Here is a 144,179-nt window from a genome sequence, read left to right as displayed (position 1 = left end):
TTGTCATCAATAAATGCCTAAGTCTGTCCATGGAGAAGTGAAGAAGGCACTGTGTTGGGAGTGGAAAAGCTCAGCTCAGATGCCCATTCTAGAAAGGACTTGCCTTGGAGATTGGAGGGGCCTGGTGAGCTGACAGCCTCCAGCTGTCACCTCTTTCAGGGGTCTCCTCAGCTTTCCAGCTCAGGGTCATGGCCTTCTGGGGCGGTCCCAAGACAACACTGTGCAAGGCAGTGGGATGGGGGGATGGGGCTCAGAACAAGGGCCCAGCATGGACTTGTCTCACAGGCATCTGGGCTCCGCTGTGCCCGTGGGCTGGCTGGATGGTCGGGCCTGCAGCAGGTGCAAGGGCTTCCTCCATGCAGCACCTGCTTCTGCGCCTTGCCTTCCACAGGTGTGACAGCCCATAAACCTTCTGCACTCCTAACTGTCCCAGCGCCTGCTTCACCGAGAACCCAAACTAGCAGAGCACCTTTCGTGCAGACTTCATTAGACTGTATTATGACACCTCAATCAGTCTAGCTCAGGCAGAAAAGTGCCCCGAAAGAAATGTTTCAGTATTTCATTTTTTCAACATTTAAAATTTGCCCTAAGAAAGTAATTGCGTTCTTTACAGGATATCCAAATATACCAGAAATTTATACTGCAGAAAGTGAATCTCTTCTGTGGTCCCAAACATTAGGTGCATATCTTTCCAGGTTTTCTTCATATGCATATGCTAACATGTCTGGTTGTTATTATTTTACAAAACAGAATCAGACATATAGGCGGTCCTACTTACAATGGCTCAACTTATGACTTTCCAACTTTACAATGGAGCAGAAGTTGTATGCAACTAGTATTCTTGACTTATATCCAGAAGCACTTGTGACTTACAATATTTTCAACTTATGATCAGTTTATGCGGATGTAAACTCACAGTAAGTCAAGGAGCATCTGTATAGTCTTTTGCAATTTGCTTTAAAAAAAAACATGCTGGATAGTATCTACGTCCATGCATGTAGATATACCTCATTTCATTATCAGCTACATTGAGTTTCATTGTATGAATATTCCATCATTTATTTAAACATTTCCACACAAATGGGCAGTTGCATTTTCAGTTTCCCATGATTACAACAGACCTTTCGCACCGTTTAGTATGGATTTACATATTGAAATGTTTGTGAAAGCATATATTTGGGTTTCATTTTAGTTTATTTGCATGATCTATTTTCATATTTTGGAGAATGGGGCATAAAATGGGATTCCGGAGACTGAGCCCACTTTTATAATCTTGCACCAGGTAGTAGAAGCTTATGAACCATTTTCTGCTAAGTGGGGTTCTGCAGGTAGTGGCAAGGAGTTCCCACACTTGAGCCATCCTCTTTTCGTCACTTACCTTGTGATCCTACTTGCAGGTCAACTGGGGGCTGGGGGGTGGGGACTGAGTTCAGTGCAGGGGATGGGTGGTGATGGCTGCCAGCTTGTAGGGCCAACCCAGCCACCAGCCACATCAGTAGCTCCTCCCTTGTAGATCTTGAGGACTCTGTTTTTACAAAGGCCCCTGATAAATACAGAAAGTGTACACAGTAATATTCTAGATTCTATGGGGAATATAATTTGTTCAAACATAGCCTAACCTCTTCTTCTAGAAAAGTAAGCTTTTATTGTCGTTAAGAACTTCTGTTGTACAGAAACCTCCTTTCATCAAACTTTTAAAGAAGAAAACAATGGCAAAAGGTAAGGATGTTAAAGTTATAAGCTCAGTGTTTGTCTCACTGCCAATGGAGTTTGTTTGGCCAGCGGATCAAATGCTTTTGCCAAGGTGCATTCACCCTGTCAGACATTCCCTGGTCTAGAGACAACTTAAGAGGCCCTGTGCAGTTCCTGCCAGGGCTCCTCTAGCAAAAATGTCCTTGGCTTGCAAATGTCATGTGCATTTGTTTGGTTAAAGGGGCCCAGATCCCCTCTGGGAGGCAGCAGAAGAGGTCCCTCAGGTGAGTGAGGGTGAGGGGCTGAGAGGAAAAACAGTGTACAAACACCAATAAACAGAGACCAGAAAGTAGTTAGAATATACTCATCAGTGACTCATATATAGCCTCATTTTCTTTAAACAGCTCTTTGTAAATAATGAGAAGCATTTAAAAATCTGACTTGAGAAAAAAAGTAAACCAGTATTTTTTCTTTCAGTTTTTTTTCGTTCTTTATTGACCCAGAAAAACCAATTATTGAGTTCCTAAATTTTTCAATTTATATATCCATGAAGCCAAAAGTTAAAGTATAGACAAGGTGGAAAACTACACCTAAGGAGGTAGTTCTCAGACTTTAACGTGCTAAGACCCACACAAGGAGTTCGCCAATGTGACAGACTCTTTGGTCCCCATGCCAGATGTACTCTGATTCAGTACTTCTAAGGTGGGGCCCAGGAATCTGCATTTTCTTATAACAACCCCAGGTGATTCTCATACAGGGGATAGGGAGACCACACCTTGAATTGGCTGAACGCTGGCACAAAACCTGAAAGACTCTTTTTCTATTCCTAGTTCTTTAGTGAGTTTCAACATACCTTTGGGCCAAGTCACATTCATCCTGTCCCAGTTTCAGTCTATAAAGTGGGGCTGATCATACTTGCCACCTACCTCATTACCACCACACGTAGATGCATGAGATAATGCCTGTGAAGTCGTTTAAATTCCTCAGTAGAAAGGTGCTAGAGTTCAAGTATTATCAAGAATTTATTTCCAGTATTACAGTGACAGTTTGTTTTTCAGGGACCCACAAAAAGTGGTACCATTGCTGTGGAAATGTGTTAGAAAGGCTACAACACTATAGGTGCACTCACACGAAATAACTTGCTTATTAAAGGAAATTGGGTTTGTGCCTCAACTTTGGCTTAAAATCTCATTGACAGCATGATCAGTGTCATTTTCAACTACAGACTACATTTTGACATTCCATGGTCTATCAATCAGGGTGCTACCAGAGAAACAGAACCAGTAGCAGATATATTTTTAACTATATATACAAATGCATATGTGTATGTATGTACACATACATATACATGTGCACATGTATACAGTTATGTCACCTAAAAACAAATGCTTTCTGAGAAACGCATCATTAGATGATTTCATTGTTGTAGGAATATTGTAGAGTGCACTTACACAAACCTAGAAGGTATAATCTACTACATACCCAGGCTGTATTGTATGGCTTATTGTTCCCGGGCTCACACCTGTACAGCATGTGACTGTACTGAATACTGTAGGCAGCTGTAACACAATGGTAAGTGTTTGTGTATCTAAACATATGTAAACATAGAAAAGGTACAGTAAAAATACAGTACTACATATAATCTTATGGGACCACAGTCATATACGTGGTCTGTCACTGATCAAAATGTTACCATGTGGTGCATGACCCTATGTTTGGGGGGAAGAGTTGGCTTATGGGATTGTGAGTCTAATTAGGCAAGTCTGGAATCTGCAGAGCCGGCCAGAAGGCTGGAAACTCCCAGGCTGGAACTGACTCTGCATTCATTGCCAAGGTGGAATTTGTCCTTCCTCAGTGAAACCACAGTTTGGAAGCTCTTTCAATGAATTGGATGAGGCCCACCCACGTTCAAGAACAATCTCTTTTGCTTAAAGTTAACTGATTGTAGGTGTTAACTATTACAAGAGGCCTTCATAAGGACACTAGATTAGTGTTTGATTGAATAATCGGGTGTGGGCGCTATGGTCTATTCAACTTGAAGCATAAAACTAACAATCACACATGGCTTCTTAGTACTTTTTGGTGTTTTCCAAGTTAAGTCATTTACGGGTTGGAAACAAAGAAGAACTATCCAGAGAACTTAACAATTGCACTGATGAAGCAAAACCTTATCTTCAACTCATTCTTTTATTACTGTGTAGTTTGATAGGAAAAATAGGTTAATAATTAGAATTTTCATGGGCCTAAAAAGATTCTCACATCTGTTTTCTAGGCACAAGAATACCTGGAAACTTGGCCTTTCTTTTTAAGGTCTTGATATTTTATAAGAAAAGGCATAAAAGCACTGAGCCTGGAGTAAACACCTGTTGTTTTTGCCTCCTTACTATTCCTTCTCCTGGTAACAGCACCTAAATGTACCTCTGGAACCACTACTTCCTTGTACCGGGTAGATCTCCCCTTCCAGGAGGGAGGCCTGGCCAATCAGAACCATCACATCCCACTACCCACAGGGATTGGTTCAGGGATGGACACATGACTCAGGTCAGACTGATGAGACCCGATCTTGGAATTCTTCTGGAGCCAGCAGGAAAGAGTTGCTCTCTTTTGGCTGTGGTTGCAAAACTGGTAGAAAAAACTCCTGGAATTTTTAGTGACTACCCTGCTGCAGTAAGAGGAGAACCCACCTAAGAAAGCAGAGCTGAAGTTGAAAGATTTAGATTCTGAAGCCATTAAGTGGCTGAATACAGCCATTCCTGAAAGCCACTTGGATTTTTGGCTACTTCACCAACTACTCCTTGTCTACACTTAAACCAGTTTGAACAATGGACCCGTAACTTGCCATTCAAAGTTTCTGACTGTGTTAGATACCAGTTCCCCCATTTACATTCAGGATAATATTTGCAATGAGTTTGCTCTGCAGAGAATTAAAAAAAGAAGCATTCCTTCTGCCCCCCACCCCCACCCTCGGGCTCCTTTGTTCCAGCCAGTGTTGTGATATTCCCAGGAGCGCAGCTCCTAAGGTGGACAGCCAAGGTCATTCCAAGTTATACTGCTGAGCAAAGTGGGGGCCCTGCTCTCAGAGGTCACAATCCCTCCCAGCTGGCATCTCTGGCAGGAACTCACTCCTACAAGAGACTGAAGGGAAGGGAGGAGCACAGGTAGAAGGGATGGCAACTGCCACATCTTATATCACTCTCTGTTGACATCTAAATCAACACAAGCTACCCCCAAAGTGAGGTTAGAAGGGAGGAAAAGAGGAAGGAAGGGAAGGAGGAAAAGAGAGGAGGATGAAAATAAACTTTTAATAAGTTCTTACTATGTGCCAGGCACTATGCCGAATACTTTTCATATACATTGTCTCATTGGAACCTCAGCATGTTCTGTAAGTTCTATGAAGTATTTCTATGAAGTGCTTATTGCTATCTTCATTTTAAGCCATGAGAAAATATCCTATAGAGATTAATTAATTTGCCCAAGGTCACACACTTAGAATTTCAGTGGCAGAGCTGAAATTTGGACCTGATTGTCTGGTTCTTACATCTGTGTGTACGTGTCCCTGTCTTTGAAAATATATTCTTATGAGAAACCCCAAGATAAAAGAGATAAAAGAAGCACAGCCACGTGCTCACTCACTCCTTCCCAGCCCTGTGGGCCTCCACTCGGAAATGTGGGACTTCAAGAGCACAGCTGGAAAAGCACCGACGGGAATGGTGGAAAACGTCTTGATGGTTAGGATTCAGCTCAGACATCAGTTTTTCCTATGATGAGGGAGATAAGGATGGGATAAATAAACAAACAAACAAACAAACAAACAAAAAAGAGCTCCCAAGTCCCTTGCAGTTCCAGGACCTACACAGAACTGGACACGTTTTAGGTACTTAGTAAATATTTGTTGGATGAATAACACTGCATGATTAACTTGACTAGTTGAAGATAAAAGGGAAAAGTTTGGCTTCCTGATTTTATTTCTCCTTGCCGTAACAATTTTCTTCCAAATTCTACATTGGATCGTGTTCTGCTGGGGCTGTAGTGATAGCTTGCTGGAAGACTGCCTGATAAGATCTGGTAGACACATTATCCACTACTTGATCTCTGGTCTTCACATCAGAAGAAAGGATGTGGAAGGCTTTTAAGACCGCTGGGGGAATGCAGAGTGGGCGTGGAAGGAAGCATTGAATAAAAAACAAGGTAAGGATGTACTGTCTTGCAATTCGAATGATGACATCTATTGCCCTGTTAAAACAACATTATTGGATGCCATTTTAGTTTGCACAGTTCCGAGAAAGATGTGTGGGATTAGCGTTCCATGAATTGGAATACCAGAACAGGCCCAGATCTTGCATTTATTGAGTTGCTCAGATGGGCCGGCCACTGAGGTAGACAGCTGTTTCTGGTACCCACTTACCCTTATCTCCATGTGGGTGAGCATCCTGATCCTGCATCAAGGGAAGCTCTTCTCACCCCCTTTTAATCCCAACCCACCTCTCCACTTCAGGCAATATCGGCTGCACCCCTGACTCCAGGACAGGACTTATATGCCTGACATACTGAAAGAGCCCCAACTCACACAGGCATTTTATGATACATACTCTCCCTCACTTGATATCCCTAACAACCCTGCAGGGAAAGAATTTTTATTTTAATTTTACAAATAGGAAAGTCAAGGCTTGGAAAGGCTAATTTACTTGTCCAAAGCCACACAGATGGTGTCAACTCTAATTTTAAAGAATGAGGATAATTCTTAGTATCCTTGACTCTTCACAATTCATGTACAAATTGCTATCAATAGCTATTAAAAAGAATGATCTTTCCAGAATCTGAGGATGGTTAGATAACTCGACACGTGTAGGTTTCTTCCACACCATCCATGTTTGTATGTGTGTATGTGTGTGTATTCGTTCAATGTGGACAGATGATTTCGTGTAATGGTGAAGAGCCTGGACTCTGACACCACACTTCCTGGTTCAAATCCCAGCTCTATCTTATCCTAACTCTAACCTAACCTTGTGACAATTAATCTCTGTGCCTCAGTTTCTCATCTGAAAAATTGGCATGAGGATAATGAGGCATGAGGATAGCATTTGCTTTGTGGGATTGTTGGAGTAGCTGAGCTAACACACATGAAGTGCTTAGAAATTACCTAGCATATGGTCAATGCTGCTATTGCTATTAATATATGTGGTATTCCTCATATATCCCAAGTTCCAAAGACATGCATTAATTGTATGAGCTGTTTGTTTCTGCTGCCCTAAAAGATATAATGAAGCACATACTTGCCAATAATTTCTCTCTGAGCACAATCCTTCAATAAAGTCCTTGTACACCAAATATGGCAGGGCCAGAGCAGTAAAACGTTGCCCAAGTTAGTAAACCATTTCAAGACTCTCATGGTGTGTTGTCATTATTCAAAAATTAGAAATATCTTTCCAAGTGCATTATCAGCTTCTAGGCAGGAATTGTTTGGGAGCCAAGTCACAAGAGATACCATCACATCCGTGAGGAGGAAGAGGCTCCATCCTGGCCTGGAGAGGTAGTGATAAGATCCCTCACTATCAGCAGGAGCAACTGCAAATCCTTCAGTGTAACTGCCATCTCATCGCACCGTGCAATTTTGCTGTTCTTAACACGTCTGTGGAGTTTAATTCCATTCACTCTTAGGAGCTGTCTTCATTTCTATCCCAGATACACTTAGCAGAGCTGGCTTGCCTAGAGGAGACACCTGTTTGTTTTCCAAAAGCAAGGTGGACTCCTGTTCTAAAGCATCCATCTTGCCCTCACCTTCCTCATTATCTTCGTCCATGACAACTCTCCCTCTGGGGAAAAAGAAACAGAGTCTGTCTTGCCAACATCACTAGGATCCTCCCAGCACCCTGCTGTAATACAAAGGACAGGCCTCACCAGATTCTTATCTTACACAACATGAGATGGAACAGCCAGGATCCCAGCATTCTCGAATCAAAACAGCAAAGGCACCTGGCAAAAGGAGATGATGAGAGATGGAAGCCCTGTAGAGAAATGGCAAAGTCTTCCCCTCTTCCTCTGTGGCAATGGGGCAGAGTGAGATAGGCAAAGGATGTGGGGAAAGCGTCCATGCAGAGTGCACACCCCCATGATTGCTCAGACAGGGTTTCTCTGGTCTGGTCTGCTAGCCACAAAACCATTGAATTGCTAAGTAGGCTTTCGTTCTCTCCACCTTATGCTGTGTAAGTCCATTGGGAGTCACTTGGTATAGGATGGATCAACTACAATTAGGTTTAGCTGCAAATGATATATAATCCAAATGAACAATTGCTTAAATTAGCTAAAAGTAGTACGTTTTTTCCTGTCTAAACAAAAGCAATTGAGGACCTGTATTGTATTCCATGAGAACAAGGATCCAGGCTCTCTCTGTCACTTTGCTACACATGGCTTACCTCACGGTTCAAGGTGGCTGCAGAGTCTCCAACCGTTATTTAAATTCCAGCCAACAGGAAGGAGATAAGCCAGAAGAAGGGACAAAGAATGCATGTTAGTTTTTTCACAAAGAAATTTCCTGGAGGTGCCCCAAGTCCCCTACTTAATCTTCTTTATTAACATAGAGTCACCAGATACTGTAATGAATAGATATCTAGTCCAGTGGATCCTACACTCAAAGACACACATGTAAGTATATTCTAGATCCTTGTCCGCAGAGCAGACAGAGAGGGTAAGCATCCTGCCTTGCTGAGAGTCCTGCCTCAGCCAAACTTCCTCTCTCAGGGTGCCAGACGTTGCCCACACACAGACTGGCAGCTTCTTCAGCACGTGCATTAGGTTAGCATTTTCTTTCTCTCCATCTCTTTTTCTCTTTTTTAACTGCGAGAGACTTGCTTGCCTCTCAAAACTGATCTTGGATTTTTAAAGAAACTTAATTTGAGTATTCTCTCCTTGAGATTATTACCTTATCTAAGATTAATATTAATATTTTTAATATTGCCATCATGACACTCTTTAACTATTACCCTCATCATCTAGAAACAAGGAGAGGAGAACAAGATATTTAGATGACAATCCCTTGATACTGATCCAAGCTTTCAGACTCAGACTTGCCGTAGAAAACCTACTTACTTCGATTCTCCCATCTCCTTCCTGAATGTGCCAGGCTGGAAGGAAGAGAGGGGCCCAGCACTTTATAGCTCTCTGTATCACTCTTGAATCAAAAATAAGAATTCCACTGCGGGTGGGCCTGGTGGACACTCCACTCTGGAGTGTTTGTTCAGCTGATGAGTGCTGTGTGAAGTGTGGTACAACGTCGTGAGGACAGGCTTTATAGCCAGACAGCCTGGGCTCAGAGCTCAGCTCTGCCGTTGACAGGGTATGGGATCTGGAGTGAATTACTCTCTGCCTCAGGTGAGTGCTGTTCAGCATATGTGTAGTATCCTCCATCTCACAGGTTGTTTATGAGGTGAGATGATTCCATAGGTATAAAATGCTTAGCAACAAGTACCCAATAGTAATAATGTGCTTAGTCAATAGTAACCATTATCATTAGTTTATACATTAGAGGATGCCTCTGTGTGAAGAAGTAAACTAGATAATATTTTTGTCCTTTCAAGGATAATTGAGATAATTCACTCAGCTCGACAAGTACTTATTGATGAATTACTATGGGTTCTCTCAGTTAAGCACCTCACCTATAGTGGCAAAAGAGAAGAAGGGGGGAGGGGGAAGAAGAGAGGGAGGGAGAGAGGAAGCTGGGCATGCAGAGCTTACAGCAGATGGCCTCTGAGCATGTACTTGGGGACCCGAGCCCATCACTGAGAAATAGGAGACAAGCCCTTTCCTGAATTTGTATGTGTTTTCAATCCCTCGGGGAGGCTGGTTCTCTGCAAGTAATGGCTGTATGTGCATCCAGGCAGGGAGCAGGTGTTAATCTACACAAGCTAGCTAATAGCCATTAATAGCACTTAAAAATCCAATAAGCCAAGAAGGACATTCTAGCCATCCATACCAGAGCCAGAATTCTGTGAAGCCCCTCTTAGTGTGGTAGCACCCCCATCATCATCATCATCATCATCATCATCATCGGCAAGGCTTCCTGCTGAATAGCAAATAGCAAACATTTTCTATCCAATCCTCTGTGTTAGGCACCGTGCCAGTGCTGGAGATGAAAAGATTAATGAGATCTGATTGCTAGCCCCAGATGCCTATGGTGCGGAAGGCAAAGCTGTCTGGAACTGACCATGATGCAATGTGATGAGAACTATGTGAGGAAAATGAACTCGGTTCCATGGGAGAGTGTGATTAATGGTCTGTTTTCTGCTGGAAATGGGACCTTTTTAACATCAAATATTGCTCCAGAGCAAAAGGAATTCACCAAACAAAACAGCAGGGGTGGCACAGAACAAATGAATACAACTAAGTGCAAAGCAACACACCTCTTAAAAATGCTTGTAAAACTTCAGGGGAAACAGCAGACTGAAAAGCTGTGGAGTGTGAGCCTCTCCCCTAGCCTGGCTGCACACACATCATGGATGAAATACAACCATTTTAAAAAAACATTCTAAGATGAACTCAAAATAAATAGTTCAATATCCTCAGGTGCCAAGGAATAAAAGGAGAAATGAAAAGTTACAGAGTTAGATCTTAGAGATGATACCATGGCTTTTGGAGGAAGAAGTTTGGGGATATAAGATCAGATCTAGAAATTCTGATGAACACATCGATAAACTACGCACACTGAGCAAGACCCTGGAGGGGCTATTTACTTGGAGAAGAGAAGACTAGGAGAAAACACTCTAGTGGACCTAACCAAGTGGCCAAGAAGTATATTTCTGCCCATGGTGTTGGATGGACAAAACTAAAAGTTGTGTGCCTGTACCAAGCACTAATTGGGAATTCTCTGCATGGTGCCATGATGCCAACCCCAGAATGGTCCTAAATGAAATCCACTGGACACCTGGTAAAACCAAGCAAGAACTATTCTGTATGGATGCTTTCACATTCCAGAGATCTGAGACAGACAGACACACACACACACACACACACACACACACACACACACACACAAACCAACAACAACCACTGAAGATGAGGTCACAACCAAAAATGAAAATCCATAATAGGAAAATATCCCCTATGAGGGAAACCCAACAGATGCAGCAAAATACTACAGAATACCTGAAAAAGACTTTTAAAAGACCAATAAAGTAGTACCAAAAAAATAGAAAGAGAGAGATAGTACATGCCAACTTCACAGAGCCCAATAGCTGAGTAAGCAAACGTATTGAGAGTGACCCAGTACAGGAAGGCCTTCACCAAAGACTACTGCCCCACCGGTGTTTGAATTTCAGCTTTTAGTAAATCATTCCTTCATATGGAATATTTCCTTCTTTCAGCTTTCCTTTTGAAATATGTAAATGCTCCTGGGAAAATGAATACAAGTTAGCCTTTCTCAAATTTCAGTGTTTATTGGAATCATCTGTGGTGCTCTTTCAAAATGAGTCCTACCTGATGCAATTCTGGTGAAGGCAGATTTAGGATAGAGACGAGGAATCTGTATATTTAACTAGTGTCCCAGATGATTTCCCATGTGGCTCAGGAGGGAGAACTGTGATGCGTGTCAAGCTGCTGTTCAAGCAGTCTGCTCTAGAAACTCTTTAGGGGCTGGGAATCAACGTGGATAGGAACCTTTCACTTAAGAACTATATTTGGAGTTAGAATAATTTTATTTCTATAGAGCTATAGGTAGTCCATAGATATTCTTCTGTATACACACCTTTTAAGGCATATTGGCTTTTTATCTCTTATATAAGATTCTATTTTAGTACATTCTTATGGATATTGGTAGTAGAAGTGGAAAGAAAGGGGAAAGTGGGAAGGGGACAGTTGCTAAGTCAAAAATTCAGAAGTAAGTAACAAGGAGGAATTACTACCTTTATTATCTCTGCTTCAAATATCACTTGGGGTGTCAGAGACTTTCACTATTTCCCAAAGATGTTCTTGCATGTTTCCAAACCCCCTCGCAGTGGGTAGGGCCACGTGGCCAGTTCTGGCCAAAGGGAAGTAAGCAGAAGTAACACGTGCCACTTACAGAACAAAGCTGAAGAGCCATGTGCAACTCTCTGTTCCCTGCCTCCCAGCATGGAGGAGGGTCACTGGCCCCCAGCCAGGCCTACGTGAGCCAGAAATAAACCTTTGCGATGTTAAGTCACTAAAATGTGGGCGGGGGCTGGGGGGCGGGTAGGGAATGGGGGAGTGTGTTTGTTTTCCCAGCCCAGCCTAGCCTAACTCAACAATCTACGAGAAAGGGAAATAGAAAAAATCTTGTTAAAGAAAATGGCTTCCTGTGTCCAATCTAGTAGTTATCGATAACAGTTCTTATCTTGTACCCTCTAGATCTTTTCTATCACTGTTTCCAACATCTTTAAACCAGTAAAGAGGAATAGAGATCTCAATAAACTCAAGGACACTACTTATTCATTTGTTTTCCTACTGCCTTTTTCTTTAGGCAGAATTCCATGAAGCTACGATAAGCGGGAGAGAGAGAGAGAGAGAGAGAGTGAGCGAGAGCACGAGCACACATACACAAGGTTTTTAGTTGTTGTTTTTTTCTTTTTTTTTTTTTTGGAAGTAAAAAATTCTTATATTTTTGGTCTATGCCTGAGAAGAATAATATAGCCACTTACCAGCAATGTGCACCTTTTACTGACCTTAGAGTTAGTTTCCTTTTGGCGTAAAGAGAATAACAGAACCAAACAGATGTCCCAGCCACTCTGCAGCTGTTTGATTTACAATGTGACACCAAATTAATAAAATCAACCTAAGGGCTCCATGGCACCCTAAAGTTTCAGGAAGGGAAGTTCATGGGCTTGAGTCAGTCCAGGTTCCGTGTTACCAAGTGCTCTGCAATGGGAACTTGCTTTGAGGTCCCCAAAGGACAGCCATGGGACCCAAGGGAGAGGGCAAAGCATGAATGTGAAGCCACGTGGTCTCTTCCTTAACAGGACCAACAGAAGGGTCAGGAGGGGGAGGAAGCATGAAGAGGAAGCCCAAGAAAGCACAAAAGAAATCCCATTTTCCAAACTGATCATTTCTCCTGAGTTTTCTTCCCAACTCCCCCACCCAGTACAGGTTGAATTCATGAACCATTTCACCACAGAGAGGGAACACCTGCCCCGGGAGTTCATGCAAAAGATTGCACCATTCCTTCCACATGGTTCCTACACTTATTGTGGTCACAATAAAAAGTGGGGTCTCTGTGGGCTGAAAACAGGTCTGGTTTGGAGATTAGTGGAGTGAAGAGAACTAAATAAAGTTTGACAATGTCAGTGTTGAGAAATCTATCCCCAGGCAATACATGGAGTGATTTGTAATGATGTTTCAGTGCAGAACTTGCAAAGACACAATCGTAAAAATCTATTGTTTTCTCCTGCTAAGTGGAAGAGCATGATAATTGCATTTAAAAGATCTCTTTGAACTTTTCTCTTGCTTTTAAAAAAAATTACAAAATCGTTGGCCATGAAGTTTGTCAACCACCCTTATAACAAAAAACAAAACTCAAATCTCAAATGATCAAGAGGAGAAAGTAACTGGAGAAATCATGGGAAATGCAGTTTTACTCACGTTGTGTTTGAGATGCCAATTGAAATATCCTATACTAGACTGACAGATTTGGCTATATAGGAATTTAAAATTCTATATGACAAAGAACACCACAAATAAAATTGAAAGACAAGCAACACATTGGAGGAACATAACACACAATGTACTAGATAAAGAATTATTATCCGAACTATATAGATCTCCTGCAAGTCTTTAAGAGGCCAATATCTCAATAGTTAAAAGAGCAAAGGCTATAAACAAGCAATTTTCAGAAGAACTAAAAATGTCAACAGATGGCAAGATGTCAACAAAAAGATGATAAACCTTATTAATAATAAAAGAAGTGCATGCGAACAACCAGATATCAATTTTTTGCCCATCAGCTTGGCGAAGAATAAGAATATTAATGATTTCAAATGTTGAAAGTGCTACAAAGAAACAAGCATTCTCATTCTCATTTTAAAGCCTTTTTTGTGTAGACGGGAAGCAATATGCCAAGCATGATCACAATTTTCAATGTGCCTACAGTTTTAACATTTTCATTGCTACCAACTTATTGTAGAGAAAAATGCACACGTGACCAAAGAGCATGAACTAAGATGCTCTTGGGAGTTTCGTTTGTAATAGTGAAAACTGGACACAATCCAAACATCCAACGGTAGGATACATTCACAGAAAGAGATTTTATATTGCTATCTTTTTAAAAAGTATACATATACATTTTTATATGCTGATATGGGAAGGCAGAGTGAGCAAGATGGCAGACTAGAAGCAGCCTACACAAGGCTGCTCTCAAGGAGAGGATCAAAAGTGGTGCAGAGATGCCCACCTTTGCATCAGTCGTCTGAGCGAGAGCCCTAGGAATCCACGGAGAGGAGGTGGGAGTGATGTGAAGAAGACAGAAGTGGGATGAGCTGCTCAGCAGAACTGGAGGTAATTAGGGAAGTCGCCCACACATGGGAAGGGGACAGAGGAGAATAGCCCAGGCTCCACGCTTCCCCTGAGGATACTGCAACCAGAGTGGCCAAGGACCCCTCCCCTGCAGCAGGCCCCCGACTGATAAGGAGACCTGACTGGAGGCTGTGTAGCTACACTACTCTGGAAAGCAGGTACGGCCAGCTTGTGAGCTCTGGATGCTGCAGCTGGCACATTGTAACATCTCAACCCCAGAAAGCTACTTTTGCCAGGGGTTCAGATCTGTGACCACAGCCTCCCCCTTGCCCCTGCCAAGCAGGGAATCCCAGTGCACCTCATGGGCAGGTGACGTGCACCACTAACCTCCCCACCCCCTGCCATTGCAGGCCCCGGGGAGAGTAGGAGACTAAGGGCCCAGCACCCACTGCTGTGGCCTGGGTGATCCTGCTCAACCACACTTCCTGTGGGACCCAGGTGAAGGACGTCCTGTAGATCTTGGTGCCTACTGCTGGGGCAGCTAGACTGTTGCTGCTGCTACCACTGCCTGAAAGGTCCCAAGCAGGACAAAAGCCAGTGCAACCATGGCCTTTGGATCTGGGAAATCTGCATGCCACAGACCCGCACCATCCTGCACCCTGGGCACCATGCCCTGTGCATGCCCTGCCCCACCCATGTGCCCCAGCTCACGCCTGTGAGCACCCCACAACACGGACCTGTTTCATCCCAAGTAGGGACCTTGCCCTGTGGGTCTGCTCTATCTGGAGGTCCTGCTCCAGCCCATATGTGAGCTGTAGCCTGCTGGCCCACTCCACACTGGGGGCCACTCTGTCCCGTGCCCTATGGGTTTGTGGGACACTACACCCTGAGCACCTGCCACACCCTGTGTCATACCCTGCACAGACCTCACTCAGCCCACCTGTGTGACACCTCAGCTGCCCAGGCCTGCACACATGCCCACTGTTCCCAGCAGACCTCCTCCATCCCCCCCGACACCCCATGCTGCTGGCCAGGTCCACCTTGCGTGTGTACCTAGCACCAGGGGCTGGCCCTGCCACAGCAGCCCAGTGACAAACACAGGGGAACTTGAGAGATGCATCAGCATTAAAGGCTCACAGTGCATCTGCCCCTCTCCTCCCTAGTCAAGCTTCCAGAGCAGGACCCAAGCATGCCATCTAAGGACTCGTCCCTACCTTCACCGAGCAACAGAGGTCCCAGCAGAGGAGAACAGGTGGACCATATCTGCTGTCTGTTCTGAGCCGAGAGAAGTGGCCCCAGATGAGAAGGCATCAGCATAAAATCTCCAGTACCATGAAAAATCTGGCTGTCTCACCACCCCCTAAGGATCACAATAGCTCTCCAGTAATGAGCTCCAATCAAAAGGAAATTGCTGAAATGACAGATATGGAATTCAGTTATGGATGGAAAATAAGATGAATGGAATTGAGAAAATGGTAGCAAACTACATCAAAGAAACCAAAAAAATGATTCAGGACATGAAAGAAAAATTCACTAAAGAGTTAGAGAACATTAAAAAAGAGATAACAGAACTAAGAGAAATGAAAGAGTCACTTAGGGAATTGCAAAATACATCAGAAAGCTTTAACAACAGGCTAGACCAAACAGAATAAAGAATTTCAGGGCTTGAAGACAAGGATTTTGAAGTAAACCAGTCAGTAAAAAATACAGAAAAGAAGAACACAGAAGAATGAATAATCACTGAGAGAAATATGGGATTATGCAAAGCAAACTAATATAAGAATTACAGATATCCTGAGGTAGAAGAAGAAAAAGCAATAAACATGAAAAACCTATTTGAGAGAATAATAGAGGAGAACTTCCTGGTATTGCTAGAGGTTTAGATATCCAGATACAAGATGGTCATTGACCCCCTGGAAGACTCATAATGAATAGGACATCACCAAGACATATAGTTATCAGTGTTAGGCCTGCTCAGGGTGGGAACCTGGAAGATATGTATAGGACGGAATGCGGTTAATGGAAAACTTAGATAGTGATCATAAATAAGGCCTGTGAAACAATAGCTGCAGCAGTCTGGAGAGTCCAGAGGTTGTATATCTAAGTCTGACCACAGACAGTTGCAGTGACACTGGCAGGAACTGGTTACTGTTCAGAAAAAAATTCACCCTCCCCAAACTTCCATCCAAACTCACTGCTCTCCCCTTCCTGGCATGGACACTCTTTTTGGCCTCCATCCATCTGCACCCAGATGCTCAAATAAACAGCATTTTGCTACATTTGAGGCTTTGTGTGTCTCCCTCTCACTACTGGATCCAACAGTCAGCCTAACCAAAGTCAGAGGGAAGGAGAAAATCCTACAAACTGCAAGATGAAAGCAATAAGTTACTTACAAAGGAAAACCCATCCAGCAGACATCTCAACAGAGACTTTCAAGCCAGAAGGGATTGGGGTCCCACTTTTAGTCTTCTTAAACAGAATAATGGTCAGCCAAGAATTTTGTATCCTGAAACGCTGTTTCATATATGAAAGAGAAATAAAGTCTTTCCCAGACAAGCAAACACTAAGGGAATTTGTCACCACTAGACATGCTCTACAGGAAATGCTTAAAAGTGCTCCATACATGGGAAAAAAATCAATTTCCACCAACATAAAAAAACCTGAAAGTTAAAGCTCACAACTCTTAGAAGACAGTAAGAAAGGAGGAAACAAAGCAACTAGGTGTCATTCAACATGATGAATAGAACAGTATCTCACATATCAATGCTAGCATTGAATGCAAATGGTCTTTTTTTTTTTATTTTTTTTAACATTTTTTTTTTTATTTCAGCTCATCATGGGGGTACATAAGTTTAGGTTATATACATTTTCCATGTCCCACCCATCCCCCCGAGTCAGAGTCCCAAGCGCGTCCGTTCTCATTCTCCAGACAGTGCGCCTGGTCTTAACGCTCCTTTTAAAAGATATAGACTGGTTAAATGGATGAAAATACACACCTCAAGTTTCAGCCCTCTCCAAAAAACCTAGTCTAACTCACAAGGATACTCACAGACTCAAGGTAAAGGGATGGGAAAAAATATCCTACACAAATAGAAACCAAAAGTGAGCAGGAGTAGCTATTTTATATCAGATAAAATAGACTTTAAATTAACAATGAGTAAAAAAGACAAATAGAGTCATTATATAATGATAAAGAGAGCAATTCAGCAAGAAGATATAACAATCCTAAATATATATACACTTAACACAGGATCTCCCAGATTCATAAATAAAACGCTGCTACCTCTAAGCAAAGAAATAAACAGCAACACCATAATTGTTGGAGACTTCAACACTCCACTGACAGAACTGCACAGATCATTGGGGCAGAAGATCAACAAAAAAACACTGGACTTAAACAGGACTCTAGAACAAGTGGAATTAACAGGTATCTACAGAATAAGTTTACCAATAAACTACAGAATATACATTCTTCTTATCAGCACATGTGACATTTTCCACGATAGAGCATATATTGGCCCACAAAACAAGTCTCAGCAAATTCAGAAAAATCAAGATCATTCCCTGTATCTTCTCAGATCACAGTGGAATAAAACTAGAAATCAACTCCAAGAAGAACTCTCAAATCTAGAAAAGGTCATGGAAATTAAACAACCAGCTGCTGAATGATCCTTGGGTCAATGATGAAATTAAGGTGGAAATCAATGCCAGGCACAATGGCTCATGCTTGTAAACCTAACACTCTGGGAGGCCGAGGTGGGCGGATCATTTGAGCTCAGGAGTTTGAGACCAGCCTGAGCAAGAGTGAGATCCCATTTCTACTAAAAAAAAGTAGAAAGAAATTAGCTGGACATCTAAAAATATATATAGAAAAAATTAGCTGGGCATGGTGGCACATGCCTGTGGTCCCAGCTACTTGGGAGGCTGAGGCAGAAGGATCGCTTGAGCCCAAGAGTTTGAGGTTGCTGTGAGCTAGGCTGACACCACAGCACTGTAGCCAGGGTGACAGAACAGGATTCTGCCTCAAAAAACAAACAAACAAAAAAATGAAAATCAAGAAATTTTCCTAACAGAATGACAATTATGACACAAGCATCCAAAATCTAAGGAATACAGCAAAAGCAGTGTTGAGAGGGAAATTCATAGACATGTACTTATATCAAAAAGACAGAAAGATCACAAATTAACAACCTAATGTCACACCTCAATGAACTAGAAAAAGAACAAACCAAACCCCAAGCTTGCAGAAAAAAGAAATAGCAAAGTTCAGAGGAGAACTAAACAAAATGGAAACAAAAAAAAATCCAAAGGACCAATGAAACAAAAAGTTTGTTCTTTGAAAACGTATACAAAATCAATAGCACTCTAGCTAGATGAACCAAAAATAGAAGAGAACGAATCCAAATAAGTTCAATCAGAAATGAAAAAGGAGACATTACAGCTGATACCACAGAAATACAAAATATCATCTGTGAATACTATATAAATCTCTATGCACACAAAACAGTAAATGTTGAGGAAATGGATAAATTCCTGGAAACACCCGACTTACCAAGCCTGAATCAGGAAGAAATACAAATCCTGAACAGACCAACAATGAGCAGTGAGATTGAAGCAGTAATAAAAAAACTACCAAAAACAGTAACAACAAAAAAGGGCCAACTTAAGCATTATGCAAGATATCCATGTAACAAAAATGTTTGTACTCCACTAATATTTTAAAATAATTAATAAAAGAAGAAGAAAGGCAAGGCAATTGGTAAAGTACAGAACATATAAGTCCATTAAATTACACAGAAAAAGGACTGGGACGATAACCTGGCAAACTATTAACATCAGTTTCCTTTGGAATGGGCAATGGTTATGGGAAGGGAGGAGGGGTTACTTTTACATTTTATTTCAACCATTTCCACATATTCCTTACCATAAGGAGTTTCAGGAGACAGGAAGTTGATGGAGTAGAAGACAAGAGAATCCATTTGATGTTGTTTCTTAAAGAAACAGAACAGTGCAGTAGTGGATATCATGGACTGGAATCAGACTGCCTTATTTCAAATTGCATCTACTCTACTCTTCACACTGTGGGATCTTTGGGCAAAGTCCTTAAGCCCTTGGATCTCTGCAACCTCATCTTTAAAGTGGGATTTGTAGCATCCCATAAATATTAGTGTTATTATTAATATTGCTTTGAGTGGCAGCAGTTTAGGTTACATTTCCTTCTCTGTGTTTAATTATGATAATGGTCTTGGAAATAAACAATATTTATATTAAAATATTATAAATTTTGCTTGGCATCAATATTTAGGATGACATATGTACAATATATGGAATAATTAATCATATTTACAAAGCATAAAACAAATGTTATTAGCATTGCACTATAAAAGTAATGGGTTTTTTTTTTTTTTTTTTTGTTTTTTTGGGTTTTTTTGAGACAGAATGTCACTTTGTTGCCCTGGCTAGAGTGAGTGCCGTGGCGTCAGCCTTGCTCACAACAACCTCAAACTCCTGGGCTTAAGCGATCCTACTGCCTCAGCCTCCCGAGTAGCTGGGACTACAGGCATGTGCCACCATGCCCAGCTATTTTTTTTTCTATATATATTTTAGTTGGCCAGATAGTTTCGTTCTATTTTTAGTAGAGACGGGGTCTTGCTCTTGCTCAGGCTGGTCTCGACCTCCTGACCTCAAGTGATCCACCTGCCTCGGCCTCCCAGAGTGCTAGGATTACAGGCGTGAGCCACCGCGCTCGGCCTAAAAGTAATGGTTTTTAAAGTCGTAAAAATAACCAAAAGAGAAACTAAAAACAACTAGGCAGACAGGGCAGAGCAAGATGGCCTAATAGAAACCTCCAGTGATCATCCCTCTGCACGAACACCAAATTCAACAACTATCCATGCAAGCAAGCATCTTCAGAAGAACCAAAAATCAGAGGAGTGATCATACTACCTGATTCTAACATCATTTCAAGGAAAGAGGCACTGAAGAGGGCAGAAAAGACAGTCTTGTACTGTCTACACCACCCCTCCCCATCCCCCCAGCAGTTCTGCACCAGTTCTCTGAGTGGAGAGAGAATCTGCATGCCCAGGGGAGGGACAGTGAAGTGATTGTGGGACTTAGCACTGAAACTCAGTGCCACCTTGACACAAGGGAACTTGGCACAGGGTAGAATTCTGCCAGTGTCCTTGGAGGGAACATGTGGACCAACATACTTAGAGGGAAATCCTCCCCACCTAAAACCCAAGTCCTGGCTGGTCCGACGACTGCTTGAAATACCTGGCCTCAGCAATCCTCCTGCCTCAGATTCCCAAGTAGCTGGGATATAGATATGCACCTCCATGTTTGACCTCCCAGAATTTTTTTTTTAAGATTCTTAAAAGATTTTCAGCATAGATGATCATGTCATCTATAAATAAAGGCAGTTTTATTTTTTCCTTCACAATCTTTACACATTTTATTTCCTTTATTATCTTTTTGCATTAGCTCAAATTTCCAGTACCATGTTGAAATGGGTATTGCAGGGGACATCCTTGCCTTGTCTCTGATCTTGGCAGGAAATCTTCTAGTTTCTCACTATTTAGTATGATGTTAGCTGTAGGCTTTCTGTTGATGTTCTTTATCGAGGTGAGTATGTTCCCCTCTATTCCTAGTTTGCTGATAGCTTTTATCATGAATGCATGTTGGATTTTGTCAAATGCTTCTTTGGCATCTACTGACATAATCACACAATTTTTCTTCTTTAGCTTACAGATGTAATGTATTAGAGTAACTGATTTTCAAATGTTGAACCAGGCTTGCATACCTGGGATAAATCCCACTTGATCTTTGTATAATTTCTTTTATACTTTTTTGTATTCTATTTGCTAATATTTGTGGAGGATGTTTTCATCTATATTCATGAAACATAGTTTGGTCTGTAGTTTCCTTTTCTTGTAATGTCTTTGTCTGGTTTTGATATTAGGGTAATTCTGCTTTCATAGAATAAGTTGCAAAGTACTCCACTTTTATGTTCTAAAAGATTTTACAGAATTGGAATAATTTCTTACTTAAATGTTTGGTAAAATTTGCTAGTGAACACAGTTGGGACAGGTGCTTTCTATTCTGGAAGGTACTTAATTATTTATTCAATTTCCTTAATAGATATGGGCCTATTCAGATTGTCTGTTTTTCTTATGTGAGTTTTGGCAGATTTTGTCTTTCAAGAAATCAGTCCATTTTATCTAGGTTATTAAATATGTGGTAATAAAGTTGCATATAATATTTCTTATTATCTGTGAGACCTATAGTGATGTCCCTTCTTCTTTTTTCTGATATTAGTACTTTGCGACATCTCTCTCTTTCTTTCTCTCTCTTTTTTTTTTTTTTTTTCGTTAGCCTGGCTAGAGACTTATCAGTTTTATTAGGTTTTTTTAAAGAATCAGTTTTTGGTTTGTTAATTCTCTCTATTGAGTTCCTGTTTTCAATTTCATGCATTTCTTCCCATATTTTACTATTTCTTGCTTGTGCTTAGTTAGGATTTAATTTGACCTTCTTTTTCTAGTTTTACAAGGTGGAGTTTTAGATTATTCATTTTAGAAATTTTTTCTTTTCTAAGGTTGGAAAATGCTATAAATTTCCCACTAAGAACTGACTTCACGAATCCTACAAATTTTAATACATTTTAATAATTTCTATTGTTTTAAATTTGTTAAGATATTTTTATGTCCCAGAATAGTCTATCTTGATGTATATCCCATGTGATCTTGAAAAGGATGTGTACTATGCTATTGATGAATTAAGTGGTCTATAATTGTCAGTTATATACAGTTGACTGATCGTGCTATGGAGTACAGCTATGTCCTTACTGATTTTCTGTCTTCTGAATCTTTCTGTTACGGTCTTGAATTCTGCAACTATAATAGTAGATTCAACTATTTCTCTTGGCAGTTCTATCAGGTTTTGCCTCATACATATCGATGCATTGTTGTTAGGTGCATGCATGTTAAGGATTGATATGACCTTCTGGAGAATTTATCCCTGCATCATTACATAATGTCCATCTTTTTCACTGATAATTTTCCTTGCTCTGAAGTCTGCTCTATCTAAAATTAATATAGCTACTCCCACATTTTTTATTAGTACTAGCATAGTATATCTTTCTCCATCTTTTTACTTTTAATTTACATATGTCTTTATATTTAAGGTTGGTTTCTTATAGTTCAGTCTTGTGTTTTGATTCTCTCTAACAATCTGTTTTTATTTTGTCTCTTTAGATCATTGAATTTTACAATGATTATTGATACAGTTAGATTAATATTTATCATATTTGTTACTGCTTTCAATTTATTGCCATTGACCTTTGTTCCCATTTTTGTCTTCCACTCTTTTTTCTATCTTTTGTGGATTTGATGGAGTATTTTATATGATTTTACTTCTGTCCTTCCTTAGAAAATAAATTTTATCCCTACTTTTTTTTGACAATTTTTTTTTAGTGGTTGCTCTAAAGCTTGCAGTGCACATCTACAACTCATACAAGTTCATTCTTAAATAACACTATACCCCATCATAGGTAGTGCAAGTACCATACAATAAAAAAAAATTCCTAATTCCTCAATCTGTGTCTTGTTTCATCTCTGTCATTCATTTCCCTTACACATGTTTATACATATAATTGCTATTGTTATTTTGAACACACTGTTCTCTATTAGATCAACTAAAAATAAGGAATATAAAAGATTTTCCTTCACTTATTCCTTCTCTAAAGTTCTTCCTTTCTTTATGTAGATCCAAATTTTTGACATATACTAATTTCTTTTTCTCTGAAGATCTTTTATAAACATTTCTTGAAAGGCAGGTCTACTGGAAACAGTTTCCCTCAATGTTTGTTTTTCTGAGAAAGTCTTTCTTTCACTTCTGAAGCATAATTTTATAATATAAAATACAGAATTCTAGGTTGGTATTTTATTCCTTAACACTTTAAATATTTTATTTCACTCTTCTTGCTTGCATCATTTCTGAGAAGTCAGATGTAATTCTTATGTTTGTTCCTCTGAAGGTAAGATGTTTTCTCATCTGGCTTATTTCATGATTTTTTTTTTAAAAAATTATTTTCTGCAGTTTAAATCTCATATGCCTAGGTGTATTTATTTATTTTACTTATTTACTTTTGCATTTATCTTGTCTAATGTTCTCTGAGTTCCCTGAATCTGTGGTTTGGTGTCTGACATTAATTTGAGGAAATTCTCAGTCATCATTCCTTCACATATTACTTGTATTCCTTTCTATCTTTCTTCTCCTTTTGTTATTCCCATGACATGTAAATTATACATTTTTGTAACGTCCCAGAGTTCTTGGATATTCTGTTTAGTTTCTTCAGTAATTTTTCTCTTTACTTTTTGGTTTTCACAGTTTCTATTTTCAGATCCTCAAGCTCAGAGATTTTTTTTTCCCTCAGCCACATCCAATCTACTAACAAGCCCATCAAATACAATCTTCATTTCTGTTGCAATGTTTTTGATCTCTGTCATATCTTTCTTTTTTTATTTCATTTCATTTATTTATTTGTTTGTTTATTTATTTATTTTGAGACAGAGTGTCACTCTATTGCCCAGACTATAGTGTCGTCGTAGCTTGCTGCATCCTCAAACTCCTGGGCTCAAGCGATCCTCCTGCCTCAGCCTCCTGAGTAGCTGGGATTACAGGTGCACCACTAGGCCCTGCTAATTTTTCTATTTTTAGCAGAGACAGGCTCTGACTATTGCTCAGGCTGGTCTTGAACCCCCAAGCTCTTGCGATCCTCCCACCTTGGCCTCCCAGAGTGCTAGGATTACAGGTGTGAGCAACCAGGCCAGCCTGTCCTATCTTTCTTATTTTTTTAGAATTCTCTCTCTCTCTCTGCAAACACGTGGAAGTAACATTCATCGGGTGTTGGGGGCAGGGGATGGGTAAACTCACACCTAAGGAGTGCTTTGGGTGCTGTTTGGGGGATGGGCCCGCTTGTAGCTGTGACTTCAGCGGTGCAAAGGCAATTTATGTAACCAAAGCATTTGTACCCTGTAATACTCTGAAATATAAAATAAAATAAAATAAAATAAAATAAAAAGAATTTCTTTCTCTCTACTTACATTATTAATCTGTTCCTGCATGCTGTTTACTTTTTCCATTAGAGGCTCTAGCATATAATCATAGTTGTTTTAAAATTTCTGCTCTGGTAATTCCAACATTTCTGCCATTTCTGTTTCTGGTTCTGACGCTTGCTCTGTGTCTTCAAACTGTGTCCTTTGCCCTTTAGTATGACTTGCATTTTTTTTTGCTTTGATACACAGCTGTGATGTCCTGGAGAAAATGAACTGCCTTTACTGAGGCGGTGGTAAGGAGTCGGGGAAGGGGAAGAGCTCTGTATTCCTGTGATTAGGTCTCTCTCAGGCTTGTGGTAAGTCTGTGCCCTTCAGCTATTAATTTCACATGTGAATCTCAGATTTGTTTTTCACCTTAGGCGGGACAGGATGACTGGAGGCAACTGGAATTGATGTTTCTCTTCTGCCAGGTTGTTTAGGCTTTGTTCAATCTCAATAGGTTAGGCTCTGGTAAAATAGTTTCTCCAAGGGCATGCCTTGTTAGGCAAAACAGAATGCTCTGGTGTATTTCAAAATGGCCACTTCCCCCTCCACCTGCAGAAGCACTGCGGGATTTTTCTCCAGTCTTCACAGTGACACCCTGATAGTTCTCCAGAAGGTGAAACTTACAAGAGGGAGGCCTCCATTCTCACAGATTTGTTCACCCTGAGCCTACAGCAATTCAATTGCAGTTCAGGTTTTCCTATTTTACTACTGGTTTTCACAGAGATTTCTGCTCCTGGGTTTCTGCTTTGGGAAGCTGTTACTCTCTTAAGTAACCTGTCTGTCTTTCCAATTTGGGGGATAGTAGTTTGACCTGTACCTCACTTTTCTAATGAATCTACTAAGAGTCGTTGATTTTTCAATTTGCTCAGCTTCCTATTTCTTGTTAGGATGCAGTGGTCAATTCCAAGCTCCTCAGACCAGAAACTAGAATGCTCAAAAAATTTTTTTTACAATGGAAAAATAAAAATGTTAGTTCTCAATATTTCTACTATTTTAAATTACGGTACATTAATTAAATATACGGTTTACTAATTTTTTCATTTATTTATACCTTTTTTTCCAACAGGAGGAGAGTTTCTAATGTTTGTCAGAAAAATTTTAAGGATATGAAACAATTATGTTATTCTGATTGATAATTATAATCACTTTGCACAATTTCAGCTTATGTGGGTCATTTTTGTAGTTCCACAAGCAAGGATAGCCTGTACTTTATTTATCCCATATTTTACTTCCCATATATTCACAGGTCCTCTTTTGGTTCAATAACATATCAATGTACTACTGCCACAGTTATCAGATTTTTTAAATGACTGAAACTTTGGAATACATTTTGACATTGGATATAAACATTTCTCTACTCATCCTACCTGTTACTTTATGTTTATAAATATGCTTTATGTTGATAAACTATGCTTGATCATGGGGACTTATATTTTTCATGTACTGCTGGAATCCATTTCCTGACATTAATTAGAACCTAGGATCTTAAAAGAAATATGCCTCTAAATTTTCAAATACATAGGTATAAAGTTGGCATAGTATTCTTTTGCAATTAAAAAATCTTCCCTCTGCTTTATAGCTAATTGTATTTCTATCATATTTGCCAAATATTGCATATTTCAATAATCTTTCCAAAGAACAAGGATTTGGTTTCATTTGTTAAATTTATGACTTTTCCTCTATATTTTGGCTTTTTTCTTTAATAATTTTGTCCTTCTACTCATTTGGATTTACTTTATTCTTTTTCTATGTCCACTGTCCAATTCCTGTAGCTTCAAGGACCATTTTTAACACCTCAACCAGTTCAGCCAGCTGTGGCACAGCACTACATCATGTGTCATTAGAACTTAATCTCATATATTGGGTGATGACTCTACAACCTTATTTTGCTTAATGGCCTTAGACCCGTCTACTGAATTAGCTCTGTCATCAGGGAAAATACTAGTAGGACTTCATGTTACTTTTAAGATTTGCCTTTTCTTCAGTTTCATGATAAAAGAAAAAACTCTTCTATCTCTTTTTTGGTGTTGATGCAAAACTTAGCAAGACTTCTTCATGCTCTATTCAAATCCAGAAAATTGAGCAAGACATCATTTTCACAGGTTAATTGAAATGTCTACATTTTTAACCATGTGTAAGTTTCAACAATCGTCCTTTCAAACACTCCATGATGCCCGTTTTTCTAGGTGTGTAGAGTTTTCCATTTCTACATCGTTTACATACAGTCAGCTTGTGTCATAAACTCTTTCTCCTCAGAACACTCTTCTCCAGCAGTATCTAGTAGCCTCTGCCATGTTATGTATCCTATTCTTATCTCTTGGAATAGATCACCACCCCATACAGCCTACGCAATTATTGGTGTATCTCGGTTATTGTTTACCATTGTTTTTGTGTCTTTGTAATTCATTCTTTTTACTTCTGGCAACAGAACTTCATTTTTCCTTTGGGTAAGTCCCTGTGGTTCAAGTGGGGTGGGTGTTTTCAACCTACTCCCATGATTGGGTCCTGTATAATCAGTATGTTTTGTATATTCTCCATATGTCTTGTCTACTCATTTCTCTATTTTATATTATTTTTTCTTCCAAATTTTAGTCTGGTTATTTTTTGTTGACTTTAGTAATCCTTTTTTATATTTTGACTAAGGTAATGTTAAACCAATCTACCGATCCCTTAATTTCAGCTATTGTTTTTCACTTTTAGAATTTTCCTTTGATTGCTTTGTATGAATGCTAATGTTTTGCTTAAATTGTCCTTTATTTTCTTGAGTACATTAATCATAGTTGTAAAATAGTAGCTCCATTGAGATATAGTTTACCTTTTATATAATTCATTTATTTAAAATGTACAATTAATGGTTTTTAGTATTTTCACAAAATTGTGCATCAATCACAATTTTAAAATATTTTTATTCATCTTCTAAAAGAAAAAGAAACTTATTAACAATCACTCACTTTCCATTTTCTCCAACCCTAGGCAACCACTATTCTTTGTTGCTCTATATTTGCCTGTTCTGGACATTTCATACAAATGGAATCATACAACATGAGGGCTTTTGTAACTAGCTTCTTTTATTTGACACATTTTCAAGTTTCATCCATGTTGTAGCATGTATCAGTACTTCTTTTATGGCAGAATAATATTTCATAGTATGGATGTACCACATTTTGTTTATCCATCCATCAGTTGATGGGCATTTGGATTGTTTCCACGTTTTGGCTATTATAAAAAATGCTGTCATGCTTGTATTCATGTATACACTTCAGTAAGTATAAGTCTAGCTATTTATTCTAAATTAATAAACTATTTTTCTTAGCAATTTTAGGTTTAAAATAATTAAGTAGACTAGAGAGAATACCCATATACCCACTCACCTTTTTACCCAGTTTCCCCATCATTAATATCTTGCATAGTGTGGTGCATTTGTTACAATTAATGAACCAATGTCATATATTATTATTAACCAAAGTCCATAGTTTGCATGAGGGTTCACTCTTTGTTTTTTATATTTTATGCATTTTAACAAACGTAAAATGACACATGACATGTGTCTACCACTACAATATCATACTGAATAGTTTCCCTGCTCTAAAAATTCCCCTGTGCTCCACCTGTTCATCCCTCCCTCCCTTTCCCTGAACCTCTGGCAACTACTGATCATTTTACCATCTCCATAGTTTTGCCTTTGCTTGAATTTCATATAGTTGGAATCATTCAGTATGTAGCCTTTGCAGATTGTCTTCTTTGACTTAGCAATATGCATTTACTTTTGCTTATCTCTTTTCAACGCTTGATAGTTTCTTTCTTTTTATCACTGAATAATATTCCTTTGTATGGATATGTCATAGTTCGTTTATCCATTCACCTATGGAAAGACATCTTGGTTGCTTCCAAGTTTTGACAATTATGAATAAAGCCGCTATAAATATTCATGTGCAGATTTCTGTGTGGATATAAGTTTTCAACTCATTTAGGTAAATACCCAGGAGTACAATTCCTGGATTATCTGATAAGAGTATGTTTAGTTTCATAAGAAACTACCAAACTGTTGTTGACCCAAATAAGTGACTGAGGCAAAAATCTCAATCAATGGGTGTTTACTCAGCCAAATTGAGGATGGGCCCAGGAAAAATAGGAACCACAGACAGACCTGTGGCTGTTTTTCTGAAGGGGAATTTGGGAGCTTCAGCATTTAAAGGCATGCGGAGAGAAAAGAAAAGGTGGGGGAGGCTGATGAGGTAAAGTGGTTACCTTCTTGCAAGGTCCAGCAAATCTATACTTTACATAAAATAAGGGGAAAGTTAGAAGACAAAAAGGGAGTGAAGGAAGCATCGATCATGTAGATGTCCCTGAGTAGGTACAAGAATGTCTGATTCTGTATGTTTCCAGTTCTGTTTCCTGTAAAGCTAAACTTTTAATTGATTATTAGAGTAGAATGGAACGGGCTTTAGTTTTAGGTGCTGGACATAGTTACAATTTGCACCTCCTTCCTTACGGGAGATCAGCAAGAAATTTCCTTAATGAATCATCTACGGTGCTGGCACAGGTGCCCAAGGCTTTTACCTTTTCTTTTCCATAAGGAGCTGGGGGTGGCGGAGTGGCCCTGAGGTTTTGATTTTCATTTTCTATTCTCCCCATTCTTCTAAATATTTTGGAGAAGTCATTGTGGAAGAGATGAGTTTGTGCTTGTATTTTTTTTAAATTTAATCCCACATTGCTAGGAAGGCTCATTTTCAAGGAGATCATGTCTGTCAGAGAGGAGAAAAAATGAGTCAAGATGAACCAATGTCAAAAATTGTAGGCAAATAATAAATCTCAGAAATGATGGACAAGGCCAGAATCTAATAATGAGTCTGCTATAGATTTTTTCTCTCTCCAGTTTCCCATTTTCACTAAAGACAAATCATAATAGGACCAATTTATTTGCAAAATAAATTTTAGCCTCATTATCTTTTGGCCTGATTATTTGCAGAAAGTATAACAAGAAACTTTTTTTCATATTGAATCTCAGGTTAGACTTAAAAACCTCTTGAGCTGAACCAAGCCAAGGATATAACTGTTCCTGTAAATACCTATATGAATTGGGTAAATTTCTCTTTTTGAAATTCCAACATAACTTGAGGTTACTGGACCTGTCAGAAAGTGACATTTTTTACTTACCACAGACCAGGAAACGTTATAGATGAGGTACCAGGCCAGTTTCATATTGGGCTTTTTATTGAACTTACAAAGTTAACCTAATTCCTCAAAACACTCTGAGTGTATCTGAAAATATGCCATTCCAGTCAAAGCCTTGGTAAAATAAATAGCATCTCTAATTTTGTCCTGTTATAAAAGAAACATTTTATTGAACTTATGCAAATAACTATTAATATATTGCCATAAAATAAGAACACTTACAAATAGTTTCTAAATTCTGGAGAAATCAAGTAGAGAGAAAAATAAATACTTCAAATTGCTCACAAAAATGTACTTTACCAATTTGTTGTAAGGTACAAATAGTGCAAAAGAAGTTAAAAAAAAAAAAATGTTTCTTGACTCCTGGAAAACAAAACATAAAAAGCATCATCAATGTCCTAAACAAAAAGCCATAAAAAAATTATTTCAGTCCCATGTAATTAATTTTTGTTCTGTTTGAGGTTGGTTTAGCAATCCTCATAAATGTATCAGTTTTTTAATTAAAGTAAACTAGTTTCTTTAGAGTCTGGAGAGAATCTACCTGAGGTGTCTAGATGTTAAACTCGAAGCATCTTTAGTTAAGGTGGAAGTAGCTTGTAAAAAGAAGAAAAACAAAGGTTAATATTTGGAAGAGTTTACTGGAGTTTTTCTGTCACAGGTGTGCTTGCTTGTAAAGCCTCGGGAAAAGATGGTGGCAATTTCAAGTCTTCCAAGTCAGAAAAATGGAAAAAGAATTTGAAAACATTATTTGGACACTGTAGCCAGGAAAGAATTCAGGATTCAGTCCAAATGGTATGATCTCTGATGTTCTCAGAAACTTGTATTCGAGAGTACTTGTCGGAGTCTTTCCTATAAATTTTCTTGAAGAAGCAAATTTTGGACTATAGCTAGTTGAAAACCCCTTTTTTGAGAAGAATCAAGGTAAATTAATAATTGTCTGTGGATGACATAAGTCTCAGAACAGTCATGGTTAAACAATTGGCAACAAAATTTGACTATTTTTTTGGCATACAACAATTTAATGTATTAACCATAGTTATTCATAACATATACCAAGACAAATCAGAATTTAGGAATCTCATTCAATTTTGGAACATATATTGATAACATGTTTATACAAATAAAATCCAAAAAAGTTAAACACCATTTCATATTTGACAATGTTTCCTATATGGTTTTAACATGCCAAATAAGCCACATGTGTCTCTCTTGAATTTTCAGTAGCTCTAATATTAAAAGCTAGTTGAAGCCCAAAATGACTGAATTTTAATTGTGGAAAATTTGACAAGTATCAAAGGCTTAAAACGCTTGTTGTCATAAAACAAGATCACAGGTTACTATAAAATAATAGTCACCTAAGTGTCCCTCAATGCATGAATGGATCAAGAAATTATGATACATATACACAATAGAATATTATATGGCCACAAAAAGAATGAAATCCTGCCATTTACAACAATTTGGAAGGTACTGGAGCACATTATGTTAAGTGAAATAAGCCATGCACAGAAAGACAAATCTTGTGTGTTCTCACTCATATGTGGAAGCTAAACATTAAAAACAATGGATCTCATGGAGACAGACAGTAAAATGGTGGTTACCAGAGGGTGGAAGGGTAATGGGGAAGGGAAGATAAAGTGGGGATGGTTAATGCGTGCAAAAGTACAGTTAGGTAGTTATATAGAATGAACAATATTTGATAGCTTAAAAAAGTGACTATACTCAACAATAAGTTAGGATATACTTTAAAATAACTAAAAGAGTGGAGTTGGATTATTCCTAACACAAAGAAATGATAAATGCCTGAGGCAATGGATACCCCAATTACCCTGATGTGATTAATTCACATTGTATGCCTGTATCAAAACATCACATGTACCCTATAAAGACATACAGCTATTATGTACCCATGATAATTAAAAATAAAAAATGTAAAACAGAATAACTACTTGAAAAATGGGAGGAAAGGAGTTCATTTATATTACTTAATTTAGTTTGCTTTAGATAAAGCATTTCATACTGGAGAGTCACTAGATCCTATCTAAAGTTGATAAGTCAAGATATAAATGTATTCATGGTTTATTTAAAGTATGGAGCCAGGCATCAGAAGCTCTAAAAAAATAAATAATCCAAAGATTTTCTAAAAGAAGAAGGATCAAGGAAGCCTTTGTTTCATAATCAATATCTTTCCATACAATTTGAATTTTATAATGTAAACCATTATTTTCATGACACCCAAAATTAAGAGACTCTTGCCAGAGTGGAGGCTTGGTGTGTGTGTGGTATAAGTTGATTACATATTCATTACATCAAAAATTATACCCAAAAAACTAGTAATGGTTGTTATCTCTGGGGAAGGAAATTGGGTGGCTGAGGGACAGGAGTAAGATCAATACCTATCATTGAATTCCTTTTGCATCCTTTAAATTTTGTACAATGTGCCTATATCACCTACCTGCCCCCTCCAAATAATAATTTTGTAAAGCTTCTGTCTTTCCACTACATGGCCCCGTCTATCAGGGCAGAACCCTGAAACTTCCAAATGAAAAGTGTTATTGGGGCTCATACCACTTGCTCAGATTCCTGTGCCCAGATTGTGTTTCCTCCCTCAACCCCACCTGAACCCTTATCCGCAGTAACCTCCAGGAATCCAGGAAGAACAGACAGCGCCACCTTATACAGGGCTATGAATTATCATTTGGCCTGTCCAGTTTTGAGAAACATTATCAAACGATGAAAATAAATCACCTCCTTCCACTTTTTGTTTAAACAACAGCTGTGGATAGAGAGTAAGGCAAAGCAATGTGTGTGTGACTGACGACAAGGTGGGAACACAGGACTTCATGAGCTGCTGGCTACACCACGACTTGCAGCAGAGGTGCCTGGATAACCACCCAGCTATCTCAGGTGCCTGTAGACAGGAGGACTGTAGTCACATGTCATCTAAAAGCATGTCTAATAACTACCATAATTTCAAAGTAGTTACAAACATACACAGGATTTCAAGATCCCTGCAACTGTAATAATATATGCAACTTATCATTAACTTCTTTAGCTGACAAAGTCCCAGGGCAGAAAGTACTGATAATATAATGGTGTTTGTTGCTCATTCATAATTAAAGGAAATGCTGTATTTCAGTTAGAGTTTAGTGAAAATAAATATGTAATTATTCCTATCCAAGATCACGGACACCCAAAGTTCTATCTGTGGACCCCAGACCAGGATTCTCTGACATAGATCTAAGCATAATTAGATTCATAACCCCATAATTATGAACCATGTTTGAGATGCACTGGTTAGTCTGCAGCCAGGCTTGAAGGCTAGACACATTTGGGGAGGGGTTGCATACAGATGCCACATGTCAGACTAGAGAGGATTCTAGACCAGAGAGGATTCCATATTGCCTTGAAATCTAAAATCTAATGCATTAAAATTCAAAAGAAGAAATCCAGCCTTTTAAAGGGATTACCTTAGTTGTGTAGTAAATCTCATAGTTTTGATCAATTAGAATTGTCCTCATTGACTTTAATTCCCCAGGCTGGTGAGAGATGATTAAAGAAATCGCAAGTTGGAGATATTTTGAGCTTTTAATGAAAATTTACTTCTTTAACTAAATGGCCTGCTTTATGCCGTATGCAAAAGGATGCCAACTAAAGTACCAATCTGTGTACCTTTTAAAACATGGCCTCAAGTTTACTGACATTCTTCCCATCAAGAGGTGGGGTCTAGGTTCCCTCCCCTTGAATCAAGGTTGGCTGATGGGTGTTTTGACCAATAGAATACTACTAAAGTGACACCATATGGCTTCCAACGCTAGGTCATGGATGGTTACAGAGCTTCTGTCTTCCCTGATAAAATACTTGCTCTTGGAGTCCTGAGCCACTGTGTAAGGAGTCTGACTATACTGAGGCTGCCATGCTGTGAGGGAGCCCAAACCACATGGGGCGGCTGTGTGGAGCACCCAGTTGACAGCCCCAACAGCTCAGTTTTGACATATATGAGTAAAGGAAATTTCAGAAGATTGCATCCTCCAACCATTTGAGTCAACCCCTAGGTGATCAAGCCTCCTAGTCGAGTCCCCAGTCACTAAGGAGCAGAGCCACACCATCCCTGCTGTGCTCTTTATCAAGACTGGTTGCCCGTCTGTACAACTTTAGTGTTAGATGCCAGAATGCTAGGGTTGGAATATTCGTGTCCCTCCCAAACTCATATGTTGAACCTAATCACCAATGTAATGGTATTAAGAGGTAGGGCTTTAGGAGGTGATTAGGTCTTGAGGGCTCCACCTTCTTGAATGGGATTAGTACCCTATAAAAGAGGCTTGAGGGAGCCTGCTTGCCCCTTCTCCCATATGAGGACTCAGCGAGAAGTCACCACCTATGAAACAGAGAGCCTTCACCAAACACTGAATCTGCTGGTGCCTCGACCTTAAACTTCCCAGCCTACAGAACCGTAAGAGGTAAGCTTCTGCTGTTAATAAATCACCCAGTCTAAGGGTATTTTGTTATAGCAGCTGAAACAGACTGACACAGAGGCTCTGTTAAAGATCAACCAGGTCCTATCAGACATTTATCTCATCCGTTATATCTTCTTTGAGTTACATCCCAGAGCAGAACATCCCTCCTCGAAAGCCTTCATTAAACATAATGAAGTTCTTTTTAGCTCAACATTCAAGGCCTTCCAAAATCTTATCCTAACCTAATCCTCTGCTATATCTTTTTTCAGCTGCATCAGACACTTGGCTCCCCCAGGTGCCATCCCAGCTCTATGCTTGGCTCGTGCTACTCTAAGCACAGTGTGCAGTGGTGTGTGCCTCTGTAGCTCAAAAGCAGCCCAGATCCATACAGAAACAATTGGGTGTGGCTGCATTACAATAACACTTTATTTATAGACAATGAAATTTGAATTTCTTATATCTTAGGAAATATTACCTTTCTTCTGGTTTTTTTCAACCTTTTAAAAATGTAAAAACCATTCGTAGTTTGTGGGCTGAACAAAAACAGGTGGCTAGACAGATCTGGCCCACAGGCTGTAGCAGTTTGCCAGCTCTAAACTAGTTCATGGCTATGAACCCAATCCTGACCTGTGGAAAAGTTTTCTGGAGTGGTTTCCTGGAAAACTCCTCCCTATTTAGAAGAGACACTGGGAGGAAACATCCCCTTTGGGGAAAGACATTGTCTTGTCTCCATCTAATGCCATCTTGGGCCAAGAGGGGCAAACCTAACGACTTAGCCAGGATGAAGAAAGAGGAGGGAAAATGGAAAGATCTTTGTTCCTTGTTGATATTGTTAAGCTGCCAAAGCAACCCTGAAACCACCTGACTCCAGCCTTTTTTTGTAAGGCAGTGAATTGTCCTCATTGTTGATGCGACATGTAGCTGGGTGGTTTGCAGTGGTCAACCAAGCAGGGCAGGCAAGGGGGCAGTCTACCCTGGGTGCAGGCAGTAAGAGAGTGTGCGATCTGTAGAGAACTCAAAAACAATAACACAACCAATTACAAGTCTGTCTGCCTTTTATTATCACTGTGCACCAGTGATTCTAAATCATACCAGTGATAAAATACTCACCATGTCCAGACCAACCACTCCCATCCTGCCCCGGCACCCAGCACAGTGTCGACTTTGGAAACATTTTGCTGACACGTTGAATAACCTGTGGCCCACACGCATGCACATGAGGACATATGTGAACCTCTGCCGTAGTGAGTCATGTTCTAATTGCTTCTCCTGGCTTAAGAAAATGAAGAGTATTCTTATGTTTCTGGCGCTTGGCATTCCTTAAACCCACAGTAGAATCCATCAAACCTCTACAGTCTAACGATGTCAGGGAGCTTTACAGTCACTTCTCAAGACCTGCTGTGTTTGCCAGGACAGTCCTGGAAAAGGGTACATTTGCTTTAAGTAAAAAGAGAAAATCAAAATACGTTTAAGACAACTCACTTGAATTTACTCCAGAAATGCACAGTGTCCCAAAATAAGAAAATTACCCCAACCTAGAAAACTGTAGCTCAAACACCCAGGATTCACAAGCATATGAAGTGGGGGTGCACGGGCTGCTGGAAGTGGGCACAGCTTCTACACCACATGCGTTCCTCCTGCTGGCTCTGCTCCGGACCCCGAACCATTTAGTCAGACCATGATTTAGCATGTCCTAAAGCCATTTTCTATTATATAAAAACTGTATGCACATCGAGCTTTGATTCTTTTAGCCAGGGTTTTTCTCAGCTGCATTTTCCACTGTGCTATAAAATCACACACGCAGGCACTCACACACACAAACATGTACACTGGTAAACAAACACATATGTACAGACATGCAAGTGAATTCATATACATACCCAGATACATGCATAAGCATGCACACATAAACATACACACATAGGCATAACACACATGCATACACAAAGACATGCACATATGCACATATATTCATATATGAACAGACAGACGCATGCACACATACACGCAAAACAAATATACACCCATACTCACATCCCTCAGCACCTGGATATTAGATTTTTTTTTATTTAACTTAATATAGCAGAATCGTTGAGAGGCTCGAAACTTAGACCAACGTGGTTTGAAACTTAATCCTGCTTCTTTCTAGCTATATGATCTTGACAAGTTATATATTGAGCATCCCTAATCCAAAATGCTCTAAAATCTGAAACTTTTTAAGCACCAACATGATCCCACAGGTGGAAAATTCTACACTTGACCTCATATAACAGGTCACAGTCAAAATGCAGGTGCACAACACACAGTTTATTCAGCCTCCCCAACGGGAAAATAATATTACCTTCAGGCTATGTATATACTGTGTATATGAAACATAAATAAATTTTGTGCTTAGACTTGGGTCCCATCACCAAGATATCTCATGTATATGTAAATATTCCAAACTCCAAAAAAAAGGTGAAATCTGAAATACTTCTGGTCCCAAGCATTTTGAATAGGGGATACTCAACTGATTTAAGTATTTAAGTAAAGAAGTATTTAACTTCTTTGAACCTTAATTCTCTAATTCCATCAGAGAGAGAATAACAAAAGTCCCCCTCTGATGGAATTGTTGGGGAGATTAAATGAGATGATGTTTTAAATGCTCAGCACAGTCCCTGTAATTTAAGTACTGACTATATTTCTTCTTCTTCCTCTCCTCCTCCTCCTCCTCCTCTTCCTCCTCCTCCTCCTTCTCCTCCTTCCTCCTCTTCTCTTTCCCCTCCCCCTTCCCCTTCCCTTTCCCCTTCTTGGCCTTCTCCTTCTCCTTCTTCTTCCTCAGTTACTTCTAGGCAACCACATGTAGTAACTAGGAGCCAGACTTGAGACAGTGCTTGTGGTTTACCTGGTTCATAAGGTCGAGAGAAGCAAAGGGCTTTGCGTGGCCCCACCTGTCAGGAGTAGGTGAGGGAACATTAGCCGATTGGTAGAAACCTGCTGTTGCCCCAAACCCTCCCCACCCTAGGCTGCCCTACCTCCTACCTGCTCAGATGCCACCTCCCAGGAGAGCAGCGATGGTGGCTGGGCACAGTGTACAGGCCATATGTTCTTCCAGATGGATTCTGTTAATATGCATTTCCATGAATCAGAACGAGCAGTTCTCACGTTAAAAGACCAACATTGCCTGACCTGAATGGATGAGTTAATGCTAAGCTTGAGGTCTCTGGGGCTCCAGGAGGGCAGCCAAGCAGGAAAGAGGAGACCTGTGGGGCCTCTCACCCTGAGGCTTGACATTCGAGAGGAAGAAGTGGGCGCCGGCCAGAAAAGCACATCCCAGATGCCAACAGCAGGTCTACACCAGGGAAAGGAGTCAAAGAATGAGAGAGGAGAAATGGTGAAAGGCAAGGCAGGAAGTGACAGTGGGAAAAAAGAACAAGGACATAATCACGGCAATGTCTTCAAACCAGCCTAGCACTGACCCTGTTACGACACGAGCCCATCTTCAAAGGAGAATATTCTCTCCCTTCCCCCTCTTATCCTCTCTTCCCCCTAAGAGCACATTCAAAAAGTTCCTATATTTTCCTGTTACTTCAAGAAATAAAATTAAAAATGGGTGAAAGAATTGTTTACTATTAACTGAGCCCAAAACATCTGCTCCTTAAGCCGAGATCTACAATAAACAGTCTGATGCTAATTCTGCCTTTCAGGAGGGCTGTTCTGTCTAAAAAAGACATGCACACACGAAATAAATAAATAAATATATTGAATACATAAATAAATGATAAAATAAAATTCAGTAAGACAAACTCCAAAACAAATCTGCTCTGTCTGACCTCCTGAAGGACGATAAGGATTATTGTCGTTCGGAAATTGCTTGAATGTTTTCTCTGTCTGAGCCGCACTGGCTTTCCTGAAATGTAGAACCCTTTGAAAATGTTTAATGAATATGGATAAAATATGATTGAAACCCAACAGCAAGGTGGTTTCACAGGGAGATGATGGATCTTTGTTCTCGAAGCAGGGCTCAGCCTCAGCAGGAGCCCACCCTGGAGAAGAGGGATGGGGAAGTTTGAGCGCAGACAAGCCCCTGAGAGAGGCCGGCCTTAGTGTCCAGGGAAGGGTGGATGCCTACAAAGACAAGCTGGGATTCATCTTGCATTCTAGAAAATAAGCAAATTTGGGGACCAACTATGAAAAATATGCTTATAGACACGTATTTATGTTTTCTCCTGTGAATGTGCCTTGTAAGCGCAGTTTCATCTCTCACATCCACATGACTGGGGTTTCTCATGACATCCATGAAGGCCTTAGGTGACAGCCACACCATTAAGAAATAGAAATGCCCCTGTTTATCTGTCTGCAGCCACAAAATTTTGCTTTATATCTCAACTAGATGAAACTTGCTTGATTAGTACAGCAAAGATTGTCTTATCCAGGCTAGGCAAAACTCAACAATGTATTGCTATTGAAGACTTACCTAGGACCTGGTAAGGCAGCAGGAAAGTTTGCTTTCTCCATAGAGACTCCGATAAGGCCATCCCATCGGCAAAACTGTAAGAGAAAGAATGTGGAGCTATTGTCACCAAAAGTGAAAGAATTAAGGATTTAGCTTAAAAAATGTAGTGCTAGTCTTGATATGATATAATGAGAATGGCACTTCACCTCTGTGGTCTTCCTCTCAAAACTCATAACCCCAGGCTAAGCATGAGAAAAACATCAAACGACCCCAAATCCAAGAACTTTCTGCAATATACCCAACCAGTAGTTCTCAATGTTGTCAAGGTCATGGAAAACAAGGAAAGTCTGAGAAACTGACTTAGGCCAGAGGAGCCTAAGACAACTATAGATAATATGATACCCTAGAACCTGGAACAGAAAAACGACTCTTTGGGGGAAAACTAGTGAAATCTTTTTTTTTTTTTTTTGGGGGGGGGGTTGGAAGATTGTATTAGTTTGCCATGGTTGCCATAACAAAATTCCACAGACTGGATGGCTTTAAACTGATTTTCTCACTGTTCTGGAAGCTAGAAGTCCAAGATCAACGTGTCAACAGGTTTGGTTTCTTCTGAGAGGTCTCGCATTGGCTTGCAGATGGCCACCTTATTGGTGAAATCTTAATAAAGTGTGGAGTCTATCAAATAGTAAAGTACCAGTGTTGGTTTCTTAATTGTGACAAATGTACCACAGTAATGTAAGATGTTAATAAAAGGAGAAACTGGGTGAGGGGTGTGTAGAAATTCTGTACTATCTTTGCAGATTTCCTATGCATCTAAAACTATTCTAAAGTAAAAAGTTAAATTCAGTGGTAGTAACTGATAAGAGGTAAAGTTTGTTTAAAAAAAAACCAAAATGTTCCTATATATTTGTGATGTTTACATATCACTCTTAATTGAATTATTACTATTAAAGCACACTATACTCCAAGTTTAGCACTAGGAAATTTATTTCTATAAAAAATGTATTTCTACAAGCAAAGCACAGTTGACTGACAAGCGTGGTGCTCAGCAGTTGACCCCAGTTCCATGCCTGTGCACAGCCTGGCTGTCCGGGCCACATCTCATAGCCAGGCCATATCATCCCTTTTGGGAGAAGCTCACCAAAGTCCATGCATGGTGTCCAGGAGAAAATCAAAAACTCAGACTTGGTGTCATATACATGACTCACTGATTCATTCTTTATTTCATCTATTCACCCATTCCTTTGCTTAATTTTGTTTATTCAGAAACACGTACGTGTCACTCTGTGCCTGGCACACTGCTAGACCCTGGGCCCTGCACTGACAAGGCCGATAATCAGTGGTCACACAGTAGTAAAGGCCACGGCACTTCCAACCTGGATTCAGATTCTAGCTTTTGACACCTGACAGCTTTGTAACCTTGGGAAAATTAAACAAATCTTAAAGACGGTTTTCTCATTTGTAAAATGGGAAAAATAGCCGAAGAATTTTCATTATGTTATTTTTGTGAGTTAATGCATGTGATATGTTGAGCACACACATTATCAGCTATTATTATTTATTTATAAACATTAAAAGCTCTGAGTGCTTGCATAGAAGATTGAGTAGAGTACATTGGGGGCAAATCATTTTTTCTGCCACTTAGAGGCTGAGGAGTCTTGGGACACACTGGGACTCAGTTTTTTTATCTCAGAAATGGGAAATACATTTCCCACATTAGGTTTGGAAGAGAATTAGGAGAGAGAATACATGTGACAAACTCACCAAAGTGCCTGGGACAAGACAGACTCTTAGCAGGTAGTAGCCACTATTCCCTAAATATAAGGGAAAGCATGCTAGTTAGAGAGAAGTCTGGCCAAATGTAATAGGAAGATGGCTAGAGTAAGACGCTACCTAAGGGAGAAATTTTGGTTCCTCACAAGATGGAAATGAAAGGTTTCGTTGAGGATCCCCGACCCAGACCACTCAATAAGCCTCGAACTTGACTTGGGGTGAAGACGATTGTTAAAATAAAGTTTACCCCCTCAGACTCCCCCAATCTACCAGCAAGTCTACCAACCCCTTCCACCCTGAGGACAACTTTTAACATGGAAGGAAGGAAGGGAAGAAGAGAGGAAGAGAGGGAAGGAGAGAGGAGGGAGGGAGGGAGAGTTTATCTAACAATGTGTTCTTGTAACCACCACGTCTTGAATTCTAGTCTGTTTCTGTCAGTCATTTGATAGGCTGCAGTTACCTACTACAGATTTTCAGCTGGACTATAAAGACATGCTTAATATAGCCAGCCAAAACTGACGTTTTTAAAGTGAAAAGCTGAAACCCTCTGGTTATAAATGCACAATTCTAATGAGTCTAAAAGAACTCAGAGCCCTGTAGGACCCTGTTTTGATGCCGGCCTGGGCTTTATGAAAGCACTTCTCTCTTAGAGTCACTTGGGTGAAGGGGTAGAGAGAAGCTGCTCCTAAATTAATGCCCATGAGCATTAATTGAGCAAATCAACTAGTAGGGGAGAGGGTCTCACAAGGGCATTCAAGTTTGGGGGGGAGGGGGAAGAGAAACAGAGTTTTCAGTCGCTTAGAACTTTGTCTAGTTTGACATAATATTTTTCTCTTTAGTTAAACCCTTATTTTTTCCAGAGGAAATTTAATTTAAACAATGTGTTATTGTAATTAAATAAAGTACTCACTGATACAAACACCAAAATTCTCGCTTGAAAGTAAATCTTTCCTGGCTTCCAGGACTGCCAGGGAATTTTAAAAAGAACCACAGCAGCTTAGATCTAAGAGTTTTCGCAGAGCCAGAGTGAGAAAATTAACCAGGAATTTATTGTCTGAACATGGTGTGTGGAACCTGGGAGGACGAAACTCACTTTCCTGAGCCTCATACATTTCCAACTACATGTGTATATTAGACAATGACATTTCTGGGAAAACTCGGAAGTCTCAGCGATTCTTCATTCATGGTGACTCCGCAGCGCCCCACCTCACGTTGAGTAATGAACGGCACACGCAGTAAGTACCACGTGAAAAACTTTCTGGGAGCTTCAGCTGCCTTAGTTTATCCCAGGTGATGCTTCCTCCCAGCCACTGACCACCAAGATGATCGGGTGAGGGTCATCCTCCTGGGAAAATGTGAAGTTTTAAATGGAAACACAGGACAGAGTGAGGATGCTTGAAGATAAATGAAAAACAATGAAGAACGTCTCGGCAGCAGAGGGCTGAATAACTTCCAGGGAGAAGACCAGACAAATTGCCCTCCAGTGCACCAGGAAATGTCTGATTATGTTCTGGATTATGGCAACACTGCATGAATATTGGATCATTTGCTATATGCTCAACCAAAGGCAAAGAATCCACACTTGCGTCTGGTTCCAATTATGTGTAAGAATCTAACGGGGCAGACCCCAGACAACGCCACCACCCAAACTCTTGTCAACAGTGAGGCAGAAAGAGACTCAGACAAAGAGAGAGAAGGGATCCAAGACCTCAAAAAGCTACATCAACAAGCAAAGACAGTCCTCTTTCCTCCTTCTGATGCCACCTGGATGGCTGTGTCCTCTGGTCTAGGTAAGGCCATTTCATTTCTCACCTCAACACATGGTATCACCACCATTTTATCCTGGCTCAATAATAAAGATTTAAGAAATTGATGAAAGTCCACTCGTAGGACTAAGGACAAGGGTCCTCCATCATCACTCCTCACCAATCAGAGAAAGTCTCATGTCCTGATTTTCCTGGAGGACCAGGAAGGGCGTGGAAGTACAGTGTCTCCTCCCTGTGATATAAAAATCATATCCCAGGGAGGCTGTTCAAAGCCAGGGTCAAGAAAACCAGTCAAACAAAGTTATCGGTCAAGAGCAGAGTGTGGAGCTCAAACGAGGGTAGGTTGAGTAACCAGTTCTAAGGAGACAGAAGATAGATCACTGGTACTGAATGCTGAGTACCAAAACATGGGTTTTAGTGAGAGAAACGGGCTCAGTTAAGAGGGCTGTGGATGGGCAAAGATGCCCGATATACTCATCCTGCAACAGCAACAACCATCGGTAACATTTATGGAGCACTTGCCATATTATCTCACTTAATCCTAACAACTCAGCTTCCTAAAGCAAGTAAAATTATCATCATCCCCCTTTTTCAAGTGAGAAAATCAAGGAAGGCATAGAGAGCTCGAATAATTTGCCCACCCTCGCCTTGCTATATAAAGTAGAAGAACTGAGATTCAAACCCAGGCAGTGTAGCTGCACAGTCTGTGGGCATAATCAACAAACCAGCAGGCTCTTCAGGGTCTACTGCCCAGCAAGAGTCTGTATCTTTGAGTCATTCACAAAATATCTGAGGCTCAGAAGACACCCTCACCCTGTGGCAGGATTACTTCAGAGGTAGGGTAGCCTTCGTTCTGGAGTGTGAAACTTGCCCTCTCTCCCGAACAGGAAGAGCCATGCTCAGGAGCAGGCGGACAGGAAGTTTTCTTCCTGAAAGAGTAGGAAACTGCAACCGTTGATAGAAGGAGCCCCACATTCCCTGTAAACCCTGCAGAAAGGATAAAAGCTCCTTCTCACACTTACCAGCGTGTGGTAAAACCCTATTTTAGAACCAGTGTTAACCAGCTTGTCTAGAGGAAAGTAAGTGGAAGAGTTATTTAAGGCATTGACTAAAAGATAAGTGGAAAAGTTGAGCATGAAAGTCTCACAAAATGGTTCATAGAAAAGTATTTTAAACTTTTCTAAGTATTATAAATATTCACGCTATGAACACCTAAAATATTTGCATAACTTTATCCCCAGGGAAGTCTTAGCAGGGGGCTTTCAAATTTTTATAGGCTGCAGAGACTCGGGTCCTATTTTCCATGTACTGGTTGTTGGACAGGGCCCAGGGATTGTCTGGCAAACCCGAAGTGAGACATGTTTTCTCTCAGTGAATGTTCCAGGATCTGCCCTCATTTCTGATCTGAACTCCCCACTTTTCCTTGCTTAGCACACTCAGTACTGTCTATTCATTCAACAGGTGTCTGCTGAGCCCCACTGGGCACTGTGCTAGGGGATGAAGATACAGGAGGCAACACACAAGCCACCCCATAGAGCTTGCATTCTAGTGGGCAAGGCAGACACTAAACAAGTGGGCTATTGGGGTTGTGGTTAACAGCATGAGGGAAACACAGGAGCATGCACTGGACAACAGGATAAAAGGCTTCAGGGTGGATGGCTGAGGGTGGGACATTTCAACTGGAGAGCTGGGGAGGAGCAGCCACCCATGAGCAAAGCCAGGGGAAGAGCAATCAGGCGAATGGGGACAGCAAGTGCAAAGGTCCTGAGGTGGGAGTGAGATTGGCATATTCATGGAACAGAAACTCGGTGACTGGAGCTCAGTGAATGAGGAAAAGAACAGAATGAGACACAATGGAGTGTTAGGCAAAAGCTGGATCATACACAGGCTAGAAGCATCATGGTAAGGAGTTTGCTTTTTTCTGCCATAAGTCTATGAAGGAAGTAACATGATCTAATTTACATTTTTAAAACATTACCCTGGTTGCCTAAGAGAGAATATGTTGTAAGAAAGAAAGCAAAATAAAACAAAACACAGAAACCAGGGAGTGGGGGGAAAGAACAGAAAGCTTCTGCAATACAACAGGTAAGAGGAGATGGTGGCTTAGGTAAGGCATCACCAGCAGAGAGTTCGTGTAGATAAATGCAAGATGTACTCTGCAGGCAGAACTGACAGAAATCCCTAACGTGTTGACTGTGGGGGAGTGATGGGAAAAGAGGAACCGGGATGACTCAGGTTTGGGACTTGGGCAAATAGTGGAGCCATTTGTTGAGCGAGGGAAGCCTGGGGTGGAGTAGGAGCAAGTTTGGGATGAAAGCCAGTATTGCATTTTGAAGAAAGCTTGAAATTCCTCTGACACAGACCTGGAGCTTGTGTATCTACAAGATACACAAGACTGGATTTCAGGGGCCAGGTCAGGACTAAAGAAAGAGGCATGGGGATTGTGACCATGTAGATGATAAATATTTAATTATAGCTCTGGAACTGAATAAGGTCACCAAGGAGTGATCTCACAGAGAAGGGAAGAGGTAGAGTTGCCTTGAGCAACTCTTAACATACACAGATAGAAACAGAGAAGGAGGCTCCAAAAAGGGACCTAGAAGGAGGAACCCAAGAGGCAGGGGACAAACCAGGAGAGGGAGGTGTCCTGACAGTCAAGAAGGGGAAGTGCTTCTGTGGCAGGGAAAAGTCTTATTGTTTAGAAGGAAGGATGAATGGGAAGTGATATACAGTTGAAATAGAAAGTGTAGATAACTGTCTTGGTCTGTTTGAGCTGCTATAACAAAATACCAAAAACTGAGTGGCTTATAAACAACACTTATATATTTCTCACAGTTCTGGAGGCTGGGAAGTTCAAGATCGAGGCACCGTCAAATCTGGCATCCGGTCAGCCCCTGCTTTCTCATGGATGGTGTCTTTTTGCTTCATCCTCACATGGTGGAAGGGACAAGGCTGCTCTCTGGGGCCTCTTTTATGAGGGCACTAATCCGACTCATGAGAGCTCTGCCCCTATGAACTAATCACCATCCAGGAGCCCAGCACCATCACATTGAGATTAAGCCTCAACATATGAATTTTGTTCAGACCATAGTAACAATCCTTGTAAGAGAAGTTTTCTCTGGGGGCAGGGGTGGTAGAAGCTAGAGGTGTATGGGGGCTCAAAAAGATTTCCTTTTTCTTTTCTTTTATTTCTTTTTTCTATATTTATTTGTTTGCTTGCTTGTTTGAAGAAGAAAGCTACTAGAGCATGTTCATATGCTACAGAAGTGGCCCAAGAATGAGGTACAGTTTGACGATGTGAGAGAGTGTGAACAACTACTGGAGTAAAGTCCTGCAAAGGGCAAAAAGATCCACTAAAGTAGAGCTCCAAGGGCCACTGCTTGGAGCAGGAACACATCTTCCTTAGAGACTTGACTGTTACTCAGAAATGTGTTTGTGTTGCAAGAGGCCATATGACTGTCACTGTGAACTGTCTGCTCTGCTCATAGGAGAAGTAAGGTAGCACATTTGTGACACTGGAAGAACCAGTACATGTGGTGTGGATCCCTGGGGTGAGAAAAGCATTCTGGCCTTGTTACCAGAAGTTCCTGATACTCTCTCCTATTTCAAGACTGGTCTGGAGCTGCACAGCTCCCTAACTTAGACTCAGAGCTCTCTTCTCTCTTAGGGAGACACAACCAACATGCATGAGATGCTCTGATCTGGTTGGGAGTCAGGGAAAGAAAGGGACTAGGACTTTTGTCTCTTACAAGGTTTCATTGTAGAGGTCAGCAGGGACCCAGACCTTGAGCTTCTCCAAGTGTATGATATTTGCAGCCTACTTGTAGTGATCCAGATATGAATCACCTTTTATGAAGTTTTGATAGAAAGTCCACAATCCTATTACTGCCCCCAGCATACTCTTCCAAACTTATCACCATTTTTTCTCCAAATAAACCCCCCATTTTGATACAACTAGTTCATGCTAGTGTTACGGAGATACAGCTCTGTAACATGCTATGTCTATTCTTACTTTCTCCTCACCTTCCCCCATGTGTTCTCTCCACCAGAATGGTTCATCTTCCTCTCTGCCGAAGTCTAGCTGGTCTTACCTACTGTATAGTGAGCCTTCCAGCCCACTCTGTCCACAACTGAGAGGTGAACACTTATAAACCTTAGTGTGCATATCACTCATGTGATGCTTGGTATTCACTGCTTTGGTTGTGAGCTAATTTTTCAGTATTTATATCTAGTCTCTTCAAATAAACAATGCATTACTTGAGATCATATGCTTCTTTGTATGTTCCTTTGCTGCACCCAGTGACTGGCCAGGGCCTCTGTAATCCCTTATAGCAGGTGTGACTCACCATATTGCGTTTGGCAGTTTACTTCTATCTCCTAATATCTCTCTCATCCAATCAAGCACCAAGGACTCCTGATTCAGACTCCTTTATGTGTCTTGTATCTATATACCTCTCCTCATTCTCTTCCACCTACCACAACTCCTACCTGGGTAAGTGCAAAAACCTCCCTATTGACATTTCAGCATCCATTACTGCCCCTCCAAACCATTCAACGAGCAGGGCACAGCGATCTTTCTAAAGTGCACATCTGATTATGTCACTCCCCACTCCCAGATGAAACCTCCTCCATGCCTTCCTGTTGCCCTTAAGATAAAGACCAAAATCCTGCCATGGTCTTCAAGGCCCTACCTGGTCAGGCCCCATCCAATTCTCCACCATGTTAGACCATTCTTCCTCTGGTACCAACAAAATTCTCTTCTGCTCAAAACTCTTATTTCCACCCTCATACTCTCTATCTGTGTCTCCATGACATTTATTCCTGCTCATTCTTCTCAGCACAGTTCTCAGGCCACTTCCTCAGAGAATGCATTCCATCATATACTCACAGCATTCTGGTCTTTTCCTTTGTGGCTCTGATCACAAGCATGATTCTATAAATAATTGTACAATGCATGGTTCAATGTCAGCCTCCCCCTCTAGTTCTGTGTTCCAAAGAATAGAAACCTTTATTTTCTGGTTCACTGCTTTATTCTGAGCTTTTAGCACAGTGTATGGAGTATAATATGCCTGAAAAAGTCTTTTAAATAAATAAACAAATTAACCAGTCCCTGGTTTAAGTGTAAGCTCCTTAAAGACATGGAATATGACTAATTCACTATTTTATCCCCACACCCAGCACACAGAGTGATACATAGTAGGCTCAAAATAAATATTTTTTGAATGAATGACTCTATTTCATTGTGTTAGCTTTGTCTTTTACAAAAGTCAAAGGATAGTAAGGAAGTAATCAGTAGGGAGGTTTGAAAAAGGAAACATCTTATGATGGAATTTTTTAAAAACTAAAATTTCAGTGCAGATTTAAATCAAGTGCATAACTTGTACTTAACCTCCACTGCCTAGAGAGCTGGGCCTTGCATTTGTACATGAAGATATAATCTTCAGCTTACCAATTCTCAAATAAAATATGACTCTGACCTAAAGTTCAGACATCATCTATGACTATAAAAAGGAGCAATTTTCTATGCTGAACATGGCTTAAAGGTCAGTTGTTGTTTGGTTGTTGAATTATGTGTTCTTATGCTGTAGCACTATAAAAATAAGCAGGACATTTGTTTTTAGTTATCAGAGAATTTGAATCTTGGCAGTTTCCACCTCTGCTATATGTAGGGTCTCCCAGATACAAGCGAGTCTCTTAGACAGTTTTAAAAGCTACATTAACTTGTTCAGGCAGGTTGGAGAATGTGCCAAAAACCAACGGAGATGCTTCAGTGAGGAAGAGTGCGTGGCAGTGCTATGTCTGAAAGACTAAACCCAAGCCTGCAAACCCAAGAAGAGAAAGCCCTGGGTGAGTGCTGCTAACCTAGAGCAGTGATCTTACCTTTGTGGTGAAATATAAACCAACCATGAGGCCGCAGTATAGCCTTAAGGTTTTCAAAACTGCAGTTCTAGTTCACAAATTTAGAAACATGGCATGTGTCCGTAAAGAAACTGGTTTGCTGAGGCTGAGTGTGAGAAAAAGTCTTGTTGCTTTGAAGTAGTGACTCATACACGTGTTCCATGGAAACTCACACAGGGAGATAAAGTGGGAGTGGAGTCTACTGTCCTGCCTGAAGATCCCCCACTTGTGCAACCACATTGAAGGCCCCGGAGCAAAGAAATCTGTTAAACCTGGCATTTCCCAAAATTAATTGACCATGCAACATTTTCCTATGTGACATCCTGTCACCATTTGTCATTTTGGGGCTGCCAGGGATCTGAAACACTTTCCTGTGTTTGGGGAATTCCCAGCTGCGTGAGTCTTACTGGGAGGCAAGACCCAGCTCTTGCCACAGAAGGTCAGAAGGTGGAGTGTCATCTTCCTCACGTCAGCGCGACTAGGGTATCACCCACTCTCGACAGGGCCAGGTGTGTGCTCCTTCTTTGCATTTTGACTCTGGAGAAAGCAACAGAGAGGCAGGGGCAAAGGAGACGCATTCATCTGGGCATGACGAGTGTGCAGGGTGCAGAATTCAGAGCCACTGGAGGCACAAAGGAAGTGTTGGGTGTCTACAAGTGCTGGTAGTTGTGTCCCCACCAGGCTGTCCTTATGGCACGATTTTGACTGCGATTCTGGCCACCTGCCTGTCTTTAGCCCCTGCCTACTTCCTCAGCCTGTTCTCCACATTTCTCATCAAGACTTTGAACTGGCGTACCCTGCTCTGCCTGTTCAAGTCATCCCAGGTCAGCCTCCGTTGCCTGCAGAAGAGAACTTTGCTATCACCTTAACATCTGACAGAACTGGGGTTTAGCATAACACCTTTGGAATGTGCTGCATTCTCATACAATAAGACCAGCCTAGTTGGTGGGATACTAAGACAATAGCATAGTAAATAAGTATGCCTTTACTGTCTTGGTGACATGTAAACACAGCTTCTAAAAGCAATTTACTTCTAGGTATAGCTTATTTTTTAACTGGCTGAGAAAGAATTTCATCTCCAATCTCATGCTCAGATCATTTATTAAGTCTCTGGTAGGCACTCACCTCACTTCTACTGATTTGACGGCAATCCTTCCTCCCTGTCCCCCTTCATACCACAATCATTTAGTACCAACCATTCATTTTGTCCTTAAACATAATCTATTCCCTCTATTTTAGTGCTTAAGCAATGTGAGTTTTGTTTTGATTATGTGAATTGCAAAACTAAAAAAGAAATGATAGTTGTGCAAATGATCCTCCTTCAGCCAAAGAAAGATTATAAGCAGCTAAATTCTAAAATACTGAGATTCAAAGGAAAATATGCCTGACAAGCTTTTCTGGGAGCAAAAAGCAAGTTTAGATGGGACTACCTGAGTAGCGACAGGAGTTGGAATCCACCAGTGTTACTGACAAGGGGCTGAGAGATACAAGCACACAGCTAAGTACAAACATTAGCACTGGAGATGTGTTTTTTCCCTCCTTTCCTGGTTGGTGAGAACCATCTCACATATTTCTACCTAATAATGTCATATCATGAGGGTAAATATATATTTCTTCCTAATAGGAGTAACTTCTGGACCTCTGTTTGAAATAGCATCAAATCTGATAACTCTCCATACTGTTAAGTTTGTCATCTTGGCCTAGCATTTCACTTGTGAAAATGGACCGATTCCATTTCCACTTGTAACTTAAGAAAGTCCTAATTTCTGAGCACAGCCACTGTCATCAATACACATTGGATAACTTCAGCTTATCCTCCTCGTCCCCCCACCCCCTACATCCTACTGATTCTTATAAGAAAATGAGGAGTTCTATACTGTGCCTTTTAAAAAACTTTGGCTAAAACAAAAGACCTCTAGCAAGTTCTTAGTTTTTTACTGTACATTCAATATATAGGCAATAAAAGAATTCAGCTTATTTGGAGAGATGATACTTGGAGATATGAACTGAGATGTCCTTTGTCCTTCTCCTTTATCATTCCTCTCTTGGGCTACAAATATTACCCTATCATTTTTCCAAGGATGAGGTGGCGGGGAGGAGAGTTAGAGAGTCAGAAAGAAAACGGAGAACAAAGATATCCGATTCGTAAGTGCTGAGGTCAAAAGCTAGAAGTTCAAGAAGAAAGAAAAGGACGTAGATGTATGAATCAGAATGGGAGTCTTCTCCCTTTCAACCACCCAATGAAGATCTGGTAAGCAGAGGGAGACAGCTCACAAGTCGACTGGGCAGGGGTGGCCAAGTCTGAGCACCGGGCGATACAAGGAGCATCTCAAGGGGTAGCAGCAGAGAGCCGTATCAGGTGGAGACCCAGATGCAGCCAAATGACATCTGAGCCTCTTCCTAAAGCTTAACACCAACCTGAGGGGCAATGAGGAAAAGCAAATTCCAAATGTGGCCAAATATAAGTGATTGAGAAAATTGGAAAGTTGACTGAGTTTACTTGGAAGTGACAAGGTCCCATTTTCTCTGTCAGGAAAAATGAAATCTCAAAGCCAGAAATAACATTTTTATTATATAAAAAAAGCTCCATTTTCTACATCTAATCTTGAGAGTTGTGAAGTTTGTATTCATTTTACTTAAGATTTACTTAAAATGCCTGAATCTGAGTGCAGTCCCATCAGAACTGGCCTTTCTGATCAACCTGAACTTCTCAAGTCTTCAGAGATCGTTGCACCATGAGGAAGAGAGATGAGAGAGGATATGGTGGGACAAGGTGGCACCTGGAAGAGCTGTGAGGTGTCCAAGTCGGAAATGAGGGCAGGAGGGACATGGGAAGAACGCAGAGCGGAATGCCTCCTCATCTGTCTTCTCTGAAGTCCTGATGGGGGCCAGACCCCCAGGCTCATCACTGAGGGGGCTCCGGGCAGCAGGAGACGGAAAGGTCAGGAGCTGTGGGCATGTGGAAAGATGCCTGCAAATGACGTGGGAGAGGACAGTTGAAAGCTGGCTTTTCAGGAAGCATCTAGCTTGGATGAAGTGAGTTAAAAAATCCAAGAAGAAAGCATTTTCATGCATCATAGTGAAAGAAATGTATGCAGTGAGAATGGGTAATGCAACTAACCTCCATTTTCCCTTGGGGCTGACAGAGTGATATTATCATCACCTTGGACTCGAAGTCTGATAGTTCCTTCACTTCTGGCATTCTGGCCCGCTTCCCGTATAGGTAATTACATTCTGCTTACCTAAGTCTCTCTGGAACATCTATTAGGTATGTTTCCCATCCCTCTGGCCATGGTTGTTCCCTATTTTAAATCTCTGGTACCCAAGGGGATGGTGAGCCATGACAAGCTAGCATTTATCATCCACCCTGAGATCTCTGGATGAGAAATGCCATAAAAGTGCAAACTGATCTTCTCAGGGAGAGCAGGCCAGCATTCCTGAGGTTAGGCAGCCAGATCATCCCCTTATGGACATCTCCCCTCCGATTTGCAAGCACGTCACATTTGTCTTAATCCTTTCCCACTCCCTCACTGTAAGCATCACAAGAACAAGGAGTATATCTTCCCTCTCTTTGGTAGCTTCCAGCAAATAATGCATGTGCCATAAAGCTTGCTGACAGATTACTTAATCACATGTTCACAAATCCATAGCAGGGTCCTACCTCCTCCGGCCTGTCATAAACTCGTACCCATGGCTCCTCCAATCCATCTAAACTAAAATAGCCATTAAAAATTGGTTTTTTCCCTCATTTATCTGACAGGAGCAAAACTACACAGTAAAGAGGAAAATAGGAAACAATGGGTGGGTAAGGGGAGCAAGATGGGAAAAGGAAAGCCCACAAAGGTATGACACCTAGCAGGTACTTAGTAGCCATTTTTGAGAGTGTGCGTGCACCTTTGGATGAATGAGGAGATTAGTCAGTCAATGAGCTTTTTGCTGTTGCAATGTCAGATACCCAATTATATCTAGTGCATAAAAAGAAATGCATCAGCACACCGAATCCAGGGAAAGCCACAGGCCCGGCTGCACTAAACACAAGGTGTGTCCAGCTGTGCTTCAGGACAAAGGGAACTTCCCAAGCACACACTGACCATCTCTGGGCTCTCTTTTTCTCCACTTACCAGCTTCATTCTTTCTTTTGACTCTAGACCTGGTCTACAAGAGCTCCCAAATATTATACCTACAGTTCATTCATCACCTGGAGAAACTGATCCTAAAATGGGTTCTAATTCCAAATGACCCAGGAAGGTCCCCCTTGGCCCAGCTTGGGCCAGATGTCCATGCCAGGACCAGTCCACTGAGGCTGTGGGGTAGATGGTGTAATATGGAGGCAACCCTCTCAGCCATGGTGTGAAACAGTTTCCAGGAGGATGTGAAAGAGGGAGACAGAGTTGAGAAAGGTGCTAGGTGTACAATCCCCCAAATCAAGGATTAACTGGAAGAGTAGGCAAAGAGCTCAAAAATGGACATTAAAAAAGGCTAAAAGACTATGTAGGGTTTGGGACATTAGCCTAATAATCTGGCCATGTCAGAAACTCAATGGTTTGACCTTGTCATTGTCAGGCCACCGCTAATGCTAGATGGAAAACATCAAGACTCTAGCTTACTCCACAGCCCTGGGCACCAGATGTATGGAAAAAGAGATGAGTGAAGAGAGAAGAAACTACAGATGCACGGACATGGGTCAGGAGGGGTGGCGCACATGGTGGGGTGCTGGCATGGGAGACAGAGGGGATAGGTTTGCTACAGGCCCAGGACAGGTTGGCCCTGGAACAAGCATTCCTTGTAAATCAGACCTAAATGTTCCATCAGTTGTCCTCTCGAGTTTTCCTTTAGTCCTGGGGCTCCCAAACCTTTTCAGAACCCCCAAATCCAGGCCCCCAGGTATGCCAGGCTGCTGCAAGATAGGTAATAAGGTAACCAGGAAGGATTTGTGTTCTCACCCTGCTCTCAGCAAGTCATTTACATCCTTGGCTTCAACTTCCTCCATTGTAAATTACGGACTGCTCTATGTATCGGTCATGGTTTCTTCTCTCTCTGCGGTTATGGCTTCGATCCTTGTGACAACAACTGACCTGGGCAGTGGAAAGATTAATAAATTAACAAGTAACATTGCAACAAGAGACAAGCAAGATGGGAGGCAATTTTTTAAAAATCTTTTGAGGTCCCATTGAAATCTACTGTCGATCCTGACTCAACTAGCAAATTCTGATCAGATTTCATGGTCACCCCATAACGGTAACTTAAGAATCTTGGTAGGAGTCAGGAATTTTGAAGCCTTTACACAAACACTACAGTGATTTTGGTTTCATGAGGTGCAGTATAAAAAGCACTGGTCCCACGGTGATTAACTGGGGTTTTATAGGCAGTGTTTCAAACAAGCGCTGTGCTGCGTGTATTCAGTTACTGTAGTTATGATTTCATTAGCTTCTCTGATAAATAATGCAACAATTTTAATGATGCATTTCCTCTTTAAAAAACCCACAATGGAAACTCCATTTCATAAAGCAAGGAAGAACAATGATTTCTGTTTAATTTTTATTACTTTTAAATTAATCTATAATGTTTGAAAAAGTGAAAATCACTTCTAAGGGGGAAAAAAATGGAAAGAGAAAGGTTAACCTGTTTAAAAGGTGCAATCATTTCTGGGTGAGTGCAGAATGGATATAGGTCAAAAATCAGCGTGAGGGCCCCACCTCCCACAACTGAGCCCTTTCTAGATCACAAAAGGAAAGTGGTCCTGCCAAATTAAAACCCTCCATAACAATAAAACCTGATTTAATGCAGTCATTATTTTTCCATTAAATCTGAATATCATCTAATGCATGGATGTTATTTTAAACCTACCACACTAATGCAAATCTAGCACTCCTTGTAAATCAGACCTAAACGTTCCATCAGTTGTCATTACTGCTATTGACAATCACAATACCTCATCCCCAAGGACAGCGTCCCCTCAACCTCTTGACTCTAGAGAGGGAGGAAAGAATAAAGGAGATGTATTTTAATTTTGAACAGAGAGCTGCTTACTGAAGTGTAGAGGTTGGGTCAGGAACACCCTGGAGGTCTCAGCTTGATGTAGTTCGGCATGTAACCCCTGCTTCTCCAGGCCACACCAAGCTGGGAAAATTTTAAGGCTTGGGTTAGGAACAACTGGCAAAAGAGAAACCCCTCTAAGTATTTAAACCAGAGGCAATTTAGTGCTGGGAATTGGTGGCATGGGGGTGGATGTGAATGGGAGGGCTGAGAAGCCAAACAGGAGATGGTGCAACCCAGAGGTTGGCACCTGCAGGGAGCTGTTATCACCCCTTGGCTGGGGGGACAGAGGGGAGATGAAGTGGTACCAGAACCCATGGGGCAGGGATGATGGGAGGATTTTAGAACCACACCAGGTCTGTCCAGTGGGATTTGGAGCCAAGGACTCAGCAGCAACATTGCCACTGCTGGAGACACTGCCCAAGGCACAGGGATGGGACTGACACCCTGGTGTCTCCCTTCCTCCTGCCCTCCCAGCTCCTGCCAGTGCCTCCCATTGGCCAAGCCCAGCTAGAAGCCAACTGACCTGAGAGCCTGGGAAATGCAGTCTACAGACATCTGTCCCCCTGGGACACAGAGCAGAGCAGGAGAAGGAAGAGGAAAGGGTGTGAGGACAAACAGACCCAGAGCCAGCAGAGATTCCAATTATATTCCTATTCTGGTGTCGGCCTCCCTGGGCTGGGCTGCTCAAGCCCCGCTGCAACCCCCACCACAGACCCTTTGCTAAGAGCTGCAGACATTTATGGAGGGGTTTACAGCTCTTTTCATCAGTGTTAAGTTGCTGCACCTCCATGGAGTCTGTGGGGTGGTGGGTATGGTGGTTGACTCCCTGGCACTTAGTCCACCCTCTACAGAGAAGTCATATGGTCTGGGAGGGATTGTCCCACCCTCGGTTCCAAGGTTGGGACTCAACTGGTTCTGCCTAAGCCCCTCTTGCCACAGAGACTAGCTCAGGGATGGGCACGTGATACAGGCCTAGACAGGTCGGCACATAGCATCACCCTTGTCGTAGTGATCGGGTGCTACGACGGCCAGATGCTGTGTCCTAAGCAGGCTTTTGTTCTGCAAATGGAGGAAACAGAAGCTGTGGAGGAAACCTGTGGTCCCAGGAACTAATGGCAGAGATTTGGCTACCAGTTGGAGGTTGATGCAGTCACCTAAAGGAGGGCAGAGCTAAGAGAAAAACAGAGAAACTAAGCTACAGCCCTGATGACAGCATGAGCCTTAAGAACAAGCCAACCCACTCACCCTACCTCTGGACTTTACAATTGCATGAGCTAATAAATTCCCTTATGGTTTGAACCATTTGAGTTTTCCATTGCTTGCAACAAGAGTCCTAACTATACAGGGAACCAGTTGGTTCTTCAAAGGGTTGGCACATGGTAGATGTGTTAATAAGCAATTTATTGCTATTGTTTTCTTGTATGGCTATTGAGAAATTGATATCAAGTTTCCTGGGAGTTGGGAGGTGGTGGCCAGGGACTCTCCTAGCAGGACACTATCTTCTATGTGATTCTCAATATTCACAACCCACGCTAACCCCTCTCCAGCACAAGGCAGTCATCGCACCATTCCTCCCCACCTCGGGTGGGTTTCCTGACTTGCATCATAGCGACAGGGCTCAGTAGCAGCCATCAAGAACATAAACTTAAGAAATGAATAGAAAACATTTAAGAAAAAAAATGTTTTATTTTGCTATACGGCTTAAAAGAAGGTTGTGTTTCATTAAGTGTGAAAGAAGGAAACAGGTGACCAACGCTATCCACATCACATAAACAAAATGTCTAGGGCAAGGTCTACTTCAATATCACAGTGGGATGTCTCTGCTGGGCAGTGGTGCCCAAGGGAGAGATTTTGTCCCATATGGAACCTTCCGCAAAGTCTGGAGACCTTTTTGGTTCTCAGAACTGAGGGTAGGGGTGTTACAGGCATCTGGTAGGTAAAAGCCAGGGATGCTACTAAATGTCCTACATTGCACAAAACGGCCCCCACAACAAAGAATCATCCAGCTCAGAATGTCCATAGTGTTGAAGATGAGAAACCCTGCTCCGGAGTTAGGCTTTAATTAAAAAAGCAAGAAAAAAAGATACCAGCTTAACATTTTTCAAATAGGTTGAGTACTTTTATTTTTGGTTGAATACTTTTGAATAAAACAAGACATAGGAGGCTCAATTAAATTGTTGTCAACAGTGAGATTTACCAAAGTGCTCATAATTTTTAATTTTTATTTTCTGGTTTGATAACAAGTTGACTACCTTCCATTATTCTAGAAGAAGCAACATTGTGGCTTATTTTCTACAGTTGGGGTATAGCCAGGAGAGATTTTCAAATAATTAATGTGAGCTATGGCACAGACATCCACCAATCAGAGCAAATGCAGGCTGTAGACAACCACACCAGATCCAGCTGAGCGTTGCTCGTTTCTGGGTACCTTTAACTATCCCTTTATCTCTGTTATCGTCTTTCCACCATTGCAATATTTCACCCTCTGGAAAGCTGAGGGTGGACTGTACAGCATGTAGAAACACTCCTCAGTTAGCAATCTCTGATGTTAAGATAAGGGCTCTTCTTTCGCTCTTTTGTACACCACAAGGCAAAGAATCATGAAGGAGTAATTGACAATTCTGGGACCAACAATGGACAGAAGTTATCAGGGGGCAAACAGGAAACCATTCTCAGCACACAAAGGACCCACAGTCTATCCATTTATCTAGTAGGCCACTCAGTAGAGGTCAACTTGGGCCTTGCAAGAAATAAATATCTTTAAAATTGAGTTGCTCATTGGGAAAAAGTTGAAATGTATGACCTTTGATACCCTGAACAAATGTCAAGAAGTAGTTCTCTCTACTCCATTCACCCATCTTCATCCTCCCACGGTCTCCAGCGGGAGCCTGCTCCAACTAAACCAGCCTCCAGTGATGTCTCTCTTTTCCAAAATCTTATTGCAGATAACGTTAGTATCACCAAATTTAGCCTGTCTGTGATCTTTCCCTTTTTTGTATGTTTTAAGGTCCTTGAGCATAATAAACATGTTGTTTATCAGATCACTGATTATTTATTAGGTGCTTATTACAAACTTGTCAAATGATTGATTAAAGCTACCTGGAATTCGAATGATACAAAATAGCATTTTTTCCTGTACTATCATGACAGGGTTTTACAAAGCTCTGGCCCACATTTGCCTTTGACCTAAACAATTCAAAGTACTTTATAAAATTAATTTTAGAAATTAACAATAGGGAGTATTAATTCTTCCTGATATCCTGATAAGGATAAATGTTACCTAGTTTAATATATTCCCTCAAAAACATACTGTTTAGTTTTGAAATTTACTTAAATGGAATTATACTATGTGTATTCTCCTGCTACTTGCATTTTATGCTAAAGATTATATTCATGTTGCATGCAGCTGTGGTTCATTCATTTTCCTGCTGCGTAACATTCCATGTGTGAAGACGCTGCAATTAATTCCAAGTGTTTTACCATAACAAAGATCATTGCTATGCATGTTTTGTGCACAATTCTTGGTGCATATTTGTAAATGTTTTTCTAGGGTATATGCCTTAGGAGTAAAGTTGCTGAATCTTTGGTTGTGCACTTTTTAAAATGTACTATATCATGCCTAATTGTTTTTCAAAGTGGTGGAAGCAATTTATGCTCTAAGTGGCAATGAATGAGAGTGTTTGCTGCTTCTCAACTGCTTTAAGAGTTGGAAAGTTTGGAATTTATTTTCATATGTACATAGGCCATTCATGTTTCCCTTTCTGTCTATTTTTCTATTTGATTGTCTTTTTCTTACTGAATCATGGAATTTCTTTCTTTCTTTTTTCTTTTTCTTTTTTTTTTTTTTTTTTTTTTTTTTTGAGACAGGTCTCGCTCTGTCACCCAGGCTAGAGTGCAGTGGCGTCATCATATCTCATTGCAACTTCCAACTACTGGGCTCAAGCCATCCTCCTGCCTTGGCCTCTCAAAGTGCTAGGATTACAGGCATGAGCCACCATGCCCAGCCGGAAATTTCTTTATGCGTTCTGGATAAGCATCCTTTGTTGATTGTATGTGCAACAACTATCTTCTCTTCTGTAGCTTATCTTCATTCTCTCTCTCTCTCTCTCTCAGTAAATGGAAATTCTAAATTTTAATGTAGTAGAATTTATCAATCTTTTTACTTATGTTTTGATTTTTGTGTCCTGTTCAGGAAATCCCTGGGGTTTCTCAGTCCCTCACAGTGTCTCTGTGAGGGAATAGATACATTCTCCCTCATTGTCTTCCAAATGTTTATAGTGTTGTCTTTCATTTTTACATTTAGACTAGCTGGAATTGGTTTATTCTTTGATGTGAGGAAGGAAACCAGCTTCACTTTTATCCATATGGGTAATCAAATATCCCAGTACCAATTAATGAAAATTTCTCCCTTTACCTGTTGAACTTCACTCCTTACCTGTCATATGTCTGATGTTCGTATGTGTGGTTCTATTCCTAGGCTCTCTTTCTGTTCCAGTGGCCTGTGTGTTTATTTCTGTGCTGTTATCACATTGTCTTCACTTCTGTAGCTGTAGAATGAATGTTGGCATCTGATAAGGCTAGTCTCTGACCTTCTTTTTAAGAATGCTCTGGCTATTCTTGGCCCTCTGCACTTCCATTATACATTTTAGAGTTAGTTTGTCAAGTTACACACACAACACATACACAAACACACACACACGCACACCAGCACCAATAACAAAAGAAATCTTTTAGGGGTTCATAGGAATTAGTTTGAATCCATAGATCAATCCGGGGAGAAATGACATTTTACAGTAAGTCCTCCAAACTATGAAAATACATCTGTTCATTGACGTAAGTGGTTTTTTTCAATAAAGATTTATGGTTTTCTCCCTAGAAGTACTGCCTTTCTTCTATTAATGCAGTGAATTAAATTAATCAATTTTCTAATGTTAAACCAGACTTTCATGTCTATCATAGACCAAATTTGGTAATGAGATATTGTGTTTTTGTGTATATTGAACTGATTTGCTGGTATTTTGCAAAGGATTTTTGCCTCTATATCTAAGAGTGAAATTGGCTTGTAATTTTCCCTTGACTTAATTTTCCTTTCTGATAATTTTGGCATTGGGGTTATGTTAGCCTCTTTAAATGTTAGGAGTTTTCCCATTTCTATATTCTTTGGAAGTGTTTATATGACCCTGAAATCTTCTGCTCCTTGAGAGTGCCTGTAAGCCCATCTAGACATCCTGCTTCCTTTAAGGAGAAGACTTTTCAACTACCAGTGAATGGCTATGGGACTATTCGGGTTTTCCATTTCTTCTGGAGTCATTTGTGACAAGTCATATACTTTAACATTGTTTCCACTTCATCTAAATTTTTAACATCTTTTGTCATAAAGTTGGTTTACACTATTTTCTCATTATATTTTAAATCTCTGACACTCAGTTACCTACATATTTTGTTTGGCTTATACCTTTTATTCTTGTTCCTCTTGCCAGAGTTTTGTCAATCTTATTAATATTAGTATTTACAAAGAACGCTCTTTTGGCCTTGTTGATTGTCTGTCTTTTTTTTTTTCAATTTATATTTCTACCATCTTTGGGTTTGTTCTATTGTTTTTTTCTTAATTTCTAAAACTAGATGCTGATGTCATTAACTTTTCTCCTTTTTTCCCCTAAATGCAAATGTATGACTTTAAATTGACCTTCAAATCCTAGTTTAGCTACATCCCACAAGTTTTGATATTTTCATTAATGTTTAGTTCCATATGCATTCTTATATATATTATGATGTCTTTTTTACTCATGGGTTACTTAATAAATATGCTTTTTAAAGTTCCACACGTAGAAGTTTGTCTACCTCTTTTAGTATAAACAGATAATAAGAACTCTTTATTTTGCAGTCAGATAGCATGTCCTATATGTTGTCAATCCTTTAATCCTTTGTAGCCTAACAGGTGATCACTTTTTATAAATTATCTACATGTGCATAGAAAGAATGTAGATTTTGGAATTAATTATAAACATATTTATTTGATCCAGTTGAATTATATTATTCAAACATTCTACATGTTTATTGACTTTTTTATCTGTTTAATTTATTGATTACTAAAATTGGTGTGTGAAAATCTTCTACCATAATGGCAGACTTATCTATTACTCCTCATACTTTTATCAACTTTTATTTTAGATATGTTATGGTTATTTTATTAGAAGTATACAGTTTAGAATTTTGTATCTTCCTGGTGAATTGAATCTTTTATAGTTATGTAGTGACTCATTTTATCTCTGCAAAATATTGTTCCAGATCTATTTATTAATATAATGATGCCAGCTTATTTTTGTTACTACTTGCTTGATATGTGCTTTTTCCATTCTTTATTTTTCAACCTTTATTTTCCTTATTTTTATGTTTTTATTAATAAACAGAATACATATTTTAAGCCAATGTGATAACCATTGTTGTTTCTCAGGATTGATTTTTCATTTGCATTCATTGGGATTACTGGTATTTGGATTCACTTCTATCAGCTTGTTTTCTGCTCTCTGTTCCAATTTTTCTTTTTTTCTCTCTATGCTGACTCCACTTTTTCTTCTCATTCCAATTTTTCCCTCTATTAACTTGGAAATTGTACATGAATATTTTTCTTTTTTGAGGAGTGGCGGTGGGTGATTTAACCTAAAAAAATCTAAAATTGATCACATATTTACCTTTATCAGAAAGAATCTGAGAACCCCAGAACAATTTAACATTAATCACTTCTCCAATGTATTCATATATGCCACTCTTAATCAGTGTTTTTGTTCTATTTTTTTAAATCCACAGATTAGACATCATCATCAGTGTTTTATCCAATCAATATGTGTTTATATTTACCAATTTGTATGTTTTCCTTCTTTCTTGTATCTCATATCTTCTCCTGGGATTATTTTCATTTTCCATTAAGTACACATTTTAAAATTTCCTTAATATTTATCTGTTGATGGAAAACAAAAATTTTATTTATGTGAAAATAGCTTTCTTTTTCTTTAACTTTGAAAGACAGTTTCATCACATAGAATATAGTAAATAGTTATTCACTAGATACAGTTTCAGCACTTTAAAATATTACTTTCTGGTCTTTTAGCTTCCATTGGTGCTATTAAGAAGACAGCTCTAAGTCTAATTATCATTTTTTGTCAGAGATTTGTCTTTTCACCCTAGCTTCTTTTCATTTTTTATTTATATGTGATGTTCTGCAATTTCTCTGTATTGTTTCTAAATATGGATTTTCCCTTATTTATCCCATTTGAGATTTATTGGGTGTCCTGAAACTGAGAATTTGTGTTTTTTTTCAATTCTTAAATATGAAATGTCCGATTTCAAATCAAAAGTGTAGTTTTATTATATCTCAAGAAGCAGTACAATTAATCAAAGTATGTGCCTAAACTATAGACACAGTTTTGCCATCTTAATGATAGCTTGTTTACACCAGCAGTGAAGAAGCCTGGAGAGCAAGTGGCAATGAAATCACAAAAGATGTTTTCCACAGCTTGTTGAGAATTGAATACATTTCCTTGCAAGAAGTGGTCCAAAGCCTGGAAGAAGCAGTAGTCAGTTGGTGCAAGGTCTGATGAATATGATGGATGACAGAGGGTTTCCAAGCCTAGCTTCTGTAGTTTCAGCAGCGTTGTTTGTGCGACATGTGGTTGAGGGTTGTCTTGCAAGAGGATTGCCCAGTTTCTATTGACCAATCAGAGCTGCTTAATCGCAAGCATCCTCATCATTTCAACCAACTGGTTGCAGTAGACATCTGCTGTAATTCATTGACCAGGTTTCATAAAACTGTAGTGGATAATTCCAGCGCTGGACCACCAAACAGACACCATTAGCTTTTTTTGATGAATATTCAGTTTTGGACTCTGTTTTTCCACTTCATCTTTATCCAACCATTGTGCCAAACACTTGCAATTGTCAAAAAGAATCCATTTTTAATCACACGTAACAATACAGTGTAGAAATGGTTTGCCTTTATGTTGTGACAGCAAAGAAAGACAAGCTTCAAGACAATTTCTCTGCTGTCTCTAGTTTAATTCATGCAGAACCCAACTATCCAGCTTCTTTACCTTGCCAATTTGTTTCAAATGATCCAATATTGTTGGAATAGTAATGTTAAACTTTGCTGCTAATTCACGCGTAGGTTGAGATGGATTCGCTTCCCCTATAGCTTTCAGCTCATCATTAACCACCTTGGTCTCATGTCGCCCACATGGCTCATTTTCAAGATTAAAATCACCAGAATGGAACTTCTCAAACCATCAATGTACTGTGTGTTCATTAGCTGCATCCTTCCCAAACACTTTGTCTATATTTCCAGCTGTCTGGGCAGGATTGGTTCCATGATGGGGAACTCATATTTGAAAATAACATGAATTTTTTACTTATCCATGGTTTCACAAAAATTGCTCTAAAAAAATCTTTGAAAGATAATCACAAGCCAAACCATGTGTTTGAAAGAATGAGGATGTACCTTCACAATAAAAATAAAACAAGAAATGTCAAAGTGAAATGTCAGAGATATTAACTGTCAAACTTAGTATACTTAAGGAAATTGGACATTTCATACTTAATAACCTAACACTAAGCCATTTGGGGCTTTGAACATTGCTTCTCCTTCATTTACCCTCTTATATTCTTCTGTAATTCTCATTAAACATGTTCAACCTCTGTCTTACATTTCTCATTCCTTTGTCCTTCTTTGCTGTATTCTATAGAATATCTTTAGCCCTCTCAGTTCACTTATTCTCTCTTCAGCTATGTCTTACCTGATACTGAAACCATCCAATGTCTCTTAAATACGAACCGTGATATTATTTCAGAATTAGAAGTTTTATTTGACTCATTTTTATATCTTCTTAATGATTTTAATAGTCTCTTTTCCCATAATCATATTTCAATCCTTTTTTTTACTTTTTGTTGTCCCTCTGACCTTATGTTCTATCTCTCCCACTTATTGATGGCATCTCAGCAATCCTGACCTCCTATGCCAAGCATACACCTACCTCCAAACTTTTGCCCTTGCTGATTCCCCTGTAGAATGCTTCCACCTGACCCCCCAAAATGCACAGGACTTACTTCCTCACCTCCTTCAAGTTTTTGTTCAAATGTCACCTTCTTATACACATTCCATATACCCACTCCCTGCTTCATGGTTCTCTGTAGCACCTTTTCCTCCTAAGTCTATACAGTTGATTTATTTAACCTGAACATAAATGTTTAAAGGCAGGGATACTTTCTGTTTTTTTCACTGTTATATCTCCAGTACCTGGAATAGTACCTAAAATGTAATGGACACAAAGTAAGTACTTGTGAATAAATGTTAAATACACTTATTTTATCTGTTGTATCTAATAATCTTAGTTCCTGCTTTTATTCATGATGTCTCTTTCTCCTTGTGTATTTTATGATGTCTGAGTATGAGCTCAAGTTCTCTGGATTTATCTATGTGAATTCTTTGAGGTCTGTTCAGAAGATATGTGAGCCCAGAGAAGATTTATATTTGCTTCTGCCAAACATTCAAGATTACAATAAATTCATGACCTCTCTTAAATAATGTATTTGTTTGAAGTTCTTCAGACCACACACAACATACTAGCTAGAAATATAAATAAAAACTATCAAAACACAAATAGTGAGATAACATACCTCTTTTAGGACACATTTTGAAGTCAAAAAATAAGTAAAGATATAGATTAATTAGTACATATAAGAACTTACATCACTCAATAGAAAAATACATTTATCTGTATGTGCAAAATAAATCAAATACTTGGCCCCAGAGAAAACCTTCTTAAAATTTTAAAAGTAGGAATTGTAGAAATCACATGTTCAATTATAAGCTTAACAATAATAATAATAATTTCAACTACTTGTAAGTTAATAAACACTCTTATCTAACTTTTGGATCAAAAATTAATTAAAACTGAAGCTTCAAATTACCTAGAAAGCCATAAAATAAGAATATTTATAACAAAATCTGTGGGACACAGCAAAAGCATACTTAGAAAAAAGTATAGCCTTAAATATTAATAGTTTCAAAGGCTAAAATTAATGATACTCAGGGTTCACCTTAATAAATTAGAAAAAGAGCAATAACATTAATTGGACCTACAGAGAAAGAGAGAGAGAAAATATGAAAGAAAGGAGAAAAGAAAAATAAAATCAAAACTTCATTTTTTGAAAAGATCAATTGAAAAGATAATCCTTAATAGGGAAAGAGAAAAAAATTCAGATTAAGAATGAGAAATAGGACATAACCACAGATACAGAAGAGGCCAAAATAATCATAAAAGAATATTGTGAGCAAATTGATGACAAGAAGTTTTAATTTCCTAACAAAACCTACAGAAAATTTGATTAGAGCAGTTACAATGGAAGAACGGGGTAAGGTGATTTAAGGCCCTCTGTTAAGATGCAATTTTCGATACAATAAAGCACAACAACTTTTAGGGCTAAAGAATGCACAGAGGCTTTGGGGTAACTCCAAAGTGAACCACTCCAGAAGAGTAGTGACCCCAATACTCTTCTCTTAAACACTGTGTAAATCCAATATTGGGATAATTAGGCCCAAGATTGTAACATCACATTTAATCTTATTGTGAGCCCTGGATTCCAGAGTGAGCTCTGGGACAGATTAATTGAGAGATGCTGAGAAGACAACAATCTGTGAGGATGTTGACTTTCTTTGCAATCAGTATTCAGGACAGGTTATTAATAAGCTTCAGGTAAATCCAGAAGGCTGAGCCCTCTTGGTTCCAAGGTTTCACTTGAAAATTCCAACAGTTTCTCAAGATGTGCAAATCATCAAATCTAGCCTTGTCAAATTCTGCATTCCTGAGCTATTGTTGGTATTGGCCATTTCTCGGGAAAGTGTCAACATCATGTTCATATGATTACTGCTCAGATGGAAATGTTTAAAAGCTCATGAAAGGAGAAATTAATGATAATGCAGTCTCCAAGGTCAGAGTCATGCATTTCAGTAAAATTTACCTCCTTCCAAAACAAAAAGTGACATTGAACCATGGTTTCTGGCAGGATGGGGTGGGGGCGTAAATTAATGAACATACTCAGCAGAAGGAGCTGCAGAGATTATGTATGGTGGAGAAATGTTTTTTCTTGACCACAGTCTCACCATCGAACTGTGAAATTTGTATTATTAGATATTGCAGCCGAGTGAGAACTTGTAGCCGAGAATCCAATTAAGCTGTGCCCAGAGTCCGGACCCACAGAAAGTGGGAGATGATAAATATGTGTGTCTTTTTAAGCTGTTCAATTTGTGGTAATTTGTTATGCAGCAATATAAAAACTCATACCCACCCCTGTAGCTCTCTCTCCACACTGTTCTCACTGCCTCTCCAGCCTCCCACCTCCTTCCCCTTCTCTCCAGAGGGATAATTTCTACCATCTTTTAAAGCTCAGTTACAACACCATCTCTTCCAAGAACCTTCTCTTAACTCTCCTCCACCCCTCTCCTTAGCCTCTGTAATACCTGAAGATATCTATTATTATATCTACATATTACACATGTATTTGAATCACCATCACTTTAGACATTTGTCCCCATCTGCACTGATCTGTGCCCCTTTAAGCAAGGGATTATGTCTTTGTCATATTTCCATTCTCAAAGTCAAGCACAATCCCTGCCACAGAGTAAACACTCAATAAATGAATAAATGTTTGTGTGGTGAATGGGCATCTAAGCCCCAAAATTCCTTATTTTGAATAAATGTGATTACCAATGTAATTACCAACTTTAAGCCCCCACTTCACCAAGCTGACAGAAAATGTAGCCTCAGTCCTTTCCTAATTTTCCTTCCCTCTTCCTGGGGTCATCTGAAAAGTGCAGGATCTCCCACTGTGCCAAAGCACTGTGTATCTCGGCTCAGTCCCCTCTTTGCCTTGGTGACTGCTAAGATACCTGATACACAGCTTCTCCTGGCACTTCTGCAACAGGTTTGGGACATAGGAATTAGATGTATCACCCAACCATTCTGCTCTGAAGACTTGTCTTGTCCCGGGGCGGGGATGGGGGGGCCTTAGAGAGAGCAGAGCCCAGAGCCTGGCCACTCCAGGAACACGGTCCTCTCTCACCTCCTTCCCTCTCATAGCCAAGGGCCATCTTGTAGTCTAGAGGTGGGGCCACTTCTCCAAGACATGCCATCTAGACACTCCAATCCCTTTTGCCTTTTTACCTCCTCAGCAAACCCTCTAAATTCCCAAGGGCTTAGACTTTTAGACAGAAAAAGTCAGAAATCCATACAGGCCTCCTCTGCTTTCAGCCCTAAGGGGAATCTTCTCTGGGGCAACACAACACAGGTCACCTACCTGCTTGAACAGGAAGAAAGCAAAGGAAGGAAACTGCATAAATACGCATCTCAGACTATCAACCAGTCTCTCTTTGGGGCTGACTATGTTAATTAACTGATTGACTAAGTGAGAGAAGTCATGATAAAAATGCAAATATCTAGGCAGAGAGAGTGTAAGTAAGCAACAGAGTACTAATCATCCCTCCTAGAGGAATCATTGGTGACAAACAGATCAATTCCTCTCCCAAACATAGGAGGAAGAACAGGAATAACATAGGCAGATGAACTCCACAAATAATTTGGAAACCTTCAGTGTAGGTCATCAGTTTTAAACTATTCGCATTTAAAATCCTTCTCTAAAGCTACTACGACTGATGTAAATTTCACCCTCTGTGGGACACTTTCTAGGCCACCTTGACTTTAGCTCACCTGAAGTGACAGTTCTAGCACACTCTGGCTTCCCTTCTCAACAGTCAGGGCTCCCTGCTGTTCCGCCCTGAGCCTTCCTCTAAGCCTTGGAGGGCCATCCCGGCTGTCAAGTGGAGCTAATACTCCCCTGGTCCCTCTGCCAATGGGTCATAGGGGTTGGTGGATAAATGTCCCAGGCTCCTGACATTCAGAAGGACAATTCTGAGGTGCGTTCCACAGTGTTCTTCAGGGCTCCCCAGGGAACTGAGACTTGGTTGCCACAGTGGTAATCGGCAAACTTGCATATTCTTTATTTGTTTTTTTCCTTTTCTCCATCTCACTTCCCAACACTCTGTCTTCTAGGAATCACAAGACAACCCTCTGTCCAGAGCACCTTTTCTGGAGGAGGTGCCAACGAGGGGTCATATGCCAAAAAGGCAAGTACCAGACTGAGCAGAGGGGATGGCGAGGCGAAGCAGGACAGATAACCAAAGTAAGGAAACCGGGTAATCACCTACAGAGCTGCAAAGGGGCTGTAAATTGGCCTGTAAGCGTTCAACCGTGCAATGTCTGGGCCAAGTTCAAAGGAGGAGTGCACTGCCTCCAGGACCAGGGTACTGACAGACCACTGACCAGGGGTGCTAGGGAGTGTGCAAGCTCAGGCCGTGGCGGCAGGACTCCAGCAACGCGAAGGCTGATGCATGGCCACGCCGTGACCTCACTCCAGCTCTCAAAGTGGGGCAGGCGATCAGAGTGCTGAGGCAGCGCTCTGGGAAGAGGAACGATGCCAGCGTCAGCTGAGAGGTGTAAGCAGTAAGGCTGCTGGGAAAGATTAGAGCATCTAGAGCAGGTCAATGAGGTCACAGTCAAGGAGGGGGGAGAGGGAGGCATGAAGTCAGGCATGTCCAGAGCCCCTCCAGGGTGCTCAGCTCCGGGCTATGAGCCCAGCTTACACAACCTGGGCTTCCCAGACCAACTGAGGGTTGTAAATGGGCACATGTTAAGAGCAATAACCTACGTTTAACCTGATCGTGCCCCTACCTGCCCTTGCAGGAGTTCCAGCCCCCTGCAAAGGCTTCCAAATTATTTCAATAGTTCCAGTGGGTCAAACACATGCTTGGCCACAAGTCCTGGCATTCACCTCATAGCAATTGCCATTTCTTCCTCCCTTGCTCTAACCACTGTGCCAAAAAAGCCTGTAGAGCTACGGGAAGATGAAGGCAGCACACTTGGCCGTGGCTCCTGGGGTCCACCCTCAGGCTGCCTTCCCCCAAGCCCAACCTGCACCACGACAGGTTCTGCTAAGCCCCATTCCTTCGGTAAGCACTGCCATCCCCAGCACGCCTAGCAAGTATCACCGCTTCTATCAGAGACTGCTTCCGCCTCCTCCTTGGGGTACAGCCCTACTCTTGGGGGGCACCACGAACAACTCTGTTGGAGACCAGCCCCCAGTGGAGTCACTGTCATTTCCATTGCCTCTGTAGTGTACTGGTGTCCTTAAGGCATCGAAGCATGGTGGCAGCCAGATCAAAGGAGAAAGCGTTCCTTTCTCCATTCATTATTTTCCATTTGATTGGAGGTATAAGAAAAATAACAGTGGCCAATACATATTAAGTTTGTAATTTAAGCCAATGGGCTGATCACACAGTAATGACCACATCCTACTCCCCAGACCCTGAGAACATTGTTGCCTTACATGGCAAAAGGGAATCCGCTGGTGTGATTTTGAGATGGGGAGATTGTCCTGGAGTATCTGAGCAGGCCCAGTGTAACTCAAAGGATACTTGTAAGTGAAACATAAAGGCAAGAGGACAGGACTCAGAGAGAGATCTGAAGATGCTACACTACTGGCTTCAAATTTCAGATTTCCAACCTCCAAAACTGTAAGATACCAAATGTGTGTTGTTTTGAACCACTGAGTTTGCAGTAATGTGTTATAGTAGCCACAGGAAACTAATCCTGCCAAGTTCTGGGCCAAGTCCTTTGCATATATTATCCCACTGAATCCTCCGAGTTACCCAACGAGGGAAGTAGCGCCATTAACCTCCCTTTTTAAGAGAGTAACTGAGTCCAGGAATGGGGTTAATTGCCCACAGTCTCACGGCTGTCACGTGGCAGAACCTGGCCCCGCACCCAGGCCATCTCACTGCAGAGCCTGTCACTTAACCACTGCACATCACAGCCTCCCGACCAAGCAATTGTTGTGCCCGGCGTTTTGTAGCATTTTCAGTGGTAGCTGGAGCATGCCAGGGCCCCGCCTGCGCAGTCGCAAAGGGTGTGCCTGGCCAGCCAGGGTAAAAAGCAGGGAATGCTCCACCTCCACCCCAGTCCAGCCAAAGCTCTGTAAAGAAACCGGGGGCTGTCACTGCTGTCCCTACCTTCAGTCTCATCCATCTCATCATCACCAGTCGTGTGTAACACGTGGAGTTCTTTATTAAAGACATAACAGATCTCAGAGCTGGAAGAGCAAACACCGGGGCTTGAATGAACTTGCTCTTCCTTTTGGAGCCCTCAGGGGGCCTCATAGCCTGCGACGCCCTGAGGTGGGGGCCCAGGGCTGCTGTTCCCTCTCTCCCCACCTCTGGCCAACCCCACCATCCTTCTGTGCAACCCCCTCTTCCAAGTCCCCGAGGGTCTGGGGTCCTGCACCTTTCTTGCTATCATCTTGCAAAAGGACTGTGGACGGGGCCTTCCTCTGCTCAGTCGCTGCTGAACTGGAGAGCACATCTGTGAGCTCTGGCCACCGGGTGAGGACAAGATACTGGGTGCTGAGTTTCAGTCCCATCTCTCCACCAGTAGAGGCTGCAGTTGATTTCCTTACTTGCTTAGCTCTCCAAGAGTATAATTACTCTTAGATTCAGCCCTGTCTAGCCTGATAGGAGGGAGGTCATTTGTCCTGACAGCAGGAATGTGCGGATGTAAACCACCCTTTAGTCCTTGGATGGAGGCACTGGCCCAGGTCTGATATAGCAGAACCACCAGACCAGCTGCAATGGCTCACCTTTAGACATTCTGGAGAAGTGACTGGACACTACCTTTGATTCTATAAGAGAGGGGCGGGTGGCTTGCAGGAAGGAGGTTTTGCAGTTATCCTAACTCACCCTCCCTCTTGCAGGCTGGGGGAAAGACAGTTGAGCTGCAAACACCATCCTGCCCTCAGACTGGCCCTCAGCCTTGGGCCAGATTCCTCTTGCCCTGGGGCCCTATTCTCTCCGGGAATGCTCCTTATCTCCTCAACAAACACCAGATGCTTTGAGCACATCAGCAAATCTTTGAAGTTTCTTGCAAAGATCTTTAACCCTACACTTCCTGGAAGATAGAGAAATGAACCTTTCTTTGTGATTATTGCTGCATTGGTGGTGACTGTAGTTTTTGACCACGTTGATGGTCCTCTGGGTTCTGTTCCCAGGGATGATAATGTTCCTGCACTAAGCAGCTGTGAGGGGTACATGTGTGTGAGTGTGTTTATGTGTGTGATCTTCCTCCAACACCCCAACAACTCTGTAGGTCATCCTTGACCTTGGCCTAATGTCCAGACCTCCCACATGGGGGCTGGATCTCCTATGGCCACCCTTGCTCCTTAGGCAGTGGAGCCATTGTCCTAGCCAAGGCTCCCTCCAGTTCTGGGGGAACTCTTGGGAGCCCTTGGGGTGAGGAGGAGGGGAGAGGTTGCTCTCTTGAGCTCAAAGGCCATGGCCTGAGCCCAAGGCCATGTGGGTTGGGCACATAATCTCTGCCTCCACCACCTCCTCTTCTTTCCCCTGGGTCCTCAGTGTCCTCTGATTAGCCTCCTCCCTGAAAATCACCCCGCCATCTCCATCCACCAGCTCTAACCCTTCCTGCCAAGCCAAGGACAGGGCAGACTTGGGGAGGGTCAGTGCCTGACCAGGGACTTGGGATCCAGAGGGTGTACCTGAGTCCCAGGTTGGCAGGAGGGACATGGCTGGAACCAGGTGGGCTGAGCAGACAATGGGGTGGGAGAGAAGACCAGGAAGGTCAAAGGGGAACAGCAGGGAGATGGGACATAGGGAAGGGGGGCTGCTCCATGCCAGATGCTAAGTGCTGATGCCAGGAGCAGCTTCTCACACTCTAGCCTAAACTTGGGAGCACCAGTGGGTTTATTCTCAATGACTACACTTGGCCCCCAAAGTTACCTCGAATACTCCAAACTTACCCCAGATCCTGCTCCCTTGCTTAGGTATGATTTTGGGCATTTATGTGGCATCTTTTCCTAGGTGTGATTCTTACACACCCCACCATGGTGGTAAACTGTATAGGTTTTCTGTGGCTGCTATAATAGATTACCACAAACGTGGTGGCTTAAAACGACACACATTGACTCACTGTCACTTCTGGAGGTGGAAGTCAGACATTGGTCTCACTGGCCAGACGTCAGGATGTCAGCAGGGCCTCCCTCTCTCCAGAGGCTGGAAGGGAGAATGTTCCTCTGGCTTCTCTAACTTCCTGAGGCTGCTGCGTTCCTGGCACTCCTTGACTCAAGGTCCCTTCCCCGGTCTTCAAAGGCAGAAGTGCAGCATCTTCACCTCTCTTGCTACATCCACCATCATCACATTGTCTTCTTCCTCTTCTTCCTCTTCAAATGGCCCTCTGCCTCCTCTTTATGAAGACTCTTATGATTGAGTTTGGGGCCCTCTCACATATTCCAGGGCAATCTCCCTATCTCAAGATCCTTAATGTAATTATATCTGCACGGAACCTTCTTCCACATAAGGTGACATTCTCAGGCTGCAGAGATTAGAACCTGGTTGTCTTTGGGGGCTTGTATTCAACTGCCACAGAGACTTCCCCACACCCCTCTCAGGCCTGGAGAAGGGATCGGATTCATGAGAGGATAAACTCATGAACAGCAGGATTCTTTTTAGCCTTTGCAGCCTGAGATTTTCCCACTCCACACTGCCTCTCATGAAATAGCTGTGAACTTGTATGTCTAGGGAGTTACAAACTTACTCAGGAACCCCAAAATGGAAATAGATTCCTAAGCTCCAGAGCCTACTACCCGCCCCGGGTGACAGGCACCCCTGCAATCCCTCCTGTGGCCATAGCCCTCCACCAGCTTCCAGAGCACAGACTAAGTCATTCCAAACCCCCACAGCCGGGGAGGAGAGGGCGGGTGGGCAGTAGAGCTTCATCGTGACCTTAAAAACATAACCGGTGTCACTTATCCTACAAGGAGTGGCTCTGGAGTATTGTTTTCACTGAGCCAAGAGAGCACATTTATTACATTATAAAAATACCTGTGTTGGCTAAATGCTAAGTCAAATAATACCATGGCCACAGCTCTGCCCTTTCTGTGTGTCATCACATGTAAATCATAATTTCATTAGTCACACGTGCATCCTATTTATCCCTTTAAGTCCTTCCCAGAGCAGCAATTTTTTGCCATCTGTGTGAGCAAAGCAAATACAAGCAGTGTCTACCTAACAGCACTCGCAATTTCCAGTAAATATAAATTCCCATGTATTTTAGGAGTTTTTTTCTGCTGCTATTGTTGTTATACAAAGAAGACACAGCTTGACTCATAAATGCTATTACCTCAGATGAATCTGCAAGCAGTGCAGAGAAATGTTGGCAATAATGTTCCATTTTGAAGGGATTTTTCTTTTTCCATCAGACAGGTGTACTTAGCTTTACAGGCGAAGCTTTCCTAAAGAGTTGGCTATACTGTCTATTTTGTAAAGTAAATCTCATTTTAACATTGATTTCCATTATGTCAGAGACGTTCTCCCAAATCCTTTGCTATTATTGTTTAGTTGTGATGACTGTGCAAACAAGGAGAGAGGGAAAGAGTGAGTTTCTTAAGGGTCAGCTGCCCACCTGGAAAGGACAGTCTAACAAGTGGGGAGCTTCAAACTGCAGAATGTTTCTAAACCACTCCTGTGAAATGACCCAAGGCCCATTCCGGCTCAGACAGCCTTCGAGTGCCCCATTCTTCCACGAATTTGACGGTGGGGCAGAGGGGACAGAGACATGTCATGGAGAGATGTAAAACTAAGGCACATTTTTGCTTGTGCTGCAGCCGGGGATGGCTCACAGCAGGCAGAAAGACATGCAGGGTACTGTGAATGACAGTGACTTAAATTTAAGCGTGTCACTTAAATTTAAGGAACTTAAATTCCTTAAATTAAGGAGGCAGAGGGGTGCATGAAAGCACTTGGAGTTTGGTAACAGACTCTATGCAAATCAAATAAAGGTTTTTTTTTTGGCCTAGTGTGCTCATCCTCAGGCAAGTCGGGTACATTTCTGAGCCTGTTTCCCCATGTGTAAATGAAGGGTAAAAATACCTACCTGGCAGGTGATTGTGAGGATCAGACACAATCTAGAATAGGGGTCAATGAACTTTTTCTGTAAAGGTCAGATAATAAATATTTTAGGCTTTGGGGGATATATGGTCTCTGTCACAACTAAACTATGCCATTGCAGCACAAAAGCAGCCACAGGTAATACAGAAATCAATGGGAGGAGATGTGTTCCAATAAAACTTTATTCATAAAAACAAGCAGTAGGCTGGATGGGAATCATGGGCCATAGTTTGCAGACCCCCTCATCTAGAATGTGCCTAGTACACAGCCTGGCTGGGGTGCTGGTTCTGGGCCTGTGTGTCCTCAACCCATTCCCCATCCTCCCATTCACCTCTCTGGATCACAGGGGGTTGACCCTTGCAGACTAAAACTCCCACCCTCCTTTGCTAGCTGACTTCAGGATGGATTTAGCCAATGGGAGGCATGAGTGGGAGTTTTGGGGGGGGAGTTCTCTGCTCTGCCAGCAAATCTGGCAGGACTGGACAGCCCCTCCCTGCACAGTCCCAGCTCCCAGCTCCTGTGGGGTGGTCTGGCATCAGGACCCCAGTAGCGCCATTCCTTGCTTTTTCCTCCACCACCTAGGGGTGGCAGTGGCTAATCTCTGGGCCTCCTCACGGCGCCTGCTGGCTTCCAAGCTCCTCTGCCCTCTTTGTGACTAGTTCTCCAGATTCAGCTACATCTATCGAACTATTTGGCTTGAGCTCTTTCGTTGTCCTGACCGGACCCTGACTAACAGTTAGTTCTCCATAAAGGGCTAATGTTCTTAATTTATTCATCTTAACACTCTGGATGGATATTTTTAATTTTAGGAGGTAACATTTCTGCATAATAAATGCCTATAAATAGATTCTTCTACAGTTCTTATAAGGAGAAATGCAGAATCTTAGTCATTTGGTCAACAAGCATATAATGAGCACCTACTGTGTGCCAGGAGCTGTTCTAGGCCCTGGGAACACAATAGTGAGCCCATAATTATACATTCTAATGAACTAGTTGATGACTTTATCCATCGGGCACCAATCCCACCCCTTCATATTACACATGGGGGAGCAAAGACCCGAAAGATAATCATAGCTAATGTTTATTGGGAATGCCATTTTTTCCAGGCTCTCATCTAATCATTTTGCATGAATTAACTCATTCAACTCTCATAACAGCCCAATAAAAAAGGCAGTGTTATTATCCCGATTTTACAGACACAAAACTAAAGCACAGAAGTAAAATAACTTGTCCAAAAACATAGAGCTAGTAAGTTGGTGGAGCTGGGATTTGCACCCAGGCGGTCTGGGTCTACATCTCAAGCTCCTAATCACACCATATGATTCACCCAAAAGAGTGAGTGATGTGTGCAAGGCCGTGGTTAGTGGCACAGTCATGACAAGCACCAGGTTCTCAAGTTCTAATTATATGTTCCAGCCATTAGTGAATTGGCAGCCACTGATATAATCACTAAGACAGCAGCCATCCCTCTAGAAGAAATAACAAAAAGTCATTATACGTCTCTTTATAGCCTTTCATATGACCATAGAAGACTGTGAAAAGTCAATAAGGAACCTGCTACATCAGCAATCAACAAAACACGTTGAAAAAGTCCAAAAGCTAACAAACACAGGGAAAATCACAAAATCTGAATTTAGTAGGTGGAAGATCATCAGGACAGACAAAAGCGAACCTGCCCCGGTTGAAATATGTGGAATATGCTAGAAGGCCCCTCTCCCTTCCTGTCTCCACTGCCCAGTGGCCCCTCTGTGCAAACTGCCAGGAGCCCAGTTTTAAAGCCATCATGCTAGTTCAGCCCAGCCCCTCTGAATCCCTGAGAGGTGATGAGGCTAGACCACGGTCATTCAGGGGTCGAGGCAGAGTCACGGTCGGAGCACAGCTCCAAGTCCCCCACTGTCTGCTCTGTTGACATGGTTTTCCCGGAGCTGTGAATAGACACGCAGCAGGCAGCTGTGTGCATGTTTTTGAGCCCATCTACACGGGTAGCAATAAAGGAAGTCTGATGCCCGGCAGGGGGAGGATAAACGGAGCGGAGCCTTGGCACACTTGAAGGAGCAGGCCTCATTTCTGAGGTCTCGGCTACGTGGTCAAGGCTGTGTTGAGATAAACGGAGAAGAAAACAGCTCTCTGATCTACTTGAGGTAGCACTCGAAACTGCTCAGCAAGAAGCATTTCCCAAGGTATCAAAAGCCCCGCGCTCCTAAGACTGCTGCGAGTTGCCCAAGTTGTCGATGCAAATCTGTGTCCCCCGGCTTGCTGCTCGCAGTTGTTTTTATGGCATAACAGCGGGCTCCGACAGCATTCGAGCCCAGAATCAGAGGGGATCTGCGGGCTTCCACACTGCAGTGGCTTTTACACATTATGCGTTTCTCTGAGGCTTTCCCTTAATGTAACTGACAGCCTCCAGCTGCCATTTAGACTTCGTGGGGTTCCCAGATCTCAGCATGGGGAAGGAAAAGCCCTGGAAACACCAAGCTTTGAGACAGCTCTCTTAGCCTAGGTGACCAAAGACTCAGACACAAATCCCTGATTAGTAAGCAGAGGAGGGCTGGATACAGGCAGCAGGGTGGTAACCCTGCCCGAGAATCTTTATCTGGGGATACACAGTCCAGTTTAATGACTAGAGCAAGATCACTGAAGGTCACCAACATGAACCAAGGGGATTTCACCTCCAAAATCACCAGCCAGGTTTCACGTCTGCAAATGCCCACCACCTCTGTTCTGATCTCCTCTCTTATGAATTTACTCACTGCAGACACTGAAGTGAGGGCCAGTATTCCTCTTATGGCTCCTTTTGTCTGAATGGTTTATTTTCTTTGCAATTAAGTGCTACTTGAAAACCTAGGACTTGTGCTTGAATTACCATCAAGCCAAGTCTTATAAGACATAAGGGACTGACAGTTTTCCATTTATGGATTAGACTCTGGTTATTTTTCTGGCTTTTAACAGCTTTTCAATCTAGCTTGTCATTCCAATGTTCTTCCCATTCCAAGATGACAGTGCAAATTGGATATAGACTGTGCACTTACAGCTGCCCTTCCAGAAACTCTGAGTACCTAATGGTTTGTGAGGTTATTGGCTTGGGTTTTTTTTTTTTTCTTGTAAATTCTTTTTTAAAATTCCAGGAAATTGGTTAAGTTCATGTCTTAAAGAGAAAATAAGTCAATGTCCTTAATTGTTCACTTTTCTTTTAGGGTGTCCTCCCGTGGGAATGGGCAGCATCTGATTCAGCCAAGGGTCTGACATCGTCTACCTCCCTCTAATGTTTCAAATGCCCCCACTTGCTTTTGTGAAGCCTTGATGCAGCCACAAGTCTGACTTGGGGGAGCTCAAGTCACCCTCAATGCATCTGCTCATCGTTCACTCCCAGGTTCTCCCCTTCTTAAAAAGGTACACAGAAAAATTAGCGATGGTCATCTCTTATTGGTGAAATTTCCAGAAGATTTTAATTTTCTTCTCCTTTACTTATTTTTCTAATTCTATCATTATTTCTCTTGGAATAAAGGAACCACTATCCTTATTTGTGTGATCATCATTCCTTTACATTTTGTTCTAATTTTACCACCTACTTCTACGTTCCTAAGCAAGAAATTGTTTAGCATTGCCAGCTTTAAAATTGTGTATAAAATTAATCATACATTGTTTTTAAGTTTATTAAACAAAGGACAAAACTGTGATGATGCAGAGGAAGCTGTCTAGAATTATGCTGTTCAATATAATAGCCACCCACCACATGTGGCTGTTGAGTACTTGAAATGTGTCCCAGTCCAAATTGAGATCAAATTGAGACGAGCTGGAAGTGCAAAATGCACACCAGATTTTGAAGACATACTTTAGTATGAGAAAAGGAATGTAAAATATCTCATTAATACTTCTATATCAATGATATGTTGAAATGATGATATTTAGATATATTGTTTTCAATTAAATATACCATTAAAATTAATTTCAGCTGTTCTTTATTTTTAAATGTGGATCCTACAAAATTTTAAATTATATCTGTGGCTCATATTATATCCCTATTGTATAGTTCTGGTCTGTAACCTTTCTGAATTCTTTGCATTCAAAATTCCCACAAAGCTGCAATTCTAAACATTATTTGAGAATTATTGGAGATCTATTACACGCCAATTATTTTGCTGGGTGCTTTTTTCCATTTTGACTAAGTCCTCTTAGTCTAACTCCTCATATTGCAAAGCACCCCCCACACCTCTGTATTTCTCTCTTACAACTCCCCACCCACTAGTCAAAATGAGCATTGTGCCAATTTCTCAATGCTCTTGGAAAATGGTCAGTGTCTTCACCTTCCGATTCCTCAGACCTTCCCTTCTTTCCTGGCACCTCACTTCTGCCCACACTGCCCGTGTATTCCTCTATCTTGGGCTTTGCTCTCCTGCCCTAATCCCATTCTCTCATCAAAACCATCCCGAGGCCTTGGCTCACGGTGCCAGACCATCATGGAATCAACAGGCTCACATCACCGTTCCAACAAGACCTTCTACTCTCCATTACAATAAGAGGCTTTATATCTTAAAGCAAAACAAAACAAAACACCTCATTGTCACTTCTGTTCTCTAGCAAGTTCTATGTTTTTACTGAAGAAATTTATCTTCATTTTTGTAAGTTGTTCCTGTTCTTTGTATTCACATGTGCATAGAAGGTTTATACTGTGTTAAATCAATAAGTGATTTCAAGCTCATCTCAGCTCATCCTGCCATTTTATGGAAGAAGAAACTGAGGCTCAAAAAGACTGAACCATTTGCTTGACCCACATGAGAGCAACAGTCCTTAGAAATCACTTATCTTCAAAGCCATCTTATAAAAATATGACTCAGGAAGGAAGCACAAATGAAGACAAATTGTCAACCAAAATTAAGGCTGTTGAAGCAGAAATCATTTGATAAAGGTTTATCGAAAGCCATATCTGAGGATTGACTCAGGAAGACACACTAGCAAAGTTAGGTGGGTTCCAAAGTCTGTTACAAATTGCAAAGCTTTTATAAGAAAATTTAGGAGAAGGGAGGGGGACCTCTCATATTGGAGTTATCTTTTTTCATTGAAGGATACAATACAGAGGTTACAGTCATTGGCTGCAAATGAAACACAGAGGCTAAAATGTTTTACACACAAGACAATCAGTAAACTTCATGATTCAGAAACACATCTGCAAAATTTTATCATTTAGAAACTAATCAGTGTCCCTTTCAATGTCAGTGGGTCATGTGTGAGGAGCTCACGATAAGATCTGAGGAACTGACAATAAGATTCGTTACCCAGGGACAGGATGTTGCCATGAATCACAGACCTTCCCCAGGCAGTTAGCTTGGCAGCCTGCCAAATGTGACCTGCAGGTTATCAAAATGAAAAGTGATCCATCCATTCCATCATATGCCTGACTCAAATACCGCTTGTTCAGATGTAATGAAGTGTTTTCATTTATTTAAAAGTGTTCAGATTCTATTTACCCATGATCAATTGTGAAGCCTTTGTGATGAGCTTAGAATGATCTCACATATTGGGGTTTTCCTTATCATTAGCACATGGGAATTGGGGATTTAGAACCTAAGCTCAAATTACCCTCAGAACATGATGAGGCTCCAGCTAAAACCTCCATTCTCTGGCCTCTGTCTCAACCCCCCTTGCCCCTCTAACATCTGCAGAAAAATTCTGACCATCACTGTGGGAAGATCTACAGTTTGATTTGGAGATCACGTAATGTTAAAACTGCCATATCATCAAACCGTCAGAAAATCCTTATGTTGGAGAAAAATTCAGGAATCTTCTAACTCAACGTGCACTCAATTCTATGAACCTCCTTATAGCAATGTGGGAAGCATTATCCAATTTCCATAGCCAAGGTCCGGTTATAAGGAGCTGACTGCCATGCAAAACAGGCTGTTCTCCTTCTAGCAAGAGACAGAGAATCTTTTTTGGTGGCTCTGAAATCTTAATGCAATATACGGGAATCTCTCCCTGGTTATGTATTAGTATGTCTTTAAGGATCTTGCTTCTCCTCCCTGCAGCCCAGACTTCTCATCTGTGAAGGAAGATTTTGTACCCAGTGATTGCCAGGTTTGCTCAGTGATATCTTTCTAGCATCAAGAAGCTCATTATTTGATTCCTCATATCTAAGTCTCACTTTCCTCATCAGCAAAACCAGAACAATAGTAGTACTTACCTAGTGTATGATGCTAAGCATAACACAGGACCCTTAATATTTCAATCACATTGGTTTGTGAAAAGACCACAAACAGCCCCTTGAGGGCATATTGTGCTCATTTTAATGTATACTTATAAACTCAGTAGTCGTTACTTCAGAAAAGTGTCCTGAATTTATAGTTTTATTTCCTTAAATTGGGTCTTCTCTCAATTTCTTCTCTTCCTGGTTAGCTTAGTTTCCAGTGGCAACGTGAGCAGTAGAATCCCAGCTCATGAAGACTCTTCTCAGTTCTCCATCTCCATTATTTCTCTGCCCAGTAGCCAGATACCCAGATGTTTTCTCATCAGACCTCATGCAAGTGAAGACAGGATCATAAATCACCCTCTTGCTCACTTTGGAGACACTGCCTCAACTTCTCTCAAGCCTGGAATCCTATCATAATCCAAGATAATTTTCTGCCCCATCCAAGCCCTATAGCTTCTTTATCCAATATGGCAGCCACCAGCCACAGGGGGCTACTGAGCTCCTTAAGTGTGGCTAATCCAAATTGAGATGTGCTGAAAGTATAAAATACACCCCGGATTTCAAAAGGTAAGTGCAAAAATAAAAAAGGGATGTAAAACATCTCATTAAAATTTTTATATTAATTACATTGTGAAATCATAAAAATTTAGGTATGTTAGGTTAAAATATATTAAAATTAATTTTATTTGTTTATTTTACATTTTTTATGTGTCTGACAGAAAAACGTTAAATCATACATATGGTTTGCATTATATTTCCATGGGATAGTGCTGCATTTACGATGATCAGCTTTTGTTGCCTTCTACTCCGGAGTAATATTACAGAACCTTCCTTTTAAACTACTACAACCAATAAATGGAACAAACGAACATCTTAGATGTAAGAATAAAACAGCTTTATTTTGTTTTCCCCTTGTCTGCTAACTTACTCAGTGGGGCTAGTTTTCTCTCTGCCTCTGGATGAAGACTTGACTTTTGGTCACTCTTAGGTAATAGAAAACCTTAGAGTCATTTGAGTCACAAAACAGACTCATTTTGTACTTAGAATTCCAAACACACAAACTAGTAAAAGCTTCCAACTTCATTCAAAGTTTCAGGAACTCACCCTCCCCTAGCTAGAATATGCTATTAAAAAAACAAAGAAAGAAAGAAAAAGAAAAAGAAAGGAAGGAAGGAAGCCCACAGTCAGCAAGGAGGTGGAGCTGTCACCTTTTTCTAGCTTCCCAGCCTCTTCCCCAACTTGCTAACCAAGGTTTCTCCTGCCCCAGGGTTGGAGTGCAGGCAGGAGGGAGGCCCAGTCCTGCTGAAAGCAGGCTGTGGGCTTTTAAAGCTGACTCTTCCTCTCATAGAGCTCTTTTGAAAGCTGCCTCTTCGCTGGGGACCACTCACCTGAAATTCCTTTAATGTTGTTCATGTCTTCTCCTCCAACCTTTTGGTTACTCTTTCTGCAGCCCCAAGGAATCCACTCACTGGGATACTTTTATTTTCTCTTTAATGAGGCTTCTTCACTTTTTTCTTAAAAGCAATTTTTATTGAAGTATAGCAAACAAACAAATATAGAAATAAGTGGACAACTCGAAATGTCTCAAAGTAAGAGTGTGTGACCACCACCTACATCAACAAATAGTCTGTTGGCTTTTTTAATGGCCCTCTTGGGCAGGGTCTAAAACGCCAGCCCTTTCTCTGGTGTGGCTGCATCTTGTCCTGGGGACACTCATGCACACTTGGCCCCCACAAATTCTGGGAGACCATGCCCAGGGCACAAACGGCCCCTCCCTCACTCCCATCACGAGGGCAGGAAGCAAGCTTTATATTTTATGCAGGTACAAATCAGACACCTGTACACCCAGCTGCTGGGGATGCATACCCAGCTCTCTGAGTGGCCTTGTTGCCCCTCTCCACTTATTTTCAAGTGAGGGGCAAGTATCTCTCACCCCTCTCTGTTGGGGGTGGCACTGGGACCTGTAGCATACCAGTGACTCTTGCCAAAGAAATCTCCTTCATCATTCCTTCCTTCTTGGCCACGCTATTCAGGGGAGGAAGGTGGGGTTCTAATGGGTTCTCTGCTACCTGCTTTGAGCATTTGTAGCTCCATCTGCCTGGAGTCTTCTTTGGCATCTTACAGCTATCACCTTAGGGCTTCAGACAAGTGCCCATTCTAACATCCTGTTTTACTACCATGGGCAGCCAGTCATCTTCTCTTCTCCATTCTCTCTTCTCCAATTATTAAACAAGGCTGGGTGTAGGCAGAATTTCTGCCTGCATACTACATTAAATTCAAGGCCATGAAAGGTTAGCTTCTTTCCTTCTACCTTTCTATCAAGCTCTGCTTGGATTCAATGCCTCATGCACAAGGTCAAGGATCCCACCTGCAGCCACTCAGTGCAGGACAGAAGCCCAGGCCAGTTGATGGAGGTGGCTCTTTGGTTCAAATCCAAGCTCTGCTACTGACTAGCCTCTGGGAGCCCTGGGTCCCTGTCTACAGTTACACTTCTTGCTTCGCAGAGTGGGCAAGTGGGGGTTAAATGATGATAGGTGCTTAATGAAGGAGTAACCTGCCCAAATTTCCATGCATTTTTCTGGCTTACAAAGTAGCATCAGTTTTCTTGTCTTCTGAGGAAAATATTCTCTTCTTAGGACACTCACTTCTCATAAAACTTTCCATAACTCTCTCTCATTGAAAACCTTCTGCTGGGTCTAAAGACGGGAGGGGAAGGGGGAAGAATCTAAAGCACAAAATAAGAAATAAGCAGAAATAATCTAAAAATCATATTTTTATTTACTTAGATATTTATTTCATATTCTTTTTAATTGAATTTTTTATTTTTTCAAATTGACAGATAAAATTATATATATTTATTGTGTACGGCATGATGTTTTAAAGTACGTATTCATGGTGGAACTGCTAAATCTAGCTAATTAACACGTGCAACGCCTCACATGGTTATATCTTTTTGTGGTGAGAATATTTAAAATCTATTCAACATTTTTCAAGAATAAAATATATTGTTAGTAACTATAGTCACCATATTGTACAATAGAGATCTCGAACTTATTCCTCCGGTCTAACTGAAATATTGTATCCTTTGACAACATCTCCCCAACCCCCCCCTCCCCACCCTGCTCCAAAATCCTATTCACTTTTGCACAGCCATGATCATGCTCATGGTATATGGCAAGTCTGGTCTTCCTCACTTTCCATGTTTTATGTGCATGAATATCAGTTTCTAAAACTCAGATTATCTTTTTTATTCACCAAATAAGCACTTTTCCCAGCAGATTCATTTAAAACTATCTTATAGCCAAAAGGTTGAAATGTGGGGATTGACAATAGTTTAAATAGCACTTTGAACTTGCAATAAGTCATTTTTTTAACCTAGTAGCGAATTCCCATCATCGTTATTTGGTAGTTTCTTTGCTGAAGCAAAAGAAGACGCCTCACAGTCATCCGCCACTGCCATTGACTTACATGTCTCTCTACAGCTTTCTTGGGGCTGTTTCCCAGACGGGACTATCTGCAGAGGCAGCAGAATAGCTGAGCAAACAATGAAGGGGCTGTTCAAGGAGCAGACAGGATGCAGAGCTTGGCGTCTGGTACAGAGCAGGGAATGTGTCATGAGGCTGCTCAGCCTACTCTAGAAGCCCACACATGTTCTCTGAAGCTCATGCCCGGAGAATCCCATTGTAACAGGAAACACAGTGGCCGTGCTCCATCTATTCCAACAGCTCCGTGTGAACGTCTGCTGCAGACAAATCTACACAGCTAAACTCTGTCCTTGGTCATGGACCCTGGCCAGAGATCATACTATTGTGTAGTCAGTTAAAAAAGGACCAGGACAAAAAGTACAAACGGGTCATATGACCTGTCCTCTCAGTTGGGAAAACAACTCACTGTACCAGTCTCACTGACAGTGGGCCATCTCGGGAGGGGACCGTCCCGCACCGTGGGGAAGCGTTGCTGGGTCCTTTCAAGCGCGTTCACACACCTGGCTGCTGGGTTTCATCAGATGCAACATCAGGAATATGAAAGGCCAGAAGTATAATAGAAACCAAATAGTCCCTGCAGTTGAGAGGGAGAATGAGGTTTGAAAAGCAGTGCGGAGTTGCTTCTTGTCTAGGCCAGGGGCTTACTGTGGTGTAGAGAAAAGGGGAATGTCTGTTCCTATTCGTAGGACATAAAACAGGAATCATAAAACCTCGAATCAGCAGCAAAGGGCCCGTTGTTAGAAAGGACTACAAACACCCGTGTTTGTTCCTGCAGTTTATAGAGGAAGCTGTGGTCTTGCCCTTTGATTTCTGTCTTCGCACTACAGTTCCTAAACTCCTGCACGTTAGTCGGAGGGGAAATGAGAGGTCACTTTGCTGCATCCTTCCCCTTTGTCCCCAGATGGATATACTGTGCTTACCTTTGCATATAGCAAACACTTTTAGAGCTTCCTCTTCCCACTCTGACGCCACTTGCTAAACCAGTTTGTGTCACCTGAGGAGAAATAAGCATTGGGAGACCCTTTCAGTTTAGCAAATTTTCCTGATATCCCAGTTTATCTCAGCTTATCCCTGTACTTCAGTTCTAAAACCAGCTGGTCCAGGAAAACTACACACACACTCTAACCTTGGCCGAAAATCCCCAGGGCAGCCCAAAACATTTCCAAGCCCAGCCACCATCTGAGCAAAAGTAATTTTTAAATTAGAACAAACCTCATTTTATATTATGCTTGACACAATGATGTAATGGCAGATCCTGGTGGAAACGGCCCGACACGCAACAACACATGTGAAATGGAGGTAAAAGAAAAGATTAAATGAAAATACATACTTGAGTGGATTATTAGGAACAGTAACATTTTCAGGAATGAGTCACTTGAGGAAACAGTTGATTTGGCTGGGGACAAACAGTGCCCCTTAGGTATGCCCTGAGAAGATATGATCAGAGCTTAATTTTAAATCTGAGAATTGTAATAAGAACTTGGTTACTTAAAATCACTGCCAAAGAGAAGGGAGCAAGCACAAGCCAGCCCCCAGAGGATGAATTATAAAATGTGCGTGTTACCTCGGGGTCAGGAGAACGGGCAAAGACTAGTTAAATTAGCTAAAGCTAATTTCGACTTGTCTTTTCACGGGCTCTAGCAATGGAAACCCTTTGATTGCATGGCTGTCTGCCACAAAGGGTGCAACAATGAGCTCCTAAGATCAGCATTAATGTGTGGGACAAAAAGGAGACAAAAGACTCATCTTCCAACTCCATAGAGAGCTCTCTGCCTGCTTAGGCTGCGGTCCCCAACCTCCGGGCTGAGGATAAGTACTGGTTTGTGGCCTGTCGGGAACCGGGCCACACAGCAGGAGGTGAGCAGCCGGCAAACATGGAAGCTTCCTCTGTATTTACCGCCACTCCCCATCGCTCACATCACTGCATAAGCTCCACCTCTTATCAGATCAGCAGCAGCATTAGATTCTCATAGGGGTGTCAACCCTACTGTAAACTGCGCATGGCACGCAAGGGATCTAGGCTGCATGCTCCTTATGAGAATCTAATGCCTGATGATCTGAGGTGGAGCTGAGGTGGTGATGCTAACGCTGGGGAGCGGCTGCAAATACAGATTATCATCAGCAGAGAGGTTTGACCGCACAATAAATGTAATATGCTTAAATCATCCCAAAATCTCCCCACCACACCCCCACCCATGTCCGTGGAAAAATGTCTTCCATGAAACCTGTCTCTGGTGCCAAAAAGGTTGAGGACCACTACGCTAAGGGGTTTGGGTGAGATGTTTGTAATCCAGTGCTTTTGGTCTTAATCTTCCCATTTGTAGACTGATTTTACATTGCTGGATGCAGTGTCCGTTCCTCCCCAATAAATGACATTTTTGCAGAAGAATGACTACACAATAGATGGCACAACTCTCTTTTTGCCTAAGTGGGACTCTAAAATTTGAAACAGCTGATGTTTTCTTTCTTCCTAAAAGAACTAAAAGACAATTTTCGTACTCAAACTTGGTGTTCTACTAAAAGTGTGCTCAAATGGGCAAATTTGAACTTTGCAAAGGGTAGGAATGGGATGGTCAGGCAGGAATTCATTGCATTTCCTGATGCTGTGCTGAAAAGCAGACTTCAGGGCAGTGCAGCATCCAGGAGGCTGTGCTTGAGAATGAAGAACTTGCAGTGAACAACCTCTTAGGTACAGACTTGACAGCAAGAGAAAGCTAATGAAAGAGTAATTGTATCCTTTATATCAGATGCATCCCAAACTTTCGAGGGTCTTAATTTTACATAGTATCATAGTCTACAAATATGTTATATCAGGCATAAACTTCCCAGAGATTAAAATTGGCTGTATTAATCTTCTTTTAAAATATCATTTTATTTCTCTGAAATACAAAAGCAAATGCTATGAGTCACAAAAGTATGAAATTTCAAGGTCAACTGATACTGCGTTTCTCAAGGCTTCCAAGGTACTAAATAAAAACTCCATTATTTTGTGTGTGTTTTAATAACTGCTCCCCTTGCCTGACTACAATTCAATGACCTTCAAATGCAATATGCATTGTTGCAGTTACTTTCATCTTTACCTGAGTGAAGCAGAATCAATGTTCTTGTCCAGCGATTCTAATTAAGCCACTAGAGCCAACCCTGCTGAATCTGCAAGCTTTGGATTTATATTGAATTAATGAAAGCTGAAAGGGTTCCCATATTACAGCCACACTTAATGCATCCTTGTCAAAAGGAAATGTAATTACAATGTTGCACGTACATAGCAGGTTGATCAACTTAAGCAGGGTGACAACCATGAATTGATCATGTGAGAGTGTCAATAAAAGTCCCAGTAGCTATTATAAAATGTGCCACTTTTAGATTATTTAATTCCCTCGAGCCTAGATGGTTTAGATGATTGGTAAAGAGATATACAGTTAGAGTCACTTATTTTTAGGTCAATGGTTTAAATAGACCTATAGATAGCAACAAGGTGACTACCCCCTATCAATTAGTTTTTATTATTTAGACAAATCTCAGATCTTAGTCTAACAATTTATTTCTATGTGGTAAAATAAAAAAAATTAATATTTACATTTGAGTAAAAAAAAATCTTCCCTGAAAAAAAAATAAGCAATTGGTAAGACGTCGTAAACAAAGCAGTATTTGTGTCTGCTGTCTGGAGACTTTTCTGATTTACGTAATAGACAAACCTTAAAGCATTAGCTTTGCTGATCAATTATAACATTAGTTTTTGACTTGCTGGATTTGATTAGAAGAGGAAAAAAATCCAACCTTTAAAGTGGTAAGAACAAAAAAAGAGGTACATCTGGTTACTTAAGTACTGTCACTAGTTAACCTGTGTAATAATTTTGACTGATGGTTGGCAAACAACTAGCTGTTTTCATCAACAATAATATTACGTTAATTTCTTATTTAACATAGTACAGAAAAGATATCTTTATTCCCTCTTCTCCCCTAAACTAAGAGGGACAACTAGGAAAACCCCTAACCCTGAACAACAATCTATGAAGAAGGGCTGCCGAATGCCCTGGAAATTGTCCACAGGGAAAGGAGAGCTCAGAAAGAGAAGCTTGAGCTCTGTAAACCTTGAGCTAACACACATTTCTCCAAACTAGATGGCCTGCCAGAGGGGTAAACCAAGTGCCCTGATTGAAGGGTGTAGGCAAGCAGAGTGAGCTCTCACAGAGAGGGAGAGAAGTTAATTTGCAAGAAATAGGCTCTCGCTGAGGCTGGATTTAGAATAAACCTGGATAACATGCAGAGCTGCAGCCTTGGATGGTACCTGAAGGTAAATAAACTTCATTTTTTTTATTATTACATAGTTTTGAATTCTATTATTTCTATTTATAAAGGTCATGTGATTTAATTTTATAACAATATTAGTTACTTCAGTCTCGTGATTTTAGATTGTTGATTTTTTAAAACATTTTTAATAAGGCTTTCAAGTTCCATTTTACAATTTAGACATTATTTATTTTATCTTTTTTAAATTTCAGAATATTATGGGGGTACAAATGTTTTGGTTACATGGATTGCTTTTGTACTACTTGAGTCAAAGTCCTAAGTGCACCCATCACCCAGATAATGTACATTGTACCCGTTAGATATGATTTCACCCATTCCCTCCTTCCCCTGCCCACCTTCATGATTTCCATTGAGTTTTACTTCCATCTGTGTACACGAATGCTTATCAGTTAGTTCTAATTTAACAGTGAGTACTTGTGGTGTTGTTTTTCCATTCTTGCAATAGGTCACTTAGGAGGATGGTCTCCAGTTACATCCAGGTTGTTGCAAAAGGTGTTTCATTTTTTATGGCTGAGTAGTACTCCATGGTGTACATTTTATTAATCCACTCATGAATCGATAGGCACTTTGGCTGATTCCACATCTTTGTGATTGTGAATTGTACTGCAATAAACATTCTAGTGCAAATGTCTTTTCACCACATAAACAGATGCAAAAACAAAGACCATACGATCATCTCAATAGACGCAGAAAAAGCATTTGACAAAATTCAGCACCCTTTTATGATAAAAACTCTTAACAAAATAGGCATAGAGGGCACATGCCTCAAAATTATAAAAGCCATATATGACAAACCTACAGCCAACATCATACTGAATGGGGAAAAGTTGAAAGCATTCCCACTCAGAATTAGAACAAGACAAGTATGTCCACTGTAACCACTTCTATTCAACATAGTTTTGAAAGTTCTAGGCAGAGCAACAGGCAAGAGAAGGAAATTAAGGGTATCTAAATCGGGAAAGAGGAGGTCAAACTATCGCTCTTTGCTGATGATATGATCGTATATCTAGAAAACCCCAAAGATTCTGCCAAAAGACTCCTGGAATTGATAAATAAGTTCAGCAAAGTCTTAGGCTACAAAATCAATGTACACAAATCAGCAGCACTCCCATGCACTAGCAACAGTCAAGCTGAGAATCAAATCAAAGACTCAATACCTTTCACAATAGCTACAAAGAAAATAAAATACCTAGGGATATATTTAACCAACGAAATGAAAGATCTCTACAAAAAGAACTATGAATCACTGAGGAAGGAAATTGCAGATGATGTAAACAAATTGAAAACCATATCATGCTCATGGATAGTCAGAATCAACATGGTTAAAATGTCCAACTGCCCAAAGTGATTTACAGATTCAATGCAATCTGCACCAAAATACCAACATCATTTCTTCAGATCTGAAAAAAATAATTCTATGCTTTATTGGGAACCAGAAAAGAGCCCAAATAGCCAAAGCAACCTTAAGCAAAAGGAACAAATCTGGAGGCATCATTTTACCAGACTTTAAGCTATACTACAAGGCTATAGTAACCAAAACAGCATGGTCCTGGCACAGAAATAGAAACATAGACCAATGGAACAGAACAGAGAACCCAGATATAAAACCATCCACATATTGCCATTTGATCTTTGACAAAGTAGATAGCAATATCCACTGGGGAAAAAATCTCTATTCAATAAATGGTGCTGGGCAAATTGGATAATCACATGTAGAAGATTGAAACAGGATCCATATCTTTCACCACGCACAAAAATTAATTCAAGATGGATAACAGATTTAAATCTAAGACATGAAACCATAAGAATTCTAGAAGAAAATGTTGGAAAAAGTCTTTTAGATATCAGCCTAGGCAAAGAATTTATGAAGAAGACCCCAAGGGCAATCACAGCAATCAGAAAAATAAATAAATGGGACCTGATTAAATTAAAAGACTTCTGCACAGCCAAGGAAACAATCAACAGAGCAAATAGACAAGCTACAGAACAGGAGAAAATATTTGCATGCTATATATCTGGTAAAGGGCTAATAACCAGAATATACAAAGAATTCAAGCATATCAACAAGAAAAAATCAAACAACTCCATTAAAAAATGGGCAAAAGACATGAACAGAAGCTTTTCAAAAGAAGATACACTAATGGCCAATAAACATATGAAAAAAATCCTCACCGTCACTAATCATCAGAGAAATGCAAATCAAAACCACAATGAGATACCACCTAACCCCAGTGAGAACGCCTTTTATCAAAAAGTCCCCAAATAATAGATGCTGGCACACATGCAGAGAGAAAAGAACACTTATACACTGTTGGCCAGACTGCAAACTAGTGTAATCTCTACGGAAACTAGTATGGAGATTCCTCAAAGAACTAAAAGTAGACCTACCATTTGATCCAGCAATCTCACTACTGGGTATTTACCCAAAGGTAAGTAAACTTTACATTGTCACTCCATACCTGTGACCAAAGAGCTAGACTGATTTTTTTCCTAGCAGGTGGCAGAATCATACCAACAGGGCAGGGTGTAGTAACAAAGTATTCAGAGGCAACTTAGCAAATTTTCCTGATATCCCAGTTTATCTCAGCTTATCCCCATACTTTTGTTCTAAAACCAGTTTGTCCAGGGAAATTGTTCAGTCCAGCATTCAGTGATGGCTAAAAGCAGGAAATGTATGTAAACATACTTCAAGAAACAAGGAGGTAACAGCACTGCAGCACCATTGCTTGTCACATAAACCAGAACATCAGAAGAGTTCCTGCCATTGATGTAGCGGTAGCAGTTCCAAACACAGCTAATCAAGTTACCCTTAAAAGTCAAGATAATGCTAAACAGAAGAATAATAAGGACCAGACAGGTAGGATTCACAGACATGATATCACCTTTGCAGGGAAAATTAGGAGGCAGCTGCCGTATGTATTCCTGAATGGAGTTTGGATAAACAAGCATAGTGACTGCAACCAAGGTGTTCAGGGCAAAATTGAGGATCTGGTAAAAGAAGAATGGGATGATCCAGGCAGCGCGTTGCTTGTAAGCTCCATATGTAGCCATTGCACATATCAGGATGGTGAGAAGTATGATGATGCCACTGTGACTGGCGCTGCCAAGGAGCCGCCACCCCCTTGTGTGTCTGCCTGAGTCTGAGAGTGGAGGCGGGGCCGAGAGCGGCAGCTCCACTTGTCAGCCGTCTGAGCAATAGTTCTGTTATTTCACTTTTGAGATGAGCTCTCCGAGCTTACTTGTTCCTGAAATGCTACGTTTTAAAATTTAGATGTTAATTTGAAACTTTCTGTAGTTTTAAAGATGCTTTAGCTGGAACACTGTGGTAGATTAGCTGTAGAATTCTTTGTCAGGGTGGGAGTGTAATGGGCTTCACTAGTCTTCCCTGGGCACTGGAACTTCCCTAGAATCGAGGTGGACCTTGTCTCAGATATGTCTTCTTTTGGACCTGCTGGGCCCCAAATTGGGCAGCCAGTCGTACTTTTTCTCTCTGTTCCCTCTTTCTTGTTTGAAAGTGTAAAATAAAATCAAAATTAGTGCTTTTCTTAAACCATTCCAGTTTAAGAACAAGCCCTTATGAAAAAAAAAAAGAAACGAGGAAATTAATATCATGAAACAAGGTGAGTTAAGAATACACATCAGAAAACTATGCCACAAATCAGTTGGAGATTATGATCAAACAACTTTATGAAAGTCAAAGAATTTAAATGAAAAATGGCCTCCCGGGGTGGGGGAAAGAAAAGCAGAAAGAAAAAACATAAGAGCTTGGGAGAAAATGATTTATTTTTAGAAAGGATATGAAATGATAGAGAAAATGAACACATAATAAAGTGAAGTTCCCATTAGAAATAGAAATTACTAAAGCAGAGTCACTGCTGACATGGATGATGAGAATTGGAATCTCAGCCAGTCCTAAAAGAAAAAAAAGGAGTCAAGAATATAAAGGAAAAGACTTTAGAAAACTGAGCATAATAAAAAGGAAAATAGCTAGGTTTCTTTTTTTAATTGCTAAACAGTAAATGTTAATGACAGAGGACAATTAAAAGAGAGCAGCCACTGTGCCTTAAAGAAGAAAACCGGCCGGGCATGGTGGCTCATGCCTGTAATCCTAGCACCATGGGAGGCCAAGGCGGGAGGATCGTTCGAGGTCAGGAGTTTGAGATCAGTCTGAGCAAGAGTGAGACCCTGTCTCTACTAAAAATATAAAGAAATGATCTGGACAGCTAAAAATATATATAGAAAAAAAATTAGCCAGGCATGGGGGCACATACCTGTAGTCCCAGCTACTCGGGAGGCTGAGGCAGGAGGATCATTTGAGCCCAGGAGTTTGAGGTTGCTGTGAGCTAGGCTGATGCCACAGCACTCTAGCCTGGGCAACAGAGCAAGGTTCTGTCTCAATAAATAAATAAATAAATAAGAAAACCAAAAATCAAACAGGAGAAATTCAAATATAAAATAGAAGACTCCCATAACAGTAGTTTAAGTAGCTAATCAATTAATTTAATTAATAAAGAACTACACCAAGTCCCAAGAAAACAGCTCAATATAAAACAGTTCTCAAAAACCCTTCTAGAAAAAAAGTATTATGTTACAAACTGCAGCCATCCAAGAAAATAATCTAGATCATTAAAAAGAATGGTAGTGACTACTGAATCAATATAAATGTAAAAGTAAGTGTAAATATGTGTGAAAATTATTGTTACATTTCGCAATATAAATGTTAATAAGAATGACAATGTAGAAATAATAATCCAATTAGCAAAACAGGGAGAAAAGTTGGAAAAAAAATGATAACAAGAAAATATTGAAAGAAATAATTGTAGAAAAATTCCCAAAATTCAAGAAAAACATTATTACAAAGACTGAAAGTTTCTCTGAACCACAAAGAGGATAAATAGATGTAAATTAACCCTTTACTGTAAAAGGCCAAGAATAGCCAAGACACTATTAAAGAAGAATTAGGTAGGAGTGTTGTCCTTGCTAGATATAGTAATTTTTAAAAGTGTCTTACTGGCCAGGGATAGATAAATAACTGATGAAGCAGAATAAAGAGACCAGAAACAAAGCAAACGTATATAGAAACCTGGTATATAATAAACTAGTAAGACCTATCAATGGGGAAAGGAGAGATTATTCAATAAATAGTGCTGGTAAAATTGTTTTTCCATATGGAAAAAATTAAATGGAACCTTACTTCACATCACTCTCAGCTATTAATTCCAGATAGATCAAGGAATTAAATGCGAAAAGCAAAACTTTCAAACTTTCAAAAGTTTGTAGAGGACTCTGGTTTCTACTCTGACATGCAGAGGGCTGGGAAGTGATCACTCCCATCCTCACAACAAGAAAAAAGCTGAACAAACAGAATATCAACAATGTTTCTAGGACCCGTTATAAAATTGAGGTCACAGGAAAAACCACCACCTGAAATCTGAAGGGAAAGGTGAATAAACTAAAATAAGCTTACCCGAAGCAGTAGCAGTTGGAGCCATAAACTGGGAGGAAAACTTAAATGGCAACTTTGACAAATTGAGGGAGGCAGAGTATAGATTAGCGTAAGAATGAGAAACTCCTGAGGACAGCAGTCACGGGGGACCCCACACTTTCACTGGTGTTACCCCCAGGAACCCCACCAGCATTTCATGCTGAGAGCCCAGAAAAGCTTTTGTTTCTAGCTGTGGGAAAAGAAAAGTAAAGCATTTGGAGTATACTCAAAGCATTTTCCATAACAAAAGCTTACTCAGCAAAAAAGAGAATTCACCAAATCCCTGCCAGATGTGGGAGAAGGGAAATTAGCTGACTCTACCCCTGTGCCCAGTGTCTCACCTAAGGGGCCATTTAAGGACTTGATTTATGGAGTCTATGCAATCCCAATCAAAATACCAGCAAGCTATTTTGTGGATATTGACAAATTGATTTTAAAGTTTATATATAAGAGAAAAGACCCAGAATAGACAACACAATATTGAAGAAGAACAAAGTAAGGACTTCCTGTGATGGTTAACTTTAGATGTCAGCTGGACTGGATTAAAGAACACCTGCAGAACTGGGAGCATTTTGGGGGTATGTCTGTGAGAGTGTTTCCAGAAGAGATTGGTGTGTGAGTTTAAGTGGACTAAATGTGGAAGATCTTCCCTCAATGTGGGCAGGTACCGTCCAACCAGCTGGGGGCCAGCATAGAACAAAAACAGAGGAAAAGCAAATTGGTCTTGCTGTCTCAGGGTGGCAGAGGTGGAAGTTCAACTATAAACTATGAACTTCAGTTAACAACAGTGTATCAGTATTGATCTCTGTATCATATGCTCAGTTTTCTGCAAACCTAAAACTGCTCTAAAAAATAGTCATTTAATTAAAAAATGTTTTGAATGCATTATAAGTCCTAAGCAGGGAAAACAAACACAAATCCACACTTAAACACATCCCAGTGAAGTCACAGAACTCCAAATTTTTTTTGAATCTTAGGAGCTTCTAAAAAGTAAAAAAAAAAAAATCACCTTAAAAAAAAAAACCAACAATCAGACTGACTTCGGACTGCCCGTTAGTAACAATAGTTAGCAGAAAACAATTCAGTAATATCTTATTATAAAAGAGTTGGGGGGGAATACTATAAAACTGATTATATCAATCGAGAGGAAGGAGAAAATGAAAACATTTTCAGAAATATACATATCAAAGTAATTCACTGCTCATGGACCCACAATGAAAGATTACTAAAGAGTAACACATTCAAAAGGGATTGGAACTGAGAAAGAAATGAGGATACAAGATGCAGTCTTAAGAAAGAGATATTTTTGTAATTCTAATTAATGATGATGATGATTGAATGTGCTAAAAACAAGTTGGAACTAAAAAAAAAAAAATACCAAGTAAAAAATAACATGGAAGAAGGGAGAGGATAATTTAGATTAAAGTGTTACAAGGCTTTCATATTTTGGAAGATTGAGTTGTTGATTAACCTTAGATTCCTTAAGTGAAGAACAGAGTTTTAATACCTTTAAGATAATTACTCAAGAATAAAAGTAAAATATATAACCTCCAAAGCTGTGTGATGGGGGAAAAGTTGACTTAAAACAATAGACAAGTGACTACGCAAAATGAATACATCAGAAACCAAGGAAATCGAGCTTTATAAAGTCCATTCTTTCTAAAGCATTTCCAAACATTTTGTTCATATTTGTAAACAGGTTGCACGTGAAATGCCTGTGTTATAATCTTATTGCTATCTACCTGGCCTATTTGGAAAAGCACACAAATATTTGTACAAGCGTCATGAGTGACAATTTTTTAGTAGAAAGTAAGTGAAAGCAAACCCATTTCCCTTTTGGAAACTTTCATTGTTAACCACATACTCTAGAAGCATGAACTCTAGAATCAACACATTTGATTTTGACTTCTGTTTCTATCACTGAGCATCCATGAGGCTTTGAACAAGTTATTTAATTTCTCTGAGCCTTGGTTTGCCCATCTGTATAACGGGGAAAATATAAACCTTAGAGATTTGCTGTGAGGCTCAAATGAAATAATGTACACAATAGAAACTGATAAATGTTTGTTATTGTCCACCTTGTAGCAAAGGCCACTAGTTGTCCCCCAGCATTCATTCTCCCCTTCCTCCTCAGGAAAAGAATCTGCAAATTTTACTGGACATCTACAATGAAGACTATCGTTTCTAGTCTTTATTGCAGCTGGGTGTGGCCATGTATTTAAATTCTGGTCAATGAAATGCACGGAAGAAATGTGAACAAAGTCTGACAAGCGCACCTACAGGGACAGGCATGCCTTGTTGCTTCCCTTTGGTCCTTCCTACTTACTGGGAAGTGGACATGGTCACTGACATAAGGGCAGCCACCTTAGACCATAAAGTAACAATGGAAGCCACACAGGCACAAAGCAATAAGATGGGAAGAGCCTGGGTCTCTGGCAACACTGGATTCCAAACCAGCCCTAGACCACCTGCTTCAACTTGGGTAAGAAAAATGTAACCATATCTTGCCTATGCCATCGTTATTTGGCTTAGACAGATATTAGCCACTTGGAGCCAAATCTAATGAAATTAATATACTCATTAATCTGTGTTCTTTTAAAACATATATTATGCTTTTTCATTGTATATTTCTTGTATGAAACTTTGAAATAATTGTAGAATAAAATCAGGTTTACAGTTAATCTTTATTCAAATAAGAACAAAGTAAGATCTCAAAAAGTTGCCTATCATTAGAAGACAGGTTGCTGTTTACTATATCTCTGGCCTCAATTGTAATATTTATATTTGTACTTTGCCTCCTTTTTTCAATAAAATTTTATTATAACCCTATATTTCAGGCAGTATGGAAGGCAACATATTCAATGGGGTGAACAGTTGTGTTTCTTTTTTTTTCCTTGTGTGCTCACAAACTAGAGGGTCAGACTCATAGGTAAATTAAAACTATCATCCAACACAAGGTCAATCACAGATGCCTGTTATGGGAAACTCATGACGCTATGAGAACGCTAATTATTCATGGAGTCAAGGAAGGTTTTACCGGGAAAAAAAAAAAAGACAGGAGTGATCTTAAAAGATGGGGAGTAATCTCTCAGGCAGAATCAGAAAGGGAAGGTATTCTAGGAAAAAAAACTCACTGAACCTGAAAGACAGAAGCGAAGCCAGAGAAGATGCGCTGAGAGAGGAAGAGCTGTATCAGAATTGCTCCAGAAATACGTTGCAGAGTACAACTCACGGCACATACGAGGGTATCAGAACGCTGAGTTGACTTAAGCTGAATTGTATATTATGGCAGCATATAAAAAATTTATAAAGGCCATTTTAATATGGAAAATTCTAGTGGTATAATTTCTAAGTGAAAATGGCAGGATTTTGAATTCCATGTTCAGTGTAATTCTCTGAAATTCTCTGGTAATTTGACTAGGCATCAAAGAGAATTGACTGATGAGCTCACAATTGTTCATGTCTGCTGATGGGAATATAACTTTCGGCTCCAAAATGTCAACTCTTGTTTGTTCTTCCATTGCTCATATTTTTCTGTGCCATGCACCAAAGGACATGTGTGTGCTGCAGTACAACTTCTGGCCCTGCAATATTGAGCCCGAATGCTAGATAGGTCAGCAGAAAAGCACATTCCTGGACATCAGATCCACAGAAGTGGCTGCAAGCCATTTAAACACAGCCGACTGAATCCCAAACCAATGCATCCACAACTCAGCTTCTCTCAGCCAGATCCCCATGATGTGAGAAGAAGCATGATGGATGGAAGTCTGAGTGGGAAGAGACAGCAGTCTTAACAATCTCAGTTAATCCATAGTACCTTCACCAAGTTTACAAAAACATGTGATCATGTTAATAACACATTGCTAATGTCTCTCCCAAGCTTAGAAGGGTTTTTTTTAATAAGTGAGAGACACTGAAGTACTGAAGTTGGAGATCTATTACTTTCACAGTAATATGTCTCTGTACTTTGTTTAGAAACAAAACAAAACAAGAAAACTAACACAGAGAAAAGAACTAGAAAGAAATACACCTAAAATTTTAACAATGTTTATATTTAGGTGATATAACTGGGCGGATTTTATTTATTTTTTGTCTGCTTTCTTATTTTGTAAAAATTCCTTTAAATGATCATCTTTTGCTTAGCATTATGCTAAGCTATTTAAGCTTAGTGTTAAAATAATTAAATTACTTTAAGTGATATTTCTGGCTTTAGCTGTTCTGTGGCTGTAATCTTTTGATTTATTTTTTTCTCCAGATAAGGATCATGAAAGTTGTTTTAGTTCCCAAGGCATTTCAGTCCTTTACTAAGATGTTTCTGAATTATTTATTCACAAGTTATAACTGCTCAACCAAGTCTTCTAGAAAACGCAACATAGTTGCATATATAAAGTTGCAATGCTTACAACTTATTTGATAACTGATAATATACAATAATAGAGACAAAACTTCACTGACAGATTGCCATAATTCTCACTTGTTATGAAATAAATATATGTGCAAACTTTCTTCTCTGTGTGAAATGTTTATAAGAGGCAGAAGTGCCCTCAAGTTTTCTTTCATGGAACCCCATCATATTCATGTTCAACTACATGTACCAAAGTGCACATAGACGAATCCAAGAATAATTTTATTTACTCTTAGAATGAGTTTTAGGGCCTGTTGCTTAAACTGTGTAAAAATGCTGCTCATTCCCATCGTGAATACAACAATAAAACCTACAAGAGTCCACATATGGTCATCATTAGTCAATGAATTTAGAGCAAATTTCCCAAACCAGAATTACACAGAGCATTCTTTCAAATGGTATTTATAGATATGGTGTGAAAAAAATTCTTCTCAACATATTGGGTAACTACTGGGTCAAATAATTTGTGTGTGTGTGTGTGTGTGTGTGTGTGAGAGAGAGAGAGAGAGACTGAGAAAAAGGCTCTGTTTTTGTTTTGTTTTGTTTTTAACTAGTGGACTACCAACTTTAATGGGTAAACAAGTACTGTAATTTGTCAAGAGAAAATAAAGTGTGCTGCCTTTCCCAAACTTATTTGATCATAGAACAAAATTTTCTTCCTATGGCTTTTAAAGTCTCCAGGTGAACGTTTTGATGACCATCATTTGGAAAAATGTTACTTGGAATTCTGACTTTTGTGGCAATGTGTGTATTCTGTGAAGTGGGGTATACGAAATCATTGAAAATATTTGTCATCTGTCAACACTGAAAACTAAACAAAACATTGCTACTGGAGAACTGGTTTACCTTCGCTTGAAGGTAAATTCCATATTTATATTTTTGGCAAAATTCAATCTGGAACATTGCAATACAGGAAAAAAATCAAGCACCCCAGGGCAGTCACGGCGGAGACCTGTTAAAGGGGCTGAGAGAGTGGAGTTGAGGGAGAGAATTACTAAAATATTCCAGACAAAATTATAAAAGATGAATTTGCAAATATATTCGGTCAAATGCATGTCTACCAGTTATCTACCCCTTTCAAGTGAAGAGAAATAACATTCTAAAGAAAAGCAAAGGGAAAAGAAAGGATTTTACATTTATCTTTCTCCAAGTTTTTACTAGAAATGTAAAAGTCAGTGGAATAAGTACTGTGTTCCAGGTCATCACTTTGCTAAATAACACAAAATACTGTCAACAATACCAATTTAATGTTCATGAAAAGGTCATGACATGCTCAAATGAAAAAAGTAAAATTTATCATTCCATCATAACTACAGAAAGAATACACTGATAAGTTAAGGCAACCATGAAGTCCGTAGTATTATACCAGATTAGAAGACTGAGTACAATACCAAATATATGAAGCATAAAAATGGGAAGTACTTGGTTGGCAGAACAGCTCTTGAAAGGCAAATACCAGATGGAGGTAGCAAAGATGACCCAAATTCCAATGGAAAAAGGACATTGCACGTTGGAAAGATGGAAAACATGCAAGTGCCCACAGTAATATCTTTATTTAGAAAACAAGTTACAATTTTCTAAATAAAGGCTATAGTTTTTAAATAATATTCCTAGAGTGGAGCCATTCATCTCTACAGGGTGCAGATAAAATAATTTACAGACAGACTGTGTCCTGCCTCTCAGATCAGAGAGAGAGCTGCTCTCTCTTGCAGCTATTGGCTGTCCTAGACCTATTCAATCCTCAAGCACAAGACCTCAAGTTTGTGGTAATTGTTTGATACTTTTCTGGACTGATTATTCTTTTAACTTTGAAAATCTAGTTTCAAAATTATCACTAATAACTGAAATAAAAGTATTAATGTCTTATTTTATGTGATACTCATCCAGTGCAATCCAGGGGTGTGCTGCAGACGACTGTATGTATGTCTTCCCATGATGTCAATACAGTGATAGCTTGAAATCAGCTGTGGTGGAAGTTTTTACACTACAGAAATCAGCAAAGTGTTATGTACTTACCAATACCACCCTGGTAGTATCTATCAGTGTTTTGAAATTCTCTTGATTATTGATAGTTAATAATCAAGAGAATTCCAAATTCCAAATTTACCATTGGTAAATTCTAACAACATGCTAATTGTGACTTATAAGTACCAAGTGTTAGTAACCCTTAATGACTCACTTAGTAAGGTTCCTTGTAAACAGAGCCACTGTGTGGGGAAATTTGGTTTATGTGCTACACAAAGGCATCTGCCAAAGGGGTGAGCAAGGACTGAAATGCCATCTGCCCTCCACTTACAAGCTGTGGGTCTGCAGCCACCTGGCATCTTGTGACTTTTACAAAGGTGTGTTACATGTTAAGGACTAAGGACTGTCGACTTGCAAGTCATTAAAATATAAGAACAAACAACAATAACAACAACAAAAGACTTGCACCTTTCAATCAGGAGGTTTCTCTTAAGAGAATACTTAGGATACTTTAAAAATCATTCTAGTGAATTCCACCCAGTTCTGTAACTGCAAGCTCTGACACACTTCTGCTACTTCCAATACATAATGATGATAGATTAAAGAAAAAAAAAGTAAAAAGAAGTCACAGCCAGATTCCAAAACAAGACAAACATGTCTGTGGGCCAGAAACAGAAGAGCAATGCAAACTGACAAGCAGAGCCAGAGCCCTGGCAGAGGGGCAGGCCGGAAGGATGAATGTAAAGGGGGGAGAGAAACGATGGACAGACAGCGAGAGACAGACAGAGGACTGGATCTGTAGATATAAGGGGTGGATACAGAGATGGCACAAGAGGTAAAACCAAAACTCTACATAAAATAACAAGACGGGGTGACAGTCACTGAGTTGTCCCAACACAGAGAGGTTCCTATCATTTCTAGCAGAAGAATAGAAATGCAACGTAACTTGCCTATATTGTTAGAAAACTATTTTGCTAAATATGTATGTTGAAATATTAAGGGTAACTATGAAAAGAAGAGAAATACAATGTTCTAGCTTGCAAACCAGCAGAGGAGTGAAAAGGAAGCTAGAAAAGTTTATCAGTCCATCTGAAGGCAGGGAAAGAATGAAGAAAGGAACAAAGATAAGGAATATGAAAGAAGACAAAATCAGGTGGCAAAAAAGTCTAGTCTCAGTGGTGCTCACAATTAAACTTGCTATGAAGACGGCATTTGTCTGAATGCTTTAAAAATAAAAACCTGAACCAGCCACCAAAAGCATACATAAAACAAAATCACACAGAAAGGCATAAAAGCAGGTGATGGGGGAAAAAGGTACATTCCAAGCAAATATCCAGCCAAAATATTTGGATTAGATAAATATAAGTTAAGAGAAAAAGCATTAAGAATGACAAAGAGGGACCTCACATAATAGTAATTAGAACAATCTACCAGGAAAAGGTACAAACCATGAATTTACATAAAGCAAAACTACTAGAATGACAAGAAGAATTTGGCAAATATATAATCATGGTGGGCAATTTTTAACAAATTATCTGATAGATACAGACAACCAAAGATTAGAAAAGATAAAGAAGATTTAAAAAACCAAACTAACAAGCTTGATCTAATGGATATATATAACCCTGCACTGGCAGAAAACATCCAATCTCTTCAAGTAAACAGGGAATATTTATAGAAACATGCCATGGACTAGGTCACAGAGAAGTCTTCAACAAATTCAAAGAATAGATGTCATTGGAGCAATGTTCTCCCACAATAAGGCAATTAAATTAGAGAGAAATAAAAAGAATTTTTAAAAGAAGACTCACCACTAGAGTAGGAAGGAAAACATGGGCCATGCACTCTAAGACACAGACATTTGAATCCCAGGTCCAACATTTGCCTGCACAGTGTCTTTGAACAAGCCACTTAACCTCTCTGGGCCTTGGTTTCTTCTCATGTCATATGGGTATAATAATGCCCCTCTCACGCACATTAAATGAGGAAATATCTGTAAAAGCACCTAGCACAGTACTTGGCAGAAACTCAAATGCTAGCTTCGGTCTTTCCACATAATGTGTGTTCAATAAACATTGATCGAATTAATAAATGAAAACCAAGAAAAGAGAAATATACATTCTTTTGCAACAGAATATAGAACATAATTCAATTAATCAACAAGGTCTAGTTTTAGACAGAGACAAGAAAAAATATGGTACATTCTATGTTTTTAATTATCCTCTGATTTGAAAAGAAAGAAAAGATTTTGTCCGGGCCTCTGGAAAATCTGAGGCCACATCCTGTTTGTCCTTCTCATGTTAATTTTTATAATCAGTTCAGATCATGAGGTCACTTTGTCCAAATAAAAGGAGACTTCACTTGTGAAAGAAGAGAAGCTTAGAGGGCAATGTCTGGTATCTTGTGGCCCGCAGTACAGAGAACAGCAAGCTGCACGACCAGTTTTCAGAGAGGACCCAATGAAATTCAACAAGAATAAGTCAGCTAGATAGAAGAGAGGATTTTCTGACAATGAGCTGCCGCTCCATTGCATCAGGCAGGGGTTTGTGTGATCTCTTTCCAAATGTGATGTTTCCAGACATCCACACTTGGTACAGGCCACGCAGCAGGCTGAGATCCACGCAACATGCTGCCATGCTAGCTAATGAGGTGTGTGCAGTGGCGTGGCATATAGACAGCTTCCATCACTCTCTGTGCTCTTGTTGGCCACCCTCCCTCGGAGGCTTTTCAGCATAAGTGTTTAAGCCAATTATTTGTTTGGTTGCTTCATTTCTATGGGACTCAGAAGAAAGGTTTTCTGTTCTCTTCATTTTTTCACTAGTGCCAAGGACTTTTCAATTTAATTGCTATATGAAGTATCATGTTCCCAAGGCCAACATCAAGACTTTGGTCAAAGAAAAAAGCTTTTCCAGATCTTAGACTAACGTGGCCTTGGTGATAAGGCTGACAACAGCGGGATGGACAGTTTAGAAATTCAGCAGTGCTACCAGGAAAACATATGGTTTATAAGCTATGAATGCTCATACTTCATTTTCACCTGAAAAGCACAACATCTTGGTTTTTTTATCCCCACTAAAAATACTAAACATTTCTGAAGCATCAGAAAACTTGCCTTAATGTTGGGGTGGGGGTTGGAAATAGGACTGGCTAGATCAGTCTTGTACCAAAATAAATTCCAGGTAGATTAAAATTGTTAATATAAAATTAATATAGGTAAATGCTTTTATATTCCTATTGTGGAGAAGACCTTCATAAGGTCAAATGCAAAACCTAAAGGGAAAGACTGACATATTTAAACACATAAAATTCTAAACATTTGTATGGTTAGAAAAATCATACATAAAGTCAAAGACAAATAATAAGTGAAAAAAACAGTTTTAACATCTATGACACAGAGTTCATATTCTTAATGTTTAAAAAGCAGTTATAACCAAAACTAAAAGAAAAATGGGAAATGGACATGATCAGTCACTTCCCAAGGCAAGAAATACAAATGACTGACAAACAGACCTAAGAAAAGTGCAAATTCCTACTGGAGTACTTCTTGGTCATGAAAAAAAACTGGTGAACTAATACCTCGTGTATTAACCTGGATGGAACTGGAGTCCATTCTTCTAAGTGAAGTATCACAAGAATGGAAAGCAAACATCACATGTACTCACCATTAAATTGGAACTAATCAATCAACACCTATGTGCACATATGACAATAACATTCATTGCAAATCAATCAGGTGGGAGGGGGGAGGAGGGGACGGGTAAATTCACACCCGACAGGTACAACTCACACTATCTAGGTGATGGGAACACTTTGACTCAAATGGTATAAAAGCAATTATGTAACCAAAACGGTTGTACCCCCATAATACTCTGAAATAAAAAAAGGGAAAACTACAAATTCAGTGGCAAACAAGGAAATGCAAATTAAAACAACAAAATACCATTATTTTTTGAATTTTTGTTTACTTATCACATTGGTAAAAATTCAAGTGCATATCCAATGTCACTGAATTCATCAGTGATACGTATTAGAGGAAACACACACTCTCTTACCAGCCTGATGACAGTGAAAAAAATAGTACAATGGCAGGGGGTAGTGGAGATGGAAATTGACATAATACATTAAAATCTTTAAAATTGGGTATGCTCTTTGATTAAAGAATTTCATTTCTAGGACTTTATCCTAAGGAAATAATCAAATAGGAGTACATAAATGTACCTTTAATCATCCCAGGCTTGTTTATAATAGCAACAAATCAAGCCTAAGTGTTATTCAACAGTGGAACTTTTAAGTAAATTGTGAAACACACAAAATAAGTCACTTTATAAAGATTAAAAATGAAGAAGTAGAGCTATATTTATTGACATGGGAAAATGTCCACATTAAATTAAGTGAAAAATGCAAGTAAACAGGATTTGTATAGCTTGATCCATTTTTCCCTACACTCTTATGTATATGCATATATGTGTGTGCCTGTGTGTGTGTGTATATGTATATATATAGTGTGTGTGTGTATAGGCCTATAAATACATAGACATAGAGTGTGGAATGACAGACGTTGGTGACTTGGAAGGGTGGGAGGTTGGCAGGAGAGGAATGAGACATCTCGTAATGGGTACAATGTACATTATTCGGGTGACGGCTACCCTAAAAGCCTAGACTTCACCACCACACAGTGTATCCACATAACGACACTGCATTGTACCCTTAAAGTTATACAAAAGAAAAAAAAAAGAAAACAATGCATAGGGAAAAGTCTAAGAGATATACAATGAAATTTTCGCAGCCATTTTCTCTTAGTAGTAGAATTACAAGAAATTTTTGCTTCCTTCTTTATATTTTTCTGATTATCTCATTTTTTTACTTTAGGAATCAGAAAAATCATAAGGCAGTGTATACTGAGGAAAATATAAACAAGAAAGACGGGAGTTTAACTAGGCAAAGAAATTCTAGATTTAGTAACTTCTGGGTTTTGCTACTGAATTCTTTCAGCCCATTCACTTTTTTTTTAATACCTCTTAGAGTAGCTCAAGGTAGCTCAAAAACTTCTCTTTTTTTTTTTTTTTTTACTTTCTTTTTCACTGGGCAGCAACTCTGTGCAGACATCTGACATACATGCTCTCATTCAATCCCGCTGACAATCCGAGGCAGACATGAGCACGCCCATTCCGACTGTGAGAAAGCACTCCGGGACCTGCAAAGGAGCAGGCGCTGTGTCCCCGGGTACCTCGTGGAGGAAGCCCAGGAAAGCGTCACCCTTTGGCTCCTTTCCCTGGGAGGGAAACTTGATGTGAAGTTAATCACACAGATACCAAAGCCGGACCCCATGTGTTTAAATCGCAGCTTTGTCACCATGACTGTATTGCCTAAAGGCAACTTTACCTCCAAATATTTCCATTTCCTGATCTATAAAATAAAGATGATGAAAATAGTATCTACCTTAACAGCCTGCTGCTGCAGCTGAGTATATGTGAGGCACTTAGAGCAGTGCCTGGCACACTGGAAGTGCTCTGTGTTTGTCTTTGTGTTATTATTCTCCACAGGGCTCCCAGTTTCCCGCTTCCAATAGCAAGGATTGCATCAGGGATGTGCAATAGCCACACCCACCTATAGGCTTCGAATCACCACCAAGGCCCTACTGTAAGGGAAAGTGCTCAGGGGGAGTTGCTCTCTTGGTTCTACCTCTCCTCTTCCAACTACTTGTCCTAAGCACTAAATGCAAATGTTCACATTCTATGTGTTCATTAATTACCACACAAGTCACAAGGCTGTTGAGTTGGTGTCAGAACTCAAACCCACATTCACCTGGCTCCCCTAAACCTGCCCTTTACTTTGTACCCCTGATAATATATAAAGAGGTAAAAGTATATTGACACTAGCAGGCTTACTAGGTCAACAGAGATGAAAATGAACACATGCAATGGTTTCTAGCACACCTCTGGTTTTGTGCTCGGTTTTGCTCTTTGTGGCTCTTTCACTGTTTGTCTTGCAGGAACCATATTGTGGAATTACCAAACAAAGATCCTTGCCCTCCAAAAAGATGATAAAGAAGTGCATCTGCAGAAAGGGGCCAAATTTTATTTTAAAAGCAAAAGCAGCCCCTCACACGCTGCCTGAAGTTCTGTGAGGGCAGCAAACGTGTGCATCTTTTATCACCCTTGCCCGTTTATCCTCACCGGGGAATATCTTCTGGTACTCCTTAGAGTCCTGTTTTGGAAAACTGACCCTAAATATTTTGCACTTTGTGGCTTAGACTTCAAAAGAGATTTTGATTCATATTTCCTGTCTTAAAAACCTGGTACAACTTATTAATTGCTGGGGAAAAAATTCCAGTTCGCCTCATCACTGATGCCCAACAGTGTTTACGAGCAAGTAATGATGCTTGTTATATCATACAGTGCCCACAGCTTCTGAAACAAACACCAAAACATTTGGTTTGACAGTCAGGAGGTTATTTATGGGGACAGAATAGTTAGCAAACCAGAAAAATCCAGGCCATACGCATGCCATGAACTACATATAATGAATGACATGTATGAATAATGTATGGCTATACAGGCTGGCTAGTGTCTTTCAGCTGACCAATGTTCACCGACAGTCTTTCGGCGGTCAACCGAGAGCCACTATGTTGATTTTGCGCTTCTTCCCAATTGCTTGTTTAATTGATGTCAACTGTCTTCATTAGGTCAGTTAACCCAACAAAATGATTGATTACTCTTATATTAGCTCTTCTCTTAGACAAATATAAAATTATTTTTAACAATACTTTAATCTGCTAAGAGATTCATGAGAACTATTAATATTATATAAATAAGCCATTAAGTAGACAATTGTGATTAGAGGAATATTGTACTAATTTGCTGATTGCTAATGGATAAAATCACGACGACCATCAGACATATTTGGAAATTATACACCTAGTTTTGAAAAACGAAAAATAAATATGCTCGTGTAGGTGATGGCCCATTTCTCTCTGAGCAGGAATGCATATTTGCAAAAGAGCAGGTGAAGCGCGTCTAGATGTGAAGTAGGGAACAGTAACTAACAAAACCTACATCCTAGGGCTGCTCTGTGGGGTCAGTGAGTTTATGTTTGTAATGTACTTAAAAGAGGGCCTGGCACACAGTAAATGCCATATAAGTACTGTTAGCAGTATGGGCTTTAAGACAGAATTATTAACTTTCTTTTCAAAAGTCTTTTGAAAAACTTGTCAGAAGTTTTAGCTAAAGTTTATTTTTTGATATGAAGCATTTTTCTACTTTTTAAATGTAAAATCTGTGAATTAATCATCATGGATTAAAATTCACAACCTATTCGTAGTTATTTATGGGCTTTTTTTTTTTTTTTTTTTTTTCCCGCAACTGTGTGGGTGATGGCCTGGAACCAAATCTTTGCCTAAACATGATCTTCTGTTCCCTCTTATTCTGGCCAATATGACCCGTCAAGACATGACAAATATGTATGTACAGCTATACTATGTTTCTAAATATGGACTCTGAGCAAACATGACAAATATACGAAACCTTGAATACATAAAACGTTTTAGATGAGTTTGGTTAATTACAATACAAACAGGCTCTCCACTATACTAAATGAGTCATTGATTCTCCCAGATAGTCTGAATAAAGTTCAAGCGACATTAAGAGAAAACAAAGTATGTCCTTAAGATAGTCACTGCGTTGAGGTGGATGGGGCCACAGAGGAGGTGTAGTCAGCGTTTTTCATGCTGGGGGAGGACTGTTCCAGCCTGTCTGATAAGCCTGTCAGGTGTGGTCTTCCAGAAAAGTCTATTCCATGAGGGGCTAAAACGTTTTATGGGACAGGACTTGTAAGAAACAGGCAGGGAGACAACCATGAGCTGGCAGAAAAGCCAAACATTGTGCTACAAAACTATATCTCCAAACCTCACTCTGTCTGAACTTTATGTGAGCCTGTAAGCGTGTGGGTAAAGGGGGAAAGTCAAGGGAAAAAAAGTGAGTACTGCAAATGCTGCTTCACCAAGCACTGTGAGAGACTGAGACACGGGACACGCAGCCTCCATGCTTCCCTAACAAATTCAGCAGGAGGAAGTTGGGTCTCCTTTCCCACCCCTCCACAGAATATCATCCACTGGGGCAGCTTGAGGTGTCTGTACCAGGAGGAGGAGGAGCTTTTGGCAGAAGCAGGGGAGAAACCAGGTGGCAGCCTGTGATGTGCAGGGGCAGCACTTTTAGCAGGACCAGGTAGAAAGACCCAGAAAAAGTGGCCATGTCCAGCAGATGGGTCCAGAAGAATGATCTGGATGCTGCCAGAACCATTGCCAGTAGATGAAGATCCTGTTTTGCCCAGTAGAGCAATAGCCAGGAGAGGGGTTCAACAGCAAATTAGAGCAGGCAAAAGAAAGAATTGGTGAACTGGAAGGTAAAAGTTGAAATTATTGAGTCTAAGGAGCAGAAAGAAAAAAGAATGAAGAAAAGTGAACATAATCATATAATACACTGAAGACCCAATATAACCTGCTCTCCCATTTGAGTATGTACTTAGAAATATTTTATGTACTAATGAGTGCAATGCGCACTGTCTAGGGGATGGACACGTTTGAAGCTCTGACTTGAGGGGGGTGGGCAAGGGCAACATATGTAACCTAAACTTTTGTACCCCCACAATATGCTGAAATAATAAAAAAAAAAAAAATATTTTATGTACTAAATGTGTTTGCAAAAGTCAATAGAATTTTCAAAAATAAAATCACCAAAAGGGTTACTTTTTTACAGAACCTGTTGAATAATGAATGACATTCCACAAATATGTTTTTCTGGTGCCCACTGTGTGTTAGTTATTCTGTGCAATGGGTATGCAAAGGTGAACATGACAGAGAGAGCAAATTCCAATGAGTGGGGCTAGGCTGGGACCATAAGTGTGCCGCACAGATAGTCTCACAATGTGCTTGGTCTAATGCTCTATTGCCACTGTCTTAAAATTCTTAATAATTTTTGAACAAGGGCTCTGCTTTTTCAATTTGCACTGGGGCCCCCACAAGTTGTGTAGCCAAGCCCATGGGGCACACAAATAACTGATAAAGAGAGATGGTACAAAGAAAGACACAAACACTGAGGGCCCCGAGCCAGAGTGCCTGATCCAGCCAGAGGGACAGGGTTGGTGGGGCTGGGGGTGGGCCTTGAGCTCAGGGACTCTTTCCTGGAGCAAGTCACTGCTGAAGAGCATCCGGAATTAGCCAGACCTCTGTTAGATTCTCTGTATTTTGAAAATTCATACATTGAGAGTTTAGCTGTTTCTAAAGTAAAACACATATCTATGTACATGTGCATAATATTGTTGAAAAAGATTATCCCAAACTTGCAAACAAGGCAAAAGGATCTTCAGGCCTTTGGGATAATTCTAGAGGATTTCTTTACAAGCCTACCTAAGAGTTATCTGACTCTGCATTTCTAGAGCAGAGGCGAGCAAACTTTTTCTGTAAAGGGCCAGATCTTAAACATTTTTGGCTCTGTGGGCCCTACAATCTACGTCACAACTATGCAACTCTGCTGTAGGAGCACAAAAGCAGCCACAGACAACGGATGAATATGTGCCCCTGTGGTCCTGGCTGCACAGAACAGGCTGGGGGCCGACCACGCTTGAGGGCAGGAAACTTTGACTCCCCATTTACTACTGATAAAGACTCAGACTGGGTAAGGTTGGATGGTACCATTGATAAATGACAAATGATTTCTAACTGGCAGAGACCATAACCCCAAAACTTGCAGCTTTATTTCCCTACAGGCTATTAACTAGTTCTATATTAACTTTGCATGATCCCGTCCCAGAAATCTTTCCCACTCACTACATATGTATGTATGTATGTATAGATATAAATATCGATATAGACATCAGTTTCTCCTGCTTGCCTTTGTACAGGCTTTGTCATCCTGCTGGTACCCTCATTAATTAATTAAATCTTTTACATATGCTTAATATATACTTGTATGAAAATTGTGTTTTTAACTTTTTAAATATTGGCTGGGCACAGTGGCTCATGCCTATAATCTTAGCACTCTGGGAGGCCGAGGCAGGAGGATCGCTTGAGATCAGGAGTTCCAAACCAGCCTGAGAAAGAGTGAAACCCCATCTCTACTAAAAATAGAAAAAAAATTAGCTGGGCATGGGGGCACATGCCTGTAGTCCCAGCTACTCGGGAGGCTGAGGCAGGAGGGTTGCTTGAGCCCAGGAGTTTGAGGTTGCTGTGAGCTAGGCTGACACCACAGCACTCTAGCCGGGCCAACAGAGCAAGACTCTGTCTCAAAAAAAAACAACTTTTTAAATATCAACAATGCACCTTGTTGGCATATACAAAGAGAAACATAGTCGACACAGAATGAATGAAAATCTTTAACAGGTAATGCTGCAAATACGATTCTCCCTCAAGTAAATGCATTGCACCTCAATACCAAAATCTGCCACAATACCAAAATCTTACAACCTGCCTTGTTTTTACATGCAAACCACTATAGGAAAGAGATCTAGAGAGCGGCTGTTTTTTTTTTTTTTTTCTTTTTAAATTAGTGTTAAGTTAAAATACCAACCAGGAAGAGAATCTGAGTGTGAGGAAGAGTCAGGACACTGGGCTGTCCCTAATTTTGGCCTCCTCCCTGCAAGCCCCTGCTCCTCCCTGGGCCCTAGCCTCACCTCCTCTAAGCCAGGAACCTTGTAGGCCACAGCCTTCCCACCCTCGCCCGTGCTGAATTCCTCCTGACATAGGGGCAACAACACCCTTTCTCCTTACTTCCCCTAAGATGTAGTTAAAATTTTTCAAAGTAATGGTTTACTCTGAAGCCAAAGGGAAACAAAAGCATACAAGCAGATTACCCACAGGGGATGCTGTCAAAGTTCAACGCCTCCAGCCCACGCTTCTCCAACTTGGGTCCATAGACACGTGGTTTGCCTCTCCTTAGAGACAGGTACAGAGGCCTAGAAGCAGAAGAAGGTGGCAGCGGTGTGAATGGCCCCCCTGGGCCAGTCTGCTACCCGGCATGTGTATCAGGACTGTTCAGCAGAAGAAAAGAGTGAAGTGCAAAGATTTTAAAATGTGTATTTAGATAAGCTAAGGGTACAAACTACTTTGGACACTGGAGGCAGAACCAAGGAATCTAAAGGTGTTGGGAAGGGGACAGGTTGCTGACAGCCTCCCTCATCCCTATGCATTCTCTCCACCCATTAGCCAGCAGCAATATACTCCTCCACGTTTGGAGTCTATCAAAAAAAGAGAAGTTGAATAATAAATGAAGTGGAAGGAAATAATCTAAACAATTTTGCCACGTATTCACTAGTTGCTTTCATTTTATATTGTCTCCATAGCTTTCTGACATGATTGGTTTTAGCCAATAAGTAAACAAAAATAAAGGAAAAAAGAAAATGTTTTTCAAAAAGGGACAGAGACACCTTCTGTTTACTGTCACCCCTAGTACTTCCTGTGCAGGTCACTTGGATCAGAGAGTCCTGACATTGCTGTTTACCTTGAAATCCCCTCCCCCAAAGTCACCTTACAAACACAAAACAAGGCTGCTGTCAGTTCTTAGTTATTTGTTCCAGATTTGTTACAAGTCAGCTCACTTGCTCGTCTTAAAACGCTTCTTGTCCAAGTGTTTCTACAAGCTTATCTGTGAGCATTCCTCCTGACAGCACAACAGTCAAGAATTTCCAATTAGTGACAAAAGACAATTGAAAGTGCAAAATTGCAGTATCCTAAAGGGAAGAAAGCCATATATATCAATCCTGGTGGTTTGTTTAAATGCTATTTGTCTTTGAAATCATTTCTTTGTTTGGAAAAGTATATAATATGTGGTATATTAGAAAGATATTTTAAAATGTATTTATATATTCATAAACATATATAATATATAAAAATTACACATATATGATATGTGTGTATCATACATATGTAAAATTTATTCCACAACAGACAGTTTATTTTCTCACAATCTGAATGGTGCCTACTGCTCTGAGCCATGAGCTAAGGTGACAGATCCTACTGTCACTCTTGGGCAATGGCAGTTAGCGACCCGCACTAAGAGTTCTTTTAACCAGTGGGCATACTCCTTATCCCAAGTTGTGTGTGTTCTACCATGTGTGTTGTTTGCTTTCCTATGTCTCCCTTTCTTCCATGTATTTGTATTCTGGTGAGCGATTTTTATCCACTCTGGCTGATAAAAGTTGTGCAGGTCACTCAAGATGTGAAAAAGTAAATTTTGTGGCGACTCAAGGAGTCTTCAAGAAAATGGTCAAGTAAACATCAGAAAACAGGGTTCCAAGACCCACAAAGGTCTTACTAAGACTTCTCCTATTTAGCTAAAACCAAGGTTTAACGTTTGTCATAAGAGCAAAGCCACAAAAGCTTGAAAGCTGATGTGTTTTCTTAAATTGGATACTCTCCCTCTGGATCAAAATAGAAAAAAATTCTTCCCACTTTGGGGACTGCAAAGAAAGGTAGCTGTGCAACTGCCAACTGTAATTCCAAGACACTGTGTGTGTGAAATTGCAGCATTTTCCCCTGATCAGCTCAATCTGACGACCAGATCCTCACAACCCAGGCACACCGTGCCCTCTGATTGCATCCACACCGCTCGTGCAGCTTGTGCTGGGGAATGTGTTTTTGGCATGATGTGTGCACTGGACTTGCTCCCTGAGTTCATCAGCAATTGTGCTCTCTTCATTTTTTCAGTTCAATTGAACTTGGATTTCGGAGTACAGTTTACTTTTAGATATGTGCATGCCCTAGCAAATCGCCAAACTTAAGGAATAAATATTAGTACTCGGACATCTTCACGTCTTTGGGAGCCATTATTCTGCCCTCCACAGGCAGTGATCCCAAGGAAGCAAGAATGGAAGAGAGAACTGAGGCAGGGAAGGAAGAAAAGCCATCGTAAGAATGTATTATGAAGGTTATAACGGGAGCAATGGTATTGGTTCTGCCAAAACTTCCTGATCTACCTCCCTAACGCTCCCAGAACAGCGCACGTGGGCCAAGTGCAGCTGGAGCCTGTATTCCGTGGCTTCCACCTCCTTTCAGGGCTGCCCCAGGAGCACTGGCCTCCCTCACTGCCAGGCTGTTTTCACACCTGCTGAGTGTGTGCCCTGACATGGGAGAAGGCCGGGCACGTGCCTGAGGTGGAACATTGTTGAGCTTGTCCAGAACTGTCCAGTGCAACTGCAGATGAAATTGGAGTTGACCAAGGGGATGTGACGTGAGACACGAGCAGCTTCCACTGCACGGGGAGAGCCTGATGCCACTTGCCAAGAATCCACGTGTTATGCAGCACACATATCCCTGGCAACTGCTTAGGATTTGAGGTTTGATTTTAAGTAAGAGCTCTAGCTTATTTCTACTCTCCTACTGCAAAACTGTATGTCTCTTGCTCAGCATTTAAGCATATGGAGCCATTACTTAACAGGGCCATCCTGTTGAAGGCTGTGGCTAGGAGTCAAAGCTGCTCCTAAGAGGATGGCCGTTACCAAGGTAATCATTAGGCAGCAAGTAGGTCAGAAAACAAGATTTTGAAAGGGATCCACAAAGAGGCCACAGAGGCAGGGACAGTGGCTCGGGCGCACTGGCAGATGGGAAGGAATCTGCTAAGTCGACCAGAAGGTCTAGGTTAGCTTATGCAGTGGTGGGAAGTACACTACACTTCATACGAAATCCTGGCTTATTGAAACTCTGTCAAGGAATTCAGCCTAAGAAAAGCCAAGATCCAAACCCAGGTTTTCTAATTCCAAATCTCATCCTCTTTCCCCTGCTGCAGAATGAGTCCTTTCACGTGTGGATGAGAATCAGGAGGAGAATGTGCAGGTTTTTCAAAATGAGTGGGCAGCACTGTCCCTCTGCTGTGTGCTATTGACAGAGGAAGGGCACTACGGGCCTCTGGCTGCTGCGAGGGACCTCCATGGGGAAGAACGCACCTGAGGGAGAGGTGACCAGGGATGGAACACGGGCCTTGGGAGCAGAGGAGCCTGGATCTTCTGGGGCTCACTGTTGACAGGAGTCATGTCCTGGGCCCCGGCCCCCCCCTCTGCTGCAGGGTTTCGATGAATGAGCTTAGATGATCCTGGGCTGTTCTTGCTCCATTCTTCGGAGGGAATTTGCCACTCTACCCCCCACCCCAGGTTTTGAAGCTCTCTAGGGAGGTTCTTCCACCTAGAGATTGTACTTTCCTTTTGTCCAAACTCCACCCAACAAGATCAAAGCTGTTTGTTTTCTGAGTGAGTCCAGAACAGAAGTTTCTAACCTTGCTCATAGTTTGGATATTTTGATGACGCTTCCTACCAGCTAGTTTATCATAGAGGTTCAGTGGACTCTTTTGCCCCATGTTGCCTGACACCTTCCCTTGACAAAACCTCGGGAGTTTTAAATGAGTCGTGCAGCCAGAGTCAAATCCAGCACCGCCGTGACTTCTTTTGCTCAGCTGAGTCCTGTGCCGCTGTCTCCCTGACTTCCTTCTTGTCATTCCCAGGGAGGCCTTAACTAGTCTCTTGGAAACCTGTCAAAATCGAATGGCTCCACTCTCCAGAGGTGGGAAGGGCATTCCACTTCATACAAAATCCTGGTTTATTGAAACTGTGTAAAAGAATCTTCTTCAGTCTAAGAAGAGCCATTGTGTACCATTGATTTCCTTTCAGCCATTGGCACTTGTTCAGTCTTATAGAAAAAAATTAAAAGGAAATATCTTTCCCCAAGATTTTTGGTTTTTCTTAAGTGGAGTGGAAAATAGTCATTTTTGGATCCCTGTGGACATTATTACATGGTTCACCATTGTCATTCATCTCCCAATCCAGACAGCACGTCCTCAGAGTCCTTCCTTGACCAATCAAACATAGCCAATCACGTTACCCCATTCTATTCTCTCCATAACATTTATCAAGATCTGAAATCAACCGTGTGTATTTACTATGGTAGTTATCAGTGTTGTTTGTTGGACTCCATCCTCCATGGAACACAACTCCATAAGAATAGGGACCCAGACTCTTTTCACTGGGTGGAGGAGTCACCAGGGCTGGTCCCAGATTTCAAGTTCTCCTCTTATCCATGTGTAGCATTGCATGTCCCTCTCCAGCTGAAGTTTGGCCCAGTGTATGATTTGTTTCAACCATATAAAATGTGAACCAAAGTACTCTCTGTTACCTCCAGGAGGAAGATTTGTGAGCTAGTGTGCAATTTGCCACATAAAGATGAAGTGGTTATAGAAGCAGGTTCATAATGGAGCCCCCAGCAGCCTAGGTGAGTAGCTGACAACAACAGCCAGAGCCCCCACCTGGCCCTCGCTAGACTCTAGTGTGAATAAGAAATAGACCTTGCGGTTGCATGCAGTGGTTCATACCTATAATCCTAGCACTTTGGGAGGCCAAGGCAGGAGGATTGCTTGAGGCCAGGATTTCAAGACCAGCCCAGGTAACATAGTGAGACCCTATCTCTAAAAAATTTAACAAAAATTAGCCAGGTATGGTGGTGTGTAGTCCCAGTTATAGTCTCAGCTACTTAGGAGTCTGGGATGGGAGAATCACTTGAGCCCAGGAGTTTGAGGTTACAGTGAGCTATGATCAGGCCACTGCACTCTAGCCTGTGTGACAGAGTGAGACCTTGTCTCAGAAAGGAAGTAAGGGAAAAGGGAAACGGAGAGAAGGAAGGAAGGAAAGAAGGAAAGAAGGAAGCTTTGTTGATTTAAGTCAAAGAGATTTGGGGGTTATTTGTTACTGCAGTCTACTCTAGCTATCCTGACTGTATTAGTTTCCTATTGCTGCTGTAACAAATTACCACCTACTTAGTGACTTAAAACATCACAAATCTAGCATCTTACAGTTCTGGAGGTCAGAAATACAAAATGAGACCTTGGAACTAAAATCAAGATATTGGCAGGGCTTTATTTCTTCTGGAATCACTAGGGAAGAATCTTTTTCCTTGCAGTACCAGATGCTACAGGCCACGGCATTCCTTAGCTCATGGGCCCTGCCTCTACCTTTAAAGCACATCTCTCCAGCCTCTGCTTCCATCACCACATCTCATTCTTTCTGACTCTGAGCTTCTTCCTTTTCTCTTATAAAAACTCTTATAATTACATCAGACCCACCTAGATAATCTGAGATAATCTCCCCAATCTCAAGATCCTTATTTTAATCACATCTACAAAGTCCCTTTGTTCACATAAGATAGCACATTCAACTGGGGATTAGGACAGTGGATATCTTTGTGGAAGGAGAGTGTCATCATTCTATCTACCACACTGACTAATACAATAGTGAATCCATTGTACCCACCACACCAAAGGCACTCATTAATATTTATTAATATTCATTAATACATGAATGAACATCCAAGAATAGAATGGAATAGCAAAGCATAGCATAGCACCAAGTAGCAGAACATAGATGTAAATAGATTATTTTTTTTAAGTCAATAACATTTGGAGTGTAGCTATAGCTTTAAAAATATGGGTCCTAAAATGCTTCTATATTTAAAGTTCACCATTTCTTTATCTAAAAATGATATTAGGAGTTCTTCAAACTTAAAAATAAAATGCTAGTTGTGGGGAGCCAAGAATATAACTTTTCTAGGTCAAGGTGTTTTATTTGTTTGGCGGGGAGTAGTTGGTATTTTGTTATTGCTATTGTTGTTGTTGTTGTTTGTGTTTTGTTTGGTTTCGTCTTTCACTTTCTTCTTTATTCTGACAGTTTGAGAATTTCCCCAGCTAGATCAAGAGAGACACCAGGGCCCTCAAACAGCCCTAATATCCAGTATGGTTTGGAGGAAAGGACAGAGGATTTTCAGCCAGACACTCCTAGGTTAGAATCCTAGCCCCATCGTTATTAGTTAACTGACCTTGTACAATTTACTCAAACTTTCTGTGTCTCTGTTTCCTCAACTGTAAAGGGCAGGGGGTGTACACATGCCTCACACTGTCGCTGAGACAGTTCCATGAAATGCCATATACTCTCTTCTAAGGCCGAACACAAGGCAGGTACTCTCGGTGTCAGCTTCCTGCGTTCCCCTCCTCCCTGCCTCCTCCCCCGCCTTCGCACCAGAGTTTGGTACACACTGCTGGAAACTGTCCCTTTCTCCACTATCTACGTCCGAGGAGTGAGGAGTGATAGCTGTTCCCTGGAGAAGTAACAGCTCTGGCCCTCTCTGAGGTAACGTACATCCAAGAAGTCGTTACTACACCATGCACGATAGTTACAGGCAAGGCATTCTGTATGCATCATTATCATTACCACAGCTAACATTTTTTGAGAGTTTGTGGCAAGAATTGTTCTAAAATACCCTATACCTGACTACTCACTTAATATTCACAACAACCCTATGAGGTATGTATTCTTCTTATTATTTCTATTTTACAGATGAGAAACTAAGGCTCACAAGTTATCTCACTGGAGCCAGGGAGAGAGGTCATCTGTATTCAGAGCACCCACTGCCAACGACCACGCTAGACCCACTGGACCAGGGAGGACACCTCCTTAGTGAATCACAGGAAGATCAAAAGCTGGATGGAGTTTGTAGCTTGGGCCTGCTGTGTGTGGCTCCTCCACAGCCCTGCGAGCTGGCCAGGAACAAGGCAATGGGTGAGAGGCCCATGAATAACATGGGAGTTCATGTCAAGTCAAAGAGGAAAGTATTTAGCATTAATAAATGTCTTTTGCATTTGTCCAGAGAACCAAATAAGGTGGCACATAAGCATATCTCCTGGGAATTAGAAGGACAAGTTAGGGGAGCAACAAAATGCTAGACTGGAGCTTCGATCTAGTCTTCTGGGGCTAGATTGTAGCTGTCTTTGGGTGAGAAAACAGCATCTTTTTTTTTTTTTTTTTTTTTTTTTGAGACAGAGTCTCACTCTGTTGCCCAGGCTAGAGTGCCGTGGCATTAGCCTAGCGCACAGCAACCTCAAACTCCTGGGCTCAATCAATCCTTCTGCCTCAGCCTCCCGAGTGGCTGGGATTGCAGGCATACGCCACCATGCCTGGCTAATTTTTTCTATATATTTTTAGTTGTCCAGCTAATTTCTTTCCTTTTTTTTAGTAGAGACAGGGTCTTGTTCTTGCTCAGGCTGGTCTCGAACTCCTGAGCTCAAAGGATCCGCCTGCCTCGGCCTCCAAGAATGCTAGGATTACAGGCGTGAGCCACCTCGCCCGGCCAGAAAACAGCACCTTTGAACTTGAGTTCTATTATGTAATTTGCATTTTCCAAAATGATTTCTTCTTGCCTTCTGTTCATTGACAAAGTTTGTTTTATTTTTTTTTTTTTTGAGACAGAGTCTCACTTTCTTGCCCAGGCTAGAGTGAGTGCTGTGGCGTCAGCCTAGCTCACAGCAACCTCAGACTCCTGGGCTTAAGCGATCCTACTGCCTCAGCCTCCCGAGTAGCTGGGACTACAGGCATGAGCCACCATGCCTGGCTAATTTTTTTTTTTGTATATATATTTTTAGTTGGCCAGATAATTTCTTTCTATTTTTAGTAGAGACGGGGTCTCACTCTTGCTCAGGCTGGTCTCAAACTCCTGACCTCGAGCGATCCACCCGCCTCGGCCTCCCAGAGCTAGGATTACAGGCGTGAGCCACCGCGCCCAGCCCAAAGTTTGTTTTAAAGATGTTGGCCTGTCACAGCTGACCTAAAGAGCACAGAGAGAAAAGACTGGACTTGGAAGGAAGGAATATGACTCCTTGGAGGCTGAGTGTGGTGGTAGCAGTGGGAGTGGGGACCGGGGAGGTAAGCTAGGGATCAAATGCCAGCTGCCTGTACGCTTCCACCTTCTGGGAAGTACCTTTCTAAAGCCCTTCTCAACAGAAACTGTGGCCCAACTGGTGATGGCAGGAGATGGCCTATGTGAACAGAGAGTTGTCCTCTTATAACCTCTGGCAATAAATGAACACTCTCCTCTAGGTGGGTCTGGTCAATGACATTCTCCATGGGTACATGTGATTTCTGGCTAATACTAGTGCCAGTAACCTCTAAAGTTTGTCAGCACCATAGTCACGGAAATAGCCACTGGCCAACTGCACTAGCCAAATAATGCTTAACACTGATGAGTTAACAATGACAGCTGGTTTCACTTAGGAAAGTTACAAAGTGCTTCCCCGGAAGAATGGGCAATGAGGTTGGAAATTTTTAAAGGCTATATAATTATTTCAGTGCCATCCATGTTGGAGTTGCTTTGCTGTGAATTACAAACCCTTCAAAGACTAAGGAACAGTGCCAGGAGCCTAAGACTCATGCATGCACTCCAACACGCAGGCTGAGCAACAAGGACTTTCCAAAGCGCCTTTGATAACGTCTTACTGGGATCACTCCTTGACTCCACTTTCTCCAGCAAATTATGACCTCCGGCTACACCACAGGCTCTTAACAAGTATTTGCCAGGCATCACGCAACTGCTGTCTTGCTAATTGTTCCCAGTAGTTTTGGTGTGAACACTAACAGTAAATTAAAGATAAACATACATTCTTTATTCCTGCCATTGAGAGGTAGAATCCAGTTCTCCTCTTCTTGAAGCTGGGCTGACCGTGATAATTTGCTTAACCAACAGGATGTGGTGGAAATGACATTCTGGAACTCCTGACACTAGATCATAAGAAGCTTTGCAACCTCCACCCAGATGACTTGGAATGTGCTCTAGACATCCCTGAACCATAGTGCAAAATGTCTGACCACCGTGATGCTGCGTTGCTGGAGTGACCTTGTGTAGCCATTCTGATAGACAGTCGCAACCGAGCCCTACCTTTTAGCCATGCCTGTCAGGTGCCTGACTTGTGAGTGAAGCTTTCTTGGAACCTGAAGGCCAGGCCATCACTAGCCAAATACCACCAAGCAACCTCATTCAACGACTCATGGTGGTGACGATCACCCAGCTGCACCCTGCCCTAATTCCTGACCCACAAATTCATGCAGGATAATAAAATGGTTTCTCTTGAAGCTATTGAGTTTTGGGGTCGTTCATTGCATAGCAAAGAAATAACCAGAACAACTATCTAATCAATAACAAATTCCTGGAAAGTAGTGGTTTTACTTTCTTTTAATTATTCTTACTTCACACTTAGCTTCATCCTCTTATCCATCAATACCCTGATATACACCAAAGATAGACCTGATCAATGCTTCTGGAATAAGCATATTTTAGTCTATCCATTTCTGTTTTGTTAAACATCCAAGAAGAGCTCTCATTTTTACAGTGAGCAGATTCACTTCAGATATCAAAAAAAAAATCTGATTTAATTGACTAATTTCTTACAAATTTTAGAGATTATTAATGTTTAAAGTTCATGGGCTAATGATGAAAATTTCCATTATCATCTTCACACTGACTTCTTACCAAAAAAAGTGTGACTTGTATATATGCCCTACTTCACTTACATTATGCAGGGGCAGTTAAAAGCCAAGTCTAACGCTGACCACAATACAAAAGAGCTAGAAAATAACAGCCAAAGAATAGCAAATGTGGCTGAATTGGGGGATTTAATAAGATTTCCCTTGGGTCTAATATTTAGACCACTATTCAGCACATTGTAAGTGCTTAATAAATGCTAGCTACTATTGTATTAAAGACATATATAATTTTTAAACCCAGTTTTAACATAGCAGGAGATGACTAACGCTACTCTGCTGAGTTCAAAACCTTATAGTCAAAATGCTAAGAAACGTGATGTTTTGCTAAACCTGTGCACCCTCATCAGAAAATAGGTAATATTTCTGCTGGACTTTTACAATACTGTAAATTCCATGAGTAAGCTCCATAAGCTCCCTTGTAAGCTTAACTGGGAATTACTAATATTGACTCAGACTTTTATTTGCAAATGAGAAAACCAAGTTCCAAAGAAGAGTAAGCAATTTTCCCTGGACCACACAGTAAGCCCGAGAGCCCGTGACTTCTACCTTTCCATCCAGGACCCTGTCCATTCAGGCTGCTTCTCTTAAACCAAATCAGAATGAATCGGCATTGTTTTTTAGGAAACAAACAAGGAAAGAATAAAAAGGTTCTCCTGAACTCTGCTGTTTTGTCTTAGATGATAGCAGAGCATTGAAATATGCTTTGTACTTGACTTCTGCAATGTACAAGATCAAGAACTCAGGGTATAACTTTTAAGAGCTATAGGAACCTCCTATAGGATTTCTTTGAGCTGTGCCCATCTAGAAAATACTTAAGGCCTGAGTCTCCTATGAATATCTTCTATTGCAGGAAATGTAATATATGGGGGAATAAAAGGAAAATATTAACTGATATTTTATACAGTTCACATCTTAGGCCCTAGATGTGGGCACTGCACCAACCTATTCTCATCTCCTACCTACAGCCCTGTTTCCTAAAGCATCCAGATTTACAATCTTATTATTGTACAACCAAATGATATATGACCAAGTATGCAGTGAGGCTTTTCCCTCTAAATCATCCCTCAAACAAAAGGAATGATTTTTATTTGAGTCCTTACAAATTCTCTCACATTATAGAGGTACTCCTTCACCTACCTTACTTTTGGCAAAGCCATGTTTGCCTGAATAATTTCAATCTGTTGTAGTTTAGCTGCTTAGAGAGGTTATCTCATAGAGCTTATTTCTTTTAGAAGGAGGAAGAAAGTATATTAGTATGTAAAGTAGACCATGCTGCAGTAACAAATTAATTCTGAAATCTCAGAGGCTTATCATATAAAAATCTACTTGTCACTCAGCCAGATGTAATGGTTCACACCTGTAATACAAGCACTTTGGGAGGTTAAGGTGGGAGGATGGCTTGAGGCCAGGAGTTTGAGACCAGCCTGGGCAATATAGCAAGATCCTGTCTTTAAAAAAAAAAAAATTTTTTTTAATTAGCCAGGTGTGGTGGAGTGCACCTGTAATCCCAGCTACTTTGGAGGCTGATGTGGGAGAATTTTTTGAGCCCAGGAGGTGGAGGTTACAGTGAGCTACAATTAGGCCACTACACTCCAGCCTGAGCAAGATCCTGTCTAAAAAAAAAAAAAAATTTCTTCTCATCACAAATGCCACTGTGGGCCTGAGTGACTCTCCAGGAAATTGTCCTTGAGGTGGTAACTTAGCTTTAATTTTGTGGCCCCACCTCCAACACAAGGCTTTCTTAGTTGGCAATGAGGGGGAGGGAGAGTTGGAATGTCATGCAGGGGGTTCTCACTGCCTCAGACTAAAACTGACCATGTGTTTCCAACTCATATTTAATTGGTCAGAACTGCTTGACCATGAGAGGTCAGTGAGTGTGGTCTTGGTCTTCTGTATGCTTGGGAAGGAGGCATAGGAAAAGAGGATCTAGTGAATGCAAGGCAATTTCTCTTACTTATGAGGCAAATGCTTAATGTAGATCTAGTGATTATATGACTTCACAACGGCAAGGGTGGAAAGTCATTGTAAACATGTCTCTTAAAAATCACTTTACAAAGCAATACTGGAGGCTGGAACAATTGGATATCCATTTGGGAAAAAAAAAAAAAAAGACTCTCAACCCTTACCTTAATACACACACAAAAATGAATTTGATATGAGTCATAGATCTAAACTAAAAGCCAAAACTATGAAAGTCCTAGAAGAAAACATAGGAGAAAATCTTCCAATTGGGGATAGACAAAGATGTCTTAGGAAAAAGCACAAATCATAAAAGAAAATATTGATAAATTGTATTTTATCAAAATTTAAAACTTCTGCTATATGAAAGACATCTCAGAAAATAAAAGGCACATCATAGAATCAAAGAAGTATTCAACATATCTACATTGTTTATACAGTGCCTTTCCATGGATTGTCATAAGACCTTTATTCACAAGCCCGCAAGCTGGAAACAACCCAAATATCCACCAAAAGTAAATAGATAAACACATTTCATTTAATCCACACCACGGATATTATTAAGAAGAAAAAAGAAATGAAGTACTGATATACGTATAGCGTGATGAGATTTCAAAATTATTGTGCTGAAAGAATCCAGACACTAAGAAAACATATTATATGGTTCCATTTATATGATATTCTAGAAAAGAGAAAGCTAGTATGCAGGGGCAGAAAGCAAATAGGTAGTTCCTGGGCCCAAAGATGGGTGGATTGGCCACAAAAGGGATCAAGGGAACTGTGGGAATAGTGAAAATTTCTATTTGTTGATCGTGTTGGTGGCTACAGGACTGTAGGCCTATGTCAAAGCCGACTAAATTGTACACTTAAAATGTTTGTATTTTATTTTTGTATTAATTAAATTATACTTCAGTAAAGGTCATCTTAGAAAATACTGTAAGTGACAATATTGCAGTGATCACAAATACACACCAGAAGGATGAATAGAAACAAGTTTTAAATATGAAAGTAGTGCTTTTGGTTTATGATAAAATGACCTATGGAAACACTATTGATGAATTCCAAAATAGGTCTTTCTCTAAACAATTTTTATAGAAATGAATATACTATATTGGGAAAAACAGAATCAGTTGACAAACAAATGACTGTATTATGGGCCAAAGCACTAATGCAAAGACACTGAATAAATGGAAATGGAAGAAAAAAACATTACTCCTAAATTAATATATAATTCATAACATGTGATATGAAAGTTTTATCAAATCAGTCAGAATCTAATCGGAAAACAGAAACCACTTGAATATTTTAAAAGGAGGGTCTTTAATAGCCATAATTGTTTGCACAAGTAATGGAAGACCAGGCCAACCAGGGGACCATAAGGCAAAAAGGAAATGAGAGTACAATGGGCGACTGAGCTGTTTGCCCTTTCCCTGTCATTGAGTAATATTGCCAGAGCCCACAAAGTGCGCCCGGACCTCACTGATCTGGGGACAGCACAGTTCCTGAAGTGGCTGTGTTCCCAGTGCTCACTGCCCCCCGCCCACTACAGAAAGAGGCAGGATCCAGAGACAAAGCTTGCAGGCCCCACGGTGCTCCAGGGCCAGCGTAGACAAGCAAGTGTGAGCACCAGCAGCCCAGGCAGGATTCAGGCGAATGAGCCCCATGGTGACAGCTGTTCCCAGTCTGTGGCCTTCCCCTAGAGCACTCTAGCCTCCAGACTCTCCTGATTTTCAAAGGCTGGGTGAATTTGAACTCCAGAAACCAACTGTGCAAGAGTGCACACTGGCTGGCTGTTGTCAGATCTGGGGCCCACGTGTGTCGTTTCATGGGTCAATACTAATTTTTAAAAGAGGGGATTTCACGTAGAAATCCAGACTTCTGACTTCCCCAGCAAATTCAGAAGATCTGGAAAGACACTGCCATAGGCTTCTGGAGCTGAGAAGCAGCTATCACTTTTAGGCAGCAAAGATGTTCTGCACCTGCCTCTGTGCTCAGCACTCCCTGCTGCTACATCTGCCTGCTTCATTCATTTATGACCCTAGCTCTCTCCCCCAGCTCCTGTCTCACTCCTGATGTATAGCTTTGGGCATCCTCTGCCTTCTGAAATGTTTATCAAGACAGGTCAGGAACACATGCATTGCTCTGCTACTGGCAGAATACCTTCTAGCAAACATCTGTATGGTTGATACCAGCTTCTCAGTCCTTCCGTCTACCCCTTCCCACCAACTAATACCACTCACTCACTTCTCTCACTGTCAAAGTCTTTGGTGGATAGTTCCAAAGTCAGGGAATGATGAATGAGTCTGTGGACAGAAAATTCCCTTGCTTAGCACCAGGCATACAGTTGGCACTGAGTGAAGGGTAGTTCTCCTCCCTTTTCCCCTCTGTAGAACTAACTACGCCTTCAGAGGGTAACCCTCAGCTTGTCCTTCCCAAACCAGCCACGAGCAGGCCAGATACTAATAAGATCTCAGGCCATGCCCTTTAATGTAGCATTTCTGAGTAAAACCAAATTCAAATGACTGGAAAAGTTAAAGAGCTTTGGACGACGTCCACTAGATCCCAAAGCTAAAATGGAAGGGCAGATGTTGTGTTGAAAAGTTTGTCAGTATGAAGCAAAGAATATGACTTTCTAATCAGAGAGTAAATAGTTTTATGATCTCTTAGTTTCCCCCGCAAGGATTTGTGGTAAATATATTTTATTAGTTTCACTCTATGACTTTGGGGCCTCATGTAGTTGCCAAAATCCTTGGAGCAAATGCAAGCTGGGAACAAGTAGTACATAAATCAGGAAATAGCACCAGGAAAAGCCAGGGCCTCAGGTTCACTTCTGGGGAGTTCTGCCTCTTGTCTTTTGCTTGAAGCTGCCTTGGAGCAGAGGCGCCCAGGGCTGGCCCAGCCCCAAACTTGCAATCAGCACTGTCCGGGCTTGGAGAAAGCACAGCTGGACACACACACCCCAGAGCGTCCAGACTCCACTGAGCCCTCTCCTAACCACCTTCATTACGAAAGTTCTTAGCAACCTGGTCTGCGTGCAGCCAAAAGGGTTTCTATCTTCACCGTATGTGTATAACTTAATGGTATTTCCAACCCTTGAGGCTCATTCTCAGCCTAAGTGCACCAATAGCTTTAGACAGTATTTTGTATGACTGGTAAATAATTTAAGTTCTTTAAATATTAATCTATTTTATGAATGTACAATAACATCTTGAAAGAAGTGACAAGATGCAGGATGGGAGTCATCTGTATGGGGACAAACTTCTCCTTTGTAGACAAAGCTTTCTTTCTGATTGTCTTTCCCCTCTGTCCACCCATCAAGCCACTCCTTTCCAAACTATCTGTCGAGTTTCTTGACTGCCTCTGAATAAGTTGTCCCTGTTAACAAGCAGAAGGACAGAAGAATGGAGCCATACTCTTTACTGCCAGAATAATCTTCATAGAGCGAACATTTCCCCTTGGCATATGAGAAATAGCACAGTCAAAATTACATCACCACTGTGCCCAAAGATCTAGGACAAAGTGAATATTTTAATATTACAGGTTAAACACTTAGCACAGAAGCAAAAACAACCATAATATTGTTTTAATTTTGCTATTTATGCTAAGATAGTCCCTTATTTTATTTTCATTGTTTCAAATTGCCATTAAACAATGCATGCTGTTTGTCACTGATTCCCAGCCCTAGCTATAAGACAACAAGGTCTTGTCAGGAAACTTGGTAAAGGCAACTGGACCTGCCAGGAGACTGGTTCTGCCCCTAACCAATTGTTTGGACCTAGCCAAATCACCTAACCATCAGGGATCAATTTTCTTATCTGAAAAATGAGATAACTAGACTATTTAAGCACTAAGGGCCATTCCCGCTCTAAATGTCTGAAGTTTATTTCATCAGTGGTCCTTTGTTCTTTCAACAGTGTACATAAATCCCTTCTCTGTGGGCACTGTGCCTGGGACACAGGATGCAAGTGACCAGACAATTGAGTGTGCCCTAGGGATGATTAGTGGGGTGAGGTGAGGTAAAAATCCAACGTGTATGATCCATATGGAAGTCTGATCCATGACAGGGGTGAATCCAGAGAGTCCTCAGTGGCCCATGACAATTAGACATGACCAAGAAGAGAGTCAAGTGTTTACGGAAATCTCAAAAATACACATTGTCCTTCTGTCGGAAACCTGCAGAATATTACAATTTTTAAATGTAATTTTAGTGGAAGACATGAGGAGTTCAACATTATATACTTAATTACGTTTAGCTTCTACTAGAATTACTAACTGATTTAGGCCTGCTAACTTGAAACTGGCATCAGTAGTGGGAAAGTTAAGTTTTACTGGCCTAGAAATTCGAAGTGTGTTAACTATTGAGGGGCAGTGATGCTCAACCTTGACTGTACTTTAGAATCACCTGGGGAATTCTTGGAACATACTTAGGACTGAGCTCCACTCCTGAGAGATTCTAATTTAATAGGTCTTAGAAGGGGTGCAGACATGACTCCTTTTTAAAAGCTCTCCACGTGATTCTAATGTACAGTCAAGATCGACAACCACTGAACCAGAGAAAGAACAGCATTTTGATCAAAATTCCAGGTAAGCCATAATCCAGGGTTAAGCAGGCTGTATTTGACCCATATTGGAATAGAACCTCGAGTTCCAAAGCTCTGATTCTCATAAGACCCAACCTTTAAACACACCTAATGCAATAGATGGGAATCCAGCTGATTTCATGCAAAAGGTTGTTTTTCTGCCCAAACAATTCCCTGTGGGATTTCTTAAAGTAGCCAGCTGAAAGCTGTGTGTTGAAATCACAACTCCATTTAGCATAAACATGTATAATACATGCAACTTCTCAGCACACTATTCAGTGAAGCTATTGGTGCTTTAAAAATAGCTACCAGATGCCTTTTGTTTGTGCAGCACAGTAAAAGAAAAGTAGCTTACTTTTGCCAATCAACCCATATCTGCATTGAGGACAATTTCACCACCCTAAGGATGGATTAAATAGATTTAGTCTGTCTAACTGGCAAGCCTACAAGGCCAATTGAGTAAGTAATTCAGCACCCCTAACACCAAGCCATAAAACCAGCTACAAGAGAATGTGGCTAACACTTGCTAATGATCGAATCAGATTCATGTATCACGTGGACCATCAGGGTACTGGGACCCCTTTAAGTAATTCCCTTAAACCTTTTCTATTTAAAAATTATTGGGAAAAATCCTGCTTATTAGGAATGCAGAATCTCAGGCCCCACCCCTAACCTACTAAATTATGTGAGATGAACTAACATTGTCAGTGGGATGAAAAAGAGAAATGGGCCAGGCGAGGTGGCTCACATCTATAATCCTAACACTCTGGAAGGCTGAGGCAGGAGGACCGCTTGAGCCCAGGAGTTTGAGGTTGCTGTGAGCTAGGCTGACACCAGGGCATTCTAGCCCAGGCAACAGAGAGAGACCCTTGTCTCAAAGAAAGAAAGAAAGAAATGGATACAAGACAATTAAGGAGGTAGAATTCGCAAAATTTGGTCTTGATGGGATATGGGAAAAGGTGAAGTGAAAGCTGACCCTCAGGTTTGGGGTAACATTCACCAAGACTAGGGACATGGGAGGAAGAACAGACCTTCTCATAAGTTCTTCTGCTTCGTCCTACTTTTTCCATCCCTTGAATTCATTGTTCCCTGGGGTTCTTTAGTTGACCTGTTTGTCCTCTTTTGACCATTGATTTCCGAGGCTTCGTCTACTCTCTCCCTGCACATACACGTCACCAGCCTGCTCCAGGGCCCGAAGGCACGTCGTGCTCAGCTTATCATCTTTCTCTCAGAACTTGCTCCACCTCACTCAATCTTCCACTTAACAGAATAGAATCTGTTACCTATCCGTTCACTAAAGGGACAGACCTGGAGGTCACCAGAGAGTTTATTCTCTTGCCTGAGCCCCGCGTGGAATCAGCCACCAAGTCCTGGTTTTGCACTTCACCAAATGTCCAATATCCACCCCTCTCTGAGCCCACGTGAGTCTGTTATTGCTCACGGGAGTTGGTGCAATTTTCTCCTTATGTTTTACTGTCTCCACTCTTGTTGATGTCCCTATCCCCTTGCGCCCTCCTCCATACTATACCTAAGGAGATAGTTCTAAAGCGCAAATCTGGTCATGCCATTCCCCTGCTTGGAGAGCATTCAAGGCCTTCCATGGCCCAGCCCTGCCCAGCTTTCCAACCTCGTCTCCTGACACTTGCCCAGAACACTCTGCATTCTTGTCACCTGCCACCTGCCACCTTTGCCACTTTCAATAAAAATATGGACCAAATAGTAAACCCAGGTACTCTGTATTGCTTTTAGTTTTTTGAACCCTTGGGGAATAAATTCATCTACAAGGTCAAAGCTTCTTGTTGAGTCCTTAATGTATTCACCATTGAAGAGATGAAATTCTTCATCAGCAGGGGTTTGTTGCCTGGCTTTTTGTGGACAGTGTTCCTTAGATGCTCTGGGCAGTTTACAGAATAAGAAAAGATTTTCTTTTTTTTTTAAGGCCCATGAAACACCTTTAACTTCTTGTTCTCTAAACTACTACCATTTTTTCCAGTAGCCCAGAAGGAGAAAGAACCATCAAATTCTATATGAGAAGCAACATTGATCCACGTGGTATTAAGTGGTTCCCATTAAAGGTTAGAAATAGCTATGACTACTGAAGACCTGCTAGCTTGTTTATTACTCACCTTGATCCCAGGAGTTTGGTATTATTATCCTATTATTATCCCATAAGGGACAAGGGTTGCATCCATTTGATGCCTTTACACAGTTTAAAGGCAATTGTAGACTCCGTGACGCCAATAAGCATTGTGTATCTAGTTCACAACTCCTTGAACATGGTGCTCAAATAAAGGTGTATTGGATAAGCAGATGAATGAATGAAGCAAACAGCCAGTGAGTGCAGAGCTGGTGTCAAACCCCAGGGTGATCTGACACAGAGTGGCTGCTCCGTGCTCACCATGGGAACTGGGCACAGGGGAACAATCAGGTCAGGAGAGGCCAACCAAGCTCCTCTTTGTCTGATCTCTCTGTGCTCTCTGTCATTTGAAAAGAAAAGGGAAAAAAAATCCAACCAAGCTCATAACAGTGCTAGGAAGAATATATAAGAAATGTTTTATGAAACCTTGTAAATATATAGCATTATAAAATAACAATGGTTCCCATATCAACATGTCAAGGCCACTGTTTGTTTCTTTACAGTTGTGGAATATACATGGCTTCTTACGATCAGGGCAACATATGAGTGAAATGCCCTTGCTTCATTTTGTATGACTCTTAATATATCAGGTCACAGTTGCCATTTGTGTGGAATAGGAACAGGGTGATTCTGTAGCCCCCAGAGGGGTTGTTACCAGGTCACACAGATTCACACACGTCTGACAGATTTACACCTAACACCCCTGGTGGGAAAAATTACATTCACTAAATGAGGTGAAGTAGGTCCAGGTTTAGACATTACCTATTAAACAAAATCTATTACACTGTCAAGGACACTAAATTGTTTAATTCAACATTTTAAGTGTGAGAAGTCAATGTTGGTGGAAGAGTTAGGCACCTTATTCATTTATCACCCTAAAGATAAAGACATGAAAATGTCTAAACCATTAGACACCTAATGGCTTCAGATGCTTTATCCCAATAACCATAAATTGGCTAAATTATGAAACCACAATTAAGAATAATTATCCATGCAGTAATCAGGTAGCTGTAGAAACCCCAAGAATTAGACAGCTTGCCTTGGTAATATATCAGCTGCCAATGTGAGTCAGTCTGAACGATGATAGACTCACCAGTTTATATCCCTCTAATAACATTTCATAAACCATCAAGGAATAGCTGGCAGCAATGAGCAAAGGAAAATTGTGAGATCCTAATTCAAAACCTATGTCCATCTAAAAACTGAAAATACAAAATACTCCAGAAATTATTTTTTCTTGTTGAACATGGATGACATTAAACTTTTCATTTATTTTCTAAGTCATCCATGTACAAAACTATTCTGTAAGTCTTTGATTTTAAAAAGATTTTATATCTGCAGATTTCAATAAATAAGCCATATTTTTAAGTTGACAAAAGCTAGCTGATTCTAGGATCACATGGTAGTCCTATTTTTAACTTTTTGAGGAAACTTTATACGGTTTTCATAATGGCAGTACCAACACAGCAATCTCACTTCTGGGTACATATCCAAAGGAAATGGAATCAGTAGTATCTCAAAGAGATGGCTCCACAATGGAATTATCTAGAGAATTTAAAACATACAAGTGACCGATACTAATCCCAAAGATTCTGATTTAATGGGTCAGGGATCCAGCCTAAGTATCAAGATTTTCAAAGCTCCCCCGATAATTCCAGTGTGTAACTGACACTAGACCAATGTTTCCCAACCCTTCCCCGTAAGAAGACTTTTTAGACATTTTCCCTAAATGCCCCCATACAACTTTAATAGCATAGATATATTATGTATCTGTGTATTGTACACATACTTATGATTTATATATAAAAGAGCATCCACAAGTCAGTCTCCAACACAAAGCCCTTCCAGTGGAGGTGTTAAGTCTCAGCCACAAGGAGCCAGCCTGGAGAGAAACCACAGAAGGCAACCAGATCAACACACTGGCAACACTTGCCTCCTAAGCCAGGACCAGCTGCAAGGCCTGAAATCCCTCTGCTCTTTCCACCACCTCATTGGCTGTGGCCACAAAGGACACTGTATATCCTGCCCGAGCAAGTAAGCTCTGGTGCTTGCCCATATATCCTTACTTGTGTTCACAGCCAATGGCAGCATCTGCCTGGAGTCGAACGAGCTCTCCATCACCTCATAAAGCAAAATGACTACAGGAGACTTTTTTTTAATTTCAGAATATTATTGGGGGCACAAACATTGTGGTTACATAAAATGCCTTTGCCTCATGCCAATCCCTAACACTCGCTCGGTTAGGACATAACGTGTGTAAATTGTGCAGGTGTGGATCACAGCCATCAGAGGCAAATAGCAACGCATTCTAAAGGCAGAGAAAGTTGGACTCTAATCCAGGTGCAAAGTCTTGATTATGGGGAAGGTGGATGAAAATTTGGTAAGAAAAGGGGGAGGAGATGAGTAGAAAGAAAGGGAAGGAGAAAGAAACTATCATCGTTGCACATCTACTTTGTGCCAGGTGGTATGTAAACATTATTTTACCTAACCTGGGCTCCATGAGCCTAGGAGGTGGGTATTGTTCTCTTCACTGTACACACAAGAGCCCTGAGATACTGAAACTGCCTAAGGTCCACTTCTAGAATGCGGGGGAGCCAGCATTTAAACCCTTGTCTGCCTGGCTCCAGATCCACGCGTGCTGCCTTCGTATCCTCATGACAAAAACACAAAATGAAGCACCGTAACGGCAAAGGCGGGCCTTCCAGATTTTACAGCAGGAAGATCAGGGTGACCTTGCCGGGCCACCAGGAACTCCATGTCCTACAGCAGCCGCAGAATAGAGATCGAAGCTGAAATGGATGTGCAAAATCAGCACTAGGCCATCTGCAGTCAGGACATCCACAGACCGTGGATTCAAGCAACTGATCCAGGAAAGCACTAGAGGTCATGAGGAAGAACCAGGAAGTCAGGGCTGATCCACATCTCGCCTTAAACAGCAGGAACAATGGGAGCCCTGAGTTGCCTGAGGACACAAAGACACTAGAAACCATGGGGAAGACAGGAGAAGCAGTGACGGTGGGGAGAACGGCCCCAGAAGAAAAATAACTTACTTGCCTTGAGAAGGTAGGGCCCCTGGGCCACAGTCCCCTGCTCTACTGGGGCCCTTGTGACCTCCAGGTAGGGAGTAGGAGAAAGAGAACAGAGAGTTGAGCAAACCACAGGGATTCTGAAAGAGGAGATTCTCTGCTCAGAGGAAGAGGAAGATAGATCTTCCCCCTTCCCCACCCCAGACCTAATGCCTGACCTCACCAGAGAAGCCGCTTTCCCTCTCTGGGCCAAAACTAACCCAGCCCCAAATACTCTGGAATGGAGGGAAGGAGGTGTAAGAACCTGGAAGTTCTCGTGTGCACACAGGGACACAGAATCCACGATAAAGCTGATCATTAACACCTGCCTTTATCTAGCAGAGGATTTGTTTCTTCCTCTTTGTCCAAACCATGTAGCCTGAAACCCACCCAAGGCCACCACAGATCACGGGGGTGAATTACAGGGCTGCCCACACATCTCTCCCAGGGGGAGCCGAGGAAACCCTAGAAGTTAACCCTCTGTCTTAGCACCAACTGTGCTACTAACGGCAGCCTCACCCCTCCCTCCCTGCAAGTCCAAAGCCAGGGAGACCACTTCCTGTGGAAGCCCATTGCCTCCGGTTATTTTTCAAAATAACATGTTTGTGGAAAAAGGAAAAACTCCTGAATGATACATTGAAAGCCAAAGGCCCCTGAATCTTTTCCACTCGTGACCACCTGGAGCTGGAGATCATGCAGGACGTAGGAGCTACTTCAGGCCAGACAGAGACCCTGGCGCCAACACCTCTCTTCGTGGTGCCGGAAAGTTCATGATGCTTTTCAGGGCCTGCAGGAGACCCTGGCTGTAGGAGGAAGCATAAGAGACCTACTATGTAAACGTCTCCTCCAAGGAATTTGAATTATTGCCAAACTATTTTTAAATTGCTGGATGAACAAAGGGCAGATTTATCTCCAATCCACCCCCACCCTCCCAGGATCAGGTATCTGGCACATTCGAGGTTGAGATTAAACTAGTCTGCAGGGCAGAAAGAAGGGAACTATCCCTGAATAAGGGATGAGGAATTCCTGCCCTGTTCCTCACTTCGCTATTAATACATGGATCTCATTCCCAAATTTATTTAGCTCCTCGAAGTAACCGGTTGACTTCCACTGAACATGTTTATCGAAACACTGAGTGAGAATTGGCAGTGCCGTGTAACGCTGGCCCCGGCAGAAGAATCCCCACATGGTGTTTTGACAAGAGCAGTTCAAAGGGCTCCTCCAAACTGGCACCACCAAGGTTTGCATTCCCGGGAGGAGTGAAGCAGAAATAGTGTGATTGTTTGCTGAGTATTTACCCAAGCACAATTACACTCGATAGGCGAGATTAATTTCAAGACACAAACTTTACTTTGAATTTCTCACTAAAGCTGACAAGAACATATCTGCTCATTTTGACTGGAAACAATCTGCCAGCAGAAACCCGTCTCTGCACAGCATAAGGAGTGTTGTGCAGTAGAACCGAACTGGGGGCAATTGCTTGGTGGGAGCCTCTACCCCAGCAGCAAAGATCAAGGTCAACAACACTCCGGCAGGTCGAGATAGTAGCAAATACCTAGAGACCTCACTCCAAAATAAATAGAGAGAAAGGGAGGGAGGAAGAGACGAAGGGAAAGAAAAAGGAAAAGAGAGCAAAAGGAAGGAAAGGAGGGTGAGAGGGAGGGAAATAAAGAAATAAGAAAGTAAGAAAGAAGTCCAACACTTCCTTACTAGTCTGAACTAGTAGACATTGCCCAGATTCACGGCTCTGAAACCCACTGAGTAATTGTGTACATTCCTGAATAGTTACCAGATAGTCTTCATCTCCTCTCTCCCATCCCCCCTGGAAAAGCTCATTAAACTAAAAGTGCAGGATGGTATGTAGAGAGTGTTACCATATTTTGTAAAAGAGCTGGCATAAATATATATAGTATTTGCTTATATTTTCACTGTTGCCCATGTAACCAAACTGGAAGTATACATAAGTGACTGCAACAGGTTAGCCCAGGGTGGGGGTACAGGGTGACTTGAGGGGGAAGAGAGATGCTCCCTTGGGTGTCCTTTACACATTTTGATATCTGAACCATGTGAACACGTTGCCTATCTAAAAAATTAAATAAATGAATAGGTACATAAAAAGCAAATTATTGAAATGGCAGCCGGCAGAAGCCCAGTCGCGCTTACATCAGGCTGGGAAAGGAGGGAGGGGGGACCCCACTGGCATTCCCTCTGTCCCTCCACCCCAATCCTCCCCTCTGCCCTTCCTCTCCCAGTCAAGCCTGGGTTTTGATTCTGTAAGTCACTGGGACATCCCAGAGCTCAGCAGGCGTTGAGACTATGACAGCTGCCTGGTCCTTAGAGCAGTGGTATGAGAGTTCCGTACCTGAAAGCTACAAGCAAAGCAAGTCTATGCTTTTCCACCCAGACTAGGAATAGAAGCACTTGGCAGGGAGACGGTGGGAGGATCTGCGAAGGTGGCAGTCAGATCATCTGCTCTGTGGTCAGACTGCTGGGGTTCGCAGCTTAGAGGTGCTGCTTCTCGTCCTTGAGCCTCAGTTTCCTCCTCTGAGAAGTTGGCACAGCGAAGACCCAAAGTTGGGGTGCAAAGACAGCCCCGGCATGGGGCCTGGGTGAGGGAAGGCGCTCGTGGTGTTAGCAGCCGTTATTCTACTTAACCACAGCCCGTGCCTCCTGCCTCAGCACTTTTTAGTTCTGAGCAGCAACAAAGTATGGAAGCAAAAAAAGACTAGCCATAAGCCTAAGATCTCGGCAAGCTCTGTAAGTGATCGTTGGACAACTGGAGGTGATAAATTTCTGCTCTTCAGAGGTAGCACAACGGAGAGGGAAAAATCTGGCTTTGGAAACAGAAATCCCAGCTCCTTTAACTTCCTGATTGTGCGACTTCAGACAAATGGTTCATCCTCTCCACTCCCCTGTTTCCTCATCTCCAAACTAGGATGACACCGGGATCTACCTCCCAGGATGGCTTTGAGGATCCCAGGGGACAGCAGGATGTTGTGATAGGACACCTAGCACAGAGTCAGCACCCTTTTTGAGAAAACTGCTCATTAAAGTGGGAACCTAGAGTTGACGGTGACAGACCAAGATCCCAAGGAAAAAGTAACTTAGTGTTGCTATTATTAATTTTATGTTTAGTTCTTTGCTGTCACATGGAAGCAATGATTTGTTGCTGTTCTTTATTTTTTGTTTGTTTATTTTAAGCATAATATTTGCAAAAATGCTGGAAAGAATGCCACAGGGCCAGTGTTGAAGTCATCTCACTTACTTTGCCATGGTGAAAATAGGGTTAACCGTCAGTATTATTATCCTAAATCCTCAGGGACCTTGAGAAACCCCTACAGGGGACCTAGTATATTTGACACTTGGAACAGATCATTTTTTTAACACCCTATTTTCTGTAGGACAAAATTATTTTCAGTTATAATCATGTTCTTTGAATAATAATCATTTTTGATGTGTTTGTTCTTTATTTTAAAGCAATTAACAATTTAAAGAAAAGAAATTTCTGTTTTAAAGATATTATTCAAAACTTTTTAAACTAGTTCACTTATGAACTAATATTCACACTTACCAAACAAAAACTGTTTTTGTTTTTTGAGTTGTTTTTTTTTTTTTTTTTTTTTTTGAGACAAAGTCTTGTTCTGTTGCCCGGGCTACAGTGCAGTGGCATCATCATGGCTCACTGCAGCCTTGAACTCCTGGGCTCGAGTAATCCTCCTACCTCAGCCTCCCAAGTAGCACCACCACACCTGGCTAATTTTTTTATTTTTTGCAGAGATGGTGTCTCCCTATGTTGCTCAGCTGGTCTTGAACTCCTGGCCTCAAGCAATCCTCACACCTTGGCCTCCCACAGTGCTAGGATCACAGGCATGAGCCACTGCTCCCAGACAAACAAAAATGTTACACTTTGGATTTACTGTTTCAAATTTTAAAGAAGAAAACTCTAAGTGGTCACATAGCATGACAGAATTAAAATAACTCTGATTCTGAGTTTTTGTCCTGATAATCATTGGAGTATCATTGTTTTTTCAAACCTACTATTCAAACACGGAGATATGCAGCCTCACAGGGTTTGGAGACGTGCTCTGAGCAAGCTGGAACAATTGCGGAGAGTTTCCCATTCACTTGGAAAACAAAAGCATGGCTGAGTCTGCATACATCGGAGGCCCACTGCATGACAGAGAGTTCTCCAAATTAACTTCGATGTAGAATACAATCTTTATTAAACAATAAAAAATAGCCTGTAATCCTAGCACTCTGGGAGGCTGAGGCGGGAGGATTGCTTGAGCTCAGGAGTTCAAGACCAGCCTGAGCAAAAGTAAGACCCTGTCTCTAGTAAAAATAGAAAGAAATTAGCCAAACAACTAAAAATAGAAAAAATTAGCCGGGCATGGTGGTGTGCACCTGTAGTCCCAGCTACCCAGGAGACCGAGGCAGGAGGATTGCTTGAGCCCAGGAGTTTGAGGTTGCTGTGAGCTAGGCTGACGCCACGGCACTCTAGCCCAGGCAAGACAGTGAGACTCTGTCTCAAAAAAAAAAAAAAAAAGAAAGAAAGAAAGAGAGAAAGAAAAATGTGCTAATCTGAAGCTGAGGTATGTATTATTTTTAAGTCTCAACAGTAATTCTGAGGATTGCTCCTCCACAGGAAGGGTGAGGTGAACCCACGGAGAATCACCGTGGGACACGGGGAACAGGAAAAAACAGAGGCGAGTGGGAAATCAGACCGAGATAATTTGGAGAGTGCGGGACGGAAAACAGACAGCGGAGTGCGGGACGGCCGTACCTGCCTCACCGGCGAGTGGGGCGGGTTCGGCCCCACAGCAGAGCGGCTTGATCTCCCCACTGACCCCCACATCCACTCGGTCAGGGATCTGACTGAAATCGGTGCAGAATCACCGCGGGAGACCTGGAGCTCCGAGGACAGGTGACATAGGCGGGCGAGAGCTTGGACTCTGGCGGGTCTCCGGTGCCCTATCTCTTAAAGGGACAGACGCGGACCTGCACCGAGGCGAGGGGCCGCGAGCGTGAAATATTAAAGCGAGATTTTTTCTTTTTTTTTTTTTTATTTCTCTCTTTCTTTCTTTCTTTCTTTCTCTTTTCTTTCTTGTTTTCTCTTTATTCTCCTTGTTATTCATATTGTTTCTCTCTCTCTCTTTTTTTTTTTCTTTTTCTCTTTTTTTTTCTTTTTTTCTTTTTTCCTTTCCGGTGGCCCTCCAGCCCAGGAGCTACTGTATACTCCTGAGTGCTCCAGACCCCCAGCTCTGATTCCTATTGGTCCCTGAATATTGCCCCCCAGTACCAGTGATCTGCGGGTGGGCAGCAGCAATTGTGCGGGCCAAGGTCTAACTGCTGCAGAGCCATAGGGTGCCAGGCGGCTCCCCAGGAGGCTCCATCCCCTGATCCATAGACCCTCTCCAGGTCCCCTTCCCAGGTGTGAACACTGAGTGCTTCCCCAGACGCAAGAGTGTGGAGCCTGGACCTTGGGAACACTGGGACAGTGTAGACCCTTGCCCGTGGGAGCTGCAGCAGCTGGGGCACTGAGGGAGTGAGGGCACTGCCTCCTCTGCCTAGCCAGTGTCTTTCCTGCAGAAAGAGACAGAAACCACACACCCAGAGGAAGAACCAAAAGTCAGGGGGGGAAGAAGAAGGAAGAGGAAAAGAGAAGAAAAAAAAAAAGAAGAAAGAAGGGAAAGAAAAAGAGAGGGAGAAGAGGCTTTCTGCTTGCAAATAGTGTGAATCCTGCCTACTAACTGAAAGTCCACAACACAGTGATTTAACTTGCCAAACTGGTCTTAGGTCAAGCCAACCCTCTGGGGGTGGACCCATCAGAAGCAGTCCCCCAACTGAGATAGAAAAAAAACTCTAAACAGCACACAACAGTCTCCCCCTATAGATAAAGGAAGCAACATTCCTAGACTGTTTCACAGCCTAAGAACAGAGTACAAGACGTGCTGTTAACTAGACTAAAGCTGTGAGAAAAGATCTAACGATAGAGCCAGATGGGAAGGGCTCAGCGGAAAAATATGGGGAGCACAAAAAACCAAACAGAAACCTCGCCCCCAAAGAGAAATACCAACTCTCCTCCACTTGGCACAAGCCAGTTTCAGAATACCAACATGTTACCAAAAGAATTTCAGTCTTGGGTTATAAATAAGCTGAATGATATACAAGAAAAAATTGATATCCAACGCAAAGAAACCGCAAAAAAATTCCAGGATTTGGAAGAAAAATTCACTAAAGAAATAGACATATTGAAGAAAAACCAAACTGAACTCCTAGAAATGAGAGATTTATTCAGGGAGCTACAAAACACAGTGGAAAGTCTCAAGAACAGGGTAGATCAAATAGAAGACAGAATCTCAGAAATCGAAGATAACTCTTTCCAATTAAATAAGACAGTCACAGAGATAGAGCAAAGAAATAAGAAAAAAGATCAGAGTCTTCAAGAAATGTGGGATTATGTGAAGAAACCTAACGTGAGAGTTATAGGCATCCCTGAAGGTGAAGAAGATAATAAGCAAGGGCTGGATAAACTATTTGAAGACATAATAGAAGAAAATTTCCCAGGCCTTGCTAAAACTTTAGATATACAGGTTCAAGAAGCTCAAAGAACCCCTGGTAGATTCATAGCAAATAGGAAAACACCACGCCACGTAGTCGTCAGACTGACCAAAATATCCACTAAAGAGACCCTTCTTCGAGCTGTAAGGAGAAAGAAACAAGTAACATACAAAGGGAGACCCATTAGAATTACGCCAGATTTCTCAAATGAAACTTTACAAGCAAGAAGAAGTTGGGGCCCCATTCTCACTCTTCTGAAACAGAATAATGCCCAGCCTAGAATCTTGTACCCAGCTAAGCTAAGCTTTCTATATGAAGGAGAAATTAAGACATTCTCAGATAAACAAGGACTGAGGGAATTCACCAAGACAAGACCACCCCTCCAAGAAGTACTCAAAAGAGAGTTACACACGGATCATCACAACAAAGACCCACGAATGTAAAACCACCCAAGAACTAAAGATCAAATTCTAGCCACCACAATGGCTCAAGAGAGAAAACATAGAAAAGAAGTTCTACCCAATAAGATAAACAGAAATCTGTCACAATTATCAGTTCTCTCACTAAATGTCAATGGCCTGAATTCCCCACTCAAGAGACATAGACTGGGCCAATGGATAAAAAAACACAAACCAAGTATCTGCTGCCTTCAGGAAACACACTTAACCGGCAAAGATGCATTTAGACTGAAAATAAAAGGATGGAACTTGATATTTCAAGCAAATGGTAGCCAAAAGAAAGCTGGTGTGGCAGTTTTAATTTCCAATAACTTAGTCTTTAAACCAACAAAAGTAATAAAAGACAAAGACGGTTACTACATACTGGTGAAAGGCACAATTCAACAAGAAGACATAACCATACTTAATATATATACACCCAATCTAGGTGCACCCAGATTCATAAAGCAAATCCTACTCGATCTAAACCAAATGATAGACAACAACACTTTAATAGTTGGAGACTTTAACACCCCACTGACAGCACAGGACAGATCCTCCAAGCAGAAAATAAGCAAAGACATAGTAGACTTAAACAGAATGCTAGAACAAATGGGCCTGACTGACATCTACAGGACATTCTACCCTAAATCCACTGAATATACATTCTTCTCATCGGCTCACGGAACATTCTCTAAGATTGACCATATCCTAGGCCATAAAGCAAGTCTTAAAAAAATTAAAAAAATAGAAATCATACCCTGCATCTTCTCAGATCACAATGGAATAAAAGTAATAATGAACCCTAACAGGAACTCTCATCCCTACTCAAGGTCATGGAAGCTAAACAACCTTCTTCTGAATAACAATTTTGTAAAGGAAGAAATTAAGTCAGAAATCAAAACATTCTTTGAATTAAATGACAAAGGTGACACAACTTATCAAAATCTATGGGATGCAGCTAAAGTAGTCCTGAGAGGAAAATTCATTTCCATAAATGCCTATTTCAAAAAGACAGACAACTTACAAATAGACAACTTAATGAATAGACTCAAAGAGCTGGAGAAAGAAGAACAGACTGACCCCAAACCCAGCAGAAGGCGAGAAATTGTTAAGATCAAATCAGAATTAAATGAAAAAGACAACAAAAATACTATAAGGGAAATTAATAAAACAAAAAGTTGGTTCTTTGAAAAGATAAATAAAATAGACACACCACTGGCTAGACTAACCAAGAGCAGAAAAGAAAAATCTTTAATAACTTCCAACAGGAACATAAAAGGAGAAATCACAACCGAAGCCACAGAGATCCATGACATTATCCATGAATATTACAAAAATCTTTATGCACACAAATTGGAAAATGAGGAGGAAATGGACAAATTTTTAGAAACACACAGCCTTCCCAAGCTCAATCAGGAAGAAATAGAATTCCTGAATAGACCAATATCAAGAACTGAAATTGAAACAGCAATAAAAAACCTTCCCAAAAAGAAAAGCCCTGGTCCAGATGGGTTCACACCTGAATTTTACCATACATACAAAGATGAACTGGTGCCCATCCTACATAAACTATTCTTCAATATTGAGAAGGATGGAATTCTCCCCAACACATTCTACCAAGCCAATATAACATTGATACCAAAACCAGGAAAGGATGCAACAAAAAAAGAAAACTACAGACCAATTTCTCTCATGAACGTAGATGCAAAAATTCTCAATAAAATCCTAGCAAATCGTATCCAAGTGCTGATTAAAAAAATAATTCATCACGACCAAGTAGGCTTCATCCCAGAGATGCAGGGGTGGTTCAACATACGAAAATCTATAAATGTAATTAACCACATAAATAGAAGCAAAAATAAAGACCATATGATCCTCTCAATAGATGCAGAAAAAGCATTTGACAAAATTCAACACCCTTTTATGATAAAAACACTTAACAACATAGGCATAAATGGGACCTACCTAAAAATAATACAAGCCATATATGACAAACCCACAGCCAACATCATACTGAATGGGGAAAAATTGAAAGCATTCCCACTCAGAACTGGAACCAGACAAGGCTGCCCACTGTCCCCATTACTTTTCAACATTGTATTGGAAGTCCTTGCGAGAGCTATCAGACAAGAGAGCAGAATCAAAGGTGTCCAAATAGGGACAGAAGAGATCAAACTCTCACTCTTCGCTGATGATATGATGTTGTATCTGGAAAACCCCAAGGACTCAACCAAGAGACTCCTGGAATTAATTAACGAATTCAGTAATGTCTCAGGTTACAAAGTCAATACACACAAATCAGAGGCATTCATATATGCCAATACCATTCAATCGGAGAACCAAATTAAGGACTCAATACCTTTCAAAATAGCAACAAAGAAAATAAAATATCTAGGAATATATTTAACTAAAGAGGTAAAGGACCTCTATAAAGAGAACTATGAAACGCTAAGGAAGGAAATTGCAGAACACGTAAATAAGTGGAAATCCATACCATGCTCATGGATTGGAAGAATTAACATCTTTAAAATGTCTATACTACCCAAAGTAATCTATAGATTCAACGCAATTCCTATTAAATTACCAACATCATTTTTCACAGATTTAGAAAAAATAATTATACACTTTGTATGGAAACAGAGAAGACCCCGTATAGCAAAAGCAATCTTAAGCAATAAAAACAAAATGGGAGGTATTGATTTGCCAGACTTCAAACTATACTACAAAGCTGTGGTGCTTAAAACTGCTTGGTATTGGCACAAGGGCAGGGACACAGACCAGTGGAACAGAACAGAAAACCCAAATATAAAACCATCCTCATATAACCATCTAATCTTTGACAAAATAGACAAAAACATATTCTGGGGACAAGAGTCCCTATTCAATAAATGGTGCTGGGAAAACTGGATAGCCACATGTAGAAGACTGAAACAGGACCCACAGATTTCACCTCTCACAAAAATCAAATCACGGTGGATAACAGATTTAAACCTTAAATGGGAAACGATTAGAATTCTAGAAGAAAATGTAGGAAAGACTCTCACAGACATTGGTCTAGGCAAAGAATTTATGAAGAAAACCCCTAAGGCAATTGCAGTAACAACAAAAATAAACGAATGGGACCTGATTAAATTAAAAAGCTTCTGCACAGCCAAAGAAACAGTCACGAAAATAAACAGACAGCCTACAGAATGGGAAAAAATTTTCGCATACTACACATCAGATAAAAGACTGATAACAAGAATCTATTTAGAACTCAGGAAAATCAGCAAGAAAAAATCAAACAATCCTATCAAAAAATGGGCAAAGGACATGAATAGAAATTTTTCAAAAGAAGACATAAGAATGGCCAAAAAAAGTATCAAAAAATGCTCAACATCCCTAATCATCAGGGAAATGCAAATCAAAACCACAATGAGATACCACTTAACTCCGGTGAGAATGGCCTTTATCAAAAAATCCTAAAACAACACATGTTGGCATGGATGCGGAGAGACAGGAACACTCATACACTGCTGGTGGGAATGCAAACTAGTGCAACCCCTATGGAAAGCAATATGGAGATACCTTCAACAGATTCAAGTAGACCTACCATTTGATCCAGCAATTCCATTATTGGGCATATACCCAGAAGAACAAAAGTCATTCTTTAACAAAGACACCTGTACCCGAATGTTTATAGCAGCACAATTCACAATCGCAAAGATGTGGAAACAACCCAACTGCCCATCAATCCACGAATGGATTAGTAAACTGTGGTATATGTGTGGTATATATATGCCATGGAGTACTACTCAGCTATAAGAAATAACGATGATATGACATCTCTTTGGTTCTCCTGGAGAGAGCTGGAACCCATTATACTAAGTGAAGTATCCAAAGAATGGAAAAACAAGCATCACATGTACTCACCAGAAAACTGGTTTCCCTGATCATCACCTAAATGTACATCGGGGAAGGATACCAATTGGATATCAGACTGGGATGGGGGGGTGGGGGGAGGGGATGGGTGTATGCCTACATGACGAGTGCGTTGCGCACCCTCTGGGGAATGGTCATGCTTGAGGGTGCAGACCCAGGGAGGTGGGGGGGGGAGGGGATCGAGGTATGAATACATGGTGAGTGCCAGGCGCACTGTCTGGAGAGTGGGAGCGGACGCGCTTGGGACTCTGACTCGGGGGGATGGGCAGGACAGGGACAATGTATATGACCTGAACTTACGTACCCCCATGATGAGCTGAAATAAAAAAAAAAAAAAGTACCAATTTTCGTAACTACAAAAAAAAAAAAAAAACAGTAATTCTAATAATTATTACGATATAGACCCATAAAAAGATGTTTTTAGGCACAAGTATTTTATCACTGACATTATTTAGATTTGTCCACACATGGTGATAATAAACAGCAAATTGACTTTTCATTGCTTTTATTGTTTTTAAATTCTCTGCAAACATTGCCTCCACCCCTGGCAGACCACCCTCACCCATGTATGGGCATGTGGGCCTCTTGCCCACCCATCAATCCAGATGCTATGGTTCCCAGAGCCCAACCTTAGTACATTTTTTTTCTTTTCTTTTTTTTTTTTGTTTCAGCATATTATGGGGGTACAAAAGTTTAGGTTATGTATATTGCTTAGCACATTTAAAATAGAGATTCATGTTCATCAAAAAAGCACTCACTGGTGAATCCATTCCTATAGTTCTATTTTGGCCTTGGAATTGATTTATAGATGGTCTAAGACATTTTTATTGAAATATGGAGTAAACAAGAAGGTGTGACCAGGCAAAAGCTGGCTGGTTGGCTGGGAGTGGAGGGCCTTACTCAGGATGGCATTAGGCTAATGAGTTTATCACGGCTCAAGTTTGTTTCACAGCCTTGCAAGTTTAGAAACTGGGTTTTTCTATTACTCCCAGAGGAAGCCAGATGCTCTGGGATTAAAACAAATGAATAAAATAAAATGGTCAGTGTATTCATTTATAGTGGCAAACATGGTAATCCATAACTAGAAGGCTAACTCCTCTGTCTGGTTCGTCTCTTGTGGTGGACCTTTGTCACCATCTCTCTATTTGGGGACTTTGCCCTTCGTGAGTGGCATCTCCCATGGTAGACTTAGAGAGTGTGCTTCCCAGACTCCCTTGAAGCCAAGGTAAAGGCATGTGACCTGGGTTTTTCCAATCAGATGTACTCATATGAAATTTTGACTTAGCACTGTGCAGAATCTGTTTTTTTTTTTAAGAGGATGGCAGTAAAGGTACTTTTATGAAAGCAGTAGCCAACAATTGGGTATCTACTTTCCAGCATCAATAGTGAATTCTGCTAGTATGTCTATGACCAGGGGTGGAGTCAGTGGGATTGTCCCTGGAACCATCCCATCATGAGGACTGCTCCAGGCTGCAGAGCACCCAAGCATAACCTTCTAGCCCTCCTGGAGAGTTTGTGAGCCATCCAAGAGCCTGTAATAAACGTAATTTCTGCTTAATTTAGCTAGAATGGGTTTCATTATCTCCAGTATTGCAGGAAGCCAGATTAGTAATTAGAAGGTTGTATGTACAGCATACAATGTAGATAGATTGTGCTGAGGGATATTTTGTGTGAGCCAAGATAAGAACTATTTATAAGAGAACATTTCCTATGATTTCACTGTGTCCCACAAGTAGGTTCCTAGCCCGGGCAGTGATATTCATGCTTTGGCAGAGTTTGTGTCTCTTAACCCCACTTTTTATGCTATGATAAATATGTTCTTTATTGCACTATTAGTATCACTGATTAAATGAGAAGTAAAGGAGTTCTTCCCATGGGCTGATGCCTCCCAGTTAATTTTATTTAAGTAGCCTAATTTATTCTACTTAATTCAGCGACCTTATATCTAGACTCCCATGGGCCAACTCCTCCCATTTAATTTTATTTAATTAGTCTAATTTATTTATATTTAATTAATCCACCTTATTTCTAAGTTATTTGTAGGCATCTCACTGCTACCCGTATATACCACCTACAGTTGACAAAAGTTTCTGGAGTCTTCTTTTTTAAGATTTTTGAAGATAAGGTGTTGTAGTGTGAACGGAGAACCACCCTCAAAGCAGTCAGGTTTCCCCATATTCACTGTCTACCAAATTTCACTGAAAGCTGTTCAATATTATAGGAAATTAATCTATTTGAACACCTTAAAGACTGCCATTTTCTTTCAAAATAGTAGACTAAATCAATGTACGGCTCTACTACCTTGGGTAAAAATTACTCATCAGCTTCCAAGGTTGTCCTGACATGTGCATCCTTAAACGCCAGTTGAGAGTTCTGCTGGAAAAAAGAGCTCACAACTGGTCCATCAGTTGCTACAGCGCTGGAGTCATCTTCAGGCAGCCCTGACCAAGGCAGAGGGATGAACAAGTGACCCCTTGAACTCCTCAGATTCCAGAAATGCTAGAA

Source organism: Lemur catta, chromosome 10 (genome assembly GCF_020740605.2).
Source record: "Lemur catta isolate mLemCat1 chromosome 10, mLemCat1.pri, whole genome shotgun sequence".
NCBI lineage: Eukaryota > Metazoa > Chordata > Mammalia > Primates > Lemuridae > Lemur > Lemur catta.
This window is presented reverse-complemented; position numbering follows the sequence as displayed.